The sequence below is a fragment of the Euleptes europaea genome, chromosome 17 (assembly GCF_029931775.1).
Source record: "Euleptes europaea isolate rEulEur1 chromosome 17, rEulEur1.hap1, whole genome shotgun sequence".
Classification (NCBI taxonomy): domain Eukaryota; kingdom Metazoa; phylum Chordata; class Lepidosauria; order Squamata; family Sphaerodactylidae; genus Euleptes; species Euleptes europaea.
In genome coordinates, this window is record NC_079328.1 from 11,881,626 (window position 1) to 12,025,804 (window position 144,179).

General features: G+C 46.4%; 1 protein-coding gene across 1 annotated transcript; it reads right to left on the reverse strand.

The window, feature by feature from the left end:
- Positions 1 to 234: 234 nt before the first annotated feature.
- On the reverse strand, positions 235 to 68,244 carry PSD2 (pleckstrin and Sec7 domain containing 2). Its single transcript, XM_056862285.1, has 14 exons — positions 67,730 to 68,244; positions 65,792 to 66,283; positions 58,797 to 58,991; positions 52,860 to 52,940; positions 50,497 to 50,609; positions 42,947 to 43,005; positions 31,137 to 31,226; positions 27,213 to 27,256; positions 22,829 to 23,019; positions 21,788 to 21,858; positions 18,493 to 18,650; positions 16,682 to 16,826; positions 10,269 to 10,412; positions 235 to 453 (listed from the first exon to the last, which is right to left on the reverse strand). Exons 1-14 carry the CDS (start codon positions 68,242 to 68,244, stop codon positions 235 to 237), a joined length of 2,517 nt encoding a protein of 838 aa, XP_056718263.1.
- Between the last annotated feature and the right edge of the window lie 75,935 nt (positions 68,245 to 144,179).

Genomic DNA, 144,179 nt, shown 5'->3' on the forward strand with positions numbered 1-144,179 from the left:
AGGCCTTTTATTGCGTGCCCTCTCAGGCGAACGTCTGTCGAGGAAATGTCTACAGTGATAACCGATGTGGACAGTGCGATCCTGAAACACTGAAGCACCAGGAGAGAATCAGTGTAAACTAAAGCTTCTCGGAATTCTTTTTGCTGTTGTATTTGAGCCAGGTACTCTGGGTACATCTCAGAAATAATTGTGCTCATATGTTGTAGGTGAGGAGGACTTACTGGCTACCTGCGCTTATTGGTGGCCAGAGGTGCCTTGCTCTGTAACATCCTTTTCTCCTTTGCTCATGACAGGCAACTGTCCTTGGCTTATGGACGGGCTGGAATAAGTCTTCCTCAAGGAAATGTCATCCGTTTCCATTGTGAAGACACTGGCTTCGATTTTTTCCAGGTCGTCTGTCCCAGCCCTTATCTTCATGCACAGGAGGTTGATATATGTCTCATAGCGGCTTTTCTGTAGAGGGTGTGGAAACAAAAGGAAGCACCTGAGCATCAGCAATGATCATAACAACAGAAAAGAGGTAAATGATGGATGTCCCCCCTCTCCCCCCTCGTATTTCTACTGCATGTCTCTAAAAATGTTTATTAAAATAAGAAACAAAGCACATACATACCCATTCATACAGAATACTGTATCTTCCAAAGGGAACATATATTTAGAGCCATTCATTATGCTTCAAATATCAGATTGATATTCTTACTACCCTTTATCATTTCTGCCTATATACTATTGATTGTTATCTTATCAATGTTTAAACCCAATTTAAAATTGATTAAACTGCTGCTTACAGAGATCTGCTTTATACTGCCCCTCTTGTTATTGCATTCTCTATAAACTACTGATATTAACATTCTAATTATCTAATACCCTATAACCATATTGTGGTTACACATAGCCAGTATATTTCTACTGCTTGTCTCATTGAGATTTTAAGGGGGGTGGGGGTGGCCTCTGGCTGTCTTTTCCCAGGTCCATCACGGTCCTTTGCACTGATAAATAAGCGCCATTTGATTGATTTGAATATTGGAATTTATCATTGGATTTTGTTTTTTGGTGTCGAATGTTAACTGTTTGTTGCTGTTTATGTATTTGTATAATGCTGAAAGCTGCCCTGAGCCCAACTCTGTTTGGAAAAGGGAGGGGTACAAACTTAATAAATAAATGAATAAATAAATAAATAATATTAGTCTTCATGCCTTAAGGAAAACCCATAATCTGTGCAAAAGAAAAAAAAAGTTTGCTCCAGGGAAGGCTAAACTGTCATATCGTTTGGGCCCACTGAGCTCTGGCAGCCGCAATTTCTTAGTTGCAGATAGAGTTGCCAGCTTTGGGTTGGGAAATACCTGGAGATTTTGGGGTCGGATCCTGAGGGCAGGGTTTGGGGAGGGGAGGAACTTCAATGGAGTATAATGCCATAGAGTCCACCTTCCAAATTGGCCATTTTCTCCAGGTGAACGGATCTCTGTTGCCTGGAGATCACTTGTAATCCCAGGAAATCTCCAACTACCGCCTGGAGGTTGGCAACCCGAGTTCCAGATATGAATGGGACCCTGAAGGGTGATGGTTGAAAGTGTTTTCATTCATATACTTGACCCCCCCTATCAGTTACCTTTTCCATAGTCATAAAATTGGCAAATGGGAAATCCTAACAGGCATTTTGTTTCTTTGTTTGAGTACACAGAACCGTCAGCATACAAGGCATTGTAGCAGCATAAAAAGACATTTTAAAGAAGTGTAAGCCCAAACTAGAGTCCTATAGAAAGGGAGGCAAACCTGGGGAGAATGAACTTAAGCCTTACTCATATTCAGCCCAGTAGAAACAGCTGAAAAACAAGTTTATATCCAAGACACACATTGTTTTCCCCCTTTCTGCTTAGTTTCGGTGTCATATTTATATTTAATTAGTAAAAAGAAGAAATGGATGTTTCAAAATGTTTTAAAGATTGTGTTTTTTTTAATGTAGAAGGAGAAAACTGAAATAATCAAATTTGGGGGAAAGTTTTTTTTTTTTTAAAGAGCGGATATAGCACAGGATGCCAGTAAGCATATGCTCAAAAACAAACAAACAAACAAAGAAATAAACAAACAAACACTAGGCTAAGTATAAAGTGAAGAGGAATTATTATATACAGGAATGCTACATATAGTATTACAAGGGAACCAATGAGTGATAGGAAAAATGATAGGAAGATTTTTACAAGTACGGTAACTTTAGTCTTCTGTTTCTGTTTTAGAATACTTACGTTTTGTTTTAAGTGCTCCTTAAGTTTTGCTTCTGGATATTTACTTCTAAATACCTGAATCTTTGAAGCTTTAAAATGTTGCTGGCCTTATTACTACCAGTTCGGCTTACAGAACATAAAGCGTGATCTGCAAATGCAGTTCACATGAAGGCTCTGGGGTACCAGACAGGTGCGTGTTTGTGTGTGTGGGGCCCACCATAAGCCATCAGATTAAGGGGAGGAACACTGGGTGGGGAAAAAAGAAAATAATAAAGCCCTTGTATAATCATTGTCTGCTGGGATGAGAAACTTCCCAGAGCTTGGTCAGATAAGCTCAGGGACTGAATAGCTTCTTTATTCCTGAAGGCTCTGGGGCAGTCCCAGGCTTGCCACTAGGTGGTGGCTGGAGATCTCCTGCTATTATGACTGATCTCCAGCCAATAGAGATTAGCTCACCTGGAGAAAATGGCCGCTTTGGCAATTGGACTCTATGGCATTGAAATCCCTCCCTTCCCCAAACCCCGTCCTCCTCAGGCCGGTGGAAAAGAGGGACCCTATTGCCCATCGTTCAGTGGAGCCTTAAATAACACCCTTTGGAGGTGTTTGCCTTCTTTCAGAGTGACAATCCGTTCTCAGACTAGAAATAGACTTGCAGTGCAGCCCTAAGGAGAGTTACACCCGTCTCAGCCTGTTGACTTCAATAGGTTCGACTCTTCTTAGCATTGCATTATGAAACAAGTCGCGTATTCTGTATGTACCGAATTTCATTTTATGTTGTGACCCGTTTTAGAACTCTGGATGAAAAGCAAGCTGCTTTTGAGTGTTGTGTGGTACAGTAACTGGCGATTATGATCCAAACGCGGCAGTGGGCTTATCATCGTCTAACCATTCGAATTCTCTTTGTCAGCAATTGCTGGTGATGTGGCGTGCTGAATATCTCGGCTGCCACCGTGGGATGATCGAGGGAGGGAAGGGGAAGCCCATCCATATCAGAAAGGACCAGGAGATACTGGCGTGGGCCAGGGATGTATCAGTCGGAACGCCAGAAGGGCATTCTTGCCAAGTGGCTTGTGGCAGGAATTGGGCTCTGGCTGACAGTGGGGGCTGCGAACTGGTTGCCAGGCATGGGCTGCCTTAAATGCTCTTTGCTTGACATAGGGATAGGGATTACAGTTACAATAATTAAAAGCAATTGTATGGCATAGGGATTACAGTTACAATAATTAAAAGCAATTGTATCCAGATAAAATACAGGTTATACGTAAATGAAATAAATCAGTCATGACAACAATCAAACAGGTTTACGCTTGTTTCCTCGAAGCCTCATAGCGGCTAATAGAAACTCTGCTACCTCCTCTGTAATACAGGGGCACTGATCAGCCAGGAGGAAAGCCACTGTGTCCTTTGCGGGGAATATCCTGCATCAGCGGATCAATGCAGGTTTCCCCGTAAGGGCACATAAAACGCACAATAAAGCAACTCATGAGGCACTGTTTCTGGTTGGTCCTACAAGCATGGGCAGGTCCGATTACAGACAGGGATGTTCTTAAATCTACCCCAAAGAATTTCAGTCGGGAGGATGTTACAGGCGAGCTAACATAAAAACATGATGAAGCTACGGAGAGCTTGACTCTGTGTGTTTACTGCAAAGGGCCCGTTTTACTTTCGCCCTTAGCAGCTCCTTGGCGGTGGCCAGCCGTCCCCACCACCCGATTATTTTATTGCTGTGGTACAGAGTGATACGACACGATTAAAATTTTCCTGGTAGAAAGAATATGGAGGATGGTGTGTAGTATTTAAAGGATTGACAAGGTTGAAAAGTATTGCTGGGTCAATGTGCATGTAACTAATAATCACGCTGGGTTCAAGTTATTGACAGATCTGGTGGAAAAGAAATGCGATGAATGGAGAGGTTTTCACAACGGGCCCCGTCGCTTACAATCAGCTCCAGCCTTAATTCAGTGCACGAGATCGCTGTGTTTTCTTTTATTTATTCGGAGAATTTATACGGTGCCTCACCAGGGAAGCTGCTCAAGGTGGCTTATAGCAAACAAAGAACTCAAACAATTTAAAAAGATCTTTTTTCCAGTAATTATCTGACGACAGGTTTTTTCCAATGCCTGAGATATCAGACTCAAACATCCTTACCCCTTTCCCTCAAAATATAGAACTGTAAAATTGCGCCACATTTTTCTGTGGATCTATTCCCTCCCTTGCTTTATTTTGGAGCACAGGCAGCTCTCTCTTGAACACCTTCTGACAGAAACATGATCCTTCGGGACTTGATTACACACTTGACCCAGCAATAAATTTGAGCCTGACATTTCTCAGACACCAGTACAGGAGCGGCATCTTATTCTGGCTCCCTGACAAGCTTTCCTGTATGATTTGTGCGTTTTCTAACCCCTAGTGCAGGGATGGGGAACCTCAGGCCCGGGGGCCATATGCGGCCCTTGAGGACATTTTTGTGGCCCTCAGGAGGTCCGGGGCCCTGCCACGGAGGCACGGCACAGGGCGGCCCTTCCCGAGGGTGTTCCTGGGGCCGCAGCTTGCAGGGGCACTGCGGTGCCCTTTGGACCTCCTCTCGCCAACTGTTGGCTCTTGGTCAGCGAGTGGAGGGGGAGGAACACTTCCCTATGTGTGTAGGTGGGGGAGGAGGGAAGGCAGGGAGGCTGGGGCTCGGTCATGCAGGGCCGGCATGCGTGTGTGTGTGTGTGGGGGGGGGTGGAGGGCTTTTCTCTCTTCCTCTTTTTCTGTCACTCTCCTTTCTCCCCTCTCTTTCTCCTTCTTTTTATGTCTTTGTCTGTCTGTATCTGTACTTTTCTTTCTCCCCCTCTCCCTTTCTCTCTCTTTCTCCCTTCCTCCCCTTTCCTCTTTCTCTGTTTTCCTTCCTTCCTCCCTTTCCTCCCTTCCTTGCCTATCGACGGTGGGCTGCGGGCTGCGCCCCCCGGCGCCTTGTTTGCTTGGGCCCACCGCTGGCTGCCCTCCCACCTGGGAGGGGGAGTGGGGGCGCCCTCCAGGCCTTCTCTGCATGGCCTCCCCTGGGGTTGCCAACCTTCAGGTGGTGGCTGGAGACCTGGCAACCCTAGCCTCTCCCCCCCTGCCGGGAGATCTACACCTGGTATGGCCCCCGAATGATGTTATAAATGTTCAAATGGCCCTTGGCAGGAGAAAGGTTCCCCACCCCTGCCCTAGTGTTAACACAGTCTAGGGTTGCCAAATCTCCTCTTACAGCAGGAGACCTTCTGGCAACCCGGAGCTGGCAACCCTACCCTCACCCCCCCCAATGGAGGACCCCTTCCTCAGCCTAGCAACTGTGGCAAGTCTTGTTCTCTCTGGAATTTATCCCACTTTGGTGCACTGATCCTGTGTATGATTCCTAATAAGAGCCCAGTGGCGCAGAGAGGTAAGCTGCAGTACTGCAGTCCAAGCTCTGCTCACGACCTGAGTTCGATCCCGAGGGCAGTCGGTTTCAGGTAGCCAGCTCAAGGTTGACTCAGCCTTCCATCCTTCTGAAGTCGGTCAAATGAGTACCCAGCTTGCTGGGGGTAAAGGGAAGATGACTGGGGAAGACACTGGCAAACCACCCCGCAAACAAAGTCTGCCTAGGAAACGTCGGGATGTGACGTCACCCCATGGGTCAGAAATGACCTAGTGCTTGCACAGGGGACCTTTACCTTTTATGATTCCTTAAGACCTATTGAGTGAAATGTGCTTCCTCTGAAGTAAGCCCACATACATTCACAAAAGCAATCTCTTCTTGGCAGGATGCCAGCACACAATCTCCAGATTGGATTCCCCACTCCTCCACACGAAGCCTGCTGGGTGACCCTGGGCATGTCACAGTTCTCTCTGAACTCTCTCAGCCCCACCTGCCTCGCAGGGTGTCTGTTGTGGGGAGGGGAAGGGAAGGCGATTGTAAGCCAGTTTGAGACTCCTTAAAGGTAGAGAAAAGCAGGGTATAAAAACCAACTCTCCTTCTTCTTCGACCTACTGCAACTGGAGAGGGTTTCAGATTTTTTGCTGTCCTGCCCCCTTCCCCAATCTAGAAACATTTTGAGGGCCTACCGCACTGCACAGAGCAGGGCAGGAAAGAAGGGGACTGCTGGACAGGCTGCTGAAAGAAGGACGACGGCTTTTGCCACAGCTAGCCTGCTCAGAGATGTTCTGTGGACTGGGGACTCTTCCTCATTTCAGGTGAAGATTTTCCGCAGTTCTCCCACGAAGTCCCACTGGGGGAAGGGGTGGAGCTGCCTTTCCACACCTGGGAAAGGATGAGGGAGCCCTCTTCCACACCCTGGGAGGACATCAAACACACACACACAGCTGGAAAAGACCCTTCCTCTCTGCTGGGAACAATCTTGATGGGACTCCATTGGGCAGAGGGACTGCCCGGGCGGCCCCTCTTCCCTGACTCTGGGGAAATCGGAGTTTTTCACAGCTCTGCCTCCATCGCTCTAGCAAACAGGCCACTTTCTTTGCTGGGTGAAGAAGAAGAGTTGGTTTTTACATGCCGATTTTCTCTGCCACTTAAGGAAGAATCAAACCGGCTTACCATCACCTTCCCTTCCTCTCCCCACAACAGACACCTTGTGAGGTAGGTGGGGCTGAGAGAGCTCTAAGAGAGCTGTGACTAGCCCAAGGTCACCCAGCTGGCTTCGAGTGTAGGAGTGGGGAAACAAATCCAGTTCACCAGATTAGCCTCCGCCGCTCATGTGGAGGAGCTGGGAATCAAACCCGGTTCTCCAGATCAGAGTCTACCACTCCAAACCACCACTCTTAACCACTACACCTCACTGTCTCTCACCTACTTGCCCTCCCTGCTGGTGTTTACTCACTCCTATTTAATTTTAAATTTAAAAATTTCTTGTGCCCTGGGCACCTGTGCAAAATGGCACAGAGGGCTGGGAGGTGGGTGGGCAGCAGCTTATGAAGCAGATCACACCTAACAGAAAGTGGGGGTGGGGACATACCTTTGATGCATATCAAAGAGAAATATCAGTGCAAAGGAGGTTTGAGAAACATTGGGGAAATGTCTGGGAAAACCCAGGACAACAACAGATATGAAATGGAACTGTAAGTTCTGACATCATCTAGTTAAGATAGGCAACAATCCTTTCTGGAAAGACGACTATACTGTGGATCATCCAAAGTTACAGAGAGGTACTGAAGGGTCCCATTAGTACTACGGAATCAATGCTGCAGTAAATAGTCTGAAAATCAGGTTTTTTTAAAAAAAAAAATACTGTTAGATTTAAAACAGAATGTTGTGCTTGATGTGATTGAAAAGAAAAACGGTGAATTGTAAATAAGCCATAGTGTAGCCATGTCAGTGAAGGCCAAGTAGAGGACTGAGGGGAAGGTTTGACCCAGTGATGGTCCAGCACAGTTAATCTGTGCTTTCAGTTGAAGTCCCCAAACGTCTGCATTACTCGCCTCATAGGGCAAACTAACCTTTAACACATATCCTATTTCCTTAAACATAGTAGTCAGCAATTCTTCTTACGCTAGTAGAGTGAGATAGATAAGGTAGTAATATCCTTAAAAGTATGGTAAGAAGGAAGCATAGATTGCTTTTCTATTGGTTACAATTTGGTGCAGTATTGAGTTATCATGGTGTCATTGGTGTAAAAGTTCTGCAAGAGCCTAACGTCAGTTTGCCTATATATGCTTATGCTTTTGTCTGCAAAGTTGTCAGCATCTTGAACTGTCTTAGGAATAGATGCTTCCCTTGATCACAATCAATCAATAAAGAGTTTCTACTCCAGTTGTTAGTAGTGATTTGGATCCCTTCTTCAAACCCAGTTAAAATTTGTAATTTTCTCATCATGATGTTGTGTTTCATGTTGTGTGTGGGGTGTGGTTAAGGTGTCAGTCTAGGACCTGGGAAACCCAGGTTCAAATCCCCATTTGGGCCATGGAAACTTGCTGGGTGACCTTGGGCCAGTCACACACACTCAGCCCTGACTCTGGCTAATATTTGGATGGGAGACCTCCAAGGAGTACCAAGGTCACGACGCAGAGGTAGGCCATGGCAAACCACCTCTGAACGTCTCTTGCCTTGAAAACCCTACTGGGTCACCATAAGTCATATGTGACTTGATGGCAAAAAAAAAAGTGTTGTATGTTGTGCGGGGTTGTGTCATGTCGTATGGTATTGTATTAAAAGTCACTAGAGTTACTGCCATTGTGAATCAACTTGTCAATAAATCGTTTTTATGACTGGTAGTTTTCGCCTTTTGCCCTGACTTTACAATTGCTATAACGAATGAATGAAATTAAACAGGAGTCCGGTCTTGGGGAAAGTATAAGATGACTCAGAAAGATTTTGACAGGATATTGTGACAATATGAGAAACCTGGGGAGCAATCCTAAGCAGGTCTACTCAAAAGTAAGTGCTATGTCATGCAATGGGGCTTTCTCCCAGGAAAGTGCATTTAGGATTGCACTGGTAGAATGCGACAAACGGGAGCTGGTGCAGGTTTTCAGTCATGGGTGTTGCATGAGTTATTGAGAACCACTGATGACAACTGCAGTCAGCGCTCTCTTTCACTTTCTCTGTGTTGCGGCTTCCCTCTGTCTCCATTGAGGTGGCTGTTTTTTTGCGCTACAAAATATGCAGTTTTACTTCGAAATTAACTGAATATTTAGGAGCCATACCAGAGGCACAGAAGACAGAGCATCAGTCTGTACTGATTACTTTGCCACTGCGTTACAGAAATCCGGCGCATCAAATGTGAAGGTCTATACACTGCCCTGAGGGTGAAGGAAGGGCAGAAGGAATAAAAGTGTGACAGACAGATTTATAATTCAGGACTGTGGTTTAGGATCAGGATAGAGGCAGCTGGGCTTGATATGAAGACATTAACTGGTGAGCGGAACAGTCAGGGAGGGAGGCAGCCTTACTCACAGGGGTGGGAAATTCTTGGAGATTTGGGACTGGAGCCTGGGCAGGAGAGTGGCATTAGTGTGGTTTAATGCCATACAGCCCATCCTCCGAAGCAGCCATTTTCTCCAGGGGAATTGATCTCTGTAGCCTGGAGATCAGTTATGATTCCAGAAGATATCCAGGCCCCACCTGGGGTTGGCAACCCTCCTTCCTCCTGACCAATAGCTGCTAAGTGAGCAAAGCAAAACAACGCAGCAAAACTGAAAGGGTGTGAAAAAACTCAGGTCAGAAACCTGAGTAAATAGAAACCTTATGAAAAGCAGCTGGGTTGCAGGCAACAGAGCACGCTCATTCATCGCATAGCAAGTCATGAAATCCTAAATGCTGCTCTGCATGTAGAGAGCAATCGAGTTTCTCTCAACAGCTGGGGGACTTTCCTGTTACCTGGTGCTCAAACTGATATGAACTATATTTACAGTGTTCCAATCCACTAGCCTGAAGATACTCAGGGGGAAAACCAGGAGAATTACAGGGCAATCCTATGCAGATTACGTTTAAAATATGAATTATTTCATCCACACTGGTGACTGAGCCTTTCTCTTGCAAGAGAGATACTGCAGGCCTTGGGAGAGGCACAGAGGTTTAGATAGGGTTGCCAGGTCCCTCCTCACAACCAGCGGGAGGTTTTTGGAGAGGAGCCTGAGGAGGGTGGGATTTTGGGGAGGGGAGGGACTTCAGTGCCATAAAGTCCAATTGCCAAAGGCAGCCATTTTCTCCAGGTGAACTGATCTCTATATCTGGAGATTTTGGGGGTGGAGCATGATGAGGGCAGGGTTTGGGAAGGGACTTCAATGGGGTATAATGCCATAGAGTCCATCTTCCAAAGCTCATGTTCTCCAGGGGAACTAATCTCTGTCGCCTGGAGATCAGTTGTAATCCCAGAAGATCTCCATCCACCACCTGGACTCTAGCTGGCAGGGTTCCATAAATATCTGCAACCGTTTAGAAAAGTCATTCGATGGAAAGATCTTGAGATGAGTTTCCCAGCTTCTCGTGAGCGTTGTTCTGTGCATGCTTCAACCACACTATGCAGACTTACCTATACCGCTCTTTGTCTCCAAAACAATTTGTCAGCTGGAACACGGAAGAAGACTCACCTCAAATATTAAGTAATGCTCTTTCAAACGATATTCTTCAGCCTCTTTTGACTTGATGCCTTTCACTACCGGATGCAGTTTATGCTCAGTTAACTCATCTGCAATCTGCCTCATTTTATTCTCATGAGATTGCAGCTGTTCCTCCTGGAGAGAGAGGGAGGTTTATTTTTATTTATTTAAAACATTTCTATCCCACCCTCCTGAAAAAAATGGCTCAAGGCAGCCAATATGACATATCGCTGCCAGAGGAGCCTTTGAAAACGTCATTATAATTATTTTTGTAGTGTATTTACATAATTACATGGAGAAATGATTACCTCTCTTATGATCCAATAAATCAGTAAAATGTGGGTTAGATAAAGGAGCAATTTATTAGCAGGAAATGACAGTTTTCTTGGGTGGGAGAGGTTTGAAACAGTGCCCGGAGGGCTTCTGAAAAGGCTTGGGCAGAGCATGCCTGGTGGAGGAAACGGAAACGAGGCCTTGGCATTTCTTCAGCAGCAATGTGGAGACTTGGGTGTTCCGCCACCAGGCTTGCTTCAGACAAACCTTTTCATATGCCCCAGGGAAGTTCCCACCCATTAGACAAATTGCCACTTCCAGCAAACGAATCATCCCCCTTTGGGATGGGCTATTGTCAGGCTTCAGCAAATGCACGGCGTTTCAGGCAATAGAACTCAAATCCAGACAGAGCAGCGATTCAGAAATTTATTCCGAAAGACAGTGATTTCAGTAAGGAGACGAACAAGGCTGGAATGCATGGTAGGGGAAGTGTAGATACATATATAGGGCTAATGCAATAGACAAGGCTGGGTTACAGTAACAAAGAAACAATGTAGTCATTTCCTCCCGGTAACGACTTAAGTTAAATTGAAACAGAAACACTTAAGAGCAATCAGTGGAGGAGATGGCTGAGCTCCCGGCTTTGTGTGTGGGACCCGATATCAGATTGGAGATTTACACGGGTGGGTCCCAATAAAATTGTAAATCCCTGGCCGGAGTTCGTGTGCAAAGTGTGGGGGGGAGTGCATGGAGAACTCCATCTTGTTCGCGGGGGAACCATCTTGTTTGGGGGACGGGGCTGTCAGAAGCCCTATCTGACAGCTATTTCCTAACTCAGAAGGCTCAGTGTTCATGCTTCATTGATTCGACTCTATCAGAAAGCCAGCCTCTTTCACTCTGTTTCTGCCACTGAGATACAGAACTACAGAACTGGGTTGTATAGGACACTATGTCATCAAGTAATGGCTTCAAGTAATGGCTTACTGGCAGCAGCCAAATGAGCAGGTAATTACTGAACTACCTTGCAACCAGTAGCAATACTACTGGAAATGGCGAATACATCCTGGAAAGTGTCTGAAGGATTGCAGCCAATGTCTTGTAAAACAGCTATGCTTCCCCTTGGTGAGAACTCAAACCTTCTTCAACTGAAGATGCCATGGATTGAATTAGGGACCTTCTGCATACTTCTCGAGCGCTTACAATGAGCTATGAGCCCACCCCTTTCTGCAGCCATACAGTTTATGGCTAAGGTTAGTTCTAGATTTTTTTTTTTTACATTATTCTAGAAGGAGAAGGCCTTTTATGCAGGGATGTTTCCCTGGGGTCACCCCTGCTGATTGCTTTGGGGCTTCCTTTGGATTATGCATGCCTTTTCTGCCTGTCAGAGGTCGCCTAGCTCTCCCCGCACGTTTTGCCTATGTTTTCCGGATTCTGGCTAAAAACAGCATCTGGAAAACATGGACAAAATGCGCGGGGAGAGCTAGGCGAGCTCTGACAGACAGAAAAGGCATGCATAATCCAAAGGAAGCCCCAAAGCAATCAGCAGGGGTGACTATAGGGGAACATCCCTGCCTAACAGGCCAAAGAGTTGGTTTTTATACCCTGCTTTTCTCTACCGTAAAGAGTTTCACAGCAGCTTACAATCACCTGCCCTTCTCCCTCCACAACAGGCACCTTGTGAGGTAGGTGGGGCTGAGAGAGTTTTGAGAGAACAGTGATCAGCCCAAGGTCACCCAGCAGGCTTCATGTGTAGGAGTGGGGAATCAAAGCTGGTTCATCAGATTAGAGTCCACTGCTCTTAACCACTACACCATGCTGGCTCTCTCCTGTCTTGAAACTAAAATATTCTCTATAACTATAAAATTGAAGCACAGAACTTCAAGGATAGGTGTAGCTGCTTAAAACAGTAGCAGGTTTCCCAGTTCATAATAAGATGTAATATTTCTGAAGAACGGTCTCTCCCTGTAAAGGGGATCCTGTGATGAGCTGAACATCATCTACTAAAGGAAGCAAGAAGTGAAGAAATTTCATTGGGTCCCAAGCTACTAAGTGAGTCATGTCACTGGGCAGGAAGCTGCCAGACTGCTGAGCACAGTAGTGGCCAAGGAACACGGTTCTCAGGCACAGACAATTTGGGAAATAAGGAGAGTAAGAGAAGATGAGGCCAGGTGATGGAGTTGAAAAAGGAAGAAGGGGATGGGGAAGCCAGTACTGTGATTTGAGGTGAGAAGTAAATTGTTTTGGCAGCAGAATTCTGGTTAATAGTAAAACAAGAGAAGAACAGTGATAAGATGGGAAGGGCTTGGTAGAGATGGGCAAGTTCCACTAAGCTCAATCTTTCCAAGTTTTCTTCATTCATGGAGAAATGTCTGGGTCTTTCAGAGAATTATCCAATAAAGTTGGTGTGGGGAAACGCCCTCCACTCCAGAATTTACCCCAGTAATTCAGACATTGGGCTGTTCTCAATCTGAGCTTTTAATGGGGGACCCTGATGGCTTTCCCCGGGCTGGCTGCGGCCCTGAGTGCCGATAAACGAGTGCCAACTTGATTTTAGCTTCAGAACAGTTGGTTTTAAATCATAATTGTATGCATTTTGTATATTTTGCTGTTGTTTTCTTGTGTTTTTAATGGATGTTAGCGACTCTGAGCCTGGCTCCGTCCAGGATAGAAAGCGGGATAGAAGTTCAAAAATAAATAAAACAGCTGATATTGTAATGCCCCTGGATAGATCTATGGTGTGGCTTCAATTAGAACACTGTGTGGAATTCTGGTCACTGTGTCTTAAAAAAGTCGTCACAGAGCTGGGAAAAGTACAGAAGAGGGCAACCAAGATGGTTAGGGGGTTGGTGTACCATCCCTATAAGGAAAGGGTGAAAAGTGTGGGACTCCTCAGTTTAGAAAAGAGATGACTCAGAGGGGACATGATAGAGGTTTATAAATTATGCACGGGGTGGAGAGAGTTGACAAAGAGAACTTTTCTCCCTCTCCCAAAACATTAGAACTCAAGGGCTCCTAAGGAAGCTGACAGGCAGTAGATTCAGGACGGACAAAAGGAAATACTGCTTTACACAGAGAGTGATAAAATTGTTGAATTCGCTGCCAGAAGGGTTAACAACCTCAAGGGGAGGGGTGCAGTTCTCCCAGAATTACAACCGATCCCCAGACTACAGAGATCAGTTTCTCTGGAGAAAATGGATGCTTTGAGGAGTAGACTCTATGGCATTGTAGAAGAAGAAGAAGAAGACTGGTGTTTTTTTTGTCAACTTTCTCTATCACTTAAGGAAGAATCAAACCGGCTTACAATCACCTTCCCTTCCCCTCCCCACAACAGACACCCTGTGAGGTAGGTGGGGCTGAGACAACTCTAAAAGAGCTGTGACTAGCCCAAGGTCACCCAGCTGGCTCCATGTGGAGGAGTGGGGAAACCTACCCTGTTCACCAGATTAGCCTCCGCCGCTCATGTGGAAGAGTGGGGAATCAAACCCGGTTTTCCAGATTAGTGTCCACTGCTCCAAACCACCGCTCTTAACCACTACACCATGCTGGCTCTCAAGTTCGTAGAACAGTTTTTCAGGATTAGGGCCCTTATCTGCTTAAGGTCATAGAATCAGCATTGCTGACAGGTGGCCATCTAACCTCTTCTTGAAAACCTCCAGGGAAGGAGAGCTTACCACCTCCCGAGGAAGCCAGTTCCACTGAGGAACCGCTCTGTTAGAAAATTCTTCCTAATGTCTAGACGGAAACTCTTCTTCTACATTGCCATAGAGTCCACACCTCAACACAGCCATTTTCTCCAGAGGAACTGTTCTGGAGTTCAGTTGTAATTCTGGGAGAACTTCAGGCCCCACCTTGAGGTTGGTAACCCTACAAGACATTGATGCATTCGTGGAAGTTAGTATCTTCTTGCAATGAGTTCCCAGCTCCTGTTACACACACTCCCCCACTTTCTCTCACACAGACATTCATTTCATTTCATTTCATTTCATTAACCTTTATTGGCATACCAAAAGACAGAGATAAAAAACAACAACATACCTCCAAAGGGCAATACATATAAGTTACAAGTCGGGTTAATAAAACTTTTCTTGTTCTTTAAGAACTCCTGTAAGAAATTCAGCCACGGTAGCCGTAATTTTAGGATCATGATCATTCAAGAGAATTTTGCATTTCACTTCATTACTCCTGTATCTCTTGTACTGGAGCAAAGTAAATAGCAGTTTATCCCGCAGAGTCACATAGAAGGGGCAATCTAAAAGGATGTGGTCAATTGTATCCAACAAATTTAAACCGCATGTGCATAGGCGTTCATGTCTAGGGATCTGAAGGTATCGGCCTAAGAGCATCCTAGATGGGAATGCGTTAACCCTAGCTAATAGAAAAGCGCGGCATTGAGAAGGTATCTCTAGGTTATCTAGATACCTAGCCATTTTACCCGATCCATTATTAAGGCCTAGGGCCGCCGGAGAACAGATGCGGGGAAGAGCTGGGTTAAATTGGTTCTTGTAGGTTATCCGGGCTGTGTAACCGTGGTCTTGGAATTTTCTTTCCTGACGTTTCGCCAGCAACTGTGGCAGGCATCTTCAGAGTAGTAACACTGAAGGACAGTGTCTCTCAGTGTCAAGGGTGTAGAAAGAGTAATATATAGTCAGAAAGGGGTTGGGTTTGAGCTGAGTATTGTCCTGCAAAAGTATTGTCCTGTGAGTATCAAGATTAGAATCAGCACCTTACAAACCTACAGTCTGGTTCAGGTTCGTAGATGATACATTTACCATTTGGAGCCATGGTGAAGAAAAATTAATGGACTTTCTAAACCATCTTAATAATATCCATCCAAACATTCAGTTTACCATGGAAAAGGAAATTGAGGGTAAACTCCCATTTCTTGATACCCTTGTCATCCGTAAATCAAACCTTCAGTTAGGTCACAAGGTCTACCGGAAACCAACTCACACAGATCGCTATTTACACAAAAACTCCAACCACCACCCCCGACAGAAAAGAGGAATAATCAAAACATTAATGGACCGTGCAAGACGGATCTGTGAACCACAGTTTCTCAAGGAAGAAACTAACCATCTAAATCACGCACTGCTAGCAAACGGCTACTCCAAGAATGAAATCAGAAGGGCCATTGAACCAAACAAAAATCAGAAAACTCAAGAAAAACAGTCTCCCATAGGAAAGGTATTCTTGCCATTTATTAAAGGAGTCACTGATAGGATGGAGAAACTTTTGAAAAAACATAACCTACAAACAGTGTTTAAACCCACCAAGAAAATACAACAAATGCTACGATCAGCAAAAGACAAAAGAGACCCCCTCACCTCTGCAGGAGTATATCGTATACCTTGCAGCTGTGGAGAAGTTTACATCGGGACCACAAAACGCAGCATACAAACAAGGATAAAAGAACATGAAAGATACTGCAGACTTGGCCAACCTGAGAAATCAGCAGTGGCTGAACATGGACTGACACAAACAGGACACAGGGTCTTATTCCAAGACACTGAAAGACTGGACAATTCTACCAACTATTTTGTCAGATTGCACAGAGAAGCCATTGAAATTCACAAACATCAGCACAACTTTAACAGAAAAGAGGAGAGTTTAAGAATGAATAAGGCTTGGCTTCCTGCCCTGAAAAACCTCCAGACAAAGACAACATTCAACAATAGCCATACAGATTAGTTTTGGATTACACACATTAACAGATCACTTCAGGATACAATGGTTCCATATTAACATACCATACCCTCATTAGCACATTATCTTGATACTCACAGGACAATACTTTTGCAGGACAATACTCAGCTCAAACCCAACCCCTTTCTGACTATATATTACTCTTTCTACACCCTTGACACTGAGAGACACTGTCCTTCAGTGTTACTACTCTGAAGATGCCTGCCACAGTTGCTGGCGAAACGTCAGGAAAGAAAATTCCAAGACCACGGTTACACAGCCCGGATAACCTACAAGAACCAATGAACTCTGACCGTGAAAGCCTTCGACAATATTTTAAGCTGGGTTAAAATTCTGCAATTCTACATCAAGGAGATGTTGCTTGATTCTTTTAAAGATGTAAGATTCATTGGCTTCTCACACAGACATAAATCTGATTACAATTTTACCTGACAGAGTTTAGTTGTGGAAGATGGCAAGAGGGGCCGGCAGAACTTCTTCATGGAGCAGATGGCGGCTGGGAAAGCAGGAGCAGAAAAGATGGCCGCCACCAGGTTGATTCTCAGGATCCAGGACAGCATCTCTGCTTTGCTCCTGTGGAAATGGGGAAGGATTGGAGGAAGGGAGGAGCATCAAGGGAGGGAAAAAGAGAACCTGAGTGTGCCGGGATGTCTAAAAACAGTCTGAAGGCCAAGATCATGGCAGATGTATCACAGATAAATTGGCAGCTTGTAGGAGGCACTCAAGATGTTTCTCTTTCACCTCAGTGTGCTCTCTTTTGAAGGTTGAGACGAGGAAATTGGTGTCTGCCTATTGACTGTGTGAAGGAATGAGGACATGAGTCTGTGTTCAGACATCTTCGAAATCTACTACCCAGCTCTGTGCTTTTTGTAAAGACCCCTGACCAGTATGCTGTTTTGCTCTTACATTTAAAACGTATAGGGATTAAGAGATGCCCTCACAACATCCTGATCATTCACAATGCTCTTTTATGAGACATCGTTTAGAGCAGCGGTCCCATTCTTTTGTGGTGTGGTAACCCACAAGTCCAGATTTAGTTGGTACAGTGACCCACTTAAAAAAAAAAAAAAGAGCATGCACAAATCAATAAAACTGCAGAAGCCTGTGACCCAGTTTCACAGGCTTCATGGCCCAATTTTGGTTCAGCACCAACAGGTTGGGAAACGTTAATTTAAAGCCGTGTCCCATCCCTCTCTGTCACTGTTTTTTACTTGCCTCCTAAGTAGTACACAGAATTCATGGGATGCTGGAGGAGATGGCGAATGGTGACCATGCTTGGAAAGGACAATAAGGGTTGAATTCAGGCATTGTAAGCCTTTCGGAGGCATTGATGGGGCACCTGCAGATGTTGCATGACGGTTGACTCGGACCAAGTGGACTCGGAGACGGTGCCCACTCCCGAGCCCTGCACTGCTGCGTCACGTCCCTGGGCCAGTGTGGATGCCATCTGTAACTGCATAAGTTCCCCTTATCTCAGGTTAAATGGGCCCTTATGCCACCATGGGGGTCATGCTGGCTCCTAAGGAGCTACGCCCCCCCTTTTAGGATTGCAGCCTTAGTTTCAGCAACAGATGTGTGCCATGTGAGTGCACGTAATACAGAATTATCATATCAGTCAGCCGTTAATGACCTGTTCTTCCATCCCATCATTCAGAATACCATGTGACAAGATGCTAGTTTAGTTATAGAGAAAGGAATTTCTTTTTCCGAAATTCACTTTTTTAGATACAGCCATTAATTCCTCTTATTCTCTTTTTTTCCTCTTGTAAAAGTGGGATTTCTCTTTCATTTCTCTTTTCGCTTTGACAATTTCTCTTTGAAGAGAAAGCAATGCACTCTTTTCTAACTTCATCCCTTGTAGTTTTAATATGAGGAGGAAAGGTAAGGTATGGGAAGACACGGCCTGCCTCTGAGCATCTAAAGAGTGAAATCCCAAATATTTGCAGAACCTCCCTTCTGCCCTTCCTCTCATTAGACTTCTCCTTGATGAAAGCAAGAAAGCAAGATCAGAAACAAACCCCAAATTCCTAAGAGGAAAAGAAAACAGATTGCTGGATTTCACAGAGGAGTTAAGAGAATTTCTCTTAAAAACACTACAAGATGCACATGGATATAACCTGGTTGTAATAAACGCTTAATGCCACACCTGTTGTGCTCTCCTAATGCAGAGACTGTCAGCAATTGGACAGGTAAAAGGTAAATGATAATAATCCAGTTTGCGCCTAGCTGGGTTACTTACGGTGCTTGGAAGAGAAACACTCTCCAATCTGCCGTCTTCAGCTTCAGTACATTGGATTTTTTGCTGTAATCGGAGGCTTTTGTGGCTAAGGCATGGTGGATACGGATAGCATTCTTGAGATCGACTTCAGAGAGATCTTTGTCGGGTTTATATTCATCCTGTGGAGAAGAGCAACAAGGATAATGGTAACATAGATAGAATTAAGTTTGGGTGGATTGTCTAGGCTTCTTAAACATTCCCTGGCAGATGTTCAGCCAATATTTCCTTTAAAAATATTAAAGCAATTCTATGGCCTTTTATGCAGGGACGTTTCCCCGCGGTCACCCCCGCCAACTGCTTTGGGGCTTCCTTTTGATTATGCATGCCTTTTCCGACCATCAGAGGTCGCCTCACTCCCCCCGTATGTTTTGCTCGCATTTTCCAGATGCTGGTTAAAACAGCATCTGGAAAACAAGGGCAAAATGCGTGGGGAGAGCAAGTTGACCTTTGATGGGCGGAAAAGGCATGCATAATCAAAAGGAAGCCCCGAAGCAGTCGGCGGGGGTGACCCCAAAATCCGGTACGGCATGCCCACTCCAAAAGATACATCCAGCTACTTGGGGGCAGCCTGGATGCACATCTAAAGGGGTATCCAGTGTCAAATCTCTGGAGCTTGTAGTTAATAGCATAACAAGGAACAACTGTTTATTTATTTTTCTTTTCAAGGGGGAGTTGCTGCAAGTAGGGTTGCCAACCTCCAAGTGGAGCCTGGAGATCTCCTGGAATTATAGCTGCTCTTCAGATTACAAAGATCAGTTGCCTTGGAGAAAAGGGCGGCTTCAGAGGGTCGGCTGCGTGGCATTATGCTCTGCTGGGGTTTCTCTGCTCCCCAAACCCCACCCTCCCCAGGCTCCATCCCCAAATCTCCAGGGATTTCCCAACCCAGAGCTTAGATTAGAGTCCTCCACTCTTTACCAGTACACCCTGCTGACTCTCAGGATTTAGGATGATGCTTAATCCAACTTTATGTATTGCATTTCATGGCTGTTAAAAGGCACACACAGGATCATTACTGACCCATGGGGTGATGTCACATCACAACGTTTACTAGGCAGACTATGTTTACAGGGTGGTTGGGCAATGCTTTCCCCAGCTGTCTACACTTTACCCCCGGCAAGCTGGGTACTCGTTATACCAACCTTGGAAGGATGGAAGGCTGAGTCAACCATGAGCCGGCTACCTAAAACCGACTTCCGTCGGGATCGAACTCAGGTTGTGAGCACAGCTTTTGACTGCAGTACTGCAGCTGACCACTCTGCACCACAGGGCTCTTCTTTCACGGCTGTTTCCCACTACATAAAACTCCATAATCACAGCAGATGCAGCTGGTGACATTCTACAGGGCTGATTCAGGGTATTTGGTTCTCTGAGCAGGGTATACCCACCACTGACTGGGTCAAGGCCAACCTTGGCTTGGAGCTAGCCTGCAGTGGCACAGGTCCAGGAAGCGGTGCCAGCCATCTCCCGTGCTGGGAGTGAGCCAAGTCCCTGCAGAACATCAGCACCTTCCTCATTTAGTTATTTGCTTCATTGATACCCTGCCTTTCTCCCTAATGGGGACCCAAAGTGGATTGCATCCTGCTACAGTGGGGACCCAGCATGGTGGTTAAGAGTGGTGGTTTGGAGTGGTGGACTCGGATCTGGAGAACCGGGTTTGATTCCCCACTCCTCCACATGAGCAGTGGAGGCTAAACTGGTGAACTGGATTTGTTTCCTCACTCCTACACATGAAGCCAGCTCGGTGACCTTGGGCTAGTCACAGTTCTCTTAGAGCTCTCTCAGCCCCACCTACCTCACAGAGTGTCTGTTGTGGGGAGGGGAAGGGAAAGTGATTGTAAGCCAGTTGATTCTTCCTCAAGTGTTAGAGAAAGTTGGCATATAAAAACCAACTCTTCCTCTTCTTCTTCCTCTCCTCCATTTTATCCTCTGTGAGGTAGGTTAGGCTGAGAGTGTGTGACTAGCCTAAGGTTGCACAGTGAGTGTGGAAGAGTAAGGATTTGAACCTGGAACTCCCAGATCCTACTCCGAAACTCTAACGACTGCACCACCCTGCCTTTCATTGTGCTGCTCCAGGCAGTTGCTTGGGTGCCTTGGACCGAGAACCAGCCCTGGATCTTTTGTCCTCAGGGCGAGCTGGTGCCCACTGACCCAGCAGGCTTTGCAGACAGTGCATTGAGAGCCAGTGTGGCGTAGTGGTTAAGAGTGGCAGACTCTAATCTGGAGAACCAGGTTCGATTCCCCACTCCTCTATGTGCAGCCTACTGGGTGATCTTGGGCTAGTCACAGTTCTCTCCGAACTCTCTCAGCCCCATCTACTTCACAAGGTGCCTGTTGTGAGGGAGGGGGGGGGAAGGGATGGCAATTGTAAGCCGCTTTGAGACTCCTTAAAGGTAGAGAAAAGCAGGCAACTCTTCTTCTTCTTCTTACCTGATTTCCTAGACTCTGCTCTTCATAAGCTTTGTTTTAGACCTGGGGTGGGGAAAGTCAGGCCCGGGAGCCACTTAAGGCCCGCAAAATCATTTGGTCTGGCCCTTCGTGGGTCCTGGCAGATCTTTAGCTCAGAAGGATCTAAGACTGGTGATCCGCCCCCTCCTGCGGACAGGAATAGCCTCTATTCAAGGTGGATGTGAGTTTGATTTGCAGAGAAAAGGAACCTTTTTTCCCCCTTGCTGAAGAGTCGTTAGCTATGGAGCTGCTAGGACCGCCCAAGAAACCGTGTTAACCCTTTCCCACCCGGGCCATGGAGAAACGTATTCCCTCTGTACTACAAGAGGGCTGGGGGCAGAAGTGGTGACAATGGAGGGGTTAAAGGGGGCAGAGCCAAAATGCATGGGGGGGAGTTCTTAGCCAGTGTGTCCTCATTTCATCCCTGCAGGCGGAGGTAGCAGGAGCCAGCTGTAGAATCCGGCCCCTACCATGCGGAGCAGGAGCAACTCCGGCTTGTGGCTGGACGGCTACGCCCGAATGGTGCAACAGACCATCCCGTGCCACCAGGTGTATGAGTGCGCCACCGGTTGGATGCCTGCCCACTTGCCCATGCAGGGGGGTGTCATCTGGGGCAGCTGCCTGCTTGGGGCTTGGTCGGCTAATTTTTAAGTTGATACTTTTGTATGGTCCGCGAATGATGTTATAAATATCCAAATGGCCCTTAGCGGAAAAAAGGTTCCCCACCCTTGTTTTAGACAAAGAGGAGAACACACTGTGAGAGAGGAAGAACTGGCAGCATCGCGAAAACAGAGTGGTTCACCATCTTTACCTTTTGCAGATACAGAATGGTTCCTTTCAGCACAGCGTAAAATTTTTTCCATCCTCGTCGTCCCCTGGGGGCTGAAAAGCAAGGAGGTAACTATACCATGTGTCTAGAGCAACTAGGAGATGAATAATGCATCTCAGGAGAAACACACAGAAATACCCTTCCATGCAAGGCTACGCTAGGGATAGGGGAGATGTGACAGTGGCATGGTGGTACTGCCCAACTAGGAGAAGAATTATGCAAAGGGATCAGGGCAGAGGGGAAATGTAACTTGCTGCATCCTCCTAAGCAGAATTACACCCACTGAAGCCAGCGGGTTTAGAATAATGCAACTCTGCTTAGGACGGCACTGCCAGTCGGCATCCCATGCTCCCTCATACCTCATTCCCGATCCCAAATATGGTGTGCCTTAATTCCAGAAAAAGGGGCAGGGCTGTTTAAAAATTCATGCTGAAAACCCAATGGAGAGGCAAGAGCAAACGTCCTCTCTTGTGCCACCTACACAATTATAATAAAGTGAAATTAGGGGTTCAGCAGAGTCAGATCAGTTGAAAATACTACGGAACACCTTTTCAAGATCTCCGCTTAGACCTCCATCTGATAGGCCATCCGTTTGCAAAGAGTCCAAACAACTTTTTTGCTATTTGTATTAACCTGTGGTTAAAGCATAACACTAAGGGTTTTAATGGTAAATTGTGAAGAGCTGTGCTAGTCTATGACTGTTTTTAATAAAGATTGATTGTTTGATAGGCTGGCAGCTGATATTAGGGTGGAGGAAGGATTTATGCCAGTGAAATTCCTCTATTGTTATTGTTTATGTATTGTGGAAAGTATCTCAAAACTGAGAACAACACAACATTGGGATACCCTTCCGGGGAGCAAAATAATTGGACATCTCTACATGAACAGAAATTGGCTGAATTTAATATTAACTCCCTACATCTTCCCCACCCCCTCAAATCCATGTTTGGATCAGCCACACAAAAAATTCAAAGCAAACTCGATAGAATATTTTCTCTCCTTGCCCCCACACTAATAACCTACTTCTCTTCCCATCCATGTCAGCATGGGTTTTTCGGGTGAGGATGCCGTGCTTGTAGGTGACAGCGTTCTGGGCCTGGGGAACATCCAGGAAAGGGTTGCTGCCATCCACGATCCTTGGCGCTTTCTTGGCACTGGCACCAAATTTATCATCCACCAGTTCTGACAATGATTTTCTGAGTTCATCTTCGTCACTTGGATAGAAAGCAAAATAAAACAAAAATCAGTGGCAGTGAGAAATCTGTTTTTGAAAATGTCTTCTGTCTCCCTCTGTGTGTGTGTGTGTGTGTGTGTGTGTGTGTGTGTGAGTGTGTGTTTAGCATCAATGCAGAGAGCCTCACTGCTAGCATTAACAACCTAACCTCCACATATACTATTTATTGGGCTTTTCCGCATTCTCATTCTCCTTGCTTGTGTTCCCGTTGCTTCAGGGTTCCCCCCCCCCATTCCACATCTGTTTTGCTCCCTCTAGTGGTCGATTCGATATTACATTGCTTTATGCCCATCATATCTCTCTGCAGATTTATGCTGGACATAAAGCGATATAATATGTAATCAACCAGTAGAGGGAGTAAATATGTGCAGAAAAGAACCCCCCTCCCCCCAAAAGCAACAGGAACACACAAGCGAGGAAAATGAGAATGTGGAAAAACTCATCATGGGAGTAGTGGAAGAATTGGGATGTGGAATGGTATAGTATAGTCTAATCTCATCAGATCTCATAAACTAATGAGGGTCAATATTTGGAGGGAGAGCACCAAGGAAGACTCTGGAGAGGAAGGCAATGGGAACCTACCTTTGCTTCTCACTTGCCTTGAAAGCCCCTTGCTGGGGTTGCTATAAGTCGGTTGCAACTTGACAGCACATACATATATGCGCAGTGGAACAATGAAATGAATTAACCTCAGAATTCCAAGAAAAACTGACCCACAACATGAAGTGAAGATGGGGTTATGGAAAGGGTGAGAATCAAGAGCACTTTTCCAGATGCTTCCATTCTCTTCACAGGAGACCAGTTTGGTAGCTTTGCTTTCATTCGTTTGCCTCCTGAGATATTGCTGGCCTTAAAATAACTTGGGTGATGTGAAGTATAGAATGTTTTTAATATTTATGTGTATCCTGAGTCTATGCACATTTGACTTTAAGGGGCTTATTTCTTCATAAAAGTTAACAGACTGCACCCTTGTATTGGAGTACTGGATTTCTGAGTTTGGTTGCATTGATTCCTGTGAGTAGGTCTATGGATCTAAGCTTTGCCCCAAGTACTTAATCCGTATGACTAGTACATTATTGTTCTACCTCTCCTCCTAGGAGCACAATGAGGCTCTCCTCTACTGCATTTTCACAACAACTCGGTGAGGGAGTTTGAACCTGGGTCTTCCCAGTCATAGTGTGATACTCTAACCACTGCACCACATTGATATGTAGTCTAGCACAAACACAATTTAGAATCTTAAAATGCCGTTTTAAAAGGGTATCAAGAACCCTTTAAATAGTATTGCAATGGCCCCACTGATATCTCATGATCTCATGATCCTGAGATACGCAAAAAAAGCACACCTCTATTCTCAGGGCAGTTTGTCCTCAGTCCACTTTCTCTCAGAAACAAACCTAGGGTGCCTATTATGCTGGTCTACAATACAGAGCTCTTGTGCAGTTTGCCCAACCAGAGTGCTGGTCTAAGAGGTTGAACACTCCCCCCCACACACACACACTCACTAACAGCCCATTCCTGAGGGAGAGGGCTGAGCCGGTGGCTGGAGGCAGCGCCGCCGCACCACCTCTAAAGGAGGATTCGGGGCCCCCACACTGAAGTTGGCACTTTGCCCTTACCTGCAAGCCCCGTGGAACTGCTCCATGGGGTTCCCCAGGGATATGCCACCTAAAAAGGTGGTGTAACTCCAGGTAAGAGCAAAGGGGGCATTCCCAACCTGAAGGGGGGTTAGGAAGCCGCCTAAAGGCAGCTCCGCCCCCAGAACGCCCTGGGAACCCCTCCTGGGATGACAGCGCATGGAGTGCGCCATCAGGACGCCGGTGGGAAGCCAAGCTGGCGTACCAGGGGCGAGCTACCACGGCAGCACAGGGAGCCCAGCATGAGCACCCCAACACCGGTGTCCGTGCCACTCTTGGCAGCGCAAGGAACATGGGCGCCGGCGCAAGCTGCCCAGACACCGGCGAGGGGCCTTGTGCACTTGTGGGCTTTCACCCTTCCAGCTCAGGAATGGGCTGTTAGGGTGGTCTCACCCTTTCCACATCAGTGTGTCCTCTTTGTGTGCTACTGGCACAGCACATCAGGTGAAGCATACTGATGTTGGAGGACCACAAGTCTTCCTGAAGAGGAGATGCTGGACGTCTCCCTTTGAAATGGAAGCTTAGGAAGAGACGCCGTAACTTTCTTTTTCCATGCTTGTTGCATAGCAGCTGAGGCCAACCATAGAGCTGATTCAAAAACAAGAAGCACGACTTCTTCCCAGCCTCTGGTCCTAATGCATCTTTCATGCACACTGGACTGCATGTTGTGGTTAAAACACACACTGCTTACCATTTGGCAGAAATTGTTGAAGGTTAATGCATTGCCCATATACCTTAGTTGGGTTTTTTAAATAAAATTTCTTTTTCTTATGCTGGTGTAAACTTAGTTATGTCACCCCATATTCAGATGCACTTTCTCTGAACTACTTTACATAATCTTTCCCCAAGCGTGCGCTTTGCACGCAACCAAATGGAGAGAGATGGATGGCTCCCTCCTGTGGAGCAGTTTAATTAATGTTTCAACAGAATAGAAATGACACTTTTTCTGAAGCGAAACAGTCTTTAGGAAGAGAAGACTAGATTTTGACACATCTCCGGAAGAGAATTGCTGTCGCTTCTCCAAACCTTTAACATATAGGTGTGCAAGACACTGTTGAAACGGTTCGTGAAGAATTCCTCCTATTTCTTAGCCAGCCATGGATTCCCTCAGAAACTTAGATGCCATCAGCAAATTTCATGCAGGGCTTTTCCGCATTCTCATAGAATCATAGAGTTGGAAGTAGGGTTGCCATCCTCCAGGTGGTAGCTGGAGATCTCCTGCTATTACAACTGATCTCCAGCCGAAAGAGATCAGTTCACCTGGAGAACATGGCTGCTTTGGAAATTGAACTCTATGGCATTGAAGTCCCTCCCCTCCCCAAACCCCGCCCTCCTCAGGCTCCACCCCTAAAACCTCCCGCCGGTGGGAAAGAGGGACCTGGCAACCCTAGTTGGAAGGGGCCATACAGGCCATCTAGTCCAACCCCCAGGAGTGTTGTTAGATCACAGCAAGCCGTCATACAAGCCTCGTGGCCTGGGTGGTTCAGATAGGGTTGCCAACCTCTAGGTACTAGCTGGAGATCTCCTGCTATTACAATTGATCTCCAGCCTATAGAAATCAGTTCACCTGGAGAAAATGGCTGCTTTGGCAATTGAACTCTATAGCATAGAAGTCCCTCCCCTCCCCAAACCCTATTCCCCAGGTTCCCCCCACCCAAATCTCCAGGAATTTCCCTGCACTGAAGAGGGAAAAATAGGTTCACTTATGCTTTATCAGGGGGATGTGTATTGCAACTGCCAGAAAGTTTCCACAGCAACTAAGCAGCTTTAAAAAAAAGAAAAGAAAAAAAGAGGCCGAGAGCTTTCCCATACCTGTATTCAAACAGTCCTTGAGAAAGGAAGAATGGTGAACTCGAACAAATTTCTCTGGCTTGCCCATACTATCATCTTGCCATTCTTTAACTTTTTGTCATGGGTATATTGAGGCGAGATTCCTGTACAATTGACGTGAATAGCTTTGGCCTAAAGGGACAGGAACTGGGGCCTAAGATACCAAGACGTGAATGTTCCTTTAATAACTGAAGATATTTCTGCCATGGGGGCTCATTGTGAAGGAATTGTTCCCCAATTGCTCTGTTAGGGTTGCCAACCTCCAGGTACTAGCTGGAGATCTCCTGCTATTACAACTGATCTCCAGCCAATAGAGATCAGTTCCCCTGGAGAAAATGGCTGCTTTGGCATTTGGACTCTATGGCATTGAAGTCCCTCCCCTCCCCAAACCCCGCCCTCCTCAGGCTCCATCCCCAAAACCTCCCGTTGGTTGCAAAGAGGGACCTGGCAACCCTAGGCTCTGTGCAAGTGTCTATCAGAGCGTGGGATGAACACATGAAGCTGCCTCATACTAACTCAGACCTGAGTTAGTATAAGGCAGCTTCATGTGTTCACACCTGGCAACCCTACTTGTGCGGTAAGCTCTACTTCAGACCATTCAAAATGTGGATCTCTGGTACTGTGAAGAACAAAATCCAAGCTATGTTAGGTGTTTCAATAAAGACATTTTCCCATCATAATATAAAATACTTTGGAAAATACTTACATAGCCCATTCGAGCTTTTCATTTTTAATTGAGTTATACAGGCCCTGAAACAAAGACATAATGTCAGGTCTTAGCAGATTTTCAGAAAAAAATATCTCTCTATGTGGCACACATCCAGTCAACCGTTACTGAAGTCCTACTATACTAAGGCATTCTCAGTGCAACCCTCGATGCGAGTACTTATGCTACACTTCAGTTATTTCTGGTGGTTCCAGACTTCGAATGCATTGGTTACTGAATGTCCCATTTTGTCGATTGCACTGACTCACTATGTCCACCCTGTGATAAAGGCGGACAATAAATAAATAAATAAATAAATACCCTCCTGCCTGCTTTCAGAATGTTGCTGTTCCATTCAACACAGAACTAGCTGTTATGCAGTCAGTGTTGAACCCTGATGAAGAGGCATTTCGAAACAGGATGAATACCGGATCCCTGTCTCCTCAGCCTGTTTTGATGAGTGGAAATGCTACCACCTTCTATTTGACAACTTGATTGTATCCTGGCAAGATTGTGAACAACACTGGATAAGCTTTGGACAAGCTTTGAAATCCTATAGCATCGTGTTGGACTCATGTTGTTTCCCTATAGTGGATTTATAGGTGTATACCTGGTTGTTACACGATTGTATATTTTGTATATTTGAATAGTTGGATTTGTATTATACTATTATTCTCAACGTTACTACTGGTATGTTTATTAGCCTACTCTGCTGTTTGTTTGCCATACTTCCTATTACAGCAGGCTAATCTTTAGTGTTGCTTTCAGATCTCTAACTACTGATAAGATTGCCAACCCCCAGGTGGTGGTTGGAGATCTCCCGCTATTACAACTGATCTCCAGGTGACAGAGATCAGATCCCCTAGGGAAAATGGCTGCTTTGGCAATTGGACTCTATGGCATTGAAGTCCCTCCCCTCTCCAAACCCCGCCCTCCCCAGGCTCCACCCCCAAAATCTCTCAACCCGGAGCTGGCAACCCTAACTATTGCAGATAAATATTCTAATGGGGCAACACATAGGGCTGAAATGGCAAGATTGATCCCAGTTTTATGCACCGAGGGGCTCCAAACCAGATCTTAAGTAGCTCCAGAGTCTTGTTCTGGGCATCACCCAAGCTGCCTGCTTTCAGGGAGAACTGCTGGCTCCATCTCCTCTGCACCACAGCACCCTCCTCAAGAAGGCCCCCAGAGGAAGCACACCCTCACAAGAAAGGAGCAATGTCCGGTAGGTGTAAAGCTCCTGTCTCCAGGCTTGGCTTTTCAGTTTGTTTGGTGACCACTGTGCTAGATTGGTGGGTCTTGATTCTTAATCCCGGCCTGGCCTGATTCCACAATGTCCTATGGATGTGTTGCCTATCTGTGGCTGGACCTTGGGCTCTTCCATCCTGCCCTGATGTGCCTCTGTTCTCATTTTGCATGCTGAGAAATGTAAAGCTGGTTGCTACATGGCAGCTGGACCACGAACTGGTGCTGGGAACCTGTCTTTATCAAGGCAGGGCACATAACAAGGAGCTATCGGGTTTCTGGCCCCCTGAGCAACTCTGAGGAAAGTAACATTCCTTCCTAAGCAAGCTGTTTTCTCTCCAGATTCTGTACCACTTTCGATTGCCAAGGAGGGCTGCTTTCCTCTTAAGGAACTCCCTGCATGGCAGAGAGAAACCAGGGCTAGAATCCTTCTGCTTGATAGGCTAGTTTCACACAAGAAGCAAGTTTTTGATACTGGAGAGCATTCAATTACGCAGTCCCTTACCTAAGGTTGCCTGCTCTGGGTTGGGAAATACCTGGACATTTTTTGGGGGTGGAGTTTGAGGAGGGTGGGGTTTGAGAGGGGAGGTGTGAGAGATCCCCTCTCTCTGAGTTTACTTCTCCAAATCAAATGTTCAGACGTTGATACAGAAACAAAGGATTTATTGAAGACATCAGGAGATGAGACAGGCACAGGTAGCAAGTTGCAAGTGAGGGGCTAATCGGGTGTACAGAATATATTGACTCCAGGGCACTGGGGCACTGGGGTTCACACTTATTGTTATGGGAAGTTACAAGCTTGGCATAATACAAAACATCAGACGAGTCCCAGGAAGTCTGGTGAAGCTATCACACTTCCAAGGCCGCATCGGCCTGAGGGAGTACTGACAGGAAGAACAGCGGGGGGGGGGGGAAGATACTTGGGGCAATCAGGCCTGGCGCCTGAGACCAGAAGGTGTGAACTGCTTTTACGAGTTCACTGATAAGCAGGTGATGGGAAGCAGAGACACATAGACAGAGACCCTCACAGGAGGGTCTTCAATGCCACAGAGTCCAATTGCCAAAGTGGCCATTTTCTCCAGGGGAACTGATCTCTGTTGCCTGGAGATCAGTTGTAATAGCGGGAGATCTCCAGCCACCACCTGGAGGTTTAGGTAAAATGACTCACCCAAACTGTAAAGGATATTGCAACCAAACACTACAGCAGTAGGCTACAAAAAATGAGCAAAACAGTTGGTAAGCTGCACTCAGTCAAAGACTGTAATTATATTGCAACTAGAAAAGACTAAAGTCGCAAACAGGGCTAAGCAACATAGGTTACAAAGCAACAAAGGAACAACTAAGAAGTTGCACATATACAAAGTCAAAAGAAGCTAACAGCCAACGATGCTATGTTTAACGAAAAAAACAGTTTGTGTAATTAGCTTGGCTTGTAGCTGGTCAATTTCATTTTTCTTTTCAGGCGGAGGAGAAGGAAACGAGGCTCCGGATGTTCTCCAGCGTTTTCGCTACAATGAAGTAGCTTCATCAGCCATAAAGGCTTATAAATTCAATTCTTAAGACATGTATGGAGCTCTCAGTATGGGCTGCTATCCTTAGAAAATCTTTCAGTGATCAGTGCCATAGAGTCCAATTGCCAAAGCGGCCATTGACTGAAAGATTCTGAGTAAACCAGAAGTGACGAAGATGCGCGGGTGCGCCGGCGCATCATGCCAGGCGCATGTGTGCACCACACACTCCAAGAAACCTCCCGCCCATGGACCAACAGGACCTGGTAAGCCTAACCCTACCCTTACCTTGTGTGTGAAGTAAAGCAGGTGTAAGGACACTGTGCCATGCATGCTTTTTCTGAACATGTAGATTATTGCTATGGCTGAATTCAACTAGCTTTCATGCTCACTGGGTAGGATTTCCTCAGAAACTCATGCTTATTTCTCATACGTTCAAAGGTCCCTCAGCAGTAGGCATTTGCTTTTCCAGCAATGATAGGTGACTTCTCCTTTTGTCCCTCTCTTTTTCTGAGTTCAAAGTAGGCTTTCCAACCTCCAGCTATGGCCAGGAGACCTCTTGGAATTATAACTGATCTCCAGACTACAGAGATCAGTTCCCCTGAAGAAAATGGCTGCTTTGAATTATACGCCACTGAGGTCCCTCCTCTTTAGGGTTGCCAACCTCCAGGTGGTGGATGTAGCTCTCCTGCTATTACAACTGGTCTCCAGGCAACAGAGATCAGTCCACCTTAGGGTTGCCGACCTCCAGGTGGTACCTGGAGATCTCCCACTGTTACAATTGATCTCCAGATGGCCAAGATCACTTCCCCTGGAGAAAATGGTTGTTTTGGTGGGTGGGCTCCATGGCATTATTCTCTGCTGAGGTCCTGCCCCTCCCCAAACCCTTCCCTCTCCAGGCTCCACCCCTCAAATCTCCAAGTATTTCCCAACCCAGAGCTGATAACCCTAGTTCACCTGGAGAAAATGGCCTCTTTGGAAGGTGGACTCTATGGATCTGTTGAAGACCCTCCCCTCCCCAAACCGCACCCTTTTCAGGTTCCACCCCCCAAAATGTCCAGGTATTTGCCACCATGGAGCTGGCAACCCCATTCCCCTCCCCAATCCCCACCCTCTCCAGGCTTCACTCTCTAATCTCCAGGGATTTCCCAGCCCTATTTCTCAGCATTACCTTCAACAGGTCCTTTGGAAAATCCTTGCCGTCGTTTAATCCATCCAGGTTAGCAGTAAACTGCTGGCAGGACATCTTCTTCCCGATATTCTGTAATGCAGAAGAGAGCCAATCACTGGGATACTTTTATGTTTTCATTAGGCTGTTTTGAAATGCTGGGTGCAAAACTTAAAAATGCAAGGAAATTTAGGCAAACATTTCTCAGACAAAACCCTTGGATCAAGTGCAACAGTGCAGAAGCCTTGAGCGACTTCTCTGGAGAGATGGTATGGCATAGAAATTTTCTAAATAAGTAAACAAAAGGGAAAAGAAAGACAAGAACCCATGATTGTACAAGTTTCTTGTTGAAGCATGTGACTATGTCAGGGTTTGCATGAGACTGTGGAGTAGGGTTGCCAACCTCCAGGTGGGACCTAGCGATCTCTCACTATTATAACAAAGGGTGTGCACCAAAAAAATCTGGTATTTTTCAGATTCAGGTTTAATGGGCCCAAACATTTTTTGAAAATCCAAAGCAAGCCAAATCCTCATATCAATATGGGGTTGTTGGATTTTTTTTGGGGGGGGGGGGTTGGATATCTGAAAATTTTCGGGTCCATTATAGTCAATAATGTGGGGCTCTGTGGGGGGTTTGTTAAAGGTAGAGGCACTTAATTCACAGCGTCACTACAGGTGACTTTCCTTAGAAGAACCTCCACGTTTGGTAAAGATTGGGTCAAGGGGTCCAATTTTATGGGCCCAAAGAGGGGGGCATCCATCCTCCATTGTTTCCAATGAAGGAAAAATGGGGGGGGGATTGGACCACCTGACCCAACCTTTACCCCACCCTCAAAATCTCCAGCTATTAGCAACCCGGAGCTGGCAACCCTATCTGTACCTGATCTCAGTAATCCTTACAACACCGTATGGCAGTTCAGTGTGGCAGGTGAAGGGAAGCAGAGCTGGGAGAGCTGCTTGCCTCAAAGCCACCTTTAGTGTCCTTAGTTCATTCCCCAGTCTCTTGGCCCCTCATGCACAAATAACTGTCCCTAATACTTGGTCCTTGAAGGATCAGAAAATGAGCCACAGACTCGGGACAACAAAAACAACTGGATCCAAGTGCGGAGCTGCCATTATTTCACCAAGATTAACTTGACATGACTGATGCAGGAGCAAAGGATAATTGTAGTTCAATACAAAGGTTTGAGAGCCAATGTGGTGTAGCGGTTAAGGTGTCAGATTAAGATCTGGGAAACTCAGGCTTGAATCCTCACTCAGCCATGGAAACTTGCTGGGTGACCTTGGGCCAGACACAAACTCTAAGTGAGTGTTTGGATGGAAGACCTCCAAGGAATAACAGGGTCATGATGTGGAGGCAGGCAATGGAAAATCACTTCTGAACATCTCTTGCCTTTAAAACTCTATGGGGTCGCCTTAAGTCAGCTGAGACTTGACGGCAAAAAATAAATAAATAGAAAGGTTTAGGTGACAAAAAAGAATCAATAATGATGGGCAGCTATGATGGGGCTCTTCAGCAGGCGAGATCAAGGTGTTCCCACCTTCCAGTATCTGTGTGCCTCGTACAGCTGCAAGATTCTTTTCGGAGGGGTCGGCAACTTGTCCACTTGCAACAATGCTTCTGCCTGTGAGATTATGAATTATGGCAGAACTTGTTATATTGCGCAAAAAAAGAAAAAAGAAAAGAAAAAGGGAAGCAATATTTCTGGGATTTGGGAATACGTAAGGCCAAGTAGCAGCAGTCCAGTATCACTTTGGAAAATGCTGGAGTTCAGCATGTGGCTCCCGCCCCCTCCTGCAGCTTCCTTTAGCTGAGCCAGCAGTTGGCATAGCTGACTCACACTCTAAAGTAGCTCAAGGAGCTTAAAAAGACTAGCTTCACTCCACAGCTAATGAAAAGGTCAATGACAAAGGCTACCAGATCATTTCCTCTGTTTATGAGCTATAAGATACACCCCCGTGCGCTAACATTCAGACCGATCTTTTTGCTTAGTCATTAGGAGAATTGTTCAGGAGTCAGCCGAGCATCCGATTCTGCACATCCAACACTGTGATTACAAGGGTAGTAGAGAAGCTTGTTACTGTCGTGATTTTACAATGCAGTTGTTTATGAGAGCACTGGAAGATAATTCACAAAGACATGACTGTCAGAGGCAGATGGTGGGGAAATTTAAGGGGTGGATGACTTGTCTGTGGGCAGAAGAGTCTAACTATATACTGCATTAACCATGCATCCTCCCTGGAGCTGCCACAAAGACTCTAGGTCGGACGTGCCTTGAGCATTCCATTCTTGGTACTCAATCCCCAGGTGCGTGGAGCCCCAATTTGTATTGGGACTATGGCAAATGTGGAGGGGGGCTTAAGCCTTCCACCTTGAACCATTTTCCTAAACCATAATGGTCCTGGGAAGCTGCTATCTACCACACTGGGGAAACCTACATGTAGCCCATCAGTATAGCCCAAGGAGGGGAATAGCGGCTTCCTGCAGCCTTTCAGGTCACGAAAACAGCACAGGAGGGAAGGCTAATCAGACATTTGCACAGTTGGGCATTAGGTTCTCAGTGGGGAACTTACAAAGCACGCCTGATCAGAAGTCCTCACAGAAGACTGAGGACAATGTAACATGTAAGAGATGAGGAGGGAGAAAAGAGAGGGAAGGTGTATGGATCAGTGAGAGGGAGACGCCAGACAGCAGGTGCAAAAGAGAGAGGCTAGGCACATCTACTGCTAAACAATTGAAATAGTTTGACAGTAGCGTAACTTTTGTGGCTCCCCTGGAGGCCTATAGATTTGTAAGGGTGCTGAGGAATGAGCCTGAGAAGCAGAAGCTGAGGAAAACAATGGATAACATATGGTTTGTGCACTTCCTTTTCCTTACTGCAAGACATTGCTGGAATGATGAGCACAAGCACGCACATTTTGATACACACACAGTCCCATGAATGCAAAGAAATGTACTGCAATGGCTGCACTTACCACCTGAGAAAGTGTTAAAGAGCAAAAACAGAGGATCCAGGAGCAGGAGAAAGAGCGAGGAAGAGAGAGAGAGAGAGAAACGATGGGAAGGAAAAGAAGACATCAGCGTCACTCATGCTGTCACATGTTTACCACTCAAAAGCCTTCTGAATCCCAGGAAGACGGCTGCCCCGGTCACACAGCTTCACTCACAGAATGATTTGGGACCTAAGTACTAAGTTAGTTCCCTGCAGAAGCCTTATCCAGGTATGAATAGAGAACATCTTTCTCCATGGTGACACAGTCCGCACGAGGAGATGGTCTTCACTGTGTACATTATGCTGTTTTTATTTTATTTTTATTTGCATAGCAATATGATATTGTGAAACGGTTCTATCATATTCTTTAGTATATGTAATATTTTTCACTGCATTGTTCTCCATCCATAACTGGGCTATGGATGAATGTATTTGGGAACTCCCTGCCCCAGGGTGTGGTGATGGTTGCCAACTTGGATGTGGTGATGGCTGCCAACTTGGAAGGCTTTAAGAGGGGAGTGAACATGTTCATGGAGAAGAGGGCTACCCATGGCTATTAGTCAAAATGGACACTAGTCATGATGCATACCTATTCTCTCTAGCATCAAAGGAGTATGCCTATTATATCAGGTGTTGTGGAATACAGGCAGGCTAATGCTGCTGCAGTTGTCTTGTTTGGGGGTTTCCTAGAGGCACCTGGTTGGCCACTGGTTGAACAGACTGCTGGACTTGATGGGCCTTGGTCTGATCCAGCAAGGCTTTTCTTATGTTCTTATGTGGTGGCAGGGAAGGATAGGCACCTTTAGTTAGAAATACAGCCAAGATACTGGTGTACATCCTCATCTGCTGTTTGTGAGAACTAGACCTCGGCGACAAAAAGGGATGACAAATGTGCAGATTTGAGTCTGGGATAATCAGAGACTTCCTCTTTTGGTCATATTTTCTCCTGTCAGGGACGACACTACCATGAACCAATGAACTTCCAACAAGCAGATCTGGGATGGTAGAGTATAGGGTTGCCAGAGCAGCATTGGCAATGGTTGGGAGTTGTAAGGTGGCTTGGGATATGCAAATAGGCATCATTTGGTCACTGAGACATCATTTCCAGCACAACCCCAGAATTGATGCTGTGGTGTTGGAATGGAACCTATTTCCCCTGCCACTCTACCAAGTGGCAGCGGGTAACCAGGGCAGAAGGTTTCCCATTATATCTGGAGATCAGGCAGTAGAGTGAGAGAGAGGCAGACTTTTTCATGGGCACAATCCTTCAGGACACTCTGCTCAATATGCTTGCCAGGCCCTGTAGCGCCACCGGCGGGAGTGTTCTGGGGATGTGGCTGCAGTGCGCACGCGCACCACGCGCAACATGCCTACGCCACTTCTGGGTTTACCCAGAAGCGACGCGGAGGCTCTAGCGATCTCAGCCAAAACTAAATGGTTTCCATAGAGTTTTATCCAAGATTGCCAAAGCGTCCGTGTCACTTTCAGGTTTACCCGAAAGTGATGCGGGCGGGTGCACGCAGTGCACGACGGCCATCAGTTGGCCAGTGGGCAGCCCGCCACCACCAGGCACTTGTCAACCCTACTGCTCAACCCTCACTGAAATGAACATAAATCATAAAATACAACAGCCAAATGCAAGTAAGGCTGGCCTGTCCCCACACCACAGAGCAATTGTCCGCCACTTTCTCATGCAAAGTGCACTTATTGAGAAACTATGCACTTTCCCTTCCAGAGCAAGACCACCCCCCATAAAAACATTTTAAAGCAGGAAACAGAATTTCCCTCCACAACATTGCTTTCTTCCACACATCATGTCAGAATATGGTGCCATTGGCACTGGATCATAGCTAGCACTAATCCATGTATCTAATTCAGAGATCTCTGTGGTGATAGCTGCCCGAGACAGCCCCACATATTCACAGCACAGAGAGAGAGAGAGAGAGAGAGTAGGAGGGAGCCAAAACCATTCCCAAACTAGTGTTGCGGATTGTGGGGAAGGAAAGTTCATGCGGCCACTCCCTCCCTGTGCTGGTCCCTGCAGATGGCCAGGTGGTCACAGGCAGGCAGGGGGAGGGGCCAGGTTGCTCCCTCCATGCCTGTTCAGTGAACGTGTGGGGCTGACATGTGCACCAGGCTACTGAATACATGCAACGAAGCAAGGACAAAAGGGTCGGCAAAAGGTGCTGTATGTCTGGGGGATAGTGGAACAATCTCCCCCAAAGGAGGTCTATGGTCTGAGCATGTTTTTACAAAGATTGCAAAGGTCTGTCAAACGGCGCTGGAAAATCTTGTGTTACTTTGGCTGCCATTGGGTTGCTTTAGTATCCCAGCTGGACTCTGATACCTCCTGCTCCTCTTATGTTGCAGGACTTGTCTGTACAGACCAGTGGCCTCAGCCAAGGATCTAACGCCATTTTTCTGAGGGCAATGACTTCTGTAGATAGGCCCCATGGCCCAGTGGGTGTCACACACCACAGAATCATCAGCTTGCTACGGCAACCCAAAAAAGCATCCAAAGTCTTACATGTTCATCTCATAAGACTTGAGATGCCATTTTGGATTGCCATAGAAATCTGGATGCCAAGACCACCATGCAGCAGGAAGGAAGAGGTGGAAGGAGTGCAGGAAATGATGAGAGGAGAAAGTGGTAGAGAAAGTCGGCATATACAAACCAACTCTTCTTCTTCTTCTTCTTTGATACCAGAACCATTGGAAATCCATTGTTCTGCTTAACTAAATCACCCACTAACAGAGATTTCTCTTGCCCAGTCTATTATTTATCTTCTCACCCATTTAGAGCATGAGGAGAAACGGATTCCTCTAATCAAGTACTTTCTTTCAGTATATCCAATACATACAGCTCGGAAGACAAATGAAAATAGCCCAGTAGGGCATAATAAATACAGGATGAACTATTTAAAGGAGAAGTGGGGAAGGAAGAGGAAGGCATCCCAATTAGTGTTCCTATACAGACTTTTAAATTATGTCCAGCCTTTTTTCATTATGTGTTCATTGCAAACATTTAAGGAAATGTATCTTGTGGCACAAAATATAAACAGAATTTAATCAGATCAAGTCTGACTAATTGGATTTGGGATCTTAATGTATAATTCTGCTGCTTTATAAAATGCAATAGATCTTTTGGGTTCCGGTGTCTTAACTATGATCTTTGGCAAACTGTAAGCATAACCTGAGTGAACAGATCTCACAACATCCAGTTTTTCTTCATGAAACTATGTTTTTAAGCAAACCAGGGCTTAGAGTATTTCTTTATTACACAACTCCACGAAACTACAGCAGATTTGACAAGTAAATGGATAACTGTAAAGTAGGAGGTAATCCTAAACCTTGTCTCTAAATGGCTTAGGACACTGACTAATAGAGTCACCAGAAATCCCGCTATAGTGGGAAACCTCCCAGCATCCCCATCTGTTGCCCACTAGCTCCTGAAGTGCTGACAGGAAGAAATGGGGAGGAATGGGGGTATGCACCAGCAGCAACTTACTTCATGGATACTCTAGGCTCTCTAGGGGTGTTTGTGGTGCCTCTTACCCTGCAAGATAAAAGCTCCATGGAGCAGCCGCAGCAGAACACACGGCCACCATAGTACAAATGTGACTCTCTATAAGAGATGGGTAACTATTGGCCATTTCCATACCAACTTTTTAAAACATTTAATGAAAAGTTTCATTTATTTGTGTCCGCACTGTTTCCCCTCCGTTTGTGGGTGGATCCATTTTGCAGTCATTTAATCGCCATGTTATCTGCAAACACTTATATGTTTCCTTTTTCGCCATTTCTAGGACAACTTCCCCTGAGGGGCGGACATGTTTAGGACACGTTTCATTCCCCCCCCCTTCCACTGAACACACCCACTGCATTGCCTCCCCCTTCCCAATTCCATCTTTTCTCTTGATAACTATTTTCTGTGCTTTTTAATTTTTTTGTTAAATGCAATTGGCATATCAAAAGAATGTTGGAGCGTTGGTCTAAAGGAACGTTAAAGAGTTGGATTACCCCCCCCCCTTGCTCTGTGCTGGGGCACAATTTATGTTTTTCCTGGCCTCTTATTTTTTATGCATTTTGTAGGCAGACTACCCATGAGGCAGGCGGCAGAGGAAAGAGAGGTCTTCACTTGTGTGATGTGTGTGTGATGTGAGCTCCAAAAAAACACAGTGTGAGCAAAAATGTGTGTGTGGCTCTCTGCTGTTCTGCTCGTCCGCTTTCTCTGCTTTCCTTAAGGGAGGGGAGACAGAATAGAAATCATGCTGGCTGGTGGCTAGAGTGCATGCCTGAAAACAAAAAAAAAGGTGGGGAAGAGGGGGAAGCTTCCTGCACGTCACAAATTATGTGACACTCCCCTGGGACCATGTGGTTGTTGTTTTTTATTTGCAGACAGGGTGAAACGTTCACAGGAGGAAAGAAAGAGGCAGCATGCAGACAAAATTTTTGAATATGCTGCCAAACCCAGTAGATAGAAATCAGGATACTCTGCGGTAAGTTATTAGTGTGGAAATGGCCATTGACTCAGCGACATGCACTATGTCCCCCAAAGGGTACTATTGTGAATGAAGGAAGATGGGCAGGATATGCTGTGACAGTTATGGTGATGAAAGGGCTTGTGATGTCCCTGTGATGGCCAGAGTATGGGAAAGTGGCACATCTACCGATAAAGAGAGTTGTTTACAACCCAAAAGGAAAACATGGTAGCTCTTTGATGCATTAACACATCTTGACTGGAGGGTCCATGGTCTGGTGGGCTTGAGCCCTGGGACGTAGCACCCAGATTGGCTAAGGCGTGCTGAGTCCACACGAGGAGGGCTCTGAAAAGGAGAGCTGTTCCTTTGTTTGGCTCTCTCGCTGCTTTTGGTTGCTGAAAGCAACACACTTGCTCATGTGTTTGCATTGAGGGTTGACAGACAGGAATGATGCTAGTACTTGCAGGTGCGCCTGGGGGACACCATGCAACTGACAACGACCAGATGTTCTATGGATTGTAACTACCTAGTTAGTAATTTTTCTTTTCTTTATTTTGCTTAGTGTAGCTAGATCTGGTGTAGTTACCCTGAGTTGTGCCTTGGAGAAATAAAGCTGTTTAACTAAGAGACTCTGCACACTTCCTTACCCACCCGCATGCTAAAGAAACACACCCCTGTAACGTTGACCTCAAGTGTAGGGTTGCCAACCTCCAGGTAGTAGCTGGAGATATCCTGATATTCCAACTGATCTCCAGCCGACAGAGATCAGTTCACCTGGAGAAAATGGCTGCTTTGGCAATTGGACTCTATGACAGTGAAGTCTCTCCCCTCCCCAAACCCCGCCCTCCTCAGGCTCCACCCCAAAAACATCCCACTGGTTGCGAAGAGGGACCTGGCATCCCTATTCAGGTGACACCATGAGAGAGCAAGAGGGGCTGATTTTTACCCAGGGTGATGGTGCACTATCGGAGAAAGGAGGGGCAAAAAGCAACATTGTGCCCCAGCTTCCAGACTGGGCTGTGAGCAGGCCAGGAAGAAAGCACCCTCACCTTGATGGGGCAGTAAAGCCATCTTACTACATGGTGGCAGCGGTGGACCTGCCACAGGTACATCCCAGCAAAGGGGAGTAAGGGACTGAGCAACTACAAAAGCATCATGTGCAGAGTTTTGGGACCCCACTTGCTGTTGGCTGTTACTGTGGGACTCACAACTGTCCTTTTGTCTTTTTGCGCTCTGTAGAGGCAGCTGTCCATTCACATGGCAGCACCATTGCGGATGGTATATTATGTGGGGGCACAAGGGAAAGGATAGACTACAAGGGTTTCAGGATGCAGCCAGTGGTTAAGAACCCCCTGAGGGTAGCAGAGGAATGGTGCATAAGGGATTGATGACCAAAATGATGGGGTTACAGGTCAGCAAATTAGTATGGGAACAGGGGTGGTTTTAGCCAGTGGGCAACGGAGCAGCCACTTGGAAGCCAACTGCTCACAGCTCCAGCCCCTCAAAGGAAGAGAAAAGAAGAAGAGAAGGCGCCTGCCACTGTCTGTACTTCCCCCATCTGGGCTTGAGTGGCTGGCTTCCAGGTGCAGCAGTATCTCCTACCCACCTCACACAGGGTAAGGGCCACCTCTTGCTTGGCCCTGGCAGGGTGCCAGCGGTGCGGTGGAAGTGATTCTGCAGCCCCACCATGGACTTTTGCCCAGGGCCTCAGAATCGCTAAGACCACCCCTGCATGAGAACCCATCCCAAGGAATTGTGTTTGATGGTGCACAACCTTAGCTGTGCCTGGGACTACCTCTGGGGGTGTCCGTTAGCCCCCTGGCATACTGTGTGCACTTCACTATGCCCTTCTCTGCAGTCCTCCCTGCCCTGGTCTATATGGCTGGTTCTGAGTGTGGATTCCTAATGTTCTGCAGCTGTGCTTTGTCTTTCAGCTACCTGCCCAGTCAGGTGTGTGGTTAGTGAGTGTGTGAGGTATGCCTTCTAGTCTGACCTCTTCTTTCTCTTTTGCTTTTGATCAAGTTATTGTTGGTCAAAAGGTGAGGTTAGCATTGATGTCACCATCTCCTTTGTTGGAATTCAAACTAGACCTCTTATTTGCCAGGTGGGTGCTTTTCCCCAGTGAGTGACTGGGGAGGTTACAGGAATGCTTTCTGTGAATATGCGGTAGTGTGTTCCCTTGCTGTTGCCACAGAGTCTTCACCTCCCTTGCCTGGTAAAGGGAGGGTGCTCCTTAGACTTGCCCCCACCCTACCTACAAAAACTGAACCCTTGTGCGGGAGATGTCTGGGTATTCTAATGGGATTGCCTCTGTCAAGTGAGCTGTAGAAGCTAGAAATTCTTGAACTCCCGCTTGTTCACCTTGTATCCTGTTCACCAGTGGTGGATGAGGAGTTGGGTTTTTTTGTCAGATTCCATCAGTTCCTTGGTTTGCACTTTTTTGGCAGGCAGCTTCACTGCATTTTCCCGTATGAATGCAGTAAAGCACAGTGGTATTTTTGTGCAGCCGTGGCTACCCATTTTCCTCACCATATCACCAGAGGAATTTTTGAAGTTTTTTTGTTAAGCTGTTTTTGAAGTTTTGTTAAGCTGTTTTTGAAGGTTTTTTTGTAATTGCTGTTGTGTTTTATTATAGTCGTCCAAGTTACTTCCTGTGTAAAACTGAGCTGGATTTCACTCTGTTTTACAATACAAAGGGTTACAGCAGAAAAACAAAGGGATACCACTCTGCATCCATAGCCAATAATAGCCAATATCAGTTTAGGGTTGCTTTTTTCCTAGTTCTTTGAGCAGCTTTGAGTTTTTCCAGGCCCCCATCCTACTAGGATTGCCAACTCCAGGTTGGGAAATTCCTGGAAATTTGGGGGTGGAGCCTGAGTGAGGTAGTGTTTGGGAGGGGAGGGACCTCAGCAGAGTGTAATATTATTCAGTCCACCCTCCAAGCAGCCATTTTCTTCAGGGGATGCTATCTCTGTAGTCTGGAGATCAGCTGTAGTTCCAGGAGATCTCCAGGCTGCACCTGGAGGTTGGCAAACCTATTTCCTACTCCTGTTCAGGTGGCCTCTATCTAGACGTTACTAACCAATAAGGAAATCTGTTGCTGCCTCTGGTACCAAGTCCCTTCCAATCAAGAGGTGAGACAGATTAGAACTCAGGCCCTGGCCCTAGTATGGACTCTGTCTCAGAGACCTGACCTTGTAGGTATTTACAGATAATACGAGCATGTTACTTAAACTTGCTTTTAAAGGGTAGCTGATATGATTCTTGCTGTATTGTTTTGAGGGCAGTGGAAGACGTAGGCCTCTGTGGGGCACACGCAGCTTGTCTGTGCACTTTGAAAGAGGGCTATACGGCTTGTGGTGGGTGCCAGTGAGGGATGAGAAGAAGGCTTAAGGGGCACAATATTTTAAAAATGGAAATGGGGTGCTCCGCTTGCTAAAATGTCAAAATCGTTGGCCTTCAGCAAGCAGCGATCAGGGCTGGCTAGGGTTGCCCTGCCAACTGGTAGAAGCTTGGGGGCAGAAGAGGGCACCAGCATCATGTAGTTTTACCAGTGATTCCTGAACCGAAGGACCTCACTTCCAGGTTTTTCCAGAAGTTATACCATGCTGTGCACAATGCCGTATTTTTAAAAAAATTCTCCTGCTGCCAGCAACCCTAGCTGGCCAGTACTCCCAGTTCCAGATCTCCAGAATATTGTTTTAGCTGGCAGCTGGGGGGGGGGGAACACCTCTGCATGGTCTTTTATGCATGGCTGTTTCACTCGCCGCCACCCCTCTGACGACTTTGGGTCTTTGTTTGGATTATGCGTGCTATTTCCGACCCCCAGAGGTCGCCTTGATCTCCCCCTGCCTTTCCCCACATTTTGCTCATGTTTTGAGGGACCGGTTTTATCTCAAAATTGAAAATGTGGGCAAAACGCGGGGAAATGCAGGGAGAGAGCAAGGCGACCTTTGACAGTCAGAAACAGCCCGCATAATCCAAACAAAGAGTTGACGGAGGGGTGACAGTGAGTGAAACAGCCATGCATAAAAGCCCTATATCTTATGCCTTCACAGTAAGTCTTATTTTATGCCGTTCTGTTGTGACAAGCCAACATGCCCCTCTGTCAGATCAACCTTATGCAGCCAGAAGAAGCGTACATTGCTGTTGTGTGTGATGGACTTGCGCTGCCTGCACATCTCCAAAACAGCCGACTGGAAGATTTACGCTGTCTAAAACCACCTCCTGTCGCTGCTTGCTCCTGCTGTGAGATGGATTCCCAGCTCACTCTAGTTTTCCCGAGTAGCAGCAAATCTACCTACAGAGCTGGGGGAGCTTTTCTGACAGCTAGACTTACATGTCCGTGCAGGTCTGTATTGAGCAGCATCAGGGCACAGGTAAGGGTATGAATTCCATCTGGAAGACACAAGAAACACAACCTGCTTTTAGGATAAATAATATTACAGATCATATTCAAAATATTGCGGCTCCTTTTCTTACTTAGCTCTTGAGGCAAGATGACATTCAAACAGACGACAACAGAATCTGAGGAGAGTGCTGGCATAGCCTTCTAGCTTTGTTTAGTTCAACCCCTTCTCTTTTGAAATTAAATCAAAAGAGTTTTCAGCTAAACATTAGGAAGAACTTCCTGACGGAGTGGTTCCTCAGTGGAACAGGCTTCCTTGGGAGGTGGTGCGCTCTCCTTTTTGGAGGTTTTTAAGCAGAGGCTAGATGGCCATCTGTCAGCAGTACTGATTCAGTGAACTTAGGCAGATCATGAAAGGGAGGGCAGGAAGGGTTGCGTCAGTGCTTGGCTCTTGTGGCCCTTTCTTGCATGCCCAGTGTAATGCTGATTGACACTTTGGGGTCAGGTAGTAATTGTCCTCCAGGCCAGATTGGCCAGGGATCCTGGAAAGTTTTTTGTTTTTTTTCCATCATCTGGGCATGGAGTAGGGGTCACTGGGGGTGTGGGGGGGGAGTAGTTGTGATTTTCCTGCATTGTGCAGGGGGTTGGACTAGATGACCCTGGTGGTCCCTTCCAACTCTATGATTCTTATTTATCCCAGTTTCATTATTTGTGATGAGTCTGATTACAGCATGAGCATTATATTCCCAAAAACCTTGTGGTTGTTTTTCCCCACAGTGTTCGTTTAATAATAATACTTAGTTTTATAAAATACACCTCAGGAGTTCAATATGCTTCACATACAGTATCTCAGGACTTTCTATAACTGTAAGCTCTAGCCCTGCGGCAAACCCATAAACAGATTCCAGCAGATGGCAAGTCCACGAAAGCAGTTTTATTGGTTAGAATCGGCAGGTTTCAGAAGCCATATTCAAAAGGACACTAGTAAGGGGCAAAGGCAAGGTGCAGAGCATATATGGAAAAGCAAAAGGCGATAACTGGTAACTCAGGCAACCCCCCTCCCAGAGGCAGGAAGGAGCACTTGGCAATTCCCACAGTATGGGAATCTATGAAGACTAAACACGGGGCACAGACTGGCCTTGGACAGAACAGCACAACAGCACCTGGGAGCAGCACAATCGCACTACCGCATACCATCCTCATGGCTTGCTCCTGACAATAACAGCCCTGTAGGGTAGGCCAGTATTGTTATACTTTCTGCTGTAGACAGGGAGAGAGGGAAGGCTGCATGCTAGGACAGTGACTTGCCTCTAGTCACCCAGTGAATGGACGGAATTCCTTGATGCGCAGTTTGCAATGCCAGCGTGTTAATTACATCTGAAAAATTGGGGGGGGGGGCGGGTGTTTCCTTCCTGAGTTCTGCTGTTTTGCATTAATATTCCAGGCTTTTCACCTGTGATTCCTTCAAGCACAACGATGTCCTACGGACCACCTTCAGATGTTCTTATGAATGAGCACTGCCCTCCTGATCCCAAAATGGCTCGTTTCAGGTCACAGCAACATGGAAATGCCTGATGGGGAACGTGCTGCCTTTTCAAAACCAGCCTCTTTAGTTGAGTCTTTTGAACTGTGCCAAACTGACAGCCAGAAGAAACAGAACGAACCCTGAAGGGCTGTTATCACCCACGCCGGACACAGCCTGCTGCCTCTGAACAGAAGCAAGGGAGAATTCTCCGCCCGCCCTTTCCCCCATCAAATTTCTCAGCTCCAGCCATTCCTCTGTTTCTCTAGGGTCTATTTGATGTTTCAGGCCCTTATACCGTTAAAGGCACAGAGAATTAAGCAGCCAGATTCTGTGCTTACCTCAGAATCACGGCGACCTTCTTCCCAGCGTGTACAGTCTCAGTGCCTTCCCCATTTATTTTTAGAAAAAGTACAAATCCATGATAGTTTATTAGCTTCTAATGAAACTGCAGCATTATTTTGCATCCATTGATTCTAATGCATTATCCACAGTGCTATTACTGCACCATAGGGTTCCCAACCTCCAGGTGGTGGCTGGAGAACTCCCACTATTACAACTGATCTCCAGCCTACCGAGAACAGTTCACCTGGAGAAAATGGCCACTTTGGCAATTGGACTCTACGGCATTGCAGACCCTCCCCTCTCCAAACCTCGGGTTGGGAAATGCCTGGAGATTTTGGGGTGGAGCCTGAGGAGGGCGGGGTTTGGGGAGGGGAGGGACTTCAATGCCATAGAGTCCAATGGCCAAAGCAGCCATTTTCTAAAGGTGAACTGATTCTCTATCGGCTGGAGATCAGTTGTAATAGCGGGAGATCTCCAGCTAGTACCTGGAGGTTTATACAAACAAGCAAACCTATGCGGAAACTTAACGTAGTTACAAAAACAACAGCACAAAGGCTCATATAGAAAGTAATTACACTTATTACAAGAAATCTTTGCAGATTTTTATGACTGTAATCATCTCAGATGCAATGAATCATCAATCATAAATACAATGACTAGTATATAATGCAATCAACTGAAAAAGTCCCCCCCAGGGGGATACTAGGTAGTCCAAGATGCACGGAAATAATAAATTCCAAGTTACTTGCAGTGTCGGGTTGCTTCACCCAAAATACCAAGGTGAGTTCATGAAGGAATCCAACTGTCACAGGTGATGAAAATGTAGACAGCGAATGATGGAAATGTGGGGGGGGGGAATACACTTGGCGGGGGCCACAAAAGGTGTCAGCGGGCGCCATGAGTGTCCATGGGCTCCACTTTGAGGACCCCTGACATACAGTAGATTGTCCTGACTTGCAAAAAAGAAAAGAAAAAAAAAGAGCTTGTGCCATTCCATCCCCCAGAGCGCTAAGGAGGTCCATGAGGGGGGACGTCGCTAAGCACGACTTCTCTTTGGGACACTGTGAGGCTGCTCGATTCCTTGGTTTCTGCTGGGCAGACTAGAAGCCAAAGAAGGCAGCAAGTGAATGAGGATGCAGAGCTGCAGGCTCTTCAGTGGCCTCATTTCTCCACAACTCTCCGCTTATGGAATATTTGCACGCATGTTAAGGAGGCATGTGGGGTCATGCGCAACAGAGGCTGAGTCATTGGAGGCTAGTTTGTGCCCTAATGGTAGGGAGTTGGAAATACAGCATTTCCCCCCCACCTTGTAACTGTTTCCTGTTTGCTTGTTTCTTTCATCTCTGAATTGAAGAATAAGAATAAGAATTGGTTTTTATATGCTGACTTTCTCTACCACTTAAGGGAGACTCAAACCGGCTTACGGTCACCTTCCCTTCCCCTCCCCACAACAGACACCCTGTGAGGTAGGTGGGGCTGAGAGAACTGTGACTTGCCCAAGGTCACCCAGCTGGCTTCATGTGTAGGAGTGGGGAAACAAATCCAGTTCTCCAGATTAGCCTCCACTGTTCATGTGGAGGAGTGGGGAATCAAACCCGGTTCTCCAGATCAAAATCCACCACTCCAAACCACTGCTCTTAACCACTACACTATGCTGGCTCTAATCGCTACTAAGCTTGATATTTTTTTGCAAGTTTGGATCCTGGTTACTGTGAAAGGGTTTATCCTATAGTCTTGGTATGACTGCCTGCTCTGGGTTGGGAAATACCTGGAGATTTTGAGGGTGGAGCCTGAGGAGGGTGGGGTTTGGGGAAGGGAGTAGGGTTGCCAACTTCCAGGTACTAGCTGGAGATCTCCTGCTATTACAACTGATCCCCAGCAGATAGAGATCAGTTCACCTGGAGAAAATGGCTGCTTTGGCAACTGGACTCTATGGCATTGAAGTCCCTCCCCTCCCCAAACCACGCCCTACTCAGGCTCCACCCCAAAAACCTCCCACCAGTGGCGAAGAGGGACCTGGCAACCCTGGAGGGGAGGGACTTTAATGGGGTATAATGCCATAGAGTCCACCTTCCAAAGCGACCATTTTCTCCAAGTGAACTGTTCTCTGTGGCCTGGAGATCACTTTTAATCCCAGGGGATCTCCAGCTACCACTTTGAGGCTGACAACTCTAAGTCTTGGCCTAAGGTGTTATTACTTGCAGGTGCTAGATTAAAGGCAAGGCCGAAACGGGCACTGCCAAGATTACTGCATGCACTACCAATCACAACCGCCTCCCACCCAATAACAGTGCCCACCCTTTTTGCTGTTGTTGGTGGTGTTTTTTGCCACAAGGAGCAAGTCTGGCACAGCCTAGGAAGCACAGCAAAGGGAGATGGGTTAGGGTTGCCAAGTCTGGATTGGGAAAATCCTGGAAATTTGGGGGTGGAGCATGGTTGGGGTATGGGGAGGGGAGAGCCCACCCTCCAAAGCAGCCATTTTCTCCAGTGGAACTGATCTCTGTCCACTAGAGATCAGTCGTAATTCTGGGAGATCTGGAGGTTGGCAACACTAGCATGGGTGGATTTCCCAGGTCAAACTGGAAGCCTCAAGGTGCCGGTTGTTCTAGCATTTCTGTCGCTGTGCCCATTCTCACAGTGTGCATCCAAGCCTTGCCCTGAGCCTCAAAGCTGCCTGGAGGGAGAGATGAGCACTGGTCGCTCCCCCTAAGGAACAACACATGCTGTGCTCTGCCGTGTGGTTCTCCACCAGCCAGGCCCATCTGGGAAGCATCTGGAGGCGGTAGGCATGAGCACTGGCTCCTTCCCATAAGGAACAACACATTCTGTGCTCTGCCGTGTGGTTCTCCACCAGCCAGGCCCATCCGGGAAGCAATTGCTGCTAGAGCAGAAAGGAATTTACAAAGAGAAGCATTCTCAGCTCTCTTTTTGATGTGGAACTTGGGGTAGTGGTGTGTGTGTGTGTGCGTGTGCGTGAGCGCGGGGGTCTCCAGTAGGGTTGACAGCTCCAGTATGGGAAATACCTGGACATTTTGGGGGTGGAACCTGGAGAGGGCAGGGTTTGGGGAGGGGCCTCAGTAAGGTATAATGCCATTGAGTCCACCTTCCGAAGTGGCCATTTTCTCCAGGTGAACTGATCTCTAATGCCTGGAGTTCAGTTGTAATATCAAGGAGATCTCCAGGTACTGCCTGGAGGTTGGCAACCCTAGTATCCAGAGTGTACCAGCAATTTAGCCATCATCTTGTCAACAACCTTTATTGCTCATTGACAGAGTCTTAAGCATTTACATTTTATAGGAAAATAGTTTTACAAAAACAGCATGATCCCTTAAAGCTTGGTATAAAATAGAACCATTTTATCAAGACAATTTTAGGACCATTACATGCATTAGATATTTTGCAATCGGGTAAATTTTCGCGGTATCAGTATCGAGGTTAGATAGAAGAAACGGCATAATCCAAGGTTCTAAAGGGAGATTGTATTTGGCTAACATAGGTGTAATCCAGCAAGTTCTCTCCACCTTCAAATGTTTGCAAAAGAGAAGCAGATGATCTAAGGTTTCAATTACACAGTCTCCACAGTCACACAAGGGGTTGTTAAAAAGAGGTTTCAAAAAGCGGCAGTTTAATACCCGTGTGGGAAAAGCGTTCAACCTTGCCAAGGTAAAAGCACACCTTTGATTTGGGGAAGTTAAAAGGTTAACCATCGTCTTGTGGGTTTTCATTAAAAAATTCTTGCTAACCTAGTTTTTTATTCTGTTTTATAGGAAAGAGCTTGTTATAAACTAGTCGGATCTTTTGGAGAGAGGAGTGATGGTGGAAGGTCTAGTCACTGCAAATGGGTCTGTCCTACAGGCTTGGCCTAAATGGAAGGACAAGCAAGCCAGACTAAGACTGCTAATATTGTAGGTATCACCTCAATGGGCCCTGGGTAGGGTTGCCAACCTCCAGATGGGGCCTGGAGATTTCCCGGAATTACAACTGATCTCCAGATTACAGAGATCAGTTCTACCCCGCTGAGGTCCCTCCTTTCCCCAAATCCCACCCTCCTCTGGCTACACCTCCAAATCTCTAGGAGTTTCATACCTGGTTGTAAAATATACTGAGCTCTACGAACCCTATCCATTTGTCCACAGTGGGAGCCAGAGAAGTTTCTGGGTAAGGTATGCTACATTGTCTACTTTTCTGATATGGACCCTGTATTAATGTTTTCTTTGAGTCCTTTTATCTTTTTCAATCTATATAAAAAGTTTCTGCTTATAAACTGTCCAATTGTTTGTATCTCGCTCGAGAATATATTAGGTTCCCTATACCATGCTCAGAGTGTGTCTTAAAGTATATTTAAACATAATTTTAAAACTAATTTTTTAATCAATTATTATTTTGTATGTTCCTTCTAATGGACATAATATTAATGTAACTGTATCCATTTTAACTTTTTATTAGATCCCCTGAGGAAGCTTATAGCAAAACCCACTGGGATCTAAAAGGTCTAATAACGTGCTCTATCTTGCACCTTGTTCTTTTTTTTCCTCCTACCTACTGGTGCGGCCTTATTTTCTTCCTGAGGAATTTCCCAAACCAGAATTGGCAATCCTTGCCCTTGGGGTTAGAGAATGGCTCTGTCTAAGGTGACAACCTCCCAGCTAAAGGGAGGGGCAGATGTGTGTGAAGAAGAAACAGTTTTGACTTAGACCTTTTATGCATGGGTAGTTTCCACTGGCTATCCTGCTGTCACAGATAGGCTGTCAAAGATAGGACATTTTGGAGGACATTGATTCATAGGGTCACCATGATTCGGAAGCGACTTAAGGGCACTTAACACACACACACACACATGCTGCTCTCTGGATGCACAGAATTTGAACTCGAATTCTCAAATCACTATGCACAGGGGCTTTTTCCCCTGAAGAAATTCCTGGAGTACTTGGGGTTAAATTTAAGCACCACCAGGGAAAATGCGGAGCATCAAAACCTCTTGCTAGCATTCTTGCTAGTCACAAACAAAAAGACCTGTTCGATCAGGCTGAGGTCTGAAACTGACGACACTTGCTGTGAAACTGACCAAATAAGCAGCGCACAGGTCATTTGGGATTATTTCAGCATTCTCACAAGTTGCAAACGAAAAACCTGTTCCATCAGGCTGAGGTCTGAAACTGACCACACCACACTCACTGTGAAACTGACCAAATAATAATAATAATGAGTTGGTTTTTATACCCCACTTTTCTCTACCTTTAAGGAGTCTCAAAGCAGCTTACAATTGCCTTCCCTTCCCCTCCTCACAACAGACCCCTTCTGGGGTAGGTGGGGCTGAGAGAGTTCTGAGAGAACTGTGACTAGCCCAAGGTCACCCAGCAGACTTCATGTGGAGGAGTGGGGAAACCAACCTGGTTCACCAGATTAGAGTCCGCCACTCTTAACCACTATGCCAAGCAGCCTCATAGTATTCCAGATTTGAGGGGAGGGGTTGGATGAAGGGGAAAGCGAGAATAGGCATGGGGAGAAAATCCCGAATTGACAAGTATCCACAGGACCAGCTTTTGATTTTGGATCGAGGCAGACATTAAACTCAGGGTAAAACAGCATCCACAAAATGCAGGAAAATCATGAGGTGAGAATGAGGTGACTTCTAAATGTTGGAAAATACGACGTGGATGAAAGGAAGAGTTACCTTCAGTTGTGCTCTCCTCCGGATTGCAGTGACAGTATCTGTGTGAGTAGTGGATGAGGACACGTTCCCGTTCCTGTGTCTCTCCCATGAGGGGGAAAGCTTTTAGGAAGGTTCTAGAAAAGGGAAAGGGACAGCGAAGCAAAGCTACATGAATAAGAGGCTCACTCTCAAATATGACGTTGCTAAGACAGACAGCGTAGTGCTTAATTCAGAGAATTGTCCCAGGAGGGATTCTAAACTGTAATTCTTGATTATGATGTCCAGTTATGAACAATAACTATTTAGAGCAGGGATCCCCAACCTTTTTGACCCTGTGGGTACCTTTGGAATTCTCAACAGGGCGTTGAGCACAACAACAAAATGGTGGCCATAGGAGGTGGAGCCAACCACAAAATGTCAGGGAGTGAGGTTATGCACCGTAACTAATTTATTAATTGTAACCCTTCAATATTTCAGGCAGAAGCTCTGATTAACAGGTTGCCTTTTAAAATGAACGTATTGTTTAAAAAATGTTGTACTGCATACACACAGCTTCTCTTCAGTCATGCAGTGAAGATCCTTGTGTTGTGGTGGCCGCTGCTGGCAAAGCAAATTAAAAAAAAAATCTGCACATGCGATCAGATCTCCAACGCCCAATCAGAGTCCAGCTGGGCAAAAGCCCCCTCTGCCCCCCCCCCGCTTTCTAAAGATACTTGGCATGCACCAAGAAAATAATCGGTGGGTACCATGATGCCCATGGACACCATGTTGGGAACCCCTGATTTAGAGCATTATGCTCAGTGATGCATCAACACAGACATGTGCAAGGTCACCTGTTTGGCAGGGGAAGCTTGGGAATATGTCTGCCAGCTATAGAAGATCACAGAAGGTTTCCCTTCCTGTTTCAGGTATGAACGTCTGGGCAGGGCCAGTGGCGTGAGCTGAAGGGCAACAGCCAAAGGGCCCTTCTCCCTTGGTTCTCATGCCAAGGCTTCCAGCCTGTGGCCTTGAGTGATCCAGTCCAGTTAGGTTCTAGACCAACCGTGGACCTGTACTGAATTTTGTTGTTGTTGCTGGTTGTGGGGTTTTGTTTGTTTGTCGAAGAAGAGGAAGAGTTGGTTTTTATATGCCGACTTTCTCTACCACCTAAGGGAGAATCAAACCGGCTCACAATCTCCTTCCCTTCCTCTCCCCACAACAGACACCCTGTGAGGTAGGTGGGGCTGAGACAGCTCTAAGAGACAGCCCAAGGTCACCCAGCTGGCTTCATGTGTAGGAGTGGGGAAACCAACCCGGTTCACCAGATTAGAGTCTGCCACTCATGTGGAGGAGTGGGGAATCAAACCTGGTTCTCCAGATTAGAGTCCGCTGCTCCAAAGCACCGCTCTTAACCACTACACTACACTGGCTCTCATAGTTATTATAATTGTGGGAGGGGGTTGTAAGCTGCTTTGGGGGCCCAGTGGAGAGAAAAGCAGGATATAAATATTTCAACCAATAAATACATTCTCTAGAAATCTTTATCTTCAGCCTTGCCACCTGAACTGTTTTCTTGATAGGAAATGGCCCTGAGGAGTAGGGTTACCAACCTCCAGGTGATGCCTGGAGAACTTTTGGAATTATAATTGATCTTTAGGCTACAGAGATCAGCTCCCTTGGAGAAAATGACTGCTTTGGAGGGGCCGGCTCTACGGTATTATACCCTGCTGAGGTTCCTCCCCTCCCCGAACCCTGCCCTTCCCAGGCTCCACCCTCAAATCTCCAGGAATTTCCCAACCCAGAGTTGGCAGCCCTACCAGGCAGTCTCTATTTCCCCTTCTGGGAAAACTTACATGTAGATATCTGTTCTGTCTTTTGGGGGCTCCTGGTTTTTGTCTTGCTTGCAAATGAGTCTCAACAAATTAAACCTTTGAGGAATGGGGCTGAGAAGGCTGTGTTCTGCTTCCTGGGTGTTTCAGCTGGAAACAACTGCCTTAGAGGTGCTAAAGGAAAGGATCACAGCACACTGCCTCTTCCCATTCCCCTTGTTCCTGGAGGGAAATACTGGTTGTGAACCCACTGCTCTGCCCTACCTGTCACCCCAATGGGCTGTGTTCTTCTCAATGGGGGGAATCTTTGCCTCCCCCTTCCCCTGTGGAGCCCTGCAGGCCAAGCAAGGGGCTGTCTGATTATTAGGTGCATTAAAGAGGATGTGAAATAAGGCACACATAAATAAAGGAAGCATTCTAAAAGGAATGCAAGACTTAGAAGGGACCAGAACACAGACTGGAAGCGCTTGATAGCTGTAAAATGTTTGAAATTAATTAATGGTAACAAGCCGAGATTGAAGATGAAGGGCCTCTCCTCTTATTCATGCACCAGAGACCCCTCCCTTTGCCACTCACCTGAGCGCTTTGTCCAAGGTCAGGCCGGTGAAGTCAAAGAAGCGGAGATACTCTTCTGCTACCAACTTGCTAAATTCATTACTGTAATTAAAGAGACCACAATCAGAAAACTTGGCAAGTGCCCTGAGGCATCTATTGATCTGTATCACTGGGGGGGGGGGCGTGAGTGCTCCCTTGATGCCGAGCACACAATAGGGGGATGTTGGTGGGGCTCAGCCTAATTTCATGCAGGAAATAAGGAATATGGTTCTAAAACAGGGACCTACAAAATTTCAGCTGTCAAAGTTGGCATCTCTAGCAAATGGGATATTCAGGAGGACTGAAAAGAGAAATGAAGGAAGGAAGGAAGGAAAATGGATTAAAAGAGACTGCTGACTACATACTGTTCACAAAAGAATCTCATATCTGGAGTCGTCTCATCTTAGCTCTCTCTTCCTCCTCTCCAGTAATAACAATCTTTGAATAGAAAACCATTTCTGGAGTAATATGGGGCAAGGGCGGGTGTCTGAAGGGGGACGGATGTTGAAATAATGCTGCGTTTAGTTCTTATCTAGAGGCCTAAAGATGTTGTCTAGAGGAATTCCTTTTCGATCTGCCTTACTGGATTTTGGAGCTCTGCCCTGTGTGTGCGTGTTTGTGTGCCGTCAAGTCACAGCTGGCTTATGGCAACCCTGTAGGGTTTTCAAGGCAAGAGATGTTTGGAGGTGGTTTGCCATGTCCTGCCTCCATGTCACAACCCTGGTATTCCCTGGAGGTCGCCCATCCAAATACTTGCCAGGGCCAGCCTTGCTTAGCTTCTGAGATCTGATGACATCAGGCTAGTCTAGGGCTATCCAGGGCAGGGCTGTTGTTTAGAAAGTCAATTTTCTCTTTCCTGCATTCCATTTTCAGCACTTGGGGCCACAGCACCTTTCTGGAGGAATTAGCATTAAAATGGCAAATGAGATTCAATGTGAGCAAGTGTAAAGTGATGCATATTGGGGCAAAAAATCCCAGCTTCACATATCCACTGATGGGATCTGTGCTGGCAGCAACAGACCAAGAAAGGGATCTTGGGATGGTAGTGGACAGCTCGATGAAGATGTCAACCCAGTGTGTGGCTGCTGTGAAAAAGGCAAATTCCATGCCGGCCATTATTAGACAAGGAATAGAGACTAAAACTACTACTATCATACTGCCCTTGTACAAATTGATGGTGAGACCACACTTGGAATATTGTGTACAGTTCTGGTCACCACACCTTAAAAAAAAGGATATTGTGGAGCTAGACAAGGTGCAGAAAAGAGCAACCAAAACAATCAGGGGGCTAGAGCAACTGCCCTACGAGGAGCAGTTAAAATGCTTAGGACTGTTTCACTTGGAAAGAAGGTGGTTAAGAGGAGACATGATAGAGGTCTATAAAATTATGCATGGTATGGAGAGAGTGGACAGGGAGAAGCTTTTCTTCCTCTCTCATAATACCAGAGCGTGGGGTCATCTGCCGAAGCTGGAGGGTGAGAGATTCAAAACTATTTCTACCACAATACAGAACAGAATACACAGGAACAGACCTCACAGCTTCAACAATCTACTCCTGAACAACCTCCTCACATTCCCACCATTGAACCATATAAGGATGATCAATTGGCTCCCACCCAACACCATAAAAAGAAGAACTCCATGTGGACTCCACCTGAAGGCCGCAACACTACACTGGACATGTATATTGAATGTTTTCGCCGCCGAGCCCAAACTGAAATAATCAACAGAAAACACCACTCAAGATCCGATCTCAGCTGTACAGAGGAGAATGCCATAAGCAGCCTGAGAAACAATCCAACTATTATAATAAAACAAGCTGACAAGGGAGGAGCCATTGTCATAATGGACAAAACTAAATATATACAAGAAGCTGAATGACAGCTCTCAAACACCAGTTTCTACAGGCTGCTATCCACAGACCCCACTCAGGAATACCAGCGAGAACTCAACAAAATCATGAAGAAATTACCAAAACATATACAGGAACGAATTGATATGGATTCACCTCAGGAACCTCGAGCAGGCACTTTCTACCTCCTGCCTAAGATACATAAACCTGGCAACCCTGGACGCCCCCTTGTTTCGAGCATTGGAACCATCACCGTAGGAGTATCAGGATATATGGACTCCCTTCTGAGACCATATGTCATTAATACCCCCAGCTATGTCCGAGACACCACAGACTTCCTAAGGAAACTGCAGTCCATCAACTGTCTCCCAGAAAACAGCATTCTAGTCACCATGGATGTGGAGTCTCTGTACACCAACATCCCCCATGACGACGAGCTACAAGCCATTAGAAATACCATCCCTGACAACAACACTACAGATCTGGCTACACAACTCTGCAGATTTTTTCTCACTCACAACTACTTCCGGTTTGGTAAGGACTTATACCTTCAAATCAATGGCACTGCCATGGGCACTCGCATGGCTCCACAATATGCCAACATTTTCATGGCAGATCTAGAACAACGTTTTCTGAACTCATACCCACTGGCACCTCTCCTTTACTTGAGATTCATTGATGACATTTTCTTTGTCTGGACTCATGGCAAAGAAGCCCTTGAAAGATTTCACCAGGCTTTCAACAACTTCCACCCCACCATCAATCTAACTATGAATTATTCCGAACAAGAAATCAACTTCCTAGACACCACAGTACGGATCCATGGGGGACACACAAGCACCACATTGTACCGGAAACCGACAGATCGGCAAACATATCTGCATGCGTCCAGCCACCACCCCAACCATATCAGACAATCCATTGTCTATAGCCAAGCCCTACACTATAGTCGCATCTGCTCCAATCCTTCAGACAGAGATACACACTTGAGAGACCTACAGCAAACATTTTTGCAACTACAATATCCTGCAAATATGGTGCGAAAGATGATTGAGAAGGCCAGAATGATACCCAGGCACAACTTACTACAAGATAAACCCAGAGAGAATGACAACAGAACACCTCTGGTTGTCACTTATAGCTCCCAACTAAAACCAGTCCAACGTATTATTAAGGACCTACAACCAATGCTGGATTGTGACACTTCCCTCGCTGAAGCACTGGGGGGGTATCCCTTTCTTGCTTACAGACAGCCGGCTAACCTAAAACAACTTCTCACCCATGATGATAAACTACTTAACAAGAACATGGACTCTGGCACCAAGGCCTGCAACAAACCAAGGTGCCAACTTTGCCCTCATATAGATTCTAGGAACACCATCTCTGGACCCACCAATGTCAGCCATACTATCTCAGGTTCATATTCCTGCTCATCTTTTAATGTGATTTATGCCATCACATGCCAGCAATGCCCTTCCACAATCTACATTGGACAAACAGGTCAGTCTCTTAGACAAAGATTAAATGGACATAAGTCTGACATCAGAAACCACAATATTCAAAAACCAGTGGGAGAACATTTCAACCTTCCAGGACATTCTGTTGCAGATTTAAGAGTAGCAGTTCTCTTACAAAGGAATTTTAAAGGGAGATTGGAAAGAGAAACTGCTGAATTACAGTTGATATTCAAACTAAAGTCAATGCTGTGTAACCGTGGTCTTGGAATTTTCTTTCCTGACGTTTCGCCAGCAACTGTGGCAGGCATCTTCAGAGTAGTAACACTGAAGGACAGTGTCTCTCAGTGTCAAGGGTGTAGAAAGAGTAATATATAGTCAGAAAGGGGTTGGGTTTGAGCTGAGTATTGTCCTGCAAAAGTATTGTCCTGTAAGTATCAAGATAATGTGCTAATGAGGGTATGGTATGTTAATATGGAACCATTGTATGGTATGTTAATATGGAACCATGGACTGACACAAACAGGACACAGGGTCTTATTCCAAGACACTGAAAGACTGGACAATTCTACCAACTATTTTGTCAGATTGCACAGAGAAGCCATTGAAATTCACAAACATCAGCACAACTTTAACAGAAAAGAGGAGAGTTTAAGAATGAATAAGGCTTGGCTTCCTGCCCTGAAACACCTCCAGACAAAGACAACATTCAACAATAGCCATACAGATTAGTTTTGGATTACACACATTAACAGATCACTTCAGGATACAATGGTTCCATATTAACATACCATACCCTCATTAGCACATTATCTTGATACTTACAGGACAATACTTTTGCAGGACAATACTCAGCTCAAACCCAACCCCTTTCTGACTATATATTACTCTTTCTACACCCTTGACACTGAGAGACACTGTCCTTCAGTGTTACTACTCTGAAGATGCCTGCCACAGTTGCTGGCGAAACGTCAGGAAAGAAAATTCCAAGACCACGGTTACACAGCCCGGATAACCTACAAGAACCAATGAACTCTGACCGTGAAAGCCTTCGACAATATTTTAAAGTCAATGCATTTACCTGGGCTGAATAAAGACCTTGCATTCATGGCCAATGCTGATTTCTCCACACCCATCTCTCCCCTGGACATCACAGACTCTTCTGCATATCACACCTAATCCCATCAAGCCTGCTATTCACATTTACATACTGTTCCTCTACTTAAAGACCGATGGATTCACATTCTAGCTGTATCTGAAGAAGTGAGCTGTGGCTCACGAAAGCTCATACCCTACCAGAAAATATTTTTGTTAGTCTTTAAGGTGCTACTGGACTCTTGCCCTTTTTGACTACTGCAAACAGACTAACACGGCTACCCACTGAGAGATAAAAGGAAGTATTTCTTCATACAACACATAGTTAAATTGTGGAACTCCCTGCCCCAGGATGTGGTGATCGCTGCCAACTTGGAAGGCTTTAGGAGGGGAGTGGACATGTTCATGGAGGAGAGGGCTATTCATGGCTACTAGTAAAAGTGGATGCTAGTCATGATGCATACCTATTCTCTCCAGGATCAGATGAGCATGCCTATTATATTGGGCGCTGTGGAACACAGGCAGGACAATGCTGGCTCAGTCATCTTGTTTCTGGCCTTCCTAGAGGCACCTGGTTGGCCATGGTGTCAACAGAATGCTGGACTTGATGGTCTGATCCAGCATGGCTTTTCTTATGCTCTTATGGAGTGGAGGAGTGAGGCTATTTTCATGCGGTGGAGGGGTCCAGAGCTTGTAACTGGGGCTGCCCATTTCTCTATCTGATAAGATAGAGAAACTCTTCCACATTATGAAACTCTTCTGCATTAGAGGGATATTTTCTCCTTCCTAACAAAGACATCGTGCATTCAGGACATTTAAGCAAAAAGTCATTTCCCCAATTTTTAGAGAACAGTAGGTACATTCAGAACCCTACTCAGGTCTATTCAGTGGGGCTTACTCTCAGGAAAGTATCTTTTTTTCCTGATTGCACTGTTAATTGTGCATCTTTATGTTATTTCAAACCGCTCCCAATTACAAATCAATTAGTTCCTAAAAATGGCATTTTGCAAACAGAAATAAGGCCAGGAATCCCAAGAGCCTCTGAACCTACATTTCTGAGAGTTAACCTCTCACTGCCCAAAGCCTCGGGGTCTTGGCATTCAATATTTTCCTGTGAGAACAGAATGGGGTTCTTTCTATTTCTCAAATTGCCTGATTTTATGCAAGGACTTGAAGGGCTGTCATATAGAGGAGGGTGCCAAGTTTTTTTCTGTTGCCCTAGAAAGTCGGATCAGAACCAACGGGTTGAAATTAAATCAAAAGAGTTTCCGTCTAGATATTAGGAAGAATTTTCTAACAGTTAGAGCGGTTCCTCAGTGGAACAGGCTTCCTCAGAAGGTGGTGAGCAATCCTTCCTTGGAGCAGAGGCTAGATGGCCATCTGTCAGCAATGCTGATTCTATGACCTTAAGCAGATGATGAGAGGGAGGGCATCTTGGCCATCTTCTGAGCATGGAGTAGGGGGTCACTGTGTGTGTGTGGGGGGGGGGTAGTTGTGTTATTCCAAGCTATGGCTTACTTCTTCCCAAGCTGGCGTGCCACATCACAGTGCTTGAATCCTTCCAGGTGATAGAGCCTTTTGGCCAACCTCTTGGCAGCCTCCCCATCCGCCTTGCAGCCGTTGGCAAGAGTGTCCGTGCTTCCCTGGTCCAGTTGCTCTGTGCTGCCCATATCGGAATCCGAGTCAGAAAGAGTGTCCTTGATGCTGGCTTCACTACAAGAACAAAGCCCAGGGAAATAAGCTTAGCAGGAGGGTTTGCAGAGCACGGGGGATTCTCTGGCACCCACTGGGGAAATCACAAAGCTGGTGCAGATTAGGTCCCCCCCCCCCCCACACACACAAACACCAATAAAACCTTTATAAAGGTAAAGGTCCCCCGTGCAAGCACCGGGTCATTCCTGACCCATGGGGTGACGTCACATCCTGACGTTTACTAGGCAGACTTTGTTTTACGGGTGGTTTGCCAGTGCTTTCCCCAGTCGTCTTCCCTTTACCACCAGCAAGCTGGGTACTCATTTTACCGACCTCGGAAGGATGGAAGGCTGAGTCAACCTTGAGCCGGCTACCTGGAACCAACTTCCGTTGGGATCGAACTCAGGTCGTGAGCAGAGCTTGAACTGCACTACTGCAGCTTACCCCTCTGTGCCACAGGGCTCCTTTATATTTCCCCCCTAAAAAACTGGGCCTTGGGTACTCTGGATACCATTTAATTTATCTGCTGTTGCATACAGGGGCTCTTTTTGCACTGGACTGGATATTTTGCCACAAATGGAAAAGTTTCATTGGCAGGCTGATCAGAGGAGAAAAGGGTGATGTTCCCACAGGCAGATAAAGCACTGATAGATACTGAATTTTTTGAAGGGTATTATATTATTATACATTATTTATTTATGTAGAACATTTTTATGTTGCCTTTCCACCCCATTGAAGGTCCCCAAGGTGGCAAATAATCAAAACCATTTAAACAGCTTTTAAAAATACACATTATAAAACCAATGAAAATAATAAAACACATAAACAATTAAAACGCATAAACGGAGAGAACGCCAAATGAAACAGATAAGTCTTCATGTCCTGGTGGAACATGGGGGGCCTGGCTTTGCACCAGTGAGCTTGCTTCACTTCTGGTGAAAACTAAAAGTGACATGACAGACGCTCTAGCGTTTTGCCAAAACGTTGTGGATTTACCATAGAGTTTTTGCAAAATGCTAGAGCATCTGCCATATCACTTCCGGTTTTCACTGGAAGTGATGTAAGCATCCTAGCATGACACCAGTACACATTCCTCCCCTCCCCATTTCCTTGGGCAGCAGCAGGCAATGGGGCAGGATGTCATCCCTACCCTTCTGATTTATACTAAAATGTCCAAAGAGAACATCTGGGCTTCACATATAGGCAGTTTGGACGTTAAGAACTGCCTGAAGAGCTTCAAAGTGCATTTAGCCAAATTTGGTAACACAAAGTGATATGTAACCACAAATGTCTCTGTCACCCTAACACCATTTATACATAGTTGTTTCCTCGTGGTCACCCCACCGACTACTTCCCGAGGAAACATGCATAAATGGCCTAAGAGTCCCCAGGGCTTAAATTCAGACTTCTGGGTAAAGTCTCATTGGCCTTTTATGCGTGGACGTTTCCCCGCAGTCACCCCACCACTGCTTTGGGCTTCCTTTTGATTATGCATATGTTTTGCAGCCATCAGAGGTTTCCTCGCTCTCCCCCCGCATTTTGCCTGCATTTTCAAGATGCTGCTTTAGCCAGCATCTTGAAACAGTGGACAAAACGAGAGGGGAGAGCGAGGCGACCTCTGACGGCTGCAAAATGCATGCATAATCAAAAGGAAGCCCCAAAGCAGTCGGTGGGGTGACTGCGGGGAAACGTCCACGCATAAAAGGCCATTCACTTCAAGATTATTCTAATTAGAGATGTAATTAAATTGTAGGAACTATCTCATGCTACAATTTCTCCTCAAGAACAAAAATATGCATGTGTTGCATCCATTGTGAAGGGAACACTCAATTGTGAATTATCTCTTTACCCTCTAAAAGACAGGCAAGTAGCTGCCTGGAATGAGTTGAACTATTGCCCACAATGTCTACTATGGAGAACCATGCACATTTTCAAACACGCATGCCCCTTTGCACTTGACATGGTATATATATATATACCTGAGAAGTAAGTGTAGTATGAGAAATAGCTCTGAGCTCTTTTCAGCTCTAGCGTGCCTCGTTTCAGATTGGCTGGGAGTGACGCACATCCCAACTGACCTTCAGCCATTTTTAAACGTCCTTTCTGTACAACCTCTGTAGCAGCTCAGGGGATCTAACCTGGTTTCTTGCCCTGGATTCTGTATCGGTCTTACCACGTAGCTTGTCATTATTAAAGATTAATTTTCATCATTTTGTACATAGAGCATATGTCATACTTTGCAGGATGACATAACCCCCACCCAGCAGGTCTGTGCCCTAAGGAGTTTGCATCTCACTCTCAGCAAGGAGGAAAAATGCAATAAAGTCAAGACGCAGCCCCTTAACATTCATGCCCTGAAAACTAACTTTTTAAAAATTAGCAAAGAAAGATGTGAGAAAGAAACCTTATACCAGCAGTGAGTGTATGGTTTGATATCAGAGAGACATTTGATCAACTGGATACTTCCAGTTTTTGCTGCTTCCTCTCAGGTGTAGTATTTGACACCATTTTATCTTTGCAAATATGCTCAACATTCTGCATGCATATTAGGGTTACCAATAGGCTTGCCAACCTCCAGGTGGTGGCTGGAGATCTCCCGCTATTATAACTGACCTCCAGGTGATCAATTCCCCTCCAGAGATCAATTCCCCTGGAGAAAATGGCTGCTTTGGAAGCTGGACTCTGTGGCATTATATCCCATTGAAGTCCCTTCCCTCACCAAACCCCACCCTCCTCAGGCTCCACCCCCAAAATCTCCATGTATTTCCCAACCCAGAGCTGGCAACCCTGGTTTCCATCCTCCAGACAGGGCTTGGCGTTCTCATCTCCAAAACTACAGAGGTCAGTTCCCCTGGAGGAAATGGCAGCTTCAGAGGGTGGACTATAGCAGCACATCACTGCTGAGCTCCATCACTTCTCTAGACTCTGCTCTCCTCAGGCTTTGCACCCCAATCTTCAGGAATTTCCCAAGCTGACCCTCACTAGCCTTACCATTTCCTCATCCAAAGCAGACAAACGTCTGCTCCCCCCCACTCCATTCCCCTGTACTTGCACAATGGAGAACAGGAGAAGAATAGGGGGATGACATCATGTGAGATGGTGATGCCACTTCCAGGTGGCACCAGATGTGATGTCCTTGCTTTGCATGCTGCTCCCCCTCCCCAAGCCCCACACCCCAAAGTTTCCAGGATTGCAGGGCAGGTCTTAATATCATGGTCAGTAACATTTCCTCCCCTCCTCCCTTTTTAACACATCCTACCTGATGAAGAGTTTTGGAAAACTCAAAGCTGAACATTGTGTTGGATTATTTTCGTTTCCTTGCAGTCATCCCGCCGACTGTCAGGAGTCAGGAGTCGTGCGGTCCAGGCAGGCTCTTGACATGAGTTAGGCCCGTTTCTGTTCAAGAGCATCTTTCGGTTTTGTTTCCCTGAGCTGTTCAAATTATCCCCACTCCCTGCCTTCCCCCCCTGCTCTGACCTTGAGTCACAAGCAGGCAACTTCAGTATTATGGCTTGCTCAATCCCTGCTTCCCACCAGGCACTGTTATCTCCCGATTCCTAGGCCTGCTTGACCTTGCACCTGGGATTGCTTTGTGCTTAAAGTTATGCTTTGTAGACTGGATGGTCATTAGCAGCTTTGAACCTGTGGATTGCTTATGCTGTACCTGCGGCTCCTGAATAAACGTTTACCTGCTTTAGATCTGCCTGTCTGAGCGAGTGACTTTTTGGGATTGCCAAGGTTGGCTGGAGAACCTCACACCGACTACTTCAGGGCTTTGTTTTGATTATGCTTGCATTTTCCAACCATCTGAGGTCACCTTGCTCTCCCCAGGAGTTATCGCGCATTTCCCCCCGAGTTTTCTGGATGCTGGCTAAACATAAATCCAGAAAAGACAGGCAAAACGAATGGAAATGCTTGGAAAATGCAAGCATAATCAAAGCAAAGCCCCGCGAGGAAACAGCCACACATAAATGGCCTTAATCTGAGGCATTACATGGCTTTTGTTTTTGAAACATTAATGAATCTCTTATTTCAATCTCGACTAAAACTCAGCAGTTCATTTTCAAAAGTATCCAAACCTCTTACCATTTGTAAATTAGATAACATTTAGAAGCTGGAATATAAATATGTCACATTTTCTCAGAGGTAAAGTCCAGCTCAACTGGGAAATAATGAAGAGCAGACCTCACACTCAAGGACAAGGATGGAGAACCAAACCCCACACAAAGCTGAAAGCAGGCAGCTTTCTCTGGCTTCAGCACTAATTGCATGCCTGTGTAATTGGGAGAGTGATTGACACTTCAGTTCTTCTTGAGCTGCAAACACATCAATTGCTTTTTGTTAGGGTTGCCAACTTCGCAGTGGTGGCTGGAGATCTGCTGGGATTTCAACTGATCTCCAGGTGACAGAGATCAGTTCCCCTGGAGAAAATGGACGCTTTGGCAATTGGGCTCTATGGCATTATATCCTGCTGAGATCCCTCCCCTCACCAAACCCTGCCCTCCTCAGGTTCTAGGGTTGCCAAGTCCCTCTTTACCACCAATAGGAGATTTTTGGGGCAGAGCCTGAGGAGGGCAGAGTTTGGGGAAGGGCTTCAATGCCATAGCGTCCAATTGCCAAAGTGGCCATTTTCTCCAGGTGAACTGGCTGGAGATCAGTTGTAATAGCAGGAGATCTCCAGCTACTACTTGGAGGTTGGCAACCCTATCAGGCTCCACTCCCAGTATCTCCAGGTATTTCCCAGCCTGGAGTTGGCAACCCTACTTCTTGTGCAGATACCTCTGCAAAATCTCTGCTTTTCAATGCATGGTGTGAAAATACTGCAGAACCTACAACTGTCAGTCAACTGCCCAATGGCTGATGTCAGCAGTTACAATTTGCAAAATGTATGGCTGTAACTTGCATTATGAATGCTCCCCTCCACCAATCTCTCATGCCTTCCACACTGATCTCTTTCAGACCTTACTGATCCAAAACTAGGGTTGGCAACCTCCAGGTGGTGGCTGGAGATCTCCCACTATTACAACTGATCTCCAGGCAACAGGGATCAGTTCCCCTGGAGAAAATGACCGCTTTGGCAACCCTAGTCTACAGGGAGTGCAACCCTAGTCTACAGGGAGTGCACCAGGAAGTGGCTTGTAGAATAAACCCCCCACAGCGTATGGAGATCCTTGCTCACATTTCACTCCCCACACCCTTCCTCCAGTTCCTGGGGTTGCCAGCCTCCAGGTGGGGCCTGGAGATCTCCCGGAATTACAACTGATTTCCAGACTACAGAAATCAGTTCCCGTAGAGAGACAGTCAGCTTTGGGGGCAGACTCTGTGGCATCTAGGGTTGCCAGCTCCAGGTTGGGAGATACCTGGAGATGTTGGGGGCTGAGCCTGAGGATGGCAGGGTTTGGGGAGGGGGAGGGATTTCAGTGCCATAGAGTCCAATTTTCTCCGGTTGAACTGATCTCTATCGGCTGGAGAGCAGTCATAATAGTGGGAGATCTCCAGCTACTACTTGGAGGTTGGCAACCATAATAGCATTGCATCCCTGGTGAGCTCCCTCCCCTCCCAAATCTCACCCTCCCAGGCTCCGCCCTCATATCTCCAGGAATTTTCTAGCCTAAAGCTGGCAACCTTACCTATCTGAAGTGTCAATATCAGAGAAGTTGCTCCTTGGGCTAAGGGCTGCCATTGTTCATATTACTTTGCAAAGCACATGGTCCTAAAGCAAGATATAATTACGGCTTCCAACCCATGAATGGCTTTTCATTAATTAATGATCTGCCTCTTAATCAATTACAATTATCGTTGTTGTTGTTATCTTCCTTTTTAGCCCACTTTTCTCTTTATGACTCAAGGGAGATTACAAAAGCAATTCACTCAGTCTGAAGAGACTGAATAAACAGGGTTCCCAGCTTTGGGTTGGGAAATACCAAAAGATTTTTTGGATGGAGCCTGAGGAGAGCAGGGTTTGGGATGGGGAGGGGACTTAGTGGGGTATAATGCCACAGAGTCCACCCTCCAAATCAGCTATTTTCTCCAGGGGAACTGATTGTAGTCATCTGGAGATCAACTGTAATAGCAGATCTTCAGGTACCACCTGGAGATTGGCAACCCCACTAATAACCAATGCAGTAGGACTAGGATTACAGAGCTAGAAAACAAGGCAAACATAAAACTGTCCGAGGCAACAAAACCTGTCTGAGGCAACAAAAACTGTCCGAGGCATGAAGTACTATAATGCAGAAGGGATCACACTGGGGTTACACAGGTACAGGAGGACACTGTAGTAAAAAGAGATGTGATACATACAATAAAATAGACTACCATACTAGCCCTTATAGAAGCAACCTCTTGAACTGTTCCATTATATTATGGTTCTAATCCCTTTATAGACATGCTCTCCTGAACATTTTTGCTTTGAACTATCCATGTTCCCAAGTGTGGGGGCCTTCCATAGATATGACCAAAATCTCACTATGAGAGAGATACTGATGGAGGCATAAGATAACAATGTTAAAAGGAAACGCCGTCTTGAATACCTTTCAGTCCCTGCTACACTAACTTGAAATTGCCTCTAAAACTGTGCTTTGAAGTCACAATCCCACCAGTTCAAATATCCCTCCCTTCCAAATTTAGCACCCACAAGTACCCGAATCTTTAGTTGACTAGCCAAACCAATTAAAGTCTGCAGCCTTTAAAATTATTATATTATCATTAAACATGTTTTTACATGGATGCATTGGCCAACAATTGGCCAAAACAGCATAGTTAATCAACTTCACAAATGCGATCGGTTGGCAGGGGCATGCTGAGAAAAACATTCTTACCTGACAGAGTTAATAAGCTTCGAAGCCTCTTCCTCCGGTCTCTCGACATGGTACCCATTGGGGATGCTCTTCAGGTATGCCCTGCTCAGCACATTCTCGGAGCGGCTGCTGGTGATGGAGTGCTTCAGCGGGCTCCCAAAATCGCCATCCGTTGCCTTGGCCATCGCATCCTCCTGCCTATCTATTGCCACCGGCTCCAGAGCTTCCTTCTGGTGAGCGGCGAGTTTCTGTTCCAAAACTTCAGAACTTTCCTTAGTTCTTTGCTGAATGAGGGGAGTGAGCGGTGCTTCGAAGCTAACACAGCTATCTGTTTCATCTGTCAGGGAGAGCACGTCCAAGGAGTCCAGACTGCTGTAGTAGGTGCCTTTCATAAGGTCGGACTCTATGATTTTTTCAAAGGTAGAGCTGAAACCATCCCTGATGTCCTGAAATGCAAAATCTTCCCTGTCGTCATCATCAAGGCAACTTAGCTGGGTTTCTGCAATAGCAAAGCTGAAACAGAAGGACACGAAAGAAATATAGAGAAGCTGTGTTTCCTTCCATTTAAGGAATAACTTGGGAATGGGGTGGGTAGAGACTGAAGATTCTGTACTGAATGCAGTAAAGTGTTCGCCGGGAAACATACCTGCTCCTGGAATCTGTTGGTGTGTTTATAAAAATCTAGGGATATATTTATTTAGAGAATGTGTATGTCACCTCTCCAGAACCTGCTCAAGGCATCTCACAGCTAAAACAATAAAAACAGAACAATAAACCAATAAAACAAAACAAGACAATAAAACAAGAAATCAAAACAATGTACAAAGTCAATAAAAAGATGACAAGCCAATAAAAAACATGCCAGGGCATAAAAGCAGCATAAAACAACAGAATCATTTAAAACGGGGGTGGGGGGAATTCTCAGGCTTGGAGCAGACCATAAAACACCTTAAAAACATTTTTTTAAACCCTCTGTTAAAAGCTTGGCTAAGGAGAAATGTCTTCTTGACCTGGCACCTAAAGGTAAGGTAGGTACCAGGTGAACTGCAAATGGGAGAGCATTCCAAAGGTGAGGTGCGACTGCTAAAAAGGCCCCATCTCTGTGTGTCATGGCACAGGGACCCCCCTTTTAAATGGCCCTTCAGACAAAGATGAAAATGCTTGCAGAGCTCACTTTTCCTTTGCAATTTGCTGAACTGACACGGCACTTTTCATTGTAAATTTTCAAAATGACACTGAAGAGCAGCTCGCTTGTTCAGCAGTCTGAGCGGGGGAGACAAAGAACGGAAGGACGAGAAAGAAAAGCTAGTGAACCAGTTAGGCTGAGATGCTTTAGCCAGATTCCTCATGCCCCAGAATCCTGGGACTGGCTTAGACGGTTCTGATAAGGCCTCTGAGGAGCCTGAACCAGAACACCAAGTGCCCACGGCTGTCCACTCTCCTGCGGGAGAAAGAGGAGGACGCAGCAGTGTCCGAGTACCAGAGTACCACCCCTTTACGTTCAACACTGACTAGGGTTGCCAGGTGCCCGGTGGTGGCGGGCAAACCCCCGGCAATTCGCCCCTCTGCCCTCAGACCACCTGAGGGTTGGCAGGCAAACGCGCGCACACACGGCACTTCCAGTTTACAACCCAGAGGTGCCGCCTCGCAAGGGGCCTTTTCCTCTTAGTTTGAGTGGTAAAGGGCTGCTTTACTACTCCAACTAAGAGGAAAAGGCCCCTCGGGAGGTGGCACTTCCGGAAGTGCTGCACGCGTGTGTCGGTGCACACGCGCATGCGCACGCACAATTGCTCACACAGCCCCATAGCCTCTCGCCGGAGCAGAGGAGGGACCTGGTAAGCCTAACGCTGACACAGGTTGGGCCTAAGGTACTTGTGCAGGTGGTACTTTGTTTCCAGACCCATGGGAAAGAAATGCCGGCCAGTCAGGCTGCTGGGTGTCTCCCGGCTGTTCTCTTACCTTCTCTGTTCTTCTCCGTCCTCTGGATCTAGCAGCTCTGCCTGGCTGCTCGTCTTGCTGAAGAGCAACTTATTTGCCAAGGCCCTCTCTTCCAAAGGGGGGCTGCCTGTACTTGGACTGCTCTGATTCTCTGCCTCTGCTCTCTCCTTGCCGTCAAAACCTCTCTCTTCCCCAGGCTCAGTTTCACCATGCAGCCCGTTTGTCAATACCAGGCTGGTGCCGCTGCCCGAGGCACTCCCCGATCCCTCGGCTCGCCCCCTTCCTCTCTGCTTCTCGGTTTCCCTCGGGGAATCTGCTGCTGCTCCCTGATGTTGGTCCACAGTGTCGTGGGCGAGGCTGGCGCCTGCATTTCCTGTGTCAGGCTCAGCATCGCTCTGGATGCTGGGCGGGATGTCAGGAGACGCTGTCTGTTGTCCATCGTCCTCATTAGCAAAGGTCGTAGCTAGCTGCATGCTTGAGGTATGTGGGTCATTATGCTTGGCGGGTGACTGTGGCAGGGGGATATTTCCATTCATGTTCTGTGGATTCTGGCTTGGCGTCGGATGCTCTGCCTCCTTCAGTAACGTGAACCCCGTTTTACCTACAAAAAAAGAAACAAGCAGGGAAACCATCAGCATCTCAAACAGGAATTATCTTTTTATTGACCAAAGTTATGGTGTGAATATCACAGTAACATTATGTAATGATATTAACTCCCAGCATTGTATCATAGCTTCAATAATTTCAGGACTTCTTAAAAACCAAAACTCAGGAAATTCTTGGGTTGTTTATGCATGGGTACTTTCATTCACGTTCGCCCCCGGTCTGTCTCAGTTGTTCCTTGGAGTTATGCATGAGTTTTCCACCTATTAGGGATGACCTCGCTTCCAGCCCTCACAATGTCTGGGTCTTCCCATTCTTCTGTTAACCTGATTCTTCCATCTTCCCTGCGCCAACGCGGGGTGAACTCCCCATGCATAAGGCAAAGTGCAGGGAACGCAAGCTTGGTTTCTATACAAAGCAGTGTGTATAGAGGTAGGGATTCAAATATTTCCTGCTTCCTGGGTGCTCTTTCTGAGCAGAAGAAAAACTTTTTAAAACCGAGGCTTGGATTTCTCCCCCCCCCCCCACACTTCCTTTCAGATTGCTCTGTTTTTTATGTTGTTGTTCTTAAAATGCTTTTTTATGTGACAATTGGGTTGGGGGGGCATTTTCTCTTACAGTAAGCACTACAAAGCAACATTTAAAGGGGCAGGGACTTGAATTGAGCTTAGAGACTGGTGGTGCAGAGATTCCCAACAAGAAAGTATGGGTCCAGTTAGCAACGAACCTCAGGTATAACTCCCATGCATAAAAGTCCTTGGTTTTACTGTTTTTTGTTTTTGTAAAGTTCAAACCTACAGGGAAAAGCTTGAAACATGTGGACACAATCCTGAAGAGAAGTTGATTTCATTGGGGAAACTTGCATAGTTGTCTCTCTCATACTGAAATAAAAGGGACTTCTGTCCAACTGTCTTCAGCACACAATCGAGGCAACGACAAGCACTTTTTTGAAACGTCGCTGATTCCAGAGGGAGAGAGCTGAGTATTTACTGAATTCAATCAATAAGGCTCCAAAGTTCAAATGCAAATGTTTTGCTCATGTTGCATCTTACAAAGACCTTGGGATTTTAAATCCAATTTCATCAACTGGGAAGCTCCATAGATCACCTCAATTTATTTTGTGATTGATGGATAGGGTTGCCAACCTCCAGGTACTCACAGCACCAGCTGTGGGTTCTCTTAACTGTGTTAAATCAGCATACGTATTATTTGTTTAGTAACCTCCAGGTACTAGCTGGAGATTTCCTGTTATTACACCTGATCTCCAGCCGATAGAGATCAGTTCACCTGGAGAAAATGGCTGTTTGGCAATTGGCATTGAAGTCCCTCCCCTCCCCAAACCCCACCCTCCTCGGGTTCTGTCCCCAAATCCTCCCACCGGTGGCGAAGAGGGACCTGGCAACCCTACTGGGTTAGGAAATTCCTGGAGATTTGGGGGTGGAGACATGTGAGGGCAAGGTTTGTGGAGAGGAGAGACCTCAGCAGGGAATAATGCCATACAGTCCACCCTTCAAAGCAGCCATTTACTCCAGGGGAACTAATCTCTGTTGCCTGGAGAACAGTTTGAATTATGGGAGATCACCAGGCCCCACCTGGAGGTTGGCAACCCTTACTGGAATGATCCAAATCACATGGAGAAAAACCCCGTCAAGCATTTTATACAACTTTGGATGAGCTCTGTAAAAGTTCTGGATAACAAATGGATGCTGGGAATATTTCACAGAAATGTGTGGACTCCCATAATTGTAGAGGCATGGGGAATTGTAAATTCTGGGCTGTGCTCCTTCCCTGATTCTCCAGGTGTTAGGGCAAATCAACACTACCATGTATTTCACCATCAGCTTACCCATTGTTCCCCTCTCCAGCTTTTAAATCAACGAGGAGCATCCTATGGAGCTGGCAACCCTATGTCTGCCACTGGTCCCAGCCCGAGAAAGCCCTCCGTGAATCTGCAGGCAACATCTCATTGTGCTCATAAAGGTTACATTTCCAACCCCTTACGAATGTGATACTTTTCAGCAGTATGCATGGGAAGCAAGAGGTGTTACTCTAGCACCAAGGAAGATATTTTAAACTAAATTATCACCTGGAACAAGCCTGCAACTTCGCACATTCTGCTGGGGTTTCAAGTGTTACGGAAATCTAACTATTCCCCCTCCCTCCTGTACACACAAAGGAAGAGTTCCTAGTAGTTTATTTATATTTTGGTGCAAAACTGCTGCCATCTGCCCCATAGCCTACAAGATAGGATGTGCTTTGAAGAAATAATTTTCTTTTTAAATAGAAGAGTTACTAACCAGCAAGCAGATGGTGAATGCACTTAGAGCCAGCGTGGTGAAGTGGTTAAGAGTGGTGGTTTGCAGCAGTGGACTCTGATCTGGACAACCGGGTTTGATTCCCCACTCCTCCACAGGAGCGGTGGAGGCTAATCTGGTGAACTGGATTTGTTTCCCCACTCCTCCAAGTGAAGTCAGCTGGGTGACCTTGGGCTAGTCACAGCTCTCTCAGCCCCACCTACTTCACAGGGTGTCTGTTGTGGGGAGGGGAAGGGAAGGTGATTGTAAGCCGGTTTGATTCTTCCTTAAGTGGTAGAGAAGGTCGGCATATAAAAACCAATGCTGCTGGTGCTGCTGGTGCTGCTGCTTCTTTGTGGCCTTTTATGCATGGTTGTTTCCCTCACAGTAACCCCCTCCCCGACTACTTTGGGGCTTGTTTTTGATTTTGCATACATTTTCAAACAAGACCACTGAACAATAAATGTGTAATAACAAATATATCCATCGGGACTTTAGCACTAATCAAGTGGCTCAGGAAGTCATTACTAAGTATGTTTAGTCTCACTGAGTTCAGTGGCACTCACTTTCTACCATTTGTGAAAATAAGATGCTTCAGGGATTACATGTGAAGAAGAGGGAGATCCATCAGAAATGTTCAGGTTGAATGACATGCAATTTCTTTTAGCAAGAGCAACAACTGGTAGATGGAAGCAGTGAGGTCCAGGCAGGGGCGGTCTTAATGATTCTGAGGTTCTGGGCAAAAATTCAGGGTTGCCAAACTCCAGGTACTTGCTGGAGATCTCCTGCTATTACAACTGATCTCCAGCCGATAGAGTTCAGTTCACCTGGAGAAAAACAGCCGCTTTGGCCATTGGACTCTATGGCATTGAAGTCCCTCCCCTCCCCAAACCCCATCCTCCTCAGGGTCCGCCCCAAAAACCTCCCACCAGTGGCGAAGAGGGACCTAGCAACGCTACCCCCCCCCCCCCGTTCCTGTTTTTCATCTCACTGCCTGCTCTGGCTCCCTCCCCTCCCTCCCCATATCCGAACACAGAGCTGGCAACCCTACCCTCACCCCATGACCGGTGCTTGGGAGCCACCTGACCATTGGAAGCCAGCTGCCCAAGCCTCAGAGGGGGCAGGTGCATATGGTGGAAGGAGCCTGCCCTCCTTCTTTTCTCTCCTTTGAGGGGGCAAGGCTGTGGGCAATTGCCCCCCCCCCAAACACAGGGCCTGGGGCTGCTGACCCTGAGGCTAAGACTGGCCCGGCTAAGAATGCACTCTCCTCCCATCAGGTGTGAGTTGAAAATTCGTCATTTCTGACTTTGCAGCAAACTATGGTCTGTTCTCTTCCTTGCAAACCAGGATGCCAAACCACAGTGTAATTCTTGTTTGCATGGAAGAGAAGACACCATAGTTTATGACTCAGATGTAAGCACAAACTGGGGTTTGCTGGGGGCAGGGAACAGTTATTAATTTCAGAGCCGCATGTATGCAGGGGAGAGGACGGAGGGGAGAGGTCTGAGGATCCCGATACTGACTCCTGTAATAAGTAACCATGGATTGTCAGTAAATGTGAACCTTGTCATTGAGTTTGAGCTGGCAATGAGACCATCTCGCCTCTTTAAATACCATCTAATATTCCTTCTGTCCTTTACCTCCAAACAGATAAAATATGCTGTCTGAAATGCCTGTCTTCCAACTCAGCTCACAGCACAAGACAAGGACAGGTCCAAGACAGAACTGCTCATTTCCTCTCTGCATCCTTCCTCTTTTTGGGTTATGTTCCCAAGTTGCTGACAACAGGTGCCATTCTGTTGTCAGGACTTGAAGCTTTATCACTGATCCTTTTCATCTCCTCTATCAGTCTGTTCAAAGCCAGAATGGTGAAGTGGTTAAGGTGTCGGACTAGGATCTGGGAAACCCAGGTTCGAATCCCCACTCTGCCAAGAATGGTCAAAGGTCTGGAATCCATGCCCTATGAGGAGAGACTTAAGGAGCTGGGTTTGTTTAGTCTGGAGAAGAGAAGGTTAAGGGGTGACATGATAGCCATGTTTAAATATTTGAAGGGATGTCATGTTGATGAGGGAACTAGCTTGTTCTCTGTTGCTCCAGAGACTAGGACACGGAGTAATGGATTTAAACTAAGAAAAAACCATTCCACCTAAACATTAGGAAGAACTTTCTGACGGTGAGGGCTGTTCGACGGTGGAATGTGCTGCCTCGGAGGGTGGTGGAGTCCCCGTCTTTGGAGGTCTTTAAGCAGAGGCTGGATGGCCATCTGTTGGGAGTGCTTTGATTGTGGGATCCTGCATGACAGGGGGTTGGACTGGATGGCCCTTGTGGTCTCTTCCAACCATGTGAACTTATGAACTTGTGAAGGAAACTTGCTGGGTGACCTTGGGCCAATCACACGCTCTCCGCCTGCCCCTGGCAAATATTTGGATAGGAGACCTCCAAGGAATACCAGGGGCGTGACACAGAGGCAGGCAATGGTAAACCACCTCTGAACGTCTCTTGCCTAGAAAACCCTACGGGGTCGCCATAAGTCAGCTGTGACTTGACGGCAAAAATTAAAAAGTCAATCATCTGTTGCCAAGCCATATGACACATCCCTGAATAACCTGCTGGATTTTCTCCACTTCTTTCTCTGAGAAACCACCGACTACTGAAATAAACTATGATTTTCTGCCTTGGCTGCTAAATAAAGTTTGGTCATTTTGAAATTCAGATGATGACAAATCATGATTTGTCTTCAGATAAAAGAACAGTCTTTTAAACTGAAAACCAATGTCCTCAGCAGAGTTCATGGAATCAAATTGGATACCACATTCATATGAGTCTGTGCAAAGTGCCAGTTCTGTCTCCAAGTGATCTGAAGCAAGAACTCTACAACTGTGTACTCCAGGGGTCCCCAGCGTGGTGCCCATGGGCATCTTTCCTGGTGCCCACCAAACGTTTTTAGGAAGTGAGCCAGGCTAGCTGGGGCTTTCGCCCAGCGAGCCATATGAGATTTGATTGGCTGTGCAGAAAACACTGCTTTGGCAGCAGCTGCCACCACAACACAAGGATCTGCACTGTATGACTGAAGGCAAGTCACAGCAGCCATTTTTGGGCTGGCTACGCCTTAAGGTTGGGTACCCAAGGTTGGGTGAAAAGAATATATATATATGTCTATGTGTAAATATTGAAAGTATAATTTATTAGAAGCGCTATGTAAAATTTAAAATTCTTTAAAAGCATTAAAATAGCACAATGGCATATTCTAAGGTTGACGACTGTAACCACATACCAAACGCGTTTCGGCCTATGGGGCCTTCATCAGTGGTTAATTAAAACCCTTTCTTAAGCCTTCACACATACACAGAAATACAATAATGAATACAAATACAAACAGTTCAAACCTAACCAGGCATGTGTATATGTTGTAATTTCTATTCCCAATTAGTCTAACATCTGGTATAATAGGTTCTTGTTGTAATACTGGTTAGTATAAGTCTCTCATATATTCTGTGTGCAGGTGTCAACCAGGTGAACTGATCTCTGTCTGCTAGAGATCAGTTGTAATAGCAGGCAATCTCCAGCTAGTACCTGGAGGTTGGCACCCCTACTCCACCTCCTGCAGCAGCCATTTTGTGGCTGCACCCACCACGCTATGTCAGAATTTCAAAGGTGCCTGTGGGCTCAAAAAGGTCAGGGGACCCCTGGTGTACTCCATGGCGTCTAAAACTCCTACCAGAAAATATCCAGTACTTATTTTCTAAATCTCTTCTATAGCCCCCCCCCCTTTCTGTCTTGCGGTCAAACTAGGTCATTTTGGGTACTTTCAGTGTTTCTGACAGCAGAGCATAGGAGGCCTGAGCTTGGTACGAACTTGGAAAGAAGGTCTGTAGGTGCAAAAAGAATTTGGCCCTTTTTTACTGGTAATTGGAAACAAGACAGTAGCTCTTTTAGAAGCTTGGTTTGGAGCCGCACCAGCTTTTCCTGAAACTGAAGAGCCAGCAAAAACTGGCGGTATTGTTATTATTTCTTGCTTTGTTTCAGTTCTGGGAAGGTTCCTACTGGTGAGCCCTTTGGCTGGGATGTTGCGCCAACGGACAAGCTTTGAATGGCAGCTGTGGATTGCATAACTGTTTGTGATGGCATGGTAATGGCGAGGTGGGTGGGTGGCGGGGTTGCCCAAGACTTTGGTTCAGGGTCAGTCAGGATAATAAAGTTTTAGAATAATAGAATCATAGAGTTGGAAGGGGCCATACAGGCTATCTAGTCCAACCCCCTGCTTAATGCAGGATCAGCCTAGAGTATCCCTGACAAGTGCTTGTCCAGCCTCTGCTTAAAGACTGCCAGTGAGGGGGAGCTCACCACCTAAACATTCCCAACTCTCTCAGCCTTTCCTTGAAGGGCTTGGTCTCCAGGCCCTTGATCATCCTCGACGCTCTCCTCTGCACCCGCTCGATTCTGTCCACATCCTTTTTGAAGTGAAGCCTCCAGAACTGCACACAACACTCCAGGTGCAGCCTAATCAATGCAGTGTACAGTGGAACTATGACATCTTGCAATTTGGATGTTATGCCTCTGTTGATGCACCCCAAGATAGCATTAGCTTTTTTTGTCACTGCATCACACCGGCTGCTCATATTTAACTTATGGCCCACCCATACCCCAAGATCTTGTTCACACACACTGCTGCCCATTCCCCCATCCAGTATGCATCTCCCTCATTTCTGTTACCCAGATGTAGAACTCTGCATTTATCCTTGCTGAGTTGCAAATTGTTTACATCCACCCACTTTCCCAGTGTTTTCAGATCTTGTTGAATTCTATCTCTATCTTCTGGTGTATTCCCTGCTCCACCAAATTTGGTGTCATCTGCAAATTTAACAAGTAGTCCCTCCACACCCTCATCCAGATCATTTATAAAAATATTGAAAAGTACTGGGCCCAGAACCGAACCCTGTGGCACCCCACTGGACACCTCTCTCCATTCAGATGAAATGCCATTAACAATTACTCTTTGAGTGCTATTCTGCAACCAGTTCTCTATCCACCTAACTATCCTAGGGTCCAGTCCACAGTCCTCTAGTTTACCCATCAGAACATCATGGGGAACCTTGTCAAAAGCCTTAGTGAAATCCAGGTAAACAAAATCAACTGCATTCCCTCAAATCCAGTAAACTCGTCACTTGATCAAAGAAGGAAACAAGGTTGGTCTGGCAGGACCTGTTGAGGACAAACCCATGCTGACTGCCCCAGATCACCAAGTTGTCCTTCAGATGCTCGCCTATTAATCTCTTTAATATCTGCTCCAGTATCTTCCCTGGAAGAACGTCAAGCTGACTGGCCTGTAGTTTCCTGGGTCATCCTTCCTCCCTTTTTTGAAAATTGGGATAATGTTCGCCCTCCTTCAGTCTTGTGGCCCATCTCTCATCCTCCAAGAGATCTGAAGATGATGGACAAAGGCTCTGCAAGTTCTTTGAGCACTCTTGGTTGCATACCATCTGGCCCAAGGGATTTGTACTCATCCAGTGGAGCTAGGTGCTTCTCAACTACTTTCCTGTTCACAACCAGCAGCCCGGATGCTGTGGCTTCAGCCTACTATAATCTCTAGATGAGCCTGTTCTCTCTTTTTTTCCCTTGCAGTACAGCTGTCACCACAGCCGTCACCTGAGCCCTTCTGGCAATGGCCTGTCATTTTTGCCACTGATGGGAAAGGGAAGAAAAAGAGTAGATTCAATAGGTTTCAAATAGGATTTATTTGAAGAATAGGAACCCATCATGATGTACAGGAGAACTAAATTTAAATTGCAAAATTATATTTTAACAATTTACTAATTGATATTATTTTTATCCTGCTCTTCCTACAAGGAGATCAGAGTGGCATACATATTTCGCTTCCCTGTTTTATTTATTGTTGCCCTGACCTTGATGGCCCAGGCTAGCCTGATCTCATCATATCTTGGAAGCTATGCAGGGTTGGACCTGGTTAGTATTTGGATGGGAAACCACCAAGGAAGTCCAGAGGTACGACAAGGAGGCAGGCAATGGCAAACCACCTCTGAATGTCTCTTGCCTTGAAAACCCTATGGGGTTACCATAAGTTGCCTGCGACCTGATGGCTCTTTCCACCACCACCATTTTATTCTCACAATGTCACTGTGAAGCAGGCTAGGCTGAGAGACCATGACTGGCCCAAGGCCAGCCAGTAAACTTTGTGGCAAAGTGTGGAGTTTTTGAACCTGGTCTTCCTTATTCCCAGTTTGATTATCCAGATACTCTGTCTGTGAGGTCTACACCACAGTGGTTCTCTTTGGTGGTTCTGCAGAATGTGCCCCTCAGAAGAAGACTTTGAGGTTGGACCAACAGAGTTGGGTTGGCCTGAGAACCAGTTTGGGAGTGGCAAGGAGGGAAGAGAGAAACTCTTTTCACCCCTTTCAGTTGCTCTGAAAGGATGTGCCTGTGCATATAGGGTTGCCAGTTGTCAGATGGGGCCTGAAGATCTCCCGCTATGACAGTTGATCTCCAGACAACAAAATCAGTTCCCCTGGAAAAAATGGTTGTTTCAGAGCATGGACCCCGTGGCATTATACCCTTCTGACAACCCTCTCCTTCCCAAACTCCGCCCTCCCCAGGCTCCACCCCCAAATCTCCAGGAATTTCCCAGGCCAGAGTTGGCCACCCTATTAACTGGTTGCCCTCTGTGCAACTCTGCCCCCTGTGCTCCTCAACCAGACATGTAGTTCTTTAAAAAAAGGTTGAATCTATTGGGTAGAACGATCCATAGAGATGAAGCCATTCCTTGTTTCTATAACTCCACGGCAGTATTACAGTCTCACTGTAAAGGTAATTCAACTGCTGAATCCATGGAACTGGCTTGCACATTGTAGACCCCCTGGGGAAGGCAACAGAGGAGACTTTCTACCTGTGGCTCAGTGGTAGAGCATCTGCTTGGCATGCAGAAGGTCTTAGGTTCAATCCATGGCATCACCAGTTAAAGGGACTAGGCAAGTAGGTGATGTGAAATACCTCTGCCTGAGACCCTGGAAAGCTGCTGCTGGTCTGAGTAGACAATACTGACTTTGATGGACCAAGTGTCTGATTCAGTATAAGGCAGCTTCATGTATGTGTAGAAAGGGGAGGATGTTTAATATTCACCTTCCCCCTCCTGTCCCCCTTCCCAGTCCACAGCCGACTAACTCGAAGTTACAGTAATTCCTCACTTGCTTTTTGAAATCAAGAATTAATAATAATAATTAAGTGCCATCAAGTCGCAACTGACTTTTTTTTTAGTTTTAAATAATTAAAATGTACTGGATAATAGCAATAAAATCGCAACTGACTTATGGCGACCCCTCATGGAGTTTCCAAGGCAAGAGATGAGCAGAGATGGTTTGTCATTGCCTTCCCATGAAGCTGACCTTGACTGGTGCTCAGTCAACAATTAGTTATAGAAAAATAAGCCATTAGTCTCAGATCCACACCTTGTCTGATGTTGGGATCTTTGGCCTTGGGTCTCCTTACTGTCCTTGATCCAGTGCGTTCTAGTGATCAGAAGTGAGAGGTGATTAGCAAGATGGCTGGATGGACGGCTCACACCCCTCTTCCCTAGGCCCATATAAAAATAAATGATACTTGTGTTAAGAAAGGATTCTTGCAGTGATATTTATTGTGAGGATCCCAGGTGACCTTCTGGTACCCCTCAGAGCTTTGGTAGCAGGGGAAGGGACAGACGTGTTGTTGGGCTACATGCCAACATCATGGCCAGGCAAAACCTGGATGTTCTAGAAACTCTATGGTATTACCCAGGGCCACATTTACATTTTTTTTTGAAGGGGAGCAAAAGTACAAGAAAAAGTACCAAAAAAGTACATATATTATATACATATTTTAAATATATATACGTTTATAATCAACATATATAACATACATATATAATCAACAACTCTTTTAAACAATAGAATAAATTGTGTTGACCTCTATGAATTGTTAATGAATAATTACATTTTTACGTTATCTTATCCATCTATTATCCATGAATCATTACACTTTTTGACATTTGTCAAAATGTAATCTGATAAAGCTCATAGAGAAGGTTCAGAGCCTGGCTGTAGTTGGTAGGCCACCGGGATTGCTACCTTTCAGGAAATCAAGGATGGACAGAATGTCATTAACAGCAGCCATGAGACTCTGTCCATTCAGTGGGAGCTCAAGGAGAGAGTCAGCATGGTGTAGTGGTTAAACTAGGATCTGGGAGACCCAGGTTCAAATCCCCAGTCTGCCACAGAAGCTTGCTGGATGCCCTTGGGCAAGTTGCACATTGTCAGCCTAAAGCATATGCTTTCATGGACTTTTCTTTGGCCGTTTCTTCAGATGCAATCCAAGGATCCTCACTACGTAGACATCTCATATAGAAGTATGGGGGGGGGAATGCAATATGCAAAAAACAAATCTAATGAAGAATAATACAAAGACAAAGCTATGCCAAGTTATTAACAAATGCCCTGGGTGGACAGTCCCATGCTAAAATAATTGTCCTATATTGTAATAAAAATTCCCAAGTCCCTATTAAACCCTGGGGGCAGATAGTCTAACAGCCCATTCCTGAAAATATGGTGTGTGGATTCGGCGGGGAAGAGGCGCAGCGGCGAATCATGCACGCCGTTAAACAAAAGCCGAATCACACACGGCGTTAAACAAAAAAAGCCGTTTCGCGGCTTTTTTGTTTTTGTTTAACTGGGGCTTTTTGCCCCATTGAAAACAGCGAGGCTGCGTCTGCAAAATAGCAGGCGCAGCAATACCGTTCCAGCCACCAGCTCAAGTGGCCGAAAGGGGGTAGGAAGCCACCTAACTGGCGGCTCCTCCCCCAGAACGCCCCCAGAACGCCCCCCTGCGCCATCGCAGCCTCTCTAAGCCGTTGCTGGCGCCACGGAGTGGCCGCGCCGGCGGAGGGGAGAGGCATGGCTCCGCGGCGCTTGGGTGCCGGCGGAGCCGCCCTCCCCGCCAGCTTAAGTGCGTGTAATTTTGGGTCAGGCCGCCTCCTAAGAGGTCCCCCCCACCCAGGAATAGGCTGTTAACGAATGAAATTTCAGCACTTTCATGCTGGAATCTCCCTTTGAAGTTCTTCTGTTGACTTTGGTGGTGACTTTCAGGTCAGCGACGGAGAGTCCTTGGAGTCTGAAAGGTCCTGCCAATGTTTTCGAACGACAGCAATTTTTAGCGTTAGATTTGTGTCCTTGAAAATATGGATAATGTGTTTTTTGAATATATCTTTGGACTGGATATATCTGAATGCACATCCCTACTTGGGGTGACAAAATACCTTTGACTGGACCTGAAACATGACGCAATGAGCACCGCAAGTTATGCAGACTTATTACCTTAGACAATAAAGTGGCATAAAATATTTTGTACTGTTATCAGGCCTTCAAGCTTAGACCAGATGAGGATTTTTAGAAAAAATGAGGTGAGGGAGCCACTGGGCTGATGGCTGGCATTTTTAGCTTGGCTTGCTTTAATAAAATAGAAAAGATTTTCAGCCATCAACACTGAAACATTTTATAAGGGCAATTTTGACAGCTGAATATATACTTGTGTGTGCGTCTGTGTTGCCAAGGATGAGATATCAATATCCATTTTAAACAACTCAGTCAGAGAAGAAAAATGTAAAAAAAAAAAACTGGTTTCTAGGTAATCTGTGCATTTACGACACAGCGATTCACGGTGAGGGCTGGCTTGTGTAAATGCTTTATGAGCATAAGCAAATGACTTAACTCTCCACATTTCCACATTTCCTCAAGTGCTATTGGTTGCCAACTCCATTTAGGGAAATTTCTGGAAATTTCACAGTGATACTTTAGAAGGGCAGATTTTGGGGAAGGTGCTCCGCATGGCATACTACCTTAGAGTCCACTTTCCAAATAGGGTTGACAACCTTCAGGTACTAGCTGGAGATCGCCTGCTATTACAACTGATCTCCAGCTGACAAATGTCAATACACCTGGAGAAAATGGCTGCTTTGACGATTGGACTCTATGGCACTGAAGTCCCTCCCCTCCCCAAACCCCGTCCTCCTCAGGCTCCACCCCCAAAATCTCCAGGTATTTACCAACTCAGAGCTGGCAACCCTATCTCCAGGCCACACCTGGCGGTTAGTAATCCTAGTTGAGTAGGGGTGCCAGCTCTTGGTTGGAAAATACCTGGAGATTTGTGGGGTGGAGTCTGGGGAGGGTAGGTTTGGGAGAAGGGTATATACCTCAGCAGGGTATAATTCCATAGAGGCCACTCTCCAAAGCAGCCATTTTCTCCAGGAGAAATGATCTTGGTCATTTGGCGATCAATTGTAATAGCTGGATATCTCCAGGGGCCACCTGCAGGTTGGCAACCCTACTAGGTGAGCCCCCCACCACCACCACCAAATAACACATTAATGACTGGAAATGAATTAGAGAGTAATCCTTTGATGTCTAATTGCGAGGAAGAAAACATCACACTTACGCCACTGAAATAGATGCGTCAAGGAGGTATGGATAAAAAAATGGGCCAGGGAACAGCACAGATTGCCTGGGAACTGGAAGGGAAACTAACCAGTCAAATCCATTATGGGGAGAGGAAGTGACGTCAGGCCCTCTGTCAGGCCAAGCCTGGGTCACTCTGGGCTGGCTTCCAATGAAAGACTTTACACTAGGTGGTAACACCAATACGTCTTTACCCGGCCTGTGAGAATGTCAGCTCTGCCCTTGGCAAGATGCAACGGCAGCCCTTCCTCCCAGGGTGTCTGGCCTTTTGCCTTTTAGCTGGAGTAAAGGCTCTTGACATGAGTTAGGCCAGGTTTTGGCTCCACGTCGAGTCCTTGGTTCTCATGCCTGTGAACATCTGTGTACAGTTTCGCTCGTCCTGTTTACTGCACCTGTGGTATTGTTTAGTCTGTCTTCCTGGAAACCGCTTATCTCGGGGTTGCCTAGCGATGTTTACCTTTTCAGCCCATAGTGCCTTTAAGCATGTAACTTGGATTCTTTTATTCACAGTTGCCCCACTTGCACTACAGCCAAAAGGGTGGTGGGGAAGCCACCCGGACTTTTGAAGCCTTTGGAAACACCTTCGGCTCCCTGGGAAGTTATTGCCATGGATTTTGTCACGAATCTTCCTCCCAGCCGGGGGGAAATGGTACTATGGGTGGTCACAGACCTTTTTTCTAAACAGGTTCATTTGGTTCCTTGCACAGGACTTCCCACGGCTCAAAAACTCGCTCGAATGTTTGTATCGCATGTCTTCAAATATCACAGTTTTCCGCGCAAGGTGATTTTGGATCGGGGCCCACAATTCATAGCAAAATTTTGGAAAGCTTTTCTTGAGTTGGTGGGGGTGGAACAAGGGTTATCCAGGGCCTATCATCCCCAGACCGATGGTCAGACTGAATGTGTCAACTCAGTACTAGAATGTTATTTGCGTTGCTATGTAAACTACCATCAAGATGATTGGGTGGATCTCTTGCCATTTGCTGAGTATGCTTATAATAATGCCTCCCATTAGTCCACTGATTTCAGCCCGTTTCAGGTAGTGTATGGAAAAGATTTTGGGCTTTTTGGGAGTGTGGATCATTTGGGGGAGGGCACCGACACTAAAGTGACTGATTGGGTGAGCATGGTACAAAATACTTGGCCCTGGTTACAGAAAAATTTGGAACGGGCCAAAAACAAGTACAAAGCACAAGCGGACAAACAGCGTTCTCTGGGGTGGGATATCAAGGTGGGGGACCAGGTATATCAGTCCAAAAAAACCTTCGCTCCCTACGCCCCATGTAAAAAACTCAGTGAGAAGTATGTGGGACCCTTCCCAGTCTCACGGCTCATAAATGAAGTCACAGTAGAACTCAGCCTTCCAAAGTCCCTGAGGGGCATCCATCCAGTGTTTCATATCAGTTTGCTAAAGAGATACGTGCATGCACCAGAATGGCATCCCGATCCTGCTCCTGAGCCCCCGGTGTTGGTGGGGGAGGAACATTTGGAAGTTTCCAAGATCCTAGATTCCCGGGTCCACAATAAGGTGCTCTACTACCTGGTTCGTTGGAAACACTTGGGTCCTGGTCATGATAAGGGGGTCTTAGGGGGAGCAGAAGGTCAGGCCTTTTGCCTTTTAGCTGGAGTAAAGGCTCTTGACATGAGTTAGGCCAGGTTTTGGCCACACGTCGAGTCCTTGGTTCTCATGCCTGTGAACGCTCGTCCTGTTTCGCTCGTCCTGTTTCACTCGTCCTGTTTACTGCAGCTGTGGTATTGTTTAGTCTGTCTCCCTGGGAACTGCTTATCTCGGGGTTGCCTAGCGATGTTTACCTTTTCAGCCCGTAGTGCCTTTAAGCATGTAACTTGCCTGTGTTCGCCATTATCAGCCTTACCTGCCTGTAGGCAGTCAGTTCTTTAATCTGTCTCTTTGCTCCTAATAAAGTATTACCGCTTCAGAGCTACCTGTCTGGATGAGTTTGCTTATGGGGTGCTAGGGACAGATGCCTGATCCTGACATAGGGAAGGCTGCTCAGTTGAGGAGGAAACTTGAATCTGACCAGGCCTTGTCTTTTCTCCCACTTCTGGGCTACACATGGGCCAGTGTGGTTGCTGGGGCCTCAGTTTCTTCTGTAACATGGTTCTTTACATCTGGCCTGAACTATCATGCTAACGCAGAGCACCATATTATACTGCTTGGTCAGCCACAACATTGGGTCTACCCAACAATTAATTCTCCCTAGACTTGCAGCTGCTATAATTACAGCAGCACGTCCTTTCTAATGAGCTCTTATGGTCCTTAAATAGATGCTAGTATGAGGGCAGAACAATCAAAAATTGTACAAAATGGTATTTTGCGGAGACAATGCACATGTCTCTCCATTGCATTTTGGAGTTGCCTTCTAATTACACATTCATTGTGTGAGCGCACAATGAGACTGGATTAAACATTGGACAAAACCGGTGTGCCACCCCACACAAAAGGAGAAGCCGGTTCGGTTCCAGCAACTGGTGACGACATGTCTGTGACATGAAATTGAATGCATTTGGTGAACAACGTGAGCACAGTTCTCTGGGAAGCAAGGCTTTGTATTGCCGCTTGCCTCAGGCAGGAGAATTTCTGCCTTATCAATTATGCATTTCCCTTCAGTAGCTGACACGTTTCCTTTTGCTGCTTGCAAAATGTCACACAGCCTGGCTGGTAAAGGTGAAGCGAGCGGACAAAATTGCATTGTTCAAATTCACAGCCGAGGGGGGAAAATGGGAATCAAATACAGGTAAGGCTATAACCTCTCCCTTTTCATCACCCAAAACCCCCCCTGCAGAGCCTCCTCTGCGAGATGTGGTTGAGGACCAAACCCAGTATCAGAAGAGTTCCCTTTCCCGTGTCCATTTCCAGTCTGACAAAAAATATACAAGGTGGGCACAAACATGAATGTCACAATTAGGATAGCGACCTGGTGCCGAAGAAGCCAACCATTTCCACTCCCAAACCTTTAAAAGCCCGTCATATTGCCCTGTGCCTTCTAGCGTCAAAGAGGGGGGTTGTAACCTGACTCATAAAACCCCAAAACCACTAGGTGAAAGCAACAGACGCCAGCTGCAGCAGCTGATCCTTCCGTGGTCCAGATGCAGTCGCATCACTTCACCTTCTCTGTACCATCTCCATGACAACCATGTAATTTGGATGCTACAACCACGGCTGAAATGATGCTTAAATGCAGCCGGGTTGTAAAATACTGCAATACTACACCTTAAAAAAAAAGGTAGCCCTGTAATGTGATGAGTACTGACTGATTTCATGATTTTAAATATAAATATGTCTCATGTCGAGCGATTAAATTGTGTATTACAGTTACCCTTTTCAGAGTCTTTGAGAACATGGTGGGCTAAACATTGAAATCATTCCACAAACGAGTCTTCATTTTCATCTGCTTCTTCCCCTGTCTTCATCTTCAGGGCTACCTTACGATTCCTCAGAGATGTAAGTTGATTATTCCCCCCCCCCTTTTTTTTTTTTGCTTCTTCTTCTTTTTTTGGAATGATTCAAGAATTGTGAAATCAATCATTTTAAATCACAACTGCGAGTGATTGGGAGCAACAATCCTTACATTTCAGATTCTCAGTCTGGGGACATAGCCAGGGAAAAATAATCCGGACACTCCCGCACACACACACACACATTTAAAGCTGCAAAGTGAAAACATCTGGAGACAAATCAAACCACCATCCTTGAAGCTTGAAGCGAGTGCATCAAATATTAATAACAACTCGACTAGTAATGAAATGCCCGACCAGGAACAATAATGCCCCAGAGGGGAGCGAAGTACAGAATCAAAATGAAAAAAAATATATATTTTGGATTGCACTTACCAGAGCTAAAAGCCTTCTCTCATCAATGCAGCTCAACAATCCATTCCGAAATAAGCGGTAGCTACACGTAAGGAGGCATCTATCCCCATGCCTTCTCCGACTTTCCTTTTTATTGTCTCCCCCACTCTTCCAACGGGGTCACGCCTCCCCAGCTTTCCTTCAGGTGTCAAAAGATTGCTAGGAAGCAGGTTGCTGGAAAGACGGGGGGGGGGTAGGGAGGGGAGAGAGGGAGAGGGAGAGAGTCCAAAAGGGAAGGTTGAGAGCGAGAGAGAGCTTGCATGCACGGAGGAAGGAGGAACCTCACGCGCAAGCCTCCAGATGAAGCTGGAGGAGCAGCTGACAGTTTAGTTAGGAGCCAGGGTACCAAGTGTGAGCAAACAGAAAGAACATTTTATCATTTTTTCCTCCAAGACCTGAGGGACGGCTGTGCCTTCTGGGAGCCCATCAGGTCCCTTGAAACGGCAACTTGGAAATGTCTGCCAAACAGGCCAGCTGTCTTTAAGAAAAAGGGATGCTTACGAGAGGGGGGGGGGACGACCCTCAGAAGAAACTACTTAAATGGCCTGTGCATCCTTTCCCCTCCTCCACTGATCTGAGATGTCATTTTCGCACGCCTTCTTTCCACCTAGCGTTTAAATGCTCTCGTTTCCTTTTGTCTGATTGTTTCCTGCAAGGTTTACTTTTGTGAGCCTCTCCACAGGTTCGGGTAGATAGAGCATGCATGCTGATGCCACCTTTTTCCTTCAGGAACCGTCGTACGTGGAAACAGTCGCACAGAGCCAAGATGCATGCGCAGAACGCTCATGCTCCAAACTGGGTGTTTAGTGCCTCTGTCATAACGTGTGATGTGGACTTAACAATAGCGACGCTGGAGAAATGATTTATCCATCCAGTTAGCAAAGAGGGCCCTGAAGCCAAGCACAGCACCCGATCCAGCGCAGGAATAGGCTATGAGCTGATGCTTTAAAAAAAGAAATCTTAATGTGAAATGGCTTCCCATCCTCTGCTCCATGTCGTAGTTTCTGTCTTCCCCAGCAAGACGCCAATTGACCCAACTGGACAGGAACCCACGTGGTTGATCAGGGCTGGGTGGAGGGTGCCGGACCGTCAGGGGTCCCCAACCTTTTTGAGCCTGTGGGCACCTTCAGGATTCTGACACGTGGTGGTGGGCACTGCCACAAAATGGCTGCTAAAGGAGGCGGGGCCAACCACAAAATGGCTGCCAACAGAGGCGGAGCCACACATAGACAGGAAGCCTAAGTACAGGGGGACAGAGGAATATATTTTTAAAAATACATAATGAAAGAGTAGAATAAAACCAGAACTGTGGTGGCAGCTGCTACTGAAACAATTATATTTTAATCTGGCCAGCCGATTGGATTTTAGCTGTCTTGCTGGTCAAATACTCCACCTGGCCCCACCCATTTTTAAAAAATACTTGGTGTGCACCAGGAAAGATGTCAGCAGGCGCCATGGTGCCCCAGGCACCAATTTGGGGACCCTGGTCTATAGGGTTGCCAACCTCCAGGTGGGAGTTGGAGATCTCCTGCTATTACAACTGAGCTCCAGGTGACGATCACGTCACCTGGAGAAAATGGCTCCTTTGCACGTTGAACTCTATGGAATTATACCCCATTGAAGTCCCTCCCCTCCTCAAACCCCGCCCTCCTCAGGCTCCACCCCCAAAATCTCCAGGTATTTCCCAACCTGGAGCTGGCAACCCTACGTAGTCTACCTGAAGCCATCCCCCCCAAAAGTGGCATCTCCTCATCCACTAAACCAGAATCAATATTTGGATTATCAACGGTGTTGATGGCTTCTGGGTCACCCTTTCCTCCTCATCCACTGAGAGCATCCCCCCCAAATGCTCCACCCCACTTGGTTGCCTCTGCGCCTCTTGCCCTCTTCTCCTGACTATTCTATTTTCTTTTTCTTCTCTTCCTCCTCTTTTGCACCCTAATAATCCCTGTTAATATGGGGGAGATGTTATGAATAGGTGCCAGTTCAGGTTTGTGTATGGGGGGGGGGTTCATGGCTGGAGACACCAATTTAGCAGGGAGCAGTCATGGCTCAACAGTAGAGCACCTGCTTGGCATGCAGAAAGTCCCAGGTTCAGTTCCCAGCATCTCCAGTTAAAAGGGTAGTAGATGGTATGAAAGACCTCTACCTTCCTTATGAGGAAAGGCGGAAGAGTGGGATTTTTCAGTGTAGAAAAGACATGACTAAGGGGGGGGGGGACATGATAGACATTTATAAAATTATGCATCAGTTGGAGAGAATTGAGAAAGAGAACTTTTTCGCCCTCTCCCAAAATACTAGACCTCAAGGGCATCCAATGAAGCTGATGGACGGTAGATTCCAGACAAAAAGAAATACTTTACACAGACAGTCAAAAAGGGCAAGAGTCCAGTAGCACCTTAAAGACTAACAAAAATATTTTCTGGTAGGGTATGAGCTTTCGTGAGCCACAGCTCACTTCTTCAGATACAGCTAGAATGTGAATCCATCGGTCTTTAAGTAGAGGAACAGTATGTAAATGTGAATAGCAGGCTTGATGGGATTAGGTGTGATATGCAGAAGAGTCTGTGATGTCCAGGGGAGAGATGGGTGTGGAGAAATCAGCATTGGTAATGGGCCATGAATGCAAGGTCTTTATTCAGCCCAGGTAAATGCATTGACTTTAGTTTGAATATCAACTGTAATTCAGCAGTTTCTCTTTCCAATCTCCCTTTAAAATCCCTTTGTAAGAGAACTGCTACTCTTAAATCTGCAACAGAATGTCCTGGAAGGTTGAAATGTTCTCCCACTGGTTTTTGAATATTGTGGTTTCTGATGTCAGACTTATGTCCATTTAATCTTTGTCTAAGAGACTGACCTGTTTGTCCAATGTAGATTGTGGAAGGGCACTGCTGGCATGTGATGGCATAAATCACATTAGAAGATGAGCAGGAATATGAACCTGAGATAGTATGGCTGACATTGGTGGGTCCAGAGATGGTGTTCCTAGAATCTATATGAGGGCAAAGTTGGCACCTTGGTTTGTTGCAGGCCTTGGTGCCAGAGTCCATGTTCTTGTTAAGTAGTTTATCATCATGGGTGAGAAGTTGTTTTAGGTTAGCCGGCTGTCTGTAAGCAAGAAAGGGACACCCCCCCCAGTGCTTCAGCGAGGGAAGTATCACAATCCAGCATTGGTTGTAGGTCCTTAATAATACGTTGGACTGGTTTTAGTTGGGAGCTATAAGTGACAACCAGAGGTGTTCTGTTGTCATTCTCTCTGGGCTTATCTTGTAGTAAGCTCATACCCTACCAGAAAATATTTTTGTTAGTCTTTAAGGTGCTACTGGACTCTTGCCCTTTTTGACTACTGCAAACAGACTAACACGGCTACCCACTGTGAATTATTTACACAGACAGTGATTCAAATGTGGAATCCACTGCCAGATGATGTAGTGATGGCCACAGGCATAGACAGCTTTAAAGGGGGATGAGTCAGATTCATGGAGGAGAGCTCTATCAGTGGCTACTAGCCATGGTGACTAAACAGGGTTGCCAACCTCCAGGTACTAGCTGGAGATCTCCTACTATTACAACTGATCCCCAGCCGATAGAGATCAGTTCCCCTGGAGAAAATGGCTGTTTTGGCAATTGGACTCTATGGCATTGAAGTCCCTCCCCTCCTCAAACCATGCCCTCCTCAGGCTCCGCCCCAAAAACCTCCTGCAGTTGGTGAAGAGGACCTGGGAACCCTATGATTAAAGGGAACCTCAGTCAGCCTCTGAATCTCAGTGCCAGGAAGCAACTCCGGGGGAAGGCCTCAGCCTCTATGCCCTGTTGTTGGCCCTCCAGAGAAACTTTTTGGCCACTGTGTGAGACAGGATGCTGGACTAGATGGACCACTGGTAGGGTTGCCAGGTCTCCCCTCTCCTCCGGTGGGAGGTTTTTGGGGCAGAGGTAAAGAAAGATCGCATGGGTGCGCCGACGCAACGTCTGCGCACCCATGCGATCTTTCCCTACCTCTGCCCCAAAAACCTCCCACCGGAGGAGAGGGGAGACCTGGCAACCCTACCAGTGGTCCATCTAGTCCAGCATCCTGTCTCACACAGTGGCCAAAAACACAGTTTACAACCAGAAGTACTGCATCGCAAAGGGGCCTTTACCACTCAAACTGGGAGTTTGACTGGTGACGGCCCCTTGCGATGCGACACATGGCGCGGTGGGCAGCCGGGCAGCCAGGTGAATTGGCGGGTGTTTGCCCGCCTCAGCTGGAACTTGGCAACCCTAACCACTCGTCTGATCCAGCAGGGCTCTTCTTCTGTTCTTATCCTGCTGGGTGTTCATAACTGAAGGCACAGCTGAGCACAGCATCAGAAAGCTGGTGTGCAAGTTTTACAAACCATATTCATATCTTCTAAAAATATATGCAGCTATACACAGTAGGAACTGAACAGTGTTGAATCCTCTAAGGAAAATATCAAATCCCTTCAGTGTCAAAGGTTCTCAAAGGAAAACCTTGGTCTCAAATACCCATTATCTCACAGACAGAGCACAGTAACTTCCTACGCAAATCATTGTAGTATGGGACAAAAAGAAAAGGAGAATGCAAGGACACGTTTTGGCCTGGATCTTCACCCTCTCTTCCATTTCTGTGACATGTCTTCTGTTGTGGAGCGAGTTCCCCTGGCATTAGGAGCTTTCTCCTCTTTGCAAGATTTGGTGCTTTCTCCTCTTTGCAAGATGCTGAGCAGAATGTGCCCAGCCCCCAGGGGGAATGCACTCTGCAAAGCAGGGGCCACCTCCTTAATGGAGGACATGCTGCGGAAGCAGAAGAAAGGGTTAAGGATCCAACCAGCAGTGTCTGAATGGGACGGGTAGTTCCTAATCCAAAACCTTGATTAGTAAAGTAAATAAAGCCAAGAAGTGGCATCATGAACCCATATTATAGAATTGAATTTCTGGAACTCCTATTATTTCTTTATGCAATTAAAATTCTTAGCATTATTTATAAAACATTAACTTTATATTCTACCATTGATGAGATATTTGCTGAGTATCATCTGAATATTTGATATATCTATTCTATATCCTATGATATTTGCATTCAGTATTTGGCGTTTAATGCTTGGTGTCTTCTGATATTTATATCTGTCCATATTTGATAGATGAAAGGGAATGATATTTAATATCTGATATCTGTCATCTGATATGATGCTTTATGTGGTTCCTTGTACTGCAGTCAAGAGATGCCAACAAAATGAAAGGGCACTTTTTCAAAATATCCATTGTGATGCAAAAACTGAACAGACCCATGGAAAATTATAAAAAATAAGGAGAAGGGAAATCTCAACCACATGAAATCCAGAAAGAGGGGAGAACCCTTAACAAGATGTAGAAATAATTATACACAAACACACAGAGGACCTGCAAAGACTTGTGAGGAAATCTCATTTTTCCCTCCCCCACTATTTCCTCTTTCCTTTCCCTGAAAGTCCCCCCAGCCTCTTGTCTTTTCCTATTTCTTTCTTTCCTTCCCATCCTCCAGCCAATCTACCTTTATCTGTCCCCCGCCCCATCTTCAACTTTCCCTCCTTTGTTCCCCCTGGCATCCTCTACCTGGGAAAACTGTATGGTCCCAGCTACTCAACTGGGTCAAGCCCAGTTGTGCGGTGCCCGCTTCCAGGCCAGGCCCAGTACCACTGTAAGAAACCTGCAAGGCCTTGTGAGGGGCACTTCACTTTCCCCTGCATCCCACTTCCCCACACTATTTCCTCTTTCCCTCCTCCTGGAAGTCCCCATATCCTCACCTTTCCCTTCTTTCCCCCCACATCCTACCCAACCACCAACCAATATTTTATTTGTTCCCATCTATTTGTTTGTTTATCTAATTCATTTATACCCTGGCTTTCTCCCCAATGGGGACCCAAAGCAGCTTCCACTGTTCTCCATTGTATCCTCACAACAGCCCTGTGAAGTAGCTTAGTCTAAGAGTGTGTGACTGGCTGAAGGTCACCCAGTGAGCTTCTAGGGCAGGGGAAGGAGTCAAATCTGGGATCCTAATCTAAAACTCTAACCACTATCCCACATTGCCATTTATAATGTGGCTGTAAGTTGGTTGCCATTGAACAGTGGTAAGCAGCTGCGTCTGGGTGAGCCAGCATGGTGAGCCAGCATGGTGTAGTGGTTAAGAGCAGTTTGGAGCGGTAGACTCTAATCTGGTGAACCGGGTTGGTTTCTCCACTCCTCCACATGAAGCTAGCTGGGTGACCTTGGACTAGTCACAACTCTCTTTGAGTTCTCTCAGCCCCACCTACCTCACAGCGTGTCTGTCTGTTGTGGAGTGGGGAAGGGAAGGTAATTGAAAGCCGGTTTGATTCTCCCTTAAGTGGCAGTGAAAATTGGGGTGTAAAAACCAATTCTTCTTTTCTCCTTCTTCATACCTTTTCTTTTATCCCTTAGAAGCTCCTTGATCAATTGATCTTGAGCAGCATATATCTAGTGTTGGAGGGATATAAGGACTGAAACAAATCTTGCCACTGACAATGTAGCCTTGGGGTCCCTGTCGCTTAGTAAAAAAGGCATTATGTCAGTCACAGAGGCATTGGATTTGTATATTAAAAGGGGGGAAATATAGTGCGATCTAAGTTCCTCGTAAAAGCGGCATTCCAAAAGTGCATGGGCTAATGTGTCAATAGAGCCAGAAGAGCAAGGGCAGATCCTGTCTGAGTATGGTATATTCAGAATTCTGCCCTGCATTACCATAGAAGGGTTACCATTCAATCTAGCCAAGCAAAAAGCTCTACAGAGACGAGGAGTTGTCAGATAATATGTATAGGCAGGCAGACCACGTGGAGGGGGTATTCCGAAGAACTGGGATGAACAGACGCGACGAGCACGAAAAGTAGTGCTGTTATAATCGAGCTCTTTAATGCGCTTTTTAATTTTGGCAAAAGCTTCAGTTTTCCCAAGATCTGATAACATATCCTGCGAGAAGCCCAGCAACGCCAGTTTCTCATCTAAGATTTTTTGCCATGAGGATTTGAAAGGGTCATGCTTCAGAGAAGCTAGGAACCCCTCAGTGCTAAAGCACAGTTTAAGGTGTAGTTTAAAGGCGGCCAACCACGCCCTAGCTTCGAGTGACATTTGGCCAAACTCGGAACGAAGAGTAACGCCAGCAACACATCGAGGGGCATTTAGGAGTTTTCGTAAGAACTGAAGCAGTGGACGATCTATAGATTCATTGATGCCTTCTTCATACCAGTTGGGTGGTAGCAAGTTGCCCAGTGGTTGCTGACAGACCCAGTTCCAATGAGTCCTGACAGAATCCAAGCCTTGAAGGCTGGAAATATAGTAGTGGTTGCCTAGCAATGTTCACATTCATTTCTTAAAGCTACAGATGCTGCTTCTATTATCTGGGGGGGGGGGTTAACCCTCCAATTATTATTTTAAAATTTCAGACGTTGCCGCAAACCTGAAACTTTTCTCAGGTTTGTAGAAAGACCTGTCTTGTCTATTCATAGCACCAGTCTCTGGATTTAAGTATCCATATTTTGGCCTTATTGAGAATTAGATATATTGGTGATATAAGGTTGGATCCAATGCACATAGAAGACTTTTTAAAATGAGCTGTCCCTTCCCACATAAATCCCTGTACTCTCAAAAGCTTTGTTCACTGCGGACAATAATAACAGTATGCAGAAGAAAGGTTGAAGGAGTTCAGTATGTTTAGCCTGGAGAGGAGACAACTGAGAGGGGATATGATAACCATCTTCAAGTACTTGAAGGGCTGTCATATAGAGGAGGGTGTCGATTTGTTTTCTGTTGCCCCAGAAGGTCGTACCAGAACCAATGGGTTGAAGTTAAATCAAAAGAGTTTTCAGCTAAACATTAGGAAGAACTTTCTGACAAAGCAGTTCCTCAGTGGAACAATCTTCCTCGGGAGGTGGTGGGTTTTTAAGGAGGCTAGATGGCCATCTGTCAGCAATGCTGATTCTGTGAATTTAGGCAGCTCATTATTTGGCTCTCATGGCTCTTTCTTACATGTCCTGGGAAATGCCGATCACCACTTTGGGGTCAGGAAGCAATTTTCCTCCAGGCCAGATAGGCCAGGGATCCTGGAGGGTCCCCCACCATCTTCTGGGCATGGAGTAGGGGTCACTGGGGGTGTGGGGGGAGGTAGTTGTGAATTTCCTGCATTGTGCAGGGAGTTGGACTAGATGACCCTGGTAGTCCCTTCTAACTCTTTGATTCTATGCCATCCAGCATGCAGAGCTGCAGCAAGATGAGGAATCAGCAGGTATTGCCTTTCATTCTTCAGCTCCATGTATGCATGCTGTTAAAGAATAAATTACCTTCCCCTCAACCTTTCTTTGCCTATTTTGATAATGCATATTATTTGAACATTCTCTGGTTGTGCTTTTAATCTTCATTATTTGCCTGTTAATTACTGGAGATAATGCACCTGGCATTTGAAGATTCTGCAGCCTTTAAGAGTAAGTTTTTCATTTCCATTTAACAGTATCTGATAACCAATTTGCAACTTAGTTTACTTAATATTATATCAACTTCATTCATTAAACCAATTAAAACAGACACATTGCAAATTTTAATGCAAAGTGTGAATGTCAAATTTTCAAAACCGAATTTTTTTGCCGAATCCAAAATATTGAAATGTGGCAGTTTTGTCAGATTTTGAATCTTCACAAAATCTTGTTGCTGCTTTAAAGGCTGTATGTGTGCACAAATATGTCCAAGCGTAGAGATGTGTAGCCGCAATTGTACAAATAAATTGCCAGGCATCAATCATGTAAAAATGTCTTCCACTGGATGAAAGCCAACTGATATTGGCAAGTCTGAACAAATTGTTCTCTTTTACTGAGCTGGTTCAACTCACATAACTGCTGAGATTATGCTTCAAATAACAGGCAGTCCAGTAACAGATTTTAAAAAAAGAAAATCTTTAGTAAAACAACCCGGTGCCACTAATGAGCTAAACCAGCCAGAACTGTAAGAGGTGCCATCAATTTGGGCCTTCATTGCAGCTTTTTTCTTGCATTCTAAATCTTGATTCATCAACCTGGTTTCAGTATCTTCAAGTTATAAATTATATTTCCAGGAAAGAAGGTGATGGAAAAGATGTCCTAACAAAAAGAAAGACAAAATGACATCACATATCTCTGAGTGAGAAGGTACCCCCGTCTGCATTTCCATCTTCTTCACTATTCTCAGTGAGAGTAATACAGTCAGAAAGTTCAGAGGAAGGTGGTTGGCTGGGCCCAATTCAGGGTGCTATTATTGACTTTAAAAGCCCCACACAGTTTGGGGCCAGCATACCATAAGGGCCACCTTCTTCCATCCACTCAGGTCATTTTCAGAGGCCCAGCTTTGGGTGCCCCTGCCATCTGAGGCTAGATGGGTGGCAAGCCAAGAAAGGACCTTATCAATCATGGTACTAAAACTCTGGAACTCCCTTCCCAGGGAGATTCATCTGTCTCCCTGTGGGGATGGCTATGGTCAAGGCACTCCCCACCTACAAGGTGGGAGCCCATAGCAAGCTTGGAGGGGTTGGCCACCCATACCCCAATGGCTATAAAAAGGAAGAAGGCACACTTGAGGTTAGCATATGTCTCTTTATTAGCTTTTGGCTCCACATACAGGTTCAGCTGCTCTGGGAGAGTTGTGGAACTTCGCGGGTTCCTTTCCCTGCTTCTGTCTACTCCTCAGCCTCTGGTCTGCCCATTGACCACCCCAAACTCCACTGGACCATGGCCTTAAGGGCCCTCCCTCAGAGCGGGAGTGTTGGGAATTAGTCTATGAGTTTTGTCTTTGCCAGCATTACAAAAAGAGTTAAATGTTTGTGTTTCATTTACATTGACTCATGGGGATGGTGCTAGCCACTTGGCAAGTGTTGATTGGTCAAATCAAGAGCTATTGGTCATGTTCTGGCGCGATCCTAGAAGCTTCAGTTGAACTGCCATTTTGGTTAAGAAGAACTTCTTTTCGCTTCTTCCTCGAGTAGATAATGTTAACTATATTCTTTACTGTGTTTTAAGCCTTAGAGCCTGTTAGCCACGTGCTGGCAAGAGTTTAAGAAACGAATTGTAGATATGAGTTACTAATTTATATTCCAAGTTTATCCTCTTTTTGATATAGTAAACCTCTATATTTACTGAAGCAAAGCAATGTGTCTTGAACTTGGTGTGTGTGTCTAATTTATGATCCACAAGATCACGATTTATCACAATCTATCTCAACAGGGAGGTGCATATAATTCCAACTTCTGCCCACTAGGCCCAGTGCCCTCGCAATCCTAGTGGTACCCTTCACCACCACCAGCTGCTGATACAGCCAGTCATGCCCTACAGCACTGGTTCCTGGCCAGACCCTTCCTACAGGCCAGTCCTACAAGAGCCAGGGTGGTGTAATGGTTAAGCACTGCGGACACTGAAGAACCAGGTTGGATTCCCCACTCCTACATAAGAAACCTGCTAGGTGACCTTGGGCTAGTCAAAGTTCTCTCTGAACTCTCTTAGCCCCACCTACCTCACAAGGTGTCTGTTGTGGGGAGAGGAAGGGCAGGCAATTGTAAGCCAGTTTGAGACTCATTAAAGGTAGAGAAAATCAGGGTATAAAAAACAACTCTTCTTCTTCTTCTTCTTGTGGGTGTTTTCCCCTTGTTCTCATCTAGTTCCTATTCCCAATGCTAGGCCATATGAGAGTGTGCATGAGTGAAAATCCATCGATTGTGCAACACTTCACTGGACAATTGGAATTCTTGAAAAGCAACTTGAGTAACAGAACTGGACTGTTCACAAATAGCAAACCGAACGTTGGACAATCAGCTTCCTGGGTTGGATCCAAATTTTCCAATGGCAGAATGGAACTTCCCTGCCTTCCCCTCTGTCTGCCTCCCACTGGTCTCCATTAAATGCTGCTCTTGAGGGATGAGACTCTGAGGAATGACACGAGGGAAGTGTGCGGTGGGAAGGAGTAGAAATTGCCAAATTAATCTGGATCCAACCCCTTGATTGTCACTAGCCAAAAGCTGGTAAGCCAAAACAGCAGGTGTTTGAGCATCTCTACAGCAAAGCCAGGCTCTCTCTCTCTCTCATTTTCATCCCACCTGTCTTCCAAGGTGCTCAGAGCAGTGTACTTGGTTTCTCCCTTCTACGATTGAGCCTCAGAACAACCCTGTGAGGTTAGTTAAGGTGACCGAGAGACAGTAACTGACCCAAGACTACTTGTTTCATGGCACTGTGTACCTGGGTCTCCCAGGGCCTAGTCCAGAACCTAAAACCACTACACTGTCCTGTCTAATTATCTAACCTCCATCTTAGCTTCCTGTGTTCCTGGCACCTTGCCACCCAGCCCAGGAAGTGGCCAAAAAGGAATGTTAACCACACCAACCACAAGAATCAGGGAATAAAGATTCTATATTCTCTAATATTTGATCAAGTTTTCCCCAGTAGGAATATTATTCAGACTTCAGAGCATGACATAATCACAGATAAAATAAATAGGTCTCAAGAGGAATTTAAAAATAACTAATACCAAGAAGTAGAATTACTTAAAGATGGACATAATTGTACTGAGAGACGAAGACACCAATAGTGCTAATCCTCCACTGTTTCTCCCAAATGGAGCAGCTGTAGTATAAGAGAGAAGCCCCTTTTAAATCAAAAGTCTCTCCTTCTTTAACCTCTTTCCTGCAAAAGTATGGTCTGATGTGTCTGAAGGAAAGAAATAAACCTATCATCTTGAACCTTATTTAGCCAATGTGCTGCATTCCAAGAGGGTTCTCAACTATGGGATGGGATATTCCTTGAGATTTGGGGGTGGAACCTGAGGATGGTGGGTAGGGCTGTCGATTCGGTTCATCCCGAACCGAAAAACAGCAGAATTTCCCCCGATTCGGTGGTTTTCAGTTCGGATGGAACCAAATTCAAAAAAAGGTGGGAAAACGACAAGCCGAATTCGGCGAGTTCGGGGCGATTGCCGAATAAATTTGGCAAATTCGGGGGCTCCGAATCAGCAGCATAACCGTCAGTTAGTAAGCATTCTTAGTAAGTTAGTAAGAATTCTCCCGTGGCCAATCGGTGGCCAAGCTGGGTCTTCTTCTGGCCAATCAGTAGCGGTTGAGTGTGTGAGCCCAGCTGCTGCGCGGCCTGGGGAGAGAAAGAGAAAGTGTCTATTTGTGTGTGAGAGAGATCCCCATTGGGGGGGTGCGTGTGCACATTCGTGGCTTTCCACGGCTCCAGGGGGGACATTTTTGAAGGTAGAGGTCCTAAAATTTCAGTGTACCTACAGGGGACCCTTCTTGCAAGAACCCCCAAGTTTGGTGACAATTGGGGCAGGGGGTTCCAAGTTATGCGGTCCCCCCATCCACCCACTACGATCCTGTGCATCTAGAGAGCGGCAAATCCAAGGCAAAACCTCCCGTGCATAAGTGGAATCGTATTGGATTACTCCTGAGTCCTGAGTCCTCCTGACTCCCAGTCCCTGCTCCTGATGGAGTGTGTGTGTGTGTGGGGGGGAAACCGAGTCTGTGTGTGTGTGTGGGGGAGCAGTTTCTGTGGGTGGGTGGGGGAAGCCAAAGGGGGCTTTCACCCGTTCTGCTGAGGGGGGTGTGCCCGCTCGCCTCTGCGGGAGTGTGTGTTCTGCTTTTAAAGTTGTAAAGTGTAAAGTTGAGTCTGTGCGGCGGCTAGCGAGTCTCTCTCCGCTCGGCACCCGGGCCGCGCCTCCTCCTCCTTGGTTTTTTCCCCGTTTGGGGCCGAGCCGTACTGGTTTGAAAGGGTTTTTTTTCCGCTGGTTCTGCCTGGAGGTGTGTGTGCCTGCTCGCGTCTCTCTTTCCCTGGTTTGGGGGGGGGGGCTTCAGTTGTGTGTCCTCAGGTTTTCCCTCATTCATAAGATCGGTTAGGTCTATTTTGATGCTCACTCAAAACTGGTTTTCAAATTGTGACTTAAACAATGCATTTGCCCGGTCCCGAGACTCCCAACTCCTGAGTCCGATGCAAAAGGGGAAATTCCACCCCCACCTGCTCCTTATGCATAGCTAGCGTGTCTCTGTCCCTTTCCATGGTTTGCAAACTCCCAAGGTCGTGTCACATGTGGCTTTGCATGGTTTTGCAAACTCCGAGTCCAAATGGTCTATTTATTTCTATTCATTCCAATGGGCTGATCATGGGGGGACCCCTTCCAGGCCCCATATCTCGGGACCCCCAGACCCAATCTTCACAAAACTTGGGGGTTCTTGCAAGAAGGGTCCCCTGAAGCTACATTGAGGGACCTCCTCTACCTCCAAAAATGCCCCCCGGAGCGGCGGAAAGACACGAATGTGTTTTTAATGGCTTTATTTGGCCAACTTTTTTTCCTGAACTCCGAACTTAGTGCTGAATTGCACGGATCCGAATCGGGGGAGTTCTGACTTCGGCATTTGCCGAATCAAAACGGGCTGAATTCTGCCGAATCTGAATTTTACCGAATTTTTTTTTTTCAACAGCCCTAATGGTGGGGTTTTGGGAGAGGAGTGACTTCAGTTGGGTACAATACCATGCCATGCACCTAGGGCTGCCAGCTCCGGGTTGGGAAATAACTGGAGATTTTGGGGATGGAGCCTGAGGAGGGTGGGGTTTGGGGAGGGTTGGGACTTCAATGCCATAGAGTCCAGTTTTCAAAGCGGCCCTTTTCTCCAGGTGAACTGATCTCTATTGGCTGGAGACCAGTTGTAATAGCAGGAGATCTCAAGCTAGTACCTGGAGGTTGGCAACCCTATCCAATCTCCAACACCAGCCTTGTCTATTTGCTTTCCATCTCCCGTCTCCTTTCCTTTAGATACCACCAGCAACTGTTTTCCTTTGATAATTCAGCTAAGAAAAGCCGTTCCTCAAAGACAGATGAGAGGCCATGTGCCTGGGTTTGTTATGTTCCCAGCAAAGGGAAGTTCCCTCTTAATACAATTTTCAGTTACCCTGTGAGTATCTCTCATTCCTACATAATTTATGAGAGAGGCAGCAGTCATCTTCAATTGGCCTTTAGATGAACTCCTGTCTGCATTCTCCCCACCCCTTCCATCTTCTGTTTGGATATATCAACATCTGACCCTTTTCTGCCATGACGGGAAGCCAAATCCCACACAGAAGACTTCATACTACCTGCAGCGGATTTCACTCATTTCTAGTTACACAACCAGTCTGACTTCTAATAATAACCATATAAACATCAATTGAACACTACACTTCAGAGAAAAAAAGATCATATTCTTTGGGTGAATAAAACCATTAGTCAAAACACTCCCAAGTTAAATTGGCCTCTGATTCAACTTATGGCTCCTCACCACCCATGCTTATTAACACAGTTGTTCTACTGTTCTTTTAACCCACAGTTACAAAATATCAAATTATTTACAATAATCAAGCTCTAAACCCTAGCGAGTCCCTGGCAAAATTCCTCACAGACAGGAACCCTTTGACTCTTGACTACGGTTTGCACCCTTGGCTACCTTTATGGGTTTCTGCTTGAGGAAAACTGGCAAATGTGCCAACTCCACAGGTCAGACATATTCTGCAGCCTTTCCCAAGTCAGTCAGCGGTTTCTGGCAATTGCTGCAACAAAAAGCAGGGAAGTCAGCAGAGCAATAGGACTAGGGTTGCCAACCCCAGGTACTAGCTGGAGATCTCCTGCTATTACAACTGATCTCCAGCTGATAGAGATGGCAATGACATAAATGGCTGATTTGGCCATTGGACTCTATGGCATTGTCCCTCCCCTCCCCAAACCCTGCCTTCGTCAGGCTCCGCCACCAAAATCTCCTGCTGGTGGCGAAGAGGGACCTGGCAACCCTAAATAGGACCGTGCCTACTCTCATCCCTTCAACTTGCATAGAATAAGTTGTCAGGGAGAAAAGGTTCCCTTGACCACTGTTTAGCCATCAGATTGTTGATAAAGTCTTCCAGGCTGGCTCAAAACATTTTGGTGAGCTCTGTGAAGAAAGTAGTGAGATTCTATTTATTTATTTATTTATTTATTTATTTATTTATCCATTTATTATTAATTTTATACCCCGCCCTTAAACTTTTCTCCCCAAACTCTCACTTTTACGTAGAAAAGAGCAGCAGTCCAGTAGCCCCTTAAAGATGAGCAAATTTTCTGGCAGGGTATGAGCTTTTGTGAGCCACAGCTCACTTCTTCAGATAGCTGTGCCCGTCAAGAGCCATGGGGTGACTCTGGATGCCTCCCTTTCAATGGAGGCACAGGTCAGCAATACAGCCAGGGTGGCATTCAGAAGTCTGAAGAAGTAAGCTGTGGCTCATGAAAGCTCATATTGACAGACATCTGCTGAAGCTGGAGGGTGAGAGATTCAAAACTGATAAAAGGAAGTATTTCTTCACACAACACATAGTTAAATTGTGGAACTCCCTGCCCCAGGATGTGGTGATGGCTGCCACCTTGGAAGGCTTTAAGAAGGGAGTGGACATATTCATGGAGGAGAGGACTATCCATGGCTACTAGTCAAAATGGATACTCCTCATGGCGCATACCTATGATCTCCAGGATTAGAGGAGCATGCCCATTATATCAGGCACTGTGGAACACAGGCAGGACAATGCTGCTGCAGTCGTCTTGTTTGCGGGCTTCCTAGAGGCACCTGGTTGGCCACTGTGTGAACAGACTGCTGGACTTGATGCGCCTTGGCCTGATCCAGCATGGTTTTTCTTATGTTCTTACTAACACGGCTACTCATCATGATCTATCTCACTTTTACGGGCGGCAATATCGAGTCTTCCTGCTTTCCTTCCCAGGCACCCCTCTGAGGATTCTGCCGCATCAGTCTCACTGTTCTGAAGGGGACACGTTTTCCATCACAGTGGAGTAGTCTCCTGTGGATGATGCTTGGCAGGACCCCCTGGGTGAAGTTTCATCTGGTGCCTCTTTCCCCCATCATGTGCTCTTTCTTTGCTTGATTCCTCATCCCTTTTCATTCAATTCCATCTATCCAGGAGAAGGGGGGGTGTTGATAGACTTCTGATGAAGGCTCTTTGGCCCCATCTAGTGGCCTCTCTCTGAACTAGCACAGTCCTCACAATTTTCCACCCAGAGAAAACAAGTTCCTTAGGATTGTCAGGCTGAAGGATGCCTCTTTTTTTCCCTTCAGGAGACAAAACTGCAGAACCAGTTTTTTAACGGAACAACCATGAACTTTTACAGGATCTGGATCTCACAATAAGATAGCTTCTGCTTCCTCGACAAAAGAGGAAGAGAAAGATTGTGACTGGTTTTCCTGGCCCTTCATACTCAACAGGGGCATTAACAAGAAAAGTAGTAACCCCAAAACCGTAGTATGCTTGCTTGGGAACGTAGCTTGTTGGGTTATACTAAACTCCCCCAGGGCAGTAAACTCTGCAATGGGTTTCCTCACAGTCAGGGCACACATGGTGTAAAGTGTTTAGGTTCTGATCCCTGCAACTCGTAAGACCGACTGACCCATGTTTGGGAGCCACAACGCTTCAATAACATGTCCCACACACCCCATCCTGAGTCACTCTGTTGGCTGTCCTTAATCAACAGCTACTTCCCAGTTCTCATAAGGTAGGTATCTAGAAGAGGAAGGATTTGAAAGAGGAAGACAATCTGTTCCCGTGATGAGGGCCAGCTAAGAAAAAGGTGCAGCAATAGGGTTGCCAACCTCCAGGTGGGGCCTGGTGATCTCCCACTTACAACTGATCTCCAGGTGACAGAGAGCCAGTGTGGTGTAGTGGTTAAGAGCGGTGGTTTGGAATGGTGGACTCCAATCTGGAGAACTGGGTTTGATTCCCCACTCCTCCACATGAGCGGCAGTTACACCAATCTGGTGAACAGGGGTTGGTTTCCCCACTCCTCCTCATAAGGCCAGCTGGGTGACCTTGGGCTAGTCACAGCTCTCTCAGCCTCACCTACCTCACAGAGTGTCTGTTGCGGGGAGGGGAAGGGAAGGGAAATCGGGTTGAGTCTCCCTTAAGTGGTAGAGAAAGTTGGCATATAAAAACCAACTCCTCCTCCTCCTCCTCCTCCTCCTCCTCCTCTTCTTCTTCTTCTTCTTCTTCTTCTTCTTCTTCTTCTTCTTCTTCTTCTTCCTGGAGAAAATGGCTGCTGCTTTGGAGGATGGACTCTATGGCATTATATCCTGCTGATGTCCTTCCCAAATCCCACTCTCTCCAGGCTTCACCTCCAAATCTTCAAGTATTTCCCTGCCCTAGCCAATCCCATGCAGGGTGGGGAGGAAAAACTGAAGATTGTGTTGTCTCCCAGCTGGGAGGTGGCACAATCTTCATTCCCCCCCCTCCCCAGCCAAAACCCATTCAGGACATGGCTGGGGTGGGAAGGGAAAACTGTCTCTTTTCTAAATTTAAAGCTTTCAGTCTTTTTAGCCTTTCCTCCTAGGAAGGGTGCTCCAGCCCCATAATAATCTTGGATGCCCTCTGTACTATTCCAGCTCTGTAATTTTCTTTTTTAGATAAGGTGACCAGAACTTCACACAGTATTCCAAATGAGACTGCACCATAGATCTATAAGGAGGAGCTGTGGCTCAGTGGTAGAACATCTGCTTGGCATGCAGAAGGTACCAGGTTCAATCCCCGGGATCTCCAGTTAAAGGGACTAGGCAAATAGGTGATGTGAAAGAGACCCTGGAGAGCCACTGCCGGTCTGAGTAGACAATACTGACTTTGATGGACCAAGGGTCTGATTCAGTAGAAGGCAGCTTCATATATTCATGTGTATATTATAATATTGGCCATTTTGTTTTCAATCCCTTTCCTAATAATACCCAGCACAGAGTTTGCCTTTTTCACTGCTGCAGCACAATGGGTTGACATTTCCCTTGAGCTATCCAGTGACTAGGGGGTGGGGGGTTGCCATAAATCAGCTATGACTTGACGGCAAAAAAATATATCTGGTAGGACCCCAAGGTCTTTTTTCAGCAAGTTCAGACCCCATTATCCAATATTAAAGTTGGTGGGGGGTTGTTCTAAGGTGCATCACCTTGCACTTAACTTCACTTGCAAACCTTTTGCCCACTCACCCAATTTGTGGAGATCCTCCCGGAGCTCTTCACAGTCATCCTTGGTTTCCACCATCCTGGATAATTTTGTGTCATCTGCAAACTTGGCCACTGCACTGCTCACCGCCAGTTCCAATCAAAAAGAAGAAGAGTTGGTTTTTATATGCCAACTTTCTCTCCCACTTAAGGAAGAATCAAACCAGCTTGCAATCACCTTCCCTCCCCCTCCCCACAACAGACACCCTGTGAGGTAGATGGGGCTGAGAGAGCTCTAACAGAGCTGTGTCTAGCCCAAAGTCACCCAGCTGGCTTCACATGTAGTAGTGGGGAAACAAATCCAGTTTACCAGATTAGCATCCGCCGCTCGTGTGGAGGTGTGGGGAATCATCAATCATTCCTTTATTGGCATAAAAAGGCACAATACAAAAAGATATAAAAGGAATGGAAATATTAAAAGATGCCCTTTAAAAGTAGTTAGTAGACCGTTACATTGAATAACATTGTTTGTTGATAATACCATCTAATTAACTGTTTGGCGGGCTTTTAAAACAAACTTTAAAAACTGTGCCAACGTCTCCAATATTTGACCCGAACGGTTATTCAATAAATAGGCGACATTAAAAGAATCTGAGACATTCTGTCTATCAATCAACAGGGGGCTTAATAGATCATTGCGAGATTCTGTATAGAAACTACAATAAAATAAGACATGGGCAACTGTTTCAATACAATTGTTGTCACAGGGGCAAAGCCTAGCAGAGGGATGTTCTGAAAACTGCCTTCAAGTAGCGCAAGTGGCAGAACATTAAATCTAACCAGAGAAATGGCTCTGTGTTGAGAGGGGTCACACAGGTGAGATAAGGATGGAGTGGGTAATCAAACCTGGTTCTCCAGGGCAGAGTGCTCTGATCCAAACCACCTCTCTTAACCACTACACCATGCTGGCTCCCCACAATGCTCACCATAGGGCACACATAATGAGTTAATTTGATGCAGGAACAGGTGGGCATGGACAAGCATTCCTGGTGCCTCCAGGGGTCAAAAAGGACAGGAGATATAAACCTTAAACTAGGACCCTCCCCCAAATCCTTTACGGATGCATGTAAATTGCCTAAACCATTTGTTTTCATTTTTTTAAAAAAAAAATCACCTTCAGAGGCAACGCAGATTAAGAATATATATAAAATATAAATGCTAAAATGACAAAGCAGGACCAAGAGTAATGCCTGGCCTTAGGTGAGAGATATGCATTGGGAAATGTCACTGCTTTGCTACTGTGTAAGCGTTGCCAAATCCAAGGCATTGCTGTCAGTAATGAAGCATTGGGCGTCCTCTTTCCTGTGTTGGGGAGGGACAGCTCTGAGCTGATAGCATCACCCAACAGGCAAGTACGATCCATTTGCACAGCACAAACGTCTGATAGGCAAGAGACATTCTCAGCCGTTTCCTTCAGGGTAAGGGCTGTTGCTAAGCGACAGCATCCCCTGGGAGGCGATGGTGCCCGCACGCTGATCCCATTGTGACAGCGGGAGGGGATGAAACTGCTTGGCATCTTTCGGTGAAGATGCCAGAGACTGTGAAGCAGGACGGGAAACGGCTTGGACTCTAATCCCTGGTTACGGAACAAAGTGCACCCTTCGGAATCAGATGCCCAGTTCTTACACAGCCTTGCAGACCAGAGGAACAGGGAGGAAGTCAGTCTCATGAGAAGATGCACCGAGGGAATAAGGTCAATGCCAGATCTATCTTCACTCCTGATGGAGAGGAAAGGGACACAGGACCTGGGGACGGACCTCATCAGGGTATAATGTCATAGAAAGCTGCCATTTCCTCCAGGGGAACTGATCTCTGGAAATGAGATATAATTCTGGGAGAGCTCCAGGTCCCACCTGGAGGTTTGGCAAAAAAGAACAGCTCAACGGCCAAAAAACCAATAACAACGCAACAATGTGCATATATATATATATCAATGTGTATTGAGCAAATGCAATCCTATGCTAACTATGCCCATGCGTAAATGCTAGGCTAAAAATAAAAGCCCACCAGCAAGCATAATATAGGTCAATTAGTGAAGAGTAATATACATTCCTAAAGCAAACTTTGATAGTGCGAAGAACAAAAGAACAAAGTTCAAGGGAGCAATTGCCCAAGCGCAAAAGCAACGTCCATGAAAGGACACAATAGCAACTACAATGTCCGTATGTAGATGCAATAACAGATGCAAGAGGCGGGGCCAAAACCTCCTTAGGAGGTTCCCAACTCCCAATTCCCAACTCCCTTAGCCTCTCCTCATAGGACATGGTCTCTAGGCCCCAGATCATCCTCTTCGCTCTCAATATATTCTGGTAATCTATTACCAGAACAAATGGATAACAGGTAAAGTAGCCCCTTTCCGAGAAATCCTCTTCAAGAACCAGTTTCCACAAAACCTATATGAACTGTGTGTGTCTTAAGTGCCGTCAAGTCGCTTCCGACTCATGGTGACCCTATGAATGAAAGTCCTCCAAAATGTCCTATCTTTGACAGCCTTGCTCAGATCTTGCAAATTGAAGGCTGTGGCTTTCTTTATTGACTACTTCAAAGGCCTTTACCAAGCTATACAATAAAAACATTCCCAAGGGCAGCAAAATGGAACCGCTTCTCAAAACTTCCCAAAGCATGTTCTGCGGCTAAAAGCTTTTAGCCTCTGAGAGCCACCATGCAAAGCTTCCTCAAGGGACACTCTCCATACATTCAAATGTATAGATTCCTGCTTCTAACGACCATAAAGATTGCCGGACCCCTATTGAAATTATCTTGTACGAGAATGAGTGAGACACCTGCACATGACGTCCTACTTAGACGAATCCTCACTGGGGTGATATGTGGGTGCCTTTCTAGTAATGGAAGTTGATTAGGATTGCCAACTCAGTGTTGAGAAATTTCTGGAGGTTTGGGGGTGGAGACTGGGAAGAATGGCATTTAGGAAAGGGGGACCTTAGTAGGGTACAACGCCATGGAGTCCACCCTCCAAAGCTACCATTTCCTCCAGGAGATCTGCAGGTCCCACCAGGAGGTTGGCAACCCTAGCATTGATGACAAGATGCAGGTAAGGGGGGCAGGGAGCTTCTAGTTTTAAATTGTGGTCTTTTATGTGTTTTTTATAATAATTTTATTTGCACTGGAAGAAGAAGAAGAAGAAGAAGAAGAAGAAGAAGTTAGTTTTTATATGCTGACTTTCTCTACCACTTAAGGAAGAATCAAACCGGTTTACAATCAAACCTGGTTCTCCAGATTACAGTCCACCACTCCAAACCACCACTCTTAACTACTCCACCCCTTGAGTAAGCCCCTTGAGTTCTGCAAGGAAGAAAGGTGGCTAATAAATGTTTTAAACAAATAAATAGGCTCACAGAGAAGCAAAAGCTGTGGACCAAGAGGGCTGATTCTGGAAGCAAGGGTTTGGCCTCTTGTAGCTTTCTTCCAAATTCAGTGTTTTGCAGATTTTATCCAGCCCAGCTGAACAAGGAGATGTCTGCTGCTTTATTCTTGTGGCTAGAAATTTTGCTGTGACTTTTTCTTGAGTGAAATATTTCATTTTGCAGAAATGTAAAAACCAAACAAACTTTTGCAAGCTCTTTTGCATCCCTTTGGGGCACAGAGCATGCTTGTTCAGTTGTGAAGTTGAGACGCGCCCGTGAAAGTGATTGCTGCATTGCATATATTTTTTATTTTATGCATTTCCAAGATTTTATGCCTTTCCATTCTAGCAAAAATGGTAGCTCACAAAAATAGATGTGAAAACAAAACAATCATACTCAAACACACAGAGACACACAGAATATCTTTATTTTGAGAATATCTGTAGCTTTGGAGTGGGGAGTCACCAACAGGCTGATGTCACCCCATTCTATATTTCCTGATGAAGTGTTTGGGAGCAGCTATCTCCATTCTTTAATGCCATATCTTGATACTCTGCTCACATTGCAGGGTTGCCAAGACCCCCACTATGGCAGGAGACCTCTCACCAGCAACCTGCTCTTCCTGCTGCTGCTTCACCGGGTGGCAGGAGAGAGAAAATTAGATCACCAGTATAAGAACATAAGAAAAGCCAAGCTGGATCAGACCAAGGTCCATCAAGTCCAGCAGTCTGTTCACACAGTGGCCAACCAGGTGCCTCCAGGAAGGCCACCAACAAGACAACTGCAGCAGCATCCTGCCGGTGTTCCACAGCACCTAATATAATAGGCATGCTCCTCTGATACTAGAGAGACTACGTATGCATCATGACTAGGATCTGTTTTTACTAGTAGCCAGGGATAGCCCTATCCTCCATGAACATGTCCACTCCCCTCTTAAAGCCTTCCAAGTTGGCAGCCATCACCACATCCTGGGGCAGGGAGTTCCACAATTTAACTATGCATCGTGTGAAGAAATAATTCCTTTGGCTGTTTTATCACATGCAATGTGATGTCATTTCCAGGGGAAACCTGGAAATGATGTCATGCTGCTCTCAGAACTGCCAGAAAATCTATGGCCCTTTTCTTGGACAATTTTAGTGGCAGAGGGAGCTTCTGATAGTGGCATACGGAGGTTCTGATAGGCAAAGCTCTGTCAGTTCAAGTGGGGTAATAACAGTCTCCTTCCTCCTCCTCCCCCTCTTCCTCCTCACTAGGATTGCCTTTGAAGCATATTCTCTCCTGGCCAGACTCTGCTGTGAGAAGACAGCCGTGCTGGAAGGGAAATGTAGCAAAGCATCGGAGCCCAGCAAGGTAACTCATGGATAAGGTTGTCAACCTCCAGGTGTTGGCTGGATATCTCCTGGGATTACAATTGATCTCCAGGTGATAGAGATCAGTTCACCTGGACAAAATGGCTGCTTTGGAAGGTGGACTCTACAGCATCATACTCGACTTCGTGTTGTAATATCTATGGTCTGATATTACGATACTTCGCAGAGTGCAGTATGCCATCATCGCAACACGTGTGTGTGTGTGCAAGTTAGAAAAACAAAAGAAGCATCAGTCGTCCTTTCTAATTAAACTAAACTCATTTATTGGTGAAATACAATGAGTATAAGAAAGAACAAACAGGGTCCTTTATCCTGATCTATCTTACTAGCTTTCTAGATATCAAAAGGTTTCCTGCCTTCTCTTTTCATTGTAGAATGAGAAGGTCTGAGCGCCAGAGCGCTCGGCACTAGCGGCTTGCATGGATGAGGGGAGAGGGAAGAAGAAGGAAGGGAAGTTTTCCCGGACAATATAACTCTAAACATCAAAGGGGACAGGAAATGGAAGAGAGAGAGGTGTGACTGGAGAGGACCTCCTGTGTCCTGTCTTATCTATCTGACTCTCTGGTCAGCCCCCCCCCCAATGTGGAGACAAGTGACACTGTAAGAAGGGCATATTTTCCAACACTTCGGTCCTCCCCTCTCCAAACCCTGCCCTCCTCAGGCTCCACTCGCAAAATCTCCAGGTATTTCCCAACACAGAACTGGCAACCTTAGACCATGGGAGGGGGATCCTAGCTCTGTGGGACACTTTGAAACAATCCAGTCAGGGATCTGTTCTCATAATGGCTGTTGTGGAAGGGCTGCAGGGATCGATTAGGTGGGATTCCTTCTTTTTATGGCATTTTTGTCTTGCCCATCCTGCAACAACCTCGGGGGGGGGGAGTCACATTATAATGCTTGTCCATTTTGTCTTTATAGCATTCCTGTGAAGTAGATCAAGTTGAGAGACAAGGATTGTGCCCTCCCCAACAAGACAACCGCAAGAGCCCTTGTGGCATAATCCCTGCAGAGGAATTCAGAAGCTTTTCATGCCTGAGTCGTTCGTGTCGCGATCACCGCCTGACTACTTTAGGGCTTCATTGGAATTATGCATGATTTTTCCGACCTTCAGCAGTCCCTTCGCTCTCCCTGTGTTTTCCCTGTTTTCCATCCAGGTCCTGGCCAGAACCAGGCCAGCTCAGCCACAGCAGGCAGGTGAAACCATGTGCCTTCAGATCAGTCCCTGGAGAGAACGAGCGTGAATCAGCACAATTAAGCATCTCCCTTGGGGTCCTGAAAGAAACTTCACTAGTTGGGTGGCAGACAGAGTTCCGTGATGTTCAGTTCTTTATTATTGCAGCCCACAGCCAGTAGGTATGTAAAGGAAACATTAATTACAGAAAGATTACAACTTATATACAAATGATCTTGATAAACACAGGATACTCCTAATAGATAGCAGCTAAAACTACACATATCTATCAGCAATTTAACACTTTGACATTCTCCTGGGCAAATACTGGAGAATAAGTCATTTCAGGAACTAAAATCTCTGCCATTCAGAGTTCCATGATAGGAGCAAGCAGGCAATAGAGGCGGTAAACAAATAAAATAAGGAATAGCCTGAGGATGTCAGGACTGGGGCCACTGCCTTTTAAAACCAGCTCCCAACTAAGGGCATTTATGCATGGCTGTTTCCTCGGGGTCACCCCGCCGACTATTTCGGGGCTTTGCTTTTATTATGCTTGCATTTTCCGGCTGTCAGAGGTGGCCTTGCTCTCCCCGTGCGTTTCTGCATGTTTCCCCCGCGTTTTCTGGATGCTGACTAAACACAAATCCAGAAATCGTGGGGGAAATCAGCAGGGGTGACTGTGAGGAAACAGCCATGCATAATGGCCTAAGTGTGAGTCAAGGGTCTCTGCGTTTGAGTCCCTGAGTATTGTTTATGACATCTGTTTAGCAGAAGGAGTGATTGTAATGGCCAATTATTCTCATTGCATTTCAGAATTGAATGATTTGCCTGATGGGATCATTACAGCATCAGCAATTGGAGGGGGTGGGGTGGAGAGAGAGAGACTGGAGAGTGGAGTTTGCCTCCAGTTAGAGTCCAAGGCTGCCACCAAGTGGCACTTTCTGGTAATGTCACCTGCACATATTTAATTGTTAGAAAAAATCCCCATTCTTTTTATTTGCTGCTTTTGTGGGTCATAAAAGGAACATTTTGCCAGTTGGTTGCTTTGTGCCAATGGAGTTCTCTGGAAATTGGCAGAAAAATTATCTTCTCTTTGTCATCCTCACTGAAAGCTGCTGTTTGGGGGAGATGTTCTCAGAATGGTAACCTGGGTACAGTGAGTGCCTTGCTATTTTCAGCTGTGCTAGGAGAACAATATAAATCAGCCCTGCATTTCATGATGAAGCGCTCTCTCTTATCTGTCATGGACTTGTTTTGTTGACTGACCCTAATATGAGGCAGGCAATCTTTCCCAAGGCCTGCCTCTAACGCTTTCAGTTCTTTGCAACTGACCCCTGCAGGGTAGGCATGATGACTGCCTATTGGCTGGGGGCCAGACAGCCTGAAGCTAATTTGCCTGTCACATCTGTTCTACCTGCCAGCAAGTACAAGCAACAAGTTTAACTCTAGCTTTCAGGCACCGCCTCTGAGAACGAAATAGCTTGTGCAAACATAGGGTTGTGCTTTTAAGGAATCAGAACGCCCCTTCCTATTCTGAGGCCGAGCAGTGATTGGCTGACAGTGGACAGTTATAGGAACAGATACAAAAGTTGGGATGATCCTGTTGGATGGGAAGATTTAACTAAGCCCAATGCTAAAGTAGAGCTAGGTTTGCCAGGTCCCTCTTTGCCACCGGCGGGAGGTTTTGGGGTGGAGCCTGAGGAGGGCAGGGTTTGGGGAGGGGAGGGACTTCAATGCCATAGAATCCAATTGGCAAATTGGCCATTTTCTCCAGGCGAACTGATCTACATCGGCTGGAGATCAGTTGTAATAGCAGGAAATCTCCTGCTACTATCCGGAGGATGGCAACCCGAAGTGGCACAGAGTGATAAGCTGCAGTACTGCAGACAAATCTCTGCTCATGACTTGAGTTTGATCCCAATGGAAGTTGGTTTCAGGTAGAGTGAAACAGGGTGCTCACCTGAACTTCCCTAACAGGACGGATACAGCAACACACCACCCTCTGTGCTGATACGGAGCTTGTACGTCCTTTCTCGGGAAACTTGGACTAGAGGGGTTCTCTCCTTTTAACTTCCCTCACTGAACTCCCACGCTCATCTCTCCCCTGTTGGAAACCCTGTTCAAAGCACTGGTCGCGAGCCCCAGAAGCAAGCCCCACAGGGATCCTGAGTGTCTCTTACAGAGGTTGTTCAGGCATGGGAGTTTTACCTGAGATTTGTTGCTCGCTGGACCCACACTTTCCTGTGGGGAGTCTATGCACCAGCAGTCTCCAAGCTCAAATCAGGAAGCATTTGAATCCCAGCCCCTTGAAATGCTGCTTTGTAATTGGCTGTAGTGAGAGAAAGGTTCCCGCCCCCCCCAAACCCCATTGCTGCATAAAAAAGCATTTTAAGAACCAAAAACAAATAACAGAGCAATCTACCCACTCACCCGCCTGCAGAGGAAAACAGAGAAAAGAAACTAGTAGAGCCACACAATACAAGTAAACGTCCCATTTAACCTATGACCGAAACAAGACAACCTCCTCTCTGAAGCAGATTTCGCATCCGAATTTCTGAAGCTGATGTTCACTTTGAATTAGGGTTGCCAGGTCCCCCCTCACCCCTGGCGGGAGCTTCGTTGTGGTGGCGTTAGGGGAATGATCAGCGCAATAACATGACTTCTGGAGTAAACTCGGAAGTGACAGGGATGCTCTAGCACATTCCTCCAAAAATGCTAAGGTTTCCATAGAGATTTTGGAGGAATGTGCTAGAACGTTCCCCCTAACTTCCAGTGTAAACCCAGTGTAAAGTGAAGTTAATTGCCCCCCCCCCTTCAGCTGGCCTGCTTTTGCCTGCCAGTCAGCTAAGGCACAGTGGGCAGCACCCTGAACTGGCGAGTGATTGCCATTACCTTGTATTGTTATGGTTTTTAGATTGAAGTGTTTTAACTTGATGGCTGAGTTTGGGTCAGTTGTTTGTGAATCCTTGCGGGTGCCTGTATTTATGCTCCCTTGTTGCTATTTTACTATGCCAATAAAGGTATCTGAATCTGAATCGTTACCTGGTATCTGGCAAGCCTACTTTGAATTTTAAAATCTAATTTTAAAATCTAATTTTCAGAATTTGAAGAGCCTCTTCTATTAGAGCAGAGGTGGGGAACCTTTTTTCCACCAAGGGCCATTTGGATATTTATAACATCATTCGTGGGCCATACAAAATTATCAACTTAAAAATTAGCCAACCAAGCCCCAAGCAGGCAGCTGCCCCGATGGACCCCCCCCCCACGGGCAAGCAGGCAGGCATCCAACCAGTGGCACACTCACCCACCTGGTAGCACAGGATGGTCTGTTGCACCAGCTGGGTGCCAACAGACCATCCACCTTGAATAGAGGCTATTCCGCCTTGAAGAGAGGCTATTCCTGTCCGCGGGAGGGGGCGGATCGCCAGTCTTCAATCCTTCTGAGCGAGAGATCTGCCAGGACCCACCAAGGGCCAGACCAAATGATTTTGCGGGCCTGAAACGGCCCCCGGGCCTGACGTTCCCCACCCCTGAATTAGAGGAAGGTCCCTTCAGATGGAGGAAGGCTTCCATTAGCATGATTGAGTAGGGTGGTAGGTTACAAGCCCAAGTCCTGAGCAGTTATTAGGGTTGCCAAGTGCCAGGTAGTGGCGGGCAAACCCCCGCCAGTCCACCTGGCTGCCCGCTGACCAGCTGAGGTTCGGTGAGCAACGGATGCACACACGCCTGCCCACCCCGCCACATCCCTTCTGGTTTGAGTGGTAAAAGGTTGGAAATTTTGATGTGTTGGCACGTGATTGGTCAGTCGACCGTATCAATAAACTTGACTTGAGTGGTAAAAGGCCCCTTACGATTCGGCACTTCCAGGTGTAAACCGGAAGTGACGCGATTGCGTTGGCGCAGCTGGGCACGCAATCTTTGCTTCTCCTCTGCCCCAAAAACCTCCAGCTGGAGGAGGGGGGGGGGATGACCTGGAAACCCTAGCAGTTATGAAGCACTTTGCTTCTGTAGGGATTCTATGGGACTGGTGACCGTGATGCCGCTGCTGGAGAAGAGAAGAGAAGAGAAGAGAAGCTGGTTTTTTTATATGCCGACTTTCTCTACCACTTAAGGAAGAATCAATCTAGCTTACAATCACCTTCCCTTCCCCTCCCTGTGAGGCAGGTGAGGCTGAGTGAGCTCTATAGGAGCTGTGACTAGCCCAAGGTTACCCAGCAGGGTTCATGTGGAGGAGTGGGGAAACCAACCCGGTTCACCAGATTAGAGTCCGCCACTCATGGGGAGGAGTGGGGAATCAAACCCAATTCTCCAGATTAGAGTCCACCGCTCCTAACCACCGCTCTTAACCACCACACCACACTGGCTCTTGCTGGTGGTGGTCTGTCTTCAAAGCAGAAACGCAGAAACATAGAGCTGGAAGGTACCTCAATGGTCATCTAGTCCAACCCCCTGCGCAATGCAGAGGAAGGCAAAAAAAAAACCCTCCAGGGACCCTGGCCAATCTGGCCTGGAGGAAAATTCCTCCCTGACCCCAAAGTGGCAGTCGGCATTACCTTGGACATGTAAGAAAGGGCCACGAGAGCTGAGCCCTGACTTGTCCCTTCCTGACAACTGTTTCTTCCTGGTGTCCCCAGGAGATGGCAGCACTGGTTTTCCACAAGGATGGGAAAATGGAAGCCACCCTTCATCACTGAAGCAACAGCATTTTCTCACCACCTCCTGGCTGAGGCCACCGGATGGGCTGCTGGAGATGGGCTGCCCTTCGTGAGCAGGAGTGACGTCCCTTGACTTTGCATCGATGCACGGGTCATTTCTCACGTCATCCTAGACAGCAAAGTGCCCCAGCACAGACTGCGGTTTGCTCCTTGTCATATAATCAATCCTTTGGCCCAATACTCCCAGTTGTACTCTTATTTTATGAGCCGTACCTTCGGGTTTTAATTAATGCAATTAATCAAACTTTTACTTCGGCAGGCATTATCTTCATTTGTCTCCCTCCTCGGAGAGCTGGGTTTGTCACCTGCACTGTTTGGATCATCCAGCCCTTTCGTAGGAGTCTGGAGTCTCCGGGGTTGTGCGGGGAGGAAATGGCATGGAGGGGAAATAAGGAAAAAGGGAAAAGGTTGCAATTAGATTATAGAAAGTGGGAGGGAAGGATCCAACCTGGGTTGAGGAAATTCCAGAATTATCTAACCGACTGTGTCAACAGAATTACACCCAGGCAAGAGCAACACATTTTGGGACTTGTCTGACAGTACCTGTTCCCTGAGGACAGTTTGGGGGGACCTGTTTCCCTGTGGCTTTCAATTTGCCCCTCCCCACTTGGTCCCCACATCCTCTCTGTAGTCAGTCACTTATTGGTACGGCACATAGCCAGGCATATACAAAAACATTAAGACATTAAACATTAAAACCTGGAATTCCAAGTTTTAAATACCCCGGAGACTACACAAAAATCCTAAGAGGACACTACTATGTACATAGGTCATAAGGCAGGTCATCCCAACAATTTGTGCCTAATTTTGGATGCGGCGACACCAAATTTAGCAGCGTCAACAGTAACCCTTGGATTTTCAGCCAAGAGCAGCTTCCTTGCCCTCTCCGACCCCAAATTATCTGAGAGCCTGTTAGACCAAGGCCAAATAAATTTGCCACGAATCTCTTCATAGTAAATCCATCCTCTCTGTACTTGTGTCCATCTTGTTATTGATCTTTCCCCTTTGGGCCTGAAGGGTGGCGCACCGACAAATTTCGGTTTCTTTAGCTCAAGCGATGGAATGGGTCCATGGAAACCATTTGGAGGTGTTGTGTGTGACAATTTATGTTTCATCCTTTCTGCAGGGTTGGTGGAGGTAGGCAGGTTATTTTTTGAAATAAGAATTGAGGGGTGCAGATCAGGTTGCCAGGTGCCCGGTGGTGGCGGGCAAACCCAAAACAATTCGCCCCTCTGCCCACCAACCACCTGAGGGTCGGTGGGCAAACGTGCAATTACGCATGGCACTTCTGGCAGCGTTGCCAACCCTGCCCTCCCCAGGCTCCAACCCCACAATTTCCAGGTATTTCCCAACCCAGAGTTGGCAACCTTACGTGCTGTTGAGTTTGGTGCCCCAGAGTAGTCGGATAGCATATTGAGTAAAAATGACAATTTAGGGTAAATGTAATGATTCAGGATATACAGGGTATCACTGCAGCTATGATTTGGCGTGGTTTTTTTTTTTTAAAAGACATTGATATCTAGTTGTCCTTTAGTAATTCAAGGCAGCTCACAACAGAGACAAAGGAACATCATAAAATCCAACATCATAAAATAAAAAGTCTAAAACCAGGTCAGATTCTATCAAATAATATGAATGAACAGCTGGGCAGGTGAACTACTAGGCCAAGGTCAGAATAAGTTCCTATAGGGTTGCCAACCTCCAGGTGGTGGCTGGAGATCTCCCGCTATTACAACTGCTCTCCAGGCAGCAGAGGTCAGCTCACCTGGAGAAAATGGCCACTTTGGCAATTGGACTCTATGGCATTGAAGTCCCTCCCCTCCCCAAACCCCACCCTCCTCAGGCTCCGCCCCAAAAACCTCCCACAAGTGGTGAAGAGGAACCTGGCAAACCTAACAACAACCCTGTGGGATTGGTTAAGTGGCTGGTCCAAGTGTCATGCCAGAGCACAGCTTTGAAACTCAGTCTCCCAAATCACAGCCCAGCACTCTAACCCCTACTCTAAACTGTCTCCAACACACTGTCATGTATTCCTGTGCCAGAGATAGGGCAAGGTGGTGTGCATTTGTATTGCTGTGTGCTGAGGCTCTTGAGAATTTTTTTGGGCTCACCACTCTGTGTGTGTGTTAAGTGCCTTCAAGTCTCTTCCGACTCATGGCGACCCTATGAATCAAAGTCCTCCAAAACGTCCTATCTTTGACAGCCTTGCTCAGATCTTGCAAATTGAAGGCTGTGGCTTCCTTTATTGAGTCCGTCCATCTCTTGTTGGGTCTTCCTCTTTTCCTGCTGCCTTCAACCTTTCCTGGCATTATTGTCTTCTCCAGTGACTCTTGTCTTCTCATAATGTGACCAAAATACGACAGCCTCAGTTTTATTCGGCACATCATCAGTCATTCTGGGCCCATCAAAATGGTCTGGTTGTGCCAGCAGTGAGAGTAGGGTTGGCAGCTCTGGTTTGGGAAATATTTTGAGATTTTGGGGGCAGGGCCTGGAGAGGGTAGGGTTTGGGAAGGGGAGGGATCTCAGCATGGTACAATGCCATAGAGTCCACCCTCCAAAGTGGCCATTTTCTCCAGGGGAACTGATCTCTGTCATCTGGAGATCAGTTGTAAAAGTGGGAGATCTCCAGGCTCCCATGGAGGTTGGCAATCCTACTCTGGATCAGCCCACCTGCTGAGGTATGCAAGATCTCTCAGGGCAAGCATCTAAAAAGGCAGACAAAATGTTTTTTTCTTAAGGGGGTGGAGTTATGATAGTTGTGGTAGCAACTTAGGGTTGCCAGGCACCTCTTCATCACTGGCAGGAGGTTTTAGGGCGGAACCTGAGGAGGGTGAGGTTTGGGGAGGGGAGGGGCCTCAATGCCATAGAGTCCAATGGCCAAAGTGACCATTTTCTCCAGGTGAGCTGATCTCTGCTGCCTGGAGAGCAGTTGTAATAGCGGGAGATCTCCAGCCACCACCTGGAGGTTGGCAACCCTATAGGAACTTATTCTGACCTTGGCCTAGTAGTTCACCTGCCCAGCTGTTCATTCATATTATTTGATAGAATCTGACCTGGTTTTGGACTTTTTATTTTATGATGTTGGACTTTATGATGTTACTTTGTCTCTGTTGTGAGCTGCCTTGAATTACTAAGGGACAACTAGATATCAATGTCTTAAAAAAAAAAAAAAGACACGCCAAATCATAACTGCAATGATACCCTGTATATCCTGAATCATTATATTTACCCTAAAGTGTCATTTTTACTCAATATGCTACCCGACCACTCTTTGGGGCACCAAACTCAACAGCACGCAAGGTTGCCAGCTCTGGGTTGGGAAATACCTGGAAATTGTGGGGTTGGAGCCTGGGGAGGGCAGGGTTTGGGGTGGGACCATACAGACCACCTTCCAAAGCAGCCATTTTCTCCAGGGGAACTGATCTCTGTCACCTGGGATCAGTTAATAATAGGCTTGCCAGCTCCAGGTTGGGAAATACCTAGAGATTTTGGGAGTGGAGCCTGAGGAGGGTGGGGTATGGGGAGGGGCTTCAGTGGTTCTTAAGAAGGGTTGCCAGGTTCCTCTTCATCACTGGTGGGAGGTTTTTGGGGCAGAGCCTGAGGAGGGTGGGGTTTGGGGAGGGGAGGGACTTCAATGCCATTTTGTCCAATTGCCAACGTGGCCATTTTCTCCAGGTGAACTGATCTCTATCAGCTTAGGGTTGCCAGGTCCCTCTTCACCACCGGCGGGAGGTTTTTGGGGCGGAGCCTGAGGAGGGCGGGGATTGGGGAGGGGAGCAACTTCAGTGCCATAGAGTCCAATTGCCAAAGCAGCCAATTTCTCCAGATGAACTGATCTCCGTCCCCTGAGATCAGTTGTAATAGCAGGAGATCTCCAGCCATCACCTGGAGGTTGTCAACTCTGGTTGATAGCGGGAGATCTGCAGGCAGCACCTGGAAGTTGGCAACCCTACCTAGCAGAGAGCCTGGCCTACCAACGCGTCGGCCAGGGAGGAGGGAGTTCCAGTTTCTGCTGAATCTCCCGCAGAGGCTCGACTGAAACCGGAACCTGTTTTGCTCGGCCTTTCACGGGGAGTGTTAAAAATAGCAAGGTGAGAGGGCCGGTCTGGAAGAAATTGCCTGACAACAGTGGCGGCGGCAGCCCGGAAGGCTGCAACTAATCTCTCTCTCTCTCTCTCTCCCCCCATTAGTATTCCAAGAGCAGCAGCACGCCATGGAGGAGAAACAGCGGCCTCATAAACCTAATGAGGGAAGGAGATAAAAACCCTTGGCGTGGGACAGCCGCAGCTCCGGCTCAGGTGCCTCGTCCCTCCCAGGCTGGCTCAACTCTGCAGCAGGCCATGCGGCACTTTGCAGCCTATCGCAGCCCTTCCCGAAAAAAAAGCGGCTGCTCCGGCTGATTGGCCCTGGCACCGGCTCCACAAAGGTTAATTGATGCTCTCACACTCCAGAAGTCCCCCTGTCAGCAGTCTGCCAGCAGCCTCCCCCGGCCTGCTCCGTCTTCCCTGCCAGGGCTGGTTCTCCCTCGTGACAACCCTCCCTCCTTCCCTCCTTCCCTCTGCCTGACTTTCCCCGTCCTCAAATAATTCCCCTCTCGGCTTCCAAAAGACAACAGGTCTGGGAGTAGGGCTCACTGGGGCTTTATGGGCTCTTCCTAACATTGCCAGCCCTCATGGAAAGCGGCTGGGCTTCGAGCAGTGACGGCTCGCTGCCCCGAAACACGCCCTGTTCGTTTCCCGTGCCTCTTACCCCTGCCTTTGGCAGCAAAACGCAGGAAGGGACCTTCTGGCAATGTCTGAATCCTCTCAGTCCTCCTGCCTCATCTATAGGGTTGCCAACCTTCAGGTACTGAAGGAAAAATCAGACACCTCTGTACAATTACCAAAGGATGAGAAATTCAGTACAGGAATCCAGCCATAAATGATGCCAAATATATTCTGGCTAAATCTTTACAGTATGTGGTAATATAACCACCAACACCATATATTGCCAACAACAAGTGTATTTTTTCTTATTTACAGGATGTTTCAACAGGTAAGTACACAATTAATTCCTTTAACTAGTAAGTATTGAAGCAAAGTTCACTAAAAAATGTCCTTTTAAGGTGTATTTCTTTCTTTGCAGCACAGCAGGCTATTGAAGGAGAAAAAGTTCACTAGAAAATTGGACTATGGCATTGAAGTCCCTCCCCTCCCAAAACCCTGCCCTCCTCAGGCTCCGCCCCAAAAACCTCCCGCCAGTGGGAAAGAGGGCAACCCTACCCATCTATAGGCTTGCCAACCTCCAGGTGGTGGTATCTCCCACTATTACAACTGATCTTCAGCCCACAGAGATCAGTTCCCCTGGAGAAAAGGGCCGCCTTGGCAATTGGACAGGGTTGCCAAGGGAGGGACTTCAATGCCATAGAGTCCAATTGCCAAAGCAGCCATTTTTCTCCAGTTGAACTGATCTCTGTCGGCTGGAGATCAGTTGTAATAGCAGGAGATCTCCAGCCAGTACCTGGAGGTTGGCAACCCTAACCTGGACTCTTGCAGTGGTGTAGAAGAAACCCGATTTGGGGGCACTGCAGCAGAAAGGCAACAAGGAAAAGATTCAGTCCCTCCCCACCATTTTTACACTGAAAATTCTTGCCTCCTGATGTGGTTTTTCAGTAGGGTTGCCAACCTCTAGGTGGTGTCTGGAGATCGCCTGCTATTACATCTGATCTTTCCAACGGGAACTCAGCTCACTATCCTAATATAGGAGTTTATTAAAAGAAATTGAGCTCGCTGTTGACTCTGAAAATGGATCCAGTAAAATATGTTTAAAAGATGTTTGACTAAAAGTGGGGCTGCAGAAGAATTTGAAACCCCTTCTTTGATTATTTTCTTCTTGGTACCTTGCTGAAGGATTACTACGAACTTTACACAAGAAGAGGAATAGCCAATTAGAGATTGTTGGATACATTACCTATATGGATGTTTATTTCTCATTGGACTGAGTCACTTTTGGATGTTACATTGTAACTATGACCTGCGTGAAACACTTGAGAAGATAGAAGGGATGACAAAGGACAGCACAGTTAGTTCTGAAAATGAAATCCTTAAAGTGTGGAATTTTCTGCCAAATAATTTTAAGTCAATGAAAGCACTTGGGATTGCTTTCCTTACTTTGTTTGGATCATCTTATGCTTGTGAGCAGCTGTTTTCAGCTTTGAATTATGTCAAATCTGACACCAGAAACAGACTAACAGATGACCTGAGTACTGCATGTGTTGCTCTCAAACTTACAAAGTATGAGCCAAGGGTGGACAAATTATCAGCATGCACACAACAGCAAAAATCACATCAATTGTTCAAAAGCATGCCAAATGCAAACTTTTACCTTTCAATAAAAAGTTGTTTGTATCATTGAAAGCTCTGTTATTGTGTTTTTCTTTTAAGGCAAAAGATGTTAACTTATGAGTTGTTTTTTTCTAAACTAAAACCTCAGTATTCAGGTTAAATTGCCGCATTGGCACTGGGCGATAAATAAGTGGGTCTTGGGTTGCAGTTTGGGCATTCGGTCTCTAAAAGGTTCGCCATCACTGCTATATAGTGTATACATTTAGGATAGGTTGTTGTTCTAGCATTGTTAAGATCATATATTGTATATATTGTAGCACTGAATAATACGTTTTTGCACTTCGTCTGTGCTGATTTCCTAACCTCCAGGTGGTGGCTGGAGATCTCCCGCTATTACATCTGATCTCCAGGTGATAGAAATCAGTTCCTCTGGAGAAAATGGCCACTTTGGCAATTGGACTCTATGGCATTGAAGCCCCTCCCCTCCCCAGACCCCGCCCTCCTCAGACTCCACCCCCAAAATCTCCAGGTATTTCCCAACCCGGAGCTGGCAACCCTACTGGAGGCTGCTGACTAGAGTCTTGAAGGAGTGTGGCCTACCATCTCTGTTCTTAACCCATCCTTGTTTCTTGTGCCTACCTGGAAGAGACTGCCTAGACCAGGCCCCCAACGCCTGTACCCACCTTCTGACAAAGGGTTGTGGATGCCACGACAAAATGGCTGCCAAGAGGTAGCACCAACTACAAAATGTGAGGGAAAGAGGTTGTGCGTAACTCTAATAGTAACAATTCCACATTTCAGGCAGAAGCTCTGTTTAACAGGATGCCTTTTAAAATAAACATATTGTTTAAAAATATCTTCTTGCTTATGCCTTCAGTCGTGCAGTAAAGATCCTTGAATAGTGACTAGGGTTGCCAGGTCCCTCTTCGCCACCGGCAGGAGGTTTTGGGGGCAGAGCCTGAGGAGGGCGGGGTTTGGGGAGGGGAGGGACTTCAATGCCATAGAGTCCAATTGCCCAAGCAGCCATTTTCTCCAGGGGAACTGATCTCTATCGGCTGGAGATCAGTTGTAATAGCAGGAGGTCTCCAGCTCGTACCTGGAGGTTGGCAACCCTAGCGGTGATGGCAGATGATCCCGAAGCACAGCCAATCAGATCTTCAATGGCCAATCAGTAGCCCTGCTGAGCAAAAGTATCAACCCTAGCCTAGGCACAAGTGACTGAAAGAATAACAGGCTGGCTGCAAATACTGTTTGGTGGTACAGTTGCCAACCTCCAGGTACTAGCTGGAGATCTCGTTTTATTACAACTGATCTCCAGCCATTAGAGATCAGTTCACCTGGAGAAAATGGCCGCTTTGGCAATTGGACTCTATGGCATTGAAGTCCCTCCCTTCCCTAAACCCTGCCCTCCTTAGGCTCCACCCCAAAAATCTCCTGCCAGTGGTGAAGAGGGACCTGGCAACCCCATTTGGTGGGCAAGACGGTCAAGCATGTGGTAGCTGTGTCACTCCAGGCTTCCTTTAATTATCTAGACCCATTTTGGTTCAACTTCTGGCTTACCTTTGAAACACTCTTGTATTCTTGGAGGAAGACAGGGGAAGTCTGACATTCTTGATTCTCCTGGAATCTTTTAGCAGCTTTCAGGACCATTGAGCCTAGTTTTCTTCGTCACTGGCAGGCTAAGATGGGTATCAGGGGCAACATGCTTGGATGGCTCTATTCCTACTTGACTGATTGGTTCCAGAAGGGAGTGCAGGGGAACGGCTGCTCAGTGCTACGGGACATGTCGTATGGTGTCCTCCAAGCTTCCATCTTGTCCCCAGGCTGTTTAACATCTATATGAAACCCTTGGGAGAAGTCATCCAGAGATTTGGAGTTTAGTGTCATCAAGATGCTGGCAACATACATCTCTGTTTCTCCTTACCAGAAAATTGAGTTCAAGCAGCAGGTAGCCTAAAGAGGAATTTGTACATGCTGATGTGCTGTATTTAGGCCAATAAACTGAAGTTGAACCCAGATAAGTTGAACCCGAGGTGTTCTTGGTTGGTAACATGGCAAGCCAAGAAGTGAGACCATGTGGGCTTCAATTGTTCAGAGGTAGCATCCCCTATGGTACCCCCTCCCCCAGGTCCTGTTAAGTATCTATGGGAGCTTGGAGTAGGTGCGTGGAAAAAACGCTGAGTTGGTTTTAAACTATTCTGGTCTATACTCTGTAAACAGGATTGTTTCTTGATATAGACAACAGTTTACCAAAGCAAAGAAATGTTGCAATTCCAAGGCAATTTGCAACATCTGTAAACACTGATTAAATAAGTTCATCAGATCATGTGGGACAACAAAGAACCTTTGGTGTCGGCTTGGGAAATACAGATCACACAAAGATCTGTAAAGGATGTTGTGCATTGAACTGTGTTAATTTCTAAAAGGAAATGGGTGGATTTCTAAGGGGGGGGGGAGACAAAGAAAAAAAGAGGACTAGTGGAAACGTTCCTTCTGGGTGGGGAAAGCTCAGGTTGAAAGGCAGAAATAACATCCACTCTTCCTTACAGTGCATTCCTAAGGAGAGTTACTCCAGACTAAGCCTATTCATTTCAATGGGCTTAGACTGGAGTAACTCTCCTTAGGAATGCACTATTAGAGCAGGACAGATAGAAATGGAATAAGAGAAATAAAATAATGGCAGCCCAGTCACACCTCTGGGAAGGGGACAAAGATATGTAGTCCATTTTAACATTTAACATAAAGGAATTCATTTTAACTGATTAAAAAAAGATGGCTCAAAAATAGAAAAATATAATACTAATGCCGTACTGGCATAAAAGAATCATCCGCATTCAGGTTTTGGAAAAAGTGTTCAGGGAAGGATGAAGTAGGGCTCCATAAACATTCAAGTACCCCCAAAGAATTGATGGCATACAGGTATGTGCATGCTTAGCTTTATTTTGAGCCAACATGTGTGTAGTGTTGAAGAGCGGTGGTCTGGACTGGTGGAGTCTGATCTGGAGAACCAGGTTTGATTCCCCACTCCTCCACATGAGTGGCGTTGGCTAATCTGGTGAACTGGATTTGTTTCCCCACTCCTACACATGAAGCCAGCTGGGTGACCTTGGGATAGTCACATTCTCTCAGCCCCACCTACGTCACAGGGTGTCTGTTGTGGGGAGGGGAAGGGAAGGAGATTATAAACCGGCTTGATTCTTCCTTAAGTGGTAGAGAAAGTCGGCATATAAAAACCAACTCTTCTTCTTCTTCTTCTTCTTCATACCGACATGCATTGTGGCTTTTATGTTTATTGTTTTAGGTCTGGTGTAATACAATATGCTGTTGCTTGATATTAATTTTGCGATGCTGTTTCATTCTTCTGGTTTTAGTGATTATTTATTATTTTACCTAATAGGGTTTTGTTTTGTTTTTTCATTTTACTTTTAAGTTGCTTTGAAATCATCTTTCAGAGCACAGGAACAGAAATATTCCAAATAAATAAATAAAATGGTGAAGTATCAGTGAGAGTGGACACAGTTTTCAGAAAGACATCTAGTTTATAATTTCCAGTCTCCCCTACATTGTGATGTCTCAGCTGTGTACATCCTAGAGCAGGGGTGTCAAACATACAGCCTGAGGACCGGATCCGGCCCCTTGAGAGCTCTTATCTGGCCCTCAAGCCAGCCGAAGCAGCCCCCCACCCCGTCCCAATCTGGGCTGGCGAGTGACTCCTTTAGGTCAAGATGGATCATTGCTATAGGGGATAAACTAAATAGTTTGGGACTTGCTCTGTCAGCACTTTTGCAAATGGGTATGGACCAAGCTAGATAAACTATAAATGAAAGAGTCAAAGATACTGGGTGAAAATGCATGGTCGCTTGAGCCTCCTTTATTTCCTGTTTCAGCCAAGATCGAATGCTTGCGTTTTGCCAAACGTGCGTCCGATCCTGGCTGAATCCTGGCTGAAACAGGGAATAAAGGAGGCTAAAGCGACCATGCATTTTCGCCCACTGAGCGTCAAACAGATCTCTTGGGATCCCCTGCATTTAAAGCACCTCAACATTCCAGGTCTATTCTAGCACCAGATGCATATTTACACTCCCTGGAAAGGAACACACACAGGAGGGCCTATATACTGGCCAGATGTGCAGCCTTACCATCTGCCATATTAGAAGGGAGATTTAAGAAGATCCCCAGGGTGGAAAGACTTTGCCCGTGTAACACAGGGGAGTTGGAAACCACTGAGCATGTATTTTTTAGATGTACCCTCTACAAGTCAGTCCGCTTCAATATTATTGACCCTTTGATTAGGAGGTTTCTGCTGGGAGACAGCTCACCAATCACCACACAGCTTGCAAAATATTGTGCAGTAGCAATGAAGCTACATCGCCTTAATGTACATCCTTAATCTGTGGAATTGTAAAATTGGGTTATTCCTAATTTTGTTGGCCTTGGTTGTAAACATCTACTCTGTATGGTCAGTTTCTATTTTACCTGTTTTATCTGGTATACTAGCCACAAATAAAATTTATTTATTTTTGGGCTGGAGAGGCATGGCCTGGCCCGACCAAGGGACATTTATGTCATATCTGGCCCTCGTAAAAAATGAGTTCGACATCCCTGTTCTAGAGGGTGGTCTCTTTAAGCAAAGTAACAGTACTTTGCCTTGCCAATGACCTCCTGTCAGGCGGGCTAGTAGCCCTGGCCGTCAGGACAGTCGCGCCTGAGAGGACGCGGGGCTTTAATCTATAATTTTTCTCCTGTGTGTGTATGTGGTGGGGGGAAGCAGAGTCTGTGTGTGTGTGTGGAGGGAGCAGTTTCTGTGGGTGGGGGGGGAAGCCAAAGGGGGCTTTCACCTGTTCTGTTTGGGTGTGTGTGCCCCCTCGAGTCTCTCTCTCCCTGGTTTGAGGGGGGGCTTCAGTTGTGTGTCCTCAGGTTTTCCCTCATTCATAAGATCGGTTAGGTCTATTTTGATGCTTGCTCAAAAATTGTTTTCAAATTGTGACTTAAAGAATGCATTTGCCTGGTCCCGAGTCCGATGCAAAAGGGGAAATTCCACCCCTCCTGCTCCTGATGCTTAGCTAGCATGCCTCTGTCCCTTTCCATGGTTTGCAAACTTCTGTCCCTTTCCATGGTTTGCAAACTTCCAGGCGTCAGGTGTTGCTTTGCATGGTTGCAAACGTGATGGTTTGCATGGTTGTGTTGCTTTTCATGGTTTGCAAACTTCTTCGCACCTGCCCCACCCTTGCTCCCTGCAGCTCATCTGTTTGTCGGGGCTGGGAGCTTTGAGTCAGCGGCAAGTTCTGCTAATTGCAAATGCACATTAAGGAGGGGGGACCCCTTTCGGGGCCCATATCTCAGCTCCCGCTGATCCAATCTTTACAAAACTTAGGGGTTATTGCAAGAAGGGTCCTTTGAAGCTACGCTGAAAGTTTGGGACCTCTACCCCCAAAAATGCCCCCCAGAGCCACGGAAAGGTGCGGTTGTGATTTTAATGGCTTTATTCGGCCGAATTTTCCCCCGAACTCCGGACCTCATGCTGAATTGCACGGACCCGAAGCGGGGGAGTTCGGACTTCGGTATTTCCCGAATAAAAATGGGCCGAATTTTGCTGAATCCAAATTTTACCGAATTTTTTTTCAACAGCCCTAGTGACCCCTGCACCGGCATAAGTGCCACTTGTGTCATCCAAATGGGCACTAATGCAGGTGCCAGGCCCCTTACACTGGCTCCGGGGAGCGGCACAGCAGCGCGAGGCACAGGCACCAGCTAGGGTTTCCAATAAGGTTGCCAGCTATTACCTGGAGGTTGCCAATAGGGTTGCCGATAGGGCTGTTGAATTAAAAAAAATTCGGTATACTTCGGATTCGGCTGAATTCGGCCCGTTTAGATTCGGGAAATACCGAAGTCCGAACTCCTCCGCTTCGGGGCCGTGTAATTCGGCGGGAATTCAAAGTTCGGGGAAAAAATTCGGCCCAATAAAGCCATTAAAAACACAACCGCGCCTTTCCGTGGCTCGGGGGGGGCATTTTTGGGGGTAGAGGTCCCAAACTTTCAGAGGAGCAAAGGACCCTTCTTGCCAGACCCCCCAAGTTTTGTAAAGATTGGGTCAGGGGGGGCTGAGATATGGGCCCCGAAAGGGGTCCCCCCCACCCTTAATGTGCATCTCTGAGCAGAGCTTGCCGCCCAGGCACAAAGCTCCCAGCCCCGACAAACAGCTGATGAGAGCAAGGGCGGGGCAGGTGCTAAGAACTTTGCAAAGCAACACAACTGCAAAGCAACAGCTTTGCAAACATGCAAAGGGCGGGGCAGGTGTGAAGAATTTTGCAAAACAATACAACTGCAAAGCAACACAAGCACGCAATGCAACACCTTTGCAACAGTGCAAAGCAACATCTGACACCTGGGAGTTTGCAAACCATGGAAAGGGACAGAGGCAGCTAGCTATGCATAATGAGCAGGAGGGGGTGGAATTTCTCCTTTTGCATTGGACTTGGGACCAGGCAGATGCATTCTTTAAGTCACCATTTGAAAACCAGTTTTGAGCAAGCATCAAAATAACCTAACTGATCTTATGAATGAGGGAAAACCTGAAGACATAAAAATGAAGCCCCCCCTCAAACCAGGGAGAGAGAGACTGGAAGCGGAACACACACCCCAGGCAGAACCGGCAAAAGCCCCCTTTGGCTTCCCCCCACCCACCCACAGAAACTGCTCCCTCCCCACACACACACAGACTCTGCTTTTCCCCCCCCACACACACACAGAAAAGAAAAATTACAGATTAAAGCCCCCAAAGGGGTCTTACTGTGGCTGTCTTCTGTTCCATCAGGAGGGGCTGGGAGGCTGGGTAATCCAATATGATTCCATTTGTATCCAATATGAGATCCATATGTATGCATCTCTCGAGGGTGATCCATTCATCCCAATAGGGAAAAGGGGAAAGCCCATATCTCGGGGGGCCCTGACCCAATGTTTACAAAACTTGGGTGGTCTCTTAAGAAGCCTTGTCTGAAGCTCCGCTGAAAGTTTGGGGTCGGCACACCCAAAAATGCGCCCCCTGCAGCCACGTAAAGAGAAAAGGGGGGAGCCGATATTTCTGCCCCCACTGAACCCATCTTTACAAAACTTGGGTGGTCTCTTAAGAAGGACTGTCTGAAGCTATGATAAAAGTTTGGGGGCTGCACCCCAAAAAAAGCGCCCCCTGCAGCCACGGAAATGGAAAAGGGGGGAGAGGAAAAAGGGGTGGAGCCCATATCTCGGGACCCCCTGACCCAATGTTTACAAAACTTGGGGGGTCTCTTAAGAAGCCTTGTCTGATGCTCCGCTGAAAGTTTGGGGTCAGCACACCCAAAAATGCGCCCCCTGCAGCCACGGAAAGGAGCGAATGTGCACAACCACCCCCGCACACACACACGAGGATTTCCCTCTCTCTCTCTTTCCCCGGCGGGGCCGCACATCAGCTGATTCCTCCAGTACTCAATCCTGACTGATTGGCTAGAAGAAGACCCAGCTTGGCCACCGATTGGCCGGGGGAGGAGAATGCTGCTTACTGAAGGTTATGCTGCTTACTGACGGCCCCGAATTGGCCGGATTTATTAGTGAACTCCCGAACTCGCTGAATTCGGCCCCCACCCCGGTTGCCCGCCATTTTTGAGTTCGGTTCGTCCCGAACTAAAAACCACCGAATCAGGGGAAATTCGGCTGATTTTCAGTTCGGGCCGAACCAAATCAACAGCCCTAGTTGCCAACCTCCAGGTAATAGTGGGAGATCTCCTGCTATTACAACTGATCTCTAGCTGATAGAGATCAGTTCGCATGGAGAAAATGGCCACTTTGGCAATTGGATTCTATGGCATTGGAGTCCCTTCCCTCCCCAAACCCCATCCTCCTCAGGCTCCACCCCAAAAAGCCTCCCACCGGTGGAGAGGGGGGACCTGACAACCCTAGTTGCCAACCTCCAGGTACTAGCTGGAGATCTCCTGCTATTACAACTGATCTCCAGCCGTCAGAGATCTGGTGGCGAAGAGGGACCTGGCAACCCGAGCACCAGCGCAGCCTTGGTCGCAGCACTCCTCTGGTACAGGGGTGTGTGCCTGCACCAAAGGGGGTGTTCCTAAGGGCGGGGCTGACTTGTGTCAACTCCTTAAGCCCTTTCTTCCTGGGAATGCCCATTTTTGCCAATGTGAATTTATACCAGCAAAAATGGTGGCATAGCCCCATGGAACTACATACAGCAGTTCCACAGGGATTTGGGGGATTTGCCTGTGCAGCTTGCTCGCCTCAGCACAGCAAAACACACAGGGGGTGGCCCGGCTGCACTGTCCCTGGCCAAAGTGAAACTACCCCCCTTTGGATTGTGCTGTAAGAAAACAGTACTGGTTATTTGGGATAGCAGAGACCCTGAAATGCAGTTGCAACATCAGAGAGGGAATATTTGGCCCAAAAGAGCTTGCAGGCTAAAATTTGCCCTTTCGTCGTGTTGCCAAGACTTTGGTGCAGGAGTCTGTCTAACAGCAAATGCAAAACAACGTATAAATTAGAAAGTGCATGCTACATTTTGGAGCTGGATTTGCAGTGACCACAGGAGGGGTGCATGGGTGTGTGGAAAAGCTGTTGCCGGGGTTTGCAGCAAAAATGGCTGCCCGTCGTTCCTCGCCGAAGGAGTGAGCACAAAGCCTTGGCTGAACGGGCTTCCGCAGCATTAGTTTCACAGCTGAATGCCAGGGGTTAGCCAGCAGAGCACAGAGGTAATTAGAAAGCAGTCCGGATGGATGCAGCATTGCAGTGGCTGAGGCAGGAAGGGAGGCTGAAAGAGGAGAAGAGGCGGCACAGTCTGAAAGGAGAGCAAGTCAGGACTCTGGGCTGGGCATCATCCAGTGTGCCGGAAGACTCCGCCAGAGCTGGGGACGGTGCCAGTGCTCAAGGGCCCCTTCACACACGACATTTTTAGATGCACAGTTCACGTTGCCTCCAGGAATGCAAAGGGCCACATTACAACTCGATGTATGTAACGGTACCTAGAAAGCCCTACTTCAAAAATGAAATACTGTTTCGTGGGGTGAGGGGCTGGGGGCTGGGTGGGAGTCAGAAGGAACGGCGTGTGGGTGCTTAACCTTGCCGTTGACATTGAGATCCCTAATCCAGATTGGCCTCCCTGGAGCCTCTGTATAGCTCCAGATTCATGTCAATTGCCCACTAGAGAGCCTGTGGGGGGAAAAGCCACTTTTAAAATATTGGGGGTGGGTGGGGAAAATGGTGGGCAAAGAAGAATGTTAACAGCTGTTTGCTTATGAAACTCCTATCACCACCTCCGGAAGTGGATTTCCGTCTTCAAAAGAGAGAAGTCCCAAGTCCAGAGCCAGAAATGCTATGTTGAGATGGCAAAACGGTACATTAAGTGATGGGCTCTGGTAATACAAAATAGCAAAAAAACTCAATACATTTGATGTGCTTACTTTAAACCAAATTTGAAGGTGTTTGGCCAGGTGACCACATGCTAGGGCCTGTATTCTAGTGGCCTCTGGCTGAGAGAGGTTTCGGTGAAGCTTAGTTGGTGATTTCTTGATTATTTTTTTAATGCTAAAAAAGATTCGCGTTTGTATGAGAATGCAGTACTATGAGATTTCAAGTGGCATAAACGTAAAGCACCTGAAATCTGAAAGTGTTCCTTTGTGGTTTGTGAAGGTAATATATCAGTAGAATGGCTATCCGGGGAAAGTGTTTTGTTCATAATGTTACCATGAGCCCTTTGTCAAATTTACTCCAGTACCTCTATTATTCTCTTACAATATCCTTGAAGGGCATAAGAGTATGGAGTATGATCCAAACCTGTTGGGAAGAGGGGTTGGGAGTGGGAAACGTGGCTATTAATCAATGCATTAATTATTAAAATTGTAACTTTCACAGCTTTACACCTACCTGCAAATAATTGCCTCCAGCATAGGTTCTGGGCTTTATGTCCACCTCAGCATTATGCCTCTTCAGTTATATCAGTTATGCCTCTTCATTAGTTATCATATCTAATTCCAAACCAGGCCACAAAAGGGAGCTAGAGACTGATGGGGGGATTTCTTTACAAAACCTGAATGAAGTTCCAAGTTTCTAGGAAAATCTGAAATTTTTAAAAAAATTACATTGGGGGATTAAAACTCCCCAAAATAATAGAATAATAAAGTGTGTAGCTTTAAGAAAAGAATCCCCATTGAGCTATCAGTGGATATTTTGAAGGCTGCTAGGCAACTACAACAATATAGCTAAGCCTTCTAAACCCAAGCTGTGTGTGTGGGAGTCCCTGGAGGCCTAAACAGCACTGGGAAAGGTTCGATCCCTCTCCCCTGTCATGTCTACTGATGTAACAGGACTTGCCGGGGACAGGCCCAGTGGTAGCCGGGCAACCAGCAGGAGGGTTGGGGGCAGGGATAGCGGGCGTAGCTCTAGGAATCACCATAAATTCTATGATAAAAACAACGGCTACTAATCATGATGGGTATTTACTCCCTCCAGTACTGGAGGTAGTATGCCTCTTTAAATCAGTTGCTAGGGAGTAGAGGCAGGAAAATGCTGTTGCAGTCTTCCGGTTAGTGAGCTTCCTAGAGGTAGCTGATTGGCCACTTAGGGTTGCCAGCTCCAGGCTGGGAAATACCTGGAGATTTTGGGGGTGAAGCCTGAAGAGGGCAGGGTTTGGGGAGGGGAGGGACTTCATTGGAGTATAACGTCAGAGAGTCCACCTTCCAAAGCAGCCACTTTCTCCAGGTGAACTGATGTCTGTTGAGTGGAGATCAGTTGTAACAGCGGGAGATCTCCTGCTACCACCTGGAGGTTAGGGAGAAAACAGACACCTCTGTACATATATCAAAAGGATGAGAAAATCAGTACAGGAAAATAGCTGTTAACATTGCCAAATATATTGTAGCTATGCAATTCATACTGTGAATTGCATAGCTACAATATATTTGGCAATGTTAACAGCTATTTTCCTGTACTGATTTCACCACCTGGAGGTTGGCAACCCTATGACCACTGTGTGAACAGAATGCTGGACTAGATGGGCCTTTGGTCTGATTGAGTATGGCTCTTTTTATAGTTCTTGTGTTCTTACCCATTGTTGCTTCTGGTTGTACTTGGAAGTGACATTACTGGTGCAGAGGCCAGTGGCGTTTAAAAGAAAAAAAATGTCTCCTGCCATTGCTCAAAGTGACAGCAGAGACAATCAGAGGGAGGATTCCATAGTGGAATTCCTGGCATCCCCACCACTGGAGATTCGCTACCTACACCACTGAGCCCAACAGCGGTGGCTGCCACCATGCAACTGTGCCTGGCACAGTGGTGGCTACTTTGCAAACATGCCCAGGTAGGAGTGGCCACCACACAGCAGATGTTGCCATGCCACTGGGCCTGGTGGTAATGGCTGCTGTCCACCTGGGACCAGCCTCACCTGGGGCTGGCCTGGCCTGGTGGGAGCAGCCCCCATACCACTGGCCTCGGTGGCAGCAGCCATTATACAATTATGCCAAGCCTTGCCCGGTACAGGTGCAGCTGTGCTCGGTCTGGCACCAGTAGTCACTGTTTCTTCCACCAGTGACTGTCGGTGACTACAGTTTCGGTGCTCGCTTTGGCAGCACATATACTAAAATTTGAACGACAGTTTTGGATTTTTTTTAAAAAAATACAGAAATGCAAAATGACAACATCCAAAATCAGAGGTAAATTCATCAGCAGATCTGCAGTGAAGATGTCTTGCCAGGGGAAGAGGATGTAACTGGCCCAAGGTCACCCAGCAGGCTTCATGTGGAGGAGTAGGGAATCAAACCCAGTTCTCCAAATTAAAAATTAGCCGACCAAGCCCCAAGCAGGCAGCTGCCCCAGATGACCCCCCCATCGCACGGGCAAGCAGGCAGGCATCCAACCGGTGGCGCACTCGTCCACCTGGTGCCACAGGATGGTCTGTTGCACAAGCCGGGCACAGCCGTCCAGCCACACGCCAGAGTTGCTCCTGCTCTGCATGATCGGGACTGGATTCTACAGCCGGCTCCTGCTGCCTCTGCCTGCAGGGATGAAATGAGGACACACTGGCTAAGAACTCCCCCCCCCCGCACACGCGCATTCTGGCCCTGCCCCCTTTAACCCCTCCATTGTCGCCACTTCCACCCCCAGCCCTCTTGTAGTACAGAGGGAATACGTTTCTCCATGGCCCGGGTGGGAAAGGGTTAACACCGTTTCTTGGGTGGTCCTAGCAGCTCCATAGCTAATGACTCTTCTGCAAGGGGGGAAAAAGGTTCATTTTCTCGGCAAAACAAACTCACATCTGCCTTGAATAGAGGCTATTCCTGTCCGCAGGAGTGGGCGGGTCGCCAGTCTTAGATCTTTCTGAGCTAGAGATCTGCCAGGACCCACAAAGGGCCAGACCAAATGATTTTGCGGGCCTTAAATGGCCCCCGGGCCTGATGTTTCCCACCCCTGACCTATAGGCGTGGCAGGCTGAAGCCTAGGGCCTCAAAATCTAGGGGGCCTCTGGCCAAAGTGCATAATATATATATTTTTTTTCAATCACTACGGTATTTGACAATAACATCTTATGTCCTTTAGAGGAGGAATTGTTGATTGTGGGATTTTAAACACCTGTTGTCCTCATCCTCGGCTTCACTGAATTTGGTTTAAAACACTCTTCCATCTTCCTCTGGTTGTGAGGATGGGGGATTGGGAGGGGCCCAGAGCCTCTCTTCAGCTAAATCCGGCACTGGATAGATGGTCTCTACTGAAGGACAGACGGACTCCCATTCTAGCTGTATCTGAAGAAGTGAGCTCTGGCTCACAAAAGCTCCTACCCTGCCAGAAATGTTGTCAGTCTTTAAGGTGCTACTGGACTCTTGCTCAATTCTACAGCTAGTGACAGATTAACACGGCTACCCGTCGTGATCTTTAGACCTACTCGTAATACTGCGTTGAAATTCTTTGATTCTTCCTTCACCAAGACTTCTCTATCATTTCTGTGTGTAAAATGTTTTATTACAAATGGGGGAAAGCAGAAAATCCTCCCCGTTCAGGAGGTTTGGGACGCAGCTAGAATTTCATCCATCTGTGATTGGCCCTTGGACCGTCGTAGCCAATTTATTCTGCAGCCAAAGTTGTGCAGCCATCTGCTCAAGTGGAACTGCTTCCAGCATCTATTCCCCGCAGTGCTCCTCTGAGGGCAGGTGGATTTTTTCCCCCATTGCTGTTTTCCAAAAAAGCCCACTCCACCAATCCAGCCCAGAGAAGCCCGCTGTCTCCAGCGCAACCTGACCTTGAATTTTAAGTAGTTGTTCAAGAAAGCACGCACATCTTGTTCCCCAGGCAAGACGAAGGCTTTGAAACATCTTCACTGCAGATCTGCTAATGAATTTGCCTCTGATTTTGGAGTGTTGTCATTTTGTATTTCTGTATTTAATAAAAAAAAATTCAAAACTGTAGTCACCAACAGTCATTGGTGGAAGAAACAAGGGAGTCAAACCTTTGGCCGTTGAAAGAACGGAAGTTGATTCACATTTTGTATATTGCCTGTGAATGTATTTCTTGCCCCACCCCCCAATGGTTCCTTATAACAGGTTGTATCTTACAACCTGGTATGTGGCTGTAAGATAGTGTTGTAAGAGAGCCAGTGTGGTGTGGTGGTTAAGAGCAGTGGACTCTTTACATGGTAAAGATATGCAAGAATTTAAATCTACATGGTTAAAGGCTGCCGCATATTGGGACAAATTGGTAAAAACGGATTTTAAAAATATTATTAACGAATTATAGTATAAAGTGATTTTTAATTAATGACATAATAATAGAATTTTTATATATTGCCACAACATCCCATTGGAAGTCCCTTGGTGAAGGGCACTGTGGTGGGGGAAGGGTTTTGGAGTCAAAGCACTAATAGGATTTTATATTGAACAATGTAATGGTAGTTAACCAGTGCTTTGTCTTTGTATTTTTTCTTTTTTTTACTTTGTATTATATGTTTTTTTTTGTTTTTTTCTCTTTTCTTTCATGATTTCTTTGTATGTTTTCATTATGTTTTCATTCTGAAAAATGCAATAAAAATTTATATTAAAAAAAAGAGAGCAGTGGACTCTAATCTGGAGAACCGGGTTTGATCCCCCACTCCTCCACATGAGCAGCGGACTCTAATCTGGTGAACTGGGTTGGCTTCCCCCACTCCTCCACATGAAGCCTGCTGGACGGCCTTGGGCTAGTCACAGTTCTCTCAGAACTCTCTCAGCCCCACTTACCTCACAAGGTGTCTGTTGTGGGGAGGGGAAGGGAAGGCGATTGTAAGCCGGTTTGATTCTCCTTAAAAGGTAGAGAAAGTCAGCGTATAAAAACCAATTTGACGTCTTCTGGAGTGGAAGACGTCTCCTTGGGCAAGAGGAAGGCTTCAACCCTGGCTGAGCAGTGTGGGAGGAGACAATCCATGATCAACACAATCATCATAGACTTGGAAAGGACAGAATGAAATATAAGGCAACCCCATAAGAACCTTTTACAGTGCTCCTCTGTCAATTAATCAGTCTCATTAGCCAAATTCTGGTGCTTAAGCACAGCACAAGCTCTTCGAATACTTTATGGGTAGGGTTGCCAGCTCCAGGTTGGGAAATACCTGTAGATTTCGGAGGTGGATCCTGAGGAGGGTAGGGCTTGGAGAGGGAGGGATTTAAATAGGGTATAATGCCATAGAGTCCCCTTGCCAAAGCGGCCATTTTCTCCAGGTGAACTGATCTCTGTCGCCTGGGGATCAGTTGTAATAGCGGGCGAGCTTCAGCCACCACCTGGAGGCTGGCAACCCTAATTATTAGGCGTTTGCAACCCATTTTAAGTAGGCATGTTCCCCCCCTTCACTTCTCCTTTATTCCTCTCCCCTTTCCACCTTTCCTGCCTCCCGTTTTCCTACTTCCTCATCCTTTTTCCTTTTCTTTTTTCTTGTCTTCCCCCTCCTCAGGAATCAAATATGAAGAAAAAAATAAGATATAGATATAAATAAGATATAAAATAAAGTATGTCAGGTATAAAGAAATTGTATAAATAAATGCTAACTATTTCTCTCCCCACTCCCACTATTACTACTGCTCAATCCACTGAAACACTCTTTAAACTTGCCTTTCAACTAGTTTTAGCATGTTCACAAAATAATATTGCACAAAATAAATGTATCACTCCCTGGATAAAACAGCTAATGACACTTTCTGAGACACGGATACTGTGTTATCTGCTATCAAGTAGATCGGTGAATTGAGTGAAATATTTTGCAACTTTTCTCTTTATAGTGTCAAGAAAAAATTAATCTTCATTTCCACCTTTTTAAAAGTGTGAAATAGCAGATGAATAGCCAATGGCTGTTAAATCTAGGGAAAGGAAGTAAGCTCTTTGAGGTCAGCCAAGAGTTCTCATACTTTCCTTTGAAAGCAAACTCGTATACATCTGGGCTGGCATCAGAATTAGCAAGACCTGACACAACTCCTTGCTGTTTTCAGCATGATGGGGAAAAGATGGTCCATAGACAAAGACGAAGAAGAAGAAGAAGAAGGGTTGGTTTTTTATAGCCTGGTTTTCTCTACCTTTGAGGAGTCTCAAACTGGGTTGCAATCACCTTCCCTTCTTCTCTCCACAACAGACACCGTGTGAGGTAGGTGGGGCTGAGAGAGTTCAGGAAAACTGTGACTAGCCCAAGGTCACCCAGCTGGCTGCATGTGGAGGAGTGGGGAATTGAACCTGATTAATCTCCAGATTAAAGTTTGCCGCTCACGTGGAGGATTGGGGAATCAAACCCGGTTCACCAGATTTGAGTCCACCGCTCTTAAACACTACACCATGCTGGCTCTCCCGTGGCGTAAAGCAGCATTCTTCATTCCAAAGCGGCCTGTTGCTGGACTCCAAGATGCTGAGCACTGACGGTCAGCAGCATCAGCAGCTGGAGTGCCTACCTGCAAGGATTTCTCTTAGGGTTGCATGAAAAACAATGGCAATTCCTCTGCACAAAGGACTGGCAGAGGCAGCCATTAAGTGCAGACGGAGACATCTTCTCATTAGAAAGCACAGCTTTCCGCAGTGCTGCCTCCACTCCCCCCCACCCCGCCCCGACTCCCCAGAGGTCAGCGTCTGGTGGAGACGGGAGCAGTAAAGCACAGCTCTGTGTGTGGGTGGAAAAAAACCTTGGCCAAAGCTTCCCTTGCAAAGGAGCCGCAGCAAATTGAAGCATCCAGAAGTGTAAAGGGCGTATTTAAAAAGACACCTGTGGAGGCGATTCCAGTCCGGGAAATTATAGCAGTCTTCCCCAAGAAAGCTGCCACAATGACTAAGATGAGAGAGAAAGCTTGAATTTTACCAAAAATAATGCCAGAGTGAAGCATTGTCCTTGTGCCCAAACAAAGATCTATACAGAGCCCTGCACATCCTATTGAATATGCTGCTGGCAGGCCGTTTGTCTTTGTGGCACAGACTTGGACGCAAATGGTTTATGGTCCCCTTCCTCCGACATTACCAGAGGCTGCAATAATCCGGTGGATGTCCTGATTTGTGTGCATGCGTATGTGTACCTGTACAATATTTAAATAACAGCAAAACACCCAACTTTGTTCATTTATTTGAGATATTTGTATCCTAATGTTTGACCTGGGGACACACACGGCTTCCACAGCCCATCCACCGGCAGTGACCTGTACTGTACAAACAGCAGTTCGCCTTTCTCCCCTGTAGAGATGCTACCTCTCTTAGGATGGGCAGAGAGAGGCTAGGATGGCTAGCCTGAGCATCCACCCACACCCCATCTGCAGCTGCCTGCTTTCCTGAGCAACGCAAGCAAAATGTCCTCCATCTCTTTCAGGTGTGCAACCTATTGTAAGGGGAGGAATGATGGTCTCTTATGCATGGCCATTTCATTTGCCATCGCCCCTCCGACGACTTTGGTTCTTTGTGTTGATTATGCATGTCATTTCTGACCATCAGAGGTCGCCTCGCTCTCCCCCTGCGTTTCCCCACATTTTGCCCATGTTTTCAGAGACCTCTTTTATTTTGAATTTGAAAACACAGGGAAACGTTGGGGGAGAGCTAGGCAACCTCTGAGCCAAAGTCGTCGTAGGGGTGATGGCGAGGGAAACGGCCATGCATAAAAGATCGTAGCCTCTCCCTCTGCTCTCCAAGGCAGAGAATGACAAGGAAAGCAAAGAGGAACCCACTGCTTCAAGAAAGCCAGAGGAGATTTGTGTACACTGAATATGCTGCACAAAGAACGTCTATGGATATTGTCCTGTTTGATAGGAACACTTTCTAGGTATTGTGAATACAAGACACCCCGTCCCTTAGATTTCCTGCTGTCTCTTCCCTTATAACCCCTTCTGCTTTCATTTCTTACACTCACGCGACTGTGTGTGTGTGTGTGTATACATACATAATTTTATTAAAAAGAAGTTACAAAATCAAAACATGCCTACACCACATACATACAGTATATCAAATCTTCAAAAAAGGAGCCGACTTTTACTTATCTTTTAACTACTAAGATGATAGAAGTATCAAACATATGAGATCCCATTATATAAGATTTTAAAATCCCTTTATACTTCTTTGTAAGCTATAGCATTAATTATTTCACAACACTGCCACATCTGTTCTCCCACTTTCTTGAATATCCAACTTTTTTGGCTTAACAACACATTATATATAACTACAGATAAGGTCTATTCTTTATATTTTATAACCTTTATCATAGGGTTATAAAAATTAGATGATATGAAGGTAACTAAATCCTATTTCTAAAGCATATATATGTTCTAACCACAATATTCTAGCGTAAACATATTTGATTGTTGTCTTGATTTATTAATTTTATTTACATGTAAACTGTACTATTTTATTTGGATACAACTATGGAATAGAATAGAAATTTTATTACAGTCAATGACCAGCACAAGTAAAACAGGTAAGTTACCAATTTACAGTTGTCTAAAAAAATATCTGAATAAAACATGCTGGTTCATTAGTTAGTATAATGAATGAACCACTTGATAAGAAGGATACAACTATATTTAATTATTGTAACTGTAATTCATATGCCATTAAAGGTTGATTGATTGTTTGATTGATTGAGATTTACTGAATGGGTTTTAGTGTATGGTCTGTTTTCGTGTTCAGAATAGCTATCTTGAAGAACAGAGGATTTCGTGATTTTGATTAGGTAATTTTTGAACGTACATCCCTACTACTGCCATGAGCGTACTAAGTGGCCCTGGGATTCTGGACTCCAGACTCGTAATTTAACACTCAAAAGCTGCTGCATGGCAGAGGGATTGTTCTAATCAGGACCCAGTCATAGGAGAACGGGGGTTAACTTTTCCATTTGCAGTGTTTCCCTACCTGGAAATAACCCTGATTGTTGCTCTAAGCTCCACTAGGGGAAAAGACAGGCACAATATGAAGACCTGTCTTTTTTCCTACCTGAGCTTTAAGTTTAGGATTGCATTGCATTTTCTGTATGGCAGGAATTTGGTTCTGAGAAGTACTGACCCTGAAATTGCAACCAAATCCCATCTATATCAATCTTTTAATGCAAAGAATTCACCACTTGCTTCTTCATGGGGATATCCATTCTCTGCTTTACAATGGTTCTATTGATCCAGATTGCGGGAGGGTTTACACTTTACTGTCTTCCCATTTCTTTGCTTGCTGCCACACTTTCCTCAGATACAGTTATAGATGCTTACAAGTTTTATGTCTGTTTGGCTGGGTGTGGATGTCTTCATGTGACCTTCTCCCCTCTGCCTCTGGGTCTCCTATGCATTCAGATTCATCTTTTTTGTTTCATTATTGTCCCTCATATTCAGTACATTCATGGCTGAAGAGCAACAAAGCTGGATGATGGAGCATCGACAGCAGGTTCAGTGTAGTGCCAGCCAGTGTGGTGTAGTGGTTAAGAGTGGTGGACTCTAATCTGGAGAACCAGGTTCGATTCCCCACTCCTCCACATGAGCGGTGGACTCTAATCTGGTGAATCAGATCAGTTTCCCCACTCCTCCACATGGAGCCTGCTGGGTGATCTTGGGCTAGTCACAGTTCTCTTCGAGCTCTCTCAGCCTCACCTACCTCACGGGGTGTCTGTTGTGGGGAGAGGAAGGGAAGGCGATTGTAAGCCAGTTTGATTCTCCTTAAAAGGTAGAGAAAACCGGCATATAAAAACCAACTCTTCTTCTTCTTCTGCCCCATGGCATGCTCAGAAGATAGCCAAGGTGCCCTCCCTCTCACGATCTGCCTAAGGTCATAGAATCAGCATGGCTGACAGATGGCCATCTAGCCCTGCTTAAAAACCTCCAGGGAAGGAGAGCTCACCACCTCCCAAGGAAGCCCGAGGTTGGCAACCCTACTAGAAACCCTTGATGGACTTCCCCTCCATGACTCTGTCTCCTCCCCCTTTAAAACCATCTAATCCTCTTTTAAAGACATCCCTCCAGATTCTTCTCCCATGTCTGTGCTTTAAGTGCAAGTGTATAAATTAGAGCAGAGGTTCCCAACATAGTGCCCATGGGCACCAAGCACCCACCTACACCTTTTCTAGTGCCCGCCAAGTGTTTTTAGGAAGTACTTGGGGCCCGGTAGGGCTTTTGCCGTGCAAGGGTTCTGATTGACTATTGGAGATTTGATTGGCTGTGCAGATTTTTTAAAAATGCTGCTTTGGCAACAGCTGCCACCACAGCACGAGGATCTACTCTGTGTTACTGAAGATAAGCTGTGGCAGTCATTTTGTGGTTGGCTCTGCCTCCTACAGCAGCCATTGTGTGGTGGCCATTTTGTTGCTGTGCGCACCATGCCATGTCAGAATTTCAAATGTACCTGCAGGCCCAAAAAGGACCCTGAATTAGAGGGTTTTCTGCCACAGACTCACTGTCTTTTATGCATGGGTACTTTCACTCACATTCACTTTCACTCACATTCGGCCCCGGTCTGTCTCGGTTGTTCCTTGGAGTTATGCATGAGTTTTCTGTCCATTACAGATGTACTCACTACCAGCCCTCACAAATCCTGGGACTTCCCGTTCCATTATTAACCCAATTCTTCGATATCTCCTGAGATCATCCTGGGTAAAATCCCCATGCATAAGGCAAAGCGCAGGACACGGAAGCTTGGGGGACTGAGGTTTCTCTTACAGAAAACGCTATAGCCAATTACAAAGCAGCATGTCAAGGGGCGGGGATTAATAGAATCATAGAGTTGGAAGGGACCACCAGGGTAATCAAATCCAACCCCCTGCACTATGCAGAAAATTCACAACTACCTCCCACCCCCACCCCCAGTGACCCCTATTTCATGCTCAGAAGATGGCCAAGATGCCCTCCCTCTCATGATCTGCCTAAGGTCATAGAATCAGCATTGCTGACAGATGGTCATCTAGCCTCTGCTTAGAAACCTCCAGGGGAGGAGCGCTTACCACCTCCCGAGGAAGCCTGTTCCACTGAGGAACCACTCTGTTAGAAAATTCTTCCTAATGTGTAGTTGGAAACTCTTTTGATTTAATTTCAACCCATTGGTTCTGGTCCAACCTTCTGGGGCAACAGAAAACAACTCAGCACCATCCTCTATATGACAGCCCTTCAAGTACTTGAAGATGGTTATCAAATCCCCTTTCAGTCTTCTCCTCAGCAGGCTAAACATACCCAGCTCCTTCAACCTTTCCTCATAGGACTTGGTCTCCAGACCCCTCACCATCTTTGTTGCCCTCCTCTGGACATGTTCCAGCTTGTCTACATCCTACTTAAATTGCAGTGCCCAGAGCTGAACACAATACTCTAGGTGAGGTCTAACCAGAGCAGAGTAAAGCAATACCATCACTTCGCGTGATCTGGACATCACTTTGTGTGATCTGGACATCACTTCGTGTGATCTGGATTCAAATGCTTCCTGCTTCCTGGAAGTTCTTTCTGAGCAGAAGAAAGGATTTTAAAAAGGAGGCTTGTGTTCCCCCCCCCCCAATTCCTTTTAGAGAGCTCCATTTTTTTTTTGGTTTTTTAAAATGCTTTTTAACACAGCTGTTGGGTTTCCGCAGGCGTGGGGAGGACTTTTCTCTCACAGTAAGCACTACAGCCAATTACAAAGCAGTGTTTCAAGGGGCAGGGACTCAAACAAAAGAAGCCCAGCCATTCTCTGCCACCACCCCACCCCACTGTTGAAAAATCCAGGCCAGATACTCTAACACAGGCCAGGGATGTCAGTACCAATAAGCTCAGTAAACTGCCTGTGATGGGTATTCACTGGCCCAAATTCTGACAATAATAAGAAGGATTGAAAGTAGTCTGAACTCACTGCTGGTTTTGCTATGAGATTAACAAACAACGGAAGGACCCCAGGACGGATTCTACCCTAGCCAACTCCAGCTGTGGATGTAGAGCAATTGTGTGATCTTTTGGCATTTCCAATATGATGACCATTGATAATCTTTCGTGATCCACCTATTTATAAACCTTTAATTCTTCTAGCATTCATAATTTGGGGGGCAGGTGAGGGAGGAGATGGATTTCCATACATCAGTAGAGCTCCTGGTCAAGACCAAGATCCAAGAAGATCATCAGCTGTTTCCATTCCTTCATCTCCTCAAAATAATGTACGGCTACCGAGAGGTTTGATCTCCAGGATGCTCTTGAAAAAACAAAATACGGTTACCTTCGTCCACAATAAACAAAGTTCATAAAACCAGCAGGCTTGTTGACTATACCAAGCTTCTAATGAGAAGAAAGAGAAGCATCCAATATAACTTGACAAAATACAGTGCCCCTTGTCCCTTTTTAAAATCCATTGTAGATTGGTTTCTGTCCTGCTCAGACATCTCCAGGGCTTGTAAGTAGCACCTGCTTCCAGCCCAGAGTTCTTGAAAATGAATGACTCCAACAACAAAAATTTTTTTTACAAAAGCAAGCCGATCTTAAATAGAAGAGTCATGTTGCATTCCTTGGTGTGCAAGTCCCAACGATGTGCCAGCCAAGGACAGAAACAAGCCAGTCATTTTCTCCCCCCACCCACCCAAAAAATTCCTTGATGGGTAACATCCCTTAAGTTCAGCGCCTGCTTCTCAGAGAACAGCAAATAGTACTTTTGACCTGCTACAGGAGCTCTTTATTCCAGACCCCTCCTGTGAATGAAATTGGCTAAAACCAGGGTGGTCCTAGCAATTTCACTCACAGTGGGAGCTGCAGGTAAAATGCTGCTCTGTGCAACAGAAAGGTGCCGTTCCGAACTTTTCCAGCTGAACTTTGGGGAAGCAGGAGATGGTGGCTACGCAGTCAAGGGGAAGGAGAAAGAGACCCCCGAGAAGAAAAGAAGAGTGAGGAAATGAGTTGAGCTGTGCCCCATCTTTGCCACCTGGGGCCTTCACGGTGTCCAACAGACACACACACACACACACACGGTCTCCTTGCATGCCCCTTTTGTGGTTTTGCTTGTGCCAGGAGTGGATTCGGAAGTGAAAACGACCCTGGAGCAAACCCAGCTGAGGGGCCCTTGCAGCCCTACAAGCTGGTGCTTCAGGGAAACTCTGCTCAGTGGGGCAGCTGTGGGCATTCGCGCGCCCATTTCATTCTCCCCCAAACTGGCAGCAGTGCAGGAGGAGACAGTTGACAGCTGACACCAATTAGCATTGCTGATGAAGGGTCTGAGCCAAGTGGCCCCCTGAAAAATGGGAAGAGTTGGTTACCCAAGGTTGGGTGGAGAAGGAAAAATTATATAATAAAAAAATAAGTTTATTTTTAACAAGGCACACTGGCAACTTTAAGACTGATAGACTTAAATCACACTGGCCATACGCGTTTCGGCCTTCAGTCCTTCATTAGTGGTCAAATGAAAACACATACAATGCACACACAAATAATATACAAATGTATGATCATATATAGATAGATAACTTTATACAAGCCTAGGCATGTGTACAGGATGTATAATAAATTTCAAATTAGAAATTCCTCTAGGTAAAATACCTGTAAGTTGTTCTACACGGGGTTGTATTGGTCTCTCATACAACGTGTGCATACAAGTATCAACCTGGTAAAGCAGTGCTGGTCTGTCCCAGCTTGTGATTCTCACTGCCTGATTGGCTGGTGATTTGATTCTGGGGTGGGGGGACTGTAGCTGCCCATTGAAGACCAGGTAGGCACTCAGGACATAATAATGCCACATAACCAATGCTACATGATGGTGTAACAAAGCCGATTCAGAGAGAGGGCAGCAAGAGTGGCTCACGAGCAGACAGCTTTGCTCTTGTTGACAACCCTCCCACACCAGGAGGGTTGCCAACCTCCAGGTGGTGGATTGAGATCTGCTATCACAACTGATCTCCAGGCGACAGAGATCAGTTCCCCTGGAGAAAATGGCTGCTCTGGCAACTGGACTCTATGGCATTGAAGTCCCTCCCCTCTCTAAACTCCGCCCTCTTCATGTTCCACCCCCAAAATCTCCAGGTATTTCCCAACCTGGAGCTGGCAACCCTACACACCAGCCAAAACTGGAGTGCTTTTCACAAGTTGCAAAAAGCATTCATGAAATGTGTGCCCCCCCCCATTTTGCCTGAGTCCTACTGAGAGATAAGAAAAAGGAGGGCTTAGAGGAAAAAGAGAAAGGACTCACCACAGAAGAACTTTTAAAACATTAATTTATTTATTAAAGCCTTGTTTGATCTGTTTTTCCAAATATCCATTTGCTCAAATCATCTAACAATACAAAAATGTATCAATGGAAGAACGTCTATGATTTATTTATTAAAACCCCATTTGATCTGTTTTTCCAAATATTCATTTTCTCAAGGCATCTAACCATTAAAAAACATATCAATAAAAACAATCACACCAAAGAGCAGAATAGTCAACCAGTTTTGCCTAACAATTTAAAAAGGGGTGGGGGAGATTTTGGCCTCCAAAGAGTGAATGAGCCAGGTGGAGCTCATAGCGAAGAGAATTTCAGAGGTGTGGCATCACAACCCCAAAAGGCTCTGTTTGATACCTGCTTCACTTCACGTGGTGGAGAACCCCAAGCGAAGCTTCCAAAGATGGCCCCATTGAGTGGGTAGGTTTTTATTCTGAAGTTGGTTGACCATCTGGGGTCTGCTTCTCCTTTTCCTCTGTGCCGGGTGAAGCAGGAGACATTCTAAACATAAGAACATAAGAAAAGCCCTGCTGGATCAGACCAAGGCCCATCAAGTCCAGCAGTCTGTTCACACAGTGGCCAGCCAGGTGCTTCTAAGAAGC

Bases quoted from the DNA above. Each gene is read 5' to 3' on its own strand.
- PSD2 (XM_056862285.1), bottom strand. From the start codon at position 68,244: ATGAATGGAAATATCCCCCTGCCACAGTCACCCGCCAAGCATAATGAC. The intron at 58,992-65,791 runs GTAAGAATGTTT...TTGTTCTTGTAG, and splicing joins AAGCTTATTAACTCTGTCAG to TGAAGCCAGCATCAAGGACA. The intron at 454-10,268 runs GTGAGTCTTCTT...CACCCTCTACAG, and splicing joins AGCATTACTTAATATTTGAG to AAAAGCCGCTATGAGACATA.